The sequence below is a fragment of the Phascolarctos cinereus genome, unplaced genomic scaffold, assembly GCF_003287225.1.
Source record: "Phascolarctos cinereus isolate Bilbo 61053 unplaced genomic scaffold, phaCin_HiC Scaffold_2;HRSCAF=192, whole genome shotgun sequence".
Lineage (NCBI taxonomy): Eukaryota > Metazoa > Chordata > Mammalia > Diprotodontia > Phascolarctidae > Phascolarctos > Phascolarctos cinereus.
In genome coordinates this window covers 258,971,663-259,115,841 of record NW_027555625.1, presented here as the reverse complement: position 1 = coordinate 259,115,841, position 144,179 = coordinate 258,971,663, and the positions used below count along the sequence as shown (strand labels likewise).

Here is a 144,179-nt window from a genome sequence, read left to right as displayed (position 1 = left end):
ACATGAATATCTCCATATGTTCTTTTAGTAAAGAGGACTGGATCTGTAATTTCCTTAGTATAGAGAACTCCTAGGCCAGGATGTTTGCTCCTTTCCTCACTCAGGAAAGTCCAGTCAAACACAACAGGAACAGACTGATGTATTCTCTTTTTTTTACAATCTTAGACAGCTGTCTAAGAGCACTGAGAGGTTAAGTGACTTGCCCATGGATCTGAGCCAATACTTGAACCCAGATTTTCCTCTCTCTCCACTTACCCCATATTGCCTTCATAATCTATTCTTTTAAATAAATTAAATATAACCCATTATTTCCTTTTTATTAAAAAATCCACATATGGACAATGGCAATGAATTTACATGCTTCTATTAGGCAAATTTGATTTTATTTATTGAAGGAGGGCAAGGAGTTTACCTTCTTGAGTCTAGAGGATGTCATGTACTCTGGAAACCCAGAAGGTGAGAACGGGGTTGTTTATCTTTTAATTTCTAACCTTTGCTGCCTTTGCTAGCTTGCATATAAAATTTTATAATTTGGAATAATTGCTACCTGAAAAAAAAACCTATAGTGTGTTTAATGTTCTGTCAGATATTCCACAGAGTACTGAATATGCAGATAAATGCACTTTTTGCTAAAACAGGAAACACCTCTTCAGGCTGTTTTTTAAGTTGAAGGAAACTTACTTTTGTTCCCTCAGAAGACCTCCCCATCCAAAGAGCTTCTTCTTTCTAATTCCCCTTGGACATTCTACAGGAGAACTGGTTCAGCATCTCCAGCTGCTTTTAAAACAAAGAGCACATTTCTGCTCCACCTTCAGATTTTCTTGGTCCATTAATATAAGGAGTTACCACTAATGCCAAAGCAATTCATTTTTGTTGAAGATTTTGGACGGCTAGAGTCACTTAACAACGTCCACAATAAATGTCCATAATAAATAGTAGACTCTCTTTCTTTGTCTTTCAGAAATAATAGGAAAAAATAAACAAGGCGTTTAATCTGCCTTCTCACCAGAGAGGAATGACAATCTGTCTGACAGGCTCTCCAATTTAGCAGGTACTTACTGAGCACATGTAGTCATATGCCTACAGTGGGCTAGGCAACATGGGATACAAGAGAGGCTGAAGACATAATCTCTACTCTGAAGAGAAGTGTAATTTCGATGAGGATTTAAAATATACATAAAAAGTTAGATGATACCAGAAGAGATGTGTATTTTGTCTTTCACTACAAGTAAATTCTCTCTTCTTTTTGACTCTCTCTGTCTCTGTCTCATTGTCTCTCTACCTCTGTGTACCTAACTCTCTCTCTCTCTTTTCTCTCTCTTTCTCTCTCTCTGTCTCTCTTTCTGTCTCTCTCTCCTTTTATTTTCATCTTTTACTTATTTAAAATTTGCACACTCCAAATTGAATGAGGAAATTGAGGCTACAAGAAAATAAGTTAATTGTCCAAGGTCACACAGCTGGGAAGTATCAGAGGTGCAATTCTAATTTAGAGCTTCCTGACTTCAAATCCAGCATTCTATCTACTATTCCATGCAACTTCCCTATTCTAATTCCTACAAAACTCTTCTTCTGTGCCCCTGACATTCTCTTTTCTTATTATCTCCTGTCTTCCTGTTATGTCTCTTTTCCTATTACCTTCTCCGTTTCTTTGCTAAACCCCATCTTGTTGTTTGTTTTCTGTCTCTCTGTATCTAACTTTATGTCTCTCTGTCTCTCTCCCCTTACCCCCATCACTCAAAAAGGTAGAGAATCAACTGTGCCAAATCATGCTTCCCAAACTACTCATTTTCCATCCTTACTGGGATGATTTCTATGAATTGATGCAGAGTCCAATGAATAGAACCAGAATAACTTATATAATGACTAAAATAACAATGGAATTAATTTTTTTAGTACTTAACAGACTGAAAAACAGCTCTGAAAGACTTAAGAGCTCTGATTAATTCAATTGCTAATCATAACGTCAAAAGACCAACGATGAAACATGATTACCACCTCTTGGAAAAAAAAATGTCCTGAACTAGAGCTGCAGAATGAGATATGTATTTTCAGATTCAATCAATGTGTTGATTGGCTTTTCTTCACTATACTTCTTTATTGAAAGACAGCATGGCATTGTGTATAGAGCTGGCCTTATAACCAGGGAGACCCAGATTCAAATCCTGCTCTGATAGCTTGGTAGAGGGAGTTTCTCCTCTTGGAGTTCCCTATTGTTGATATCGCAGGTTGAGTCCCTATCCCTTATACTTACTTGTTACAAGCAAGGACTTCTGTTTGGGAAGAGAGGAGTTGGTATGTAATGATAATGATGGAAAGAAGGAAAGGTATTTTTAAGAAAGCATTTTTTTATGAAAGCATTTGTAAGAAGAAAGCAGAATGAGGTTCAAAAGGGCAATTTTGTTACTATTGTTTACCATACACTTTTAGAAAATTAATTTAAAAGCATTTCTTAAGCATTTACTCTGTGCTAGGCATTGTGCTAAACTGGAGCTACAAATAGAATAATCCAGTCTCTGCCCTCAAGGAGCTTATTTTCTAATAGGGGAAGACAAAACATATAAGGCAGTGGTAGCCAGAGAAGGCCTGGAAGTTACAAGAATGGTGTGTGGAATCATTAGACAATTGAATGTCCTTCCTAGGAAAGGTAGTGTTAGTTTGATTACCATTGAGAGAGAGAGAGAGAGAGAGAGAGAGAGAGACAGAGAGACAGAGAGAGAGAGAGACAGAGAGAGAGAGAGGCAGAGAGAGAGAAAGACAGAGAGAGAGAGAGAGAAAGGTAGAAATAGGGGAAGGAAATATGGAATTTCATGGTGAGTCTGGTGTAGCCTAGATAGGATGAACTCCCATGGGTCAGAAACATAAGGCCCCAGGTTGGAAGCTGGAGTGCCCAGTAGAAAAAGGTGAGTAGAGTACAACAGCATGGTTAATGATAGCTAGACTGTATGTAGTAGAAGTTCACAGTTTCATATATGATACTTTTTTCTGTCCTGGTTATCAAAATGTTTGTAGTTTCTTAAATTTATAACGGAAAAGGATTTTTTTTTAAAGAGCCACAGTGAGTTTACAATACAATTGTCTGCCTAGGCTTTTTTTTTTTTTGCTATTTACCTAGCCAGAGAAATATTGCGGTATTTCATGCAATCAGTAATACAAAAGGTATGGTAGGAATTTAATTTCCCTACAAAATCAATTTCCCTACAACAAAATTGTATTAAGCAATCACTTTTTTACACTCTTCGTAGTGTGCATTACAGGGCTACAGGATTTTGCTTGCGTAGGAGATCCTGCTTTAACTTGGTGAGAGAGGCAGAAAGGCAGGTTAAATGGGGATGGAATAGCTACTCAGGATACAATCTTTGTAGAAACCACCAGGTGGCACTAAAAGTTAAAACTACCTCCCCAGCGGTCTTCCCATGGGCAAATGCCTGCGGGACCAGGGTCTGAGTCTCTCCTTATTAAATTTTCTTGCTCATATGCTGACTGACTTGTCTGGGTTCAGAGAATCCCATTGCTCCAGCATGGGTTTCTGATTTGTCTAGCCAAGGGTGGAAAAAAAAAAGAGACAAGATCTGACTATAATAACCTAAAGCATAAATATTTTAGGTGGATCCAGGACCTGAGGGAATCCTAAGAAAGTTACAGAGTTCAGAATGACATTCTGGGTTCAAACAATCTCTAGTCACATAAAGTTAGATTTAAACAGTATAATAATAAATTTTCTGAACAATATAATAAAGCATTTTCCACAAATGCCTAGAATTCTCTCCTTCCTCATCTCTGTCTCTTAACTTACCAGGTTTTCTTTAAGTACCTAAATCCCACCTTTAATAAGAAGCCATTTTGAATTCTCTTTAATGCTAATGCCTTCATTTTGTTGATTATTTCCAATTTATCTTTCATAGATCTTGTTTATACATAGTTGTTTGCATGTTATTTCCCCTATTAGAGTTATGAATTACTTGAAAGCAAGGACTGTTTTTCACCTTTCTTTGTATCTCCAGCACAGCACAGTGTCTGGTACACAGCAGTCACTTAATAAATGTTTTGGGTTTCCTCAGATCCTGGATCCAACCCAAAATTTTTATGCTTTAGGTTATTACACTCCTATCTCTTCTTAGGTCTTTGTTTTGGGTCCCCTTGCTTTGAGTGGATCCACCCAAGTTCCTGTTTTGGATTCTCCCTGTGTTTTGAGTTCTATTCAATGTTACTGAATGTTTACATTTGCTGATATCCATCTCAATATAACTTACTTTCAAGTTGCCCTTTGGGCTAAATTGCTTAACTGCATGATGTGTGATTCATGTGTTATTAATGCATGGTCACACAGCTAGTAAGTCTCTGGTGAAGGTCAAAAACATTAAATACTCCTTCAAAGTGCTTTTTTAATAAGATGATTTGGACTACAACTTAGGTTATAAATTACCAATGAAAATTTCAGCACACAAACTAGTTCAAGATGGCAGAGCTAGAGTGTTAAAGAGAATCAGGTTTTTCATATACTCAACCAAAAGAAAAAATGAAGAAAAACAGCTTTTAAAAGCCACAAAAGAAAAAAAGAATCAATAAGAATTTTAAATGAGCACATCAGAGTGCTGACACATGTTTTTAAACTTATAGAGCAACTGAATTAGCTAAAGTACCAGAAGCAATCCAGATGGAAAAAGAAACCATGTAAGAGATCTATCTTCAAATGGATAAAAAATACATTTAAAGAAATAAGACAAAAACTGATACTGGAAAGAAAATCACAAGACCAAATAAAAGAAAAACTTGAATAAAGTTTAAAATCACAAAAAAAAACCCAATAAAATGGGGGAAAGGTGAAAGCATTGAGAAGGAAATAATGAAGAAAGTGACCAATATATACAATACCAAAAAAGGGGGGAAAAAGCTCAAAAAATTCAGAGAAGTGTAATACCAGCTTGAATAGTCTCAACTACAAAGACTATAGATACTATTGCTGTATTTCAAAAGGCTTTAGAATGCTGAGGGTTTGACAATTTTCATTATTATTTCTGAAGAGACCATTTTCCTGTAGTTGTTGTTGAGAGACTAAGTGAGGTACAGAAAAAGAAGATAATGTATTTCTTTAGAGAATTGTTTTGACCCTTATCTCATAAAAAGGGTAAAAAGAATTCTTGAGAAGAGATTTTGCTAGGTATCTTGAGATAACTGAATGGTGAGACTGTGATACATTAGTGAAAATAAGTCAAGTTATACTGATAGTAAGATGTTATTTTGGCTGGGATCTTTCTTATGACAAACACTGTATTTAATAATTGTTTTAATATTATTGCTAATTATGTCAATAATAACTTATATAGCTAGTAACTTTAATATTTATTTAAACCCAAGAGACTAAAGGTTTGACATATAAATATGAATATCATATAAAGAAATACGGGTAACTGTTTAGGAAAAAAGAAGTTTTTTCTCCAGCTTATTAAATAAATAATATGTAATAAACTGGGGGATGGGTTCCAATCTAATTATTAGAATTATTAATGAGAGAGATGTTCAGTTTTAATAATCAAGGAATATCCAAACATATGGTGAAAAATGAATATAGTAATAAGTCAAATAATGGGCTAAGGAATAACCAACAAGTATAGGAGAACCTGGATAACACTGTTACATATGGGTATCAGCCCCTTCATAACCTTTCTACATGTCACAATCATTATTTACATACCTATCATACCTTCCTTTCTCAAAGAAAGAGATACAAAACAGAAGAGATAACCACAAACTCACCTAGGCCAGTACATGTGTTCAAACATCCATATGTAAGTAGTCCTCATGTGCACCAGCACAGGAGACAGCTTCTGAGACCCTCATAAAGGCCCATTCCCAAAGCCTCAACTATCCTCAAAAAATCAGCTAAAGTCTATTTGGCATACTGGTCCCCAACATTGGAAAGATCCCTGGGATTCTTGGGAAGATCAAGCATTATCCCTTCAAGTGGTTCTTCCTGTATCTTGCCTCAAAGAGTTCCAACAAAATCTGAAAAACAAGAAGGAAGGGAACAAAGTAATACTAAAGCAAAGCTCCTGTCATTGATAAAACCCTTTTAGGTAGTAAAATAAGACTAGAGAACTCTATTTACTATGGTGTTTTTAGGTCTGGCTTATTAATAGGAATATTAAGAATGTGAAATTGTGTATTCCCTTCTGATAGAAAGACTGAAGAAAAAAAATATAAAGTTAAATGTAAATGTATTAAGCTCTCAAAATATGATAACAGTACCATGGAACTAGAAGAGATTTCGGAAGTCATCTGGTCCTTCCACTCATCTCATAGGTAACAAAACTAAAGCCTGAAGAAGTTAAGCAATTTACCCAAGATCACAAAGATAACAATTAGTACAATCTAGATATATAGAGAGAGCGAGAACTTAAAGACACTAAGCAAAGTATATACTTTTCTTTCTGGCGTTCTTGCAACTTAAACAAAAATGAATCATGTGATGGACCACAAAAGAAAAGACAAAAGGCAAAAAGAAAAAAATCAGTGATTCTATAAACTCTATTTAGACATCATAATACATTAAAACTAGAAGTAAATTATGATTCAATGAATAAAATGTGTAGGTTCACATAGAAACTTAAAAAAAATTTATTAAATGATGAGAAGGTGAAAGAGAAAACTGTAAAAAAACAACAAATTATTTCAAGGGAAAAAACAGTATAGATAATATTTACCAAAATCTATAGGATTAAACCAAAGCAATATTCAGGGAAGAACTTGAGCGTTAAATGTCAATATCAATAAGAAAAAGAGAAAGTTAACAAATTGAGTTTGCATTTTAAAAACTTAAAAAAGGTATATGCTAAAACAAGAAGAATGCTAACATCAGAACAGAAATTGATACAATTGAAAAAATAAAATAACTAAAGTGCTAAATTCAATAGAAGAACAAATAGAGATCTCGTATAATTCAGTATCTGAAGAAGAAATCTAACTAGCTGTACAGAAACAAACAAAAAAAAAAACCTGGTCCTGATGAATTCCCAGGAGAATTCTATCATTCTTTTAGTGAACAATTAGTACCAATACTACACAAATTATTCTCAAAAGTTGATAAAGAAATCACCCAATGAGATTCCTTTTATCAGGCAAGTATAGTCCTAATACCTAAACTGAGGAAAGAAAATGCATGGTATAATTACAGATTAATATCAGTAGTGAATATTGATTCAAAAAATTTAAATAAAATCCTGCCAGACAACAGCCATTCATTCAAGAACTGATTCTTTATAACCAAGTTGGCTTTATACCTGGTTTTACACCTGGCAAGGGTGGCTTAACATTAGGAAAATAATAATATAATTAATCATATTAAAAACAAACACATCCAGAAACACATGATTATCTCAATAGATGTGGAAAAGTTTTGACAACCTATAACACTCATTTATGCTTAAAAAATAAAAATGTTAAAAGGTATAATCATAGAGGGATCTTTTTCTTAATATTATTAATAAACATTTATCTCAACCTAAAAACAAGCATGATGTACAATGGGGATACACTAGAACCTTTCCAGTGAATAGGAGAATAAAGCATTCTATCTACTTTATTTGATATAGCTCTGTTAATGCTAGCAATAGCAGGAAGACGAAAGAAAGAAATGAAAGGAATAAAGCTAGGTAGAAAGGAGATAAAACAATCCCTATTTGATAATGATGAAATGGGTTAGTTACAAAACACTAAGAAATCAGAAAATATGCTAATTAATGTAACCAGCAAAGTTACGGGCTGAAAAATAAATCCTCAAAAATCAATAGTATGTCTACATAATAATAATAAAATCTGAAACAACAATAGAAAGGGGAATCTCATTCTAAATAATTACAAAACACATAAAGTATTTGGAGATCAATCGACCAAAGCACACAAAATACTTATATAGCTTTAATTTGCAAGTATTCCTTAGAGAAATTAAGAGCAATTTGAATGGCTAGAGGAATATTCAATGCTAACAGCTAGTCATGTGAATATAATAAAAATAAAAAACTACCAAAGTTAACTTACAGTTTTGATGCTATATGAATCAAATTATCAAAGGGACACTTTATGGGACTCAAAATAGCAAATTCATTCAAAAAAAGATCAAGACTATCAAGGGAAATAATGAAAAGAGGTTGGAATGAAGGAAGAATAGCACTTTCAGACCTCAGACCACATTATAGAGCAGCAGTCATCAAAAGTATCTGGTATTAGTTAAAAACTGGAGGTAGATCAATAGAATATACTAGACACAGGAGAATCAGAAACAAAGGAACTCAATAACCCAGTGTTAGATAAACCAAAAAACATGAATTACTTAAGAAAGAACTCTCTATTAGATAAAAACTGCTGGAAAAATGAAAAGGAGTCTGGGAGAAAATATGCTTAGACCAATACTTTAAATCATATTTCATGATATACTATAAATGGATACACAAACAATATTAAAGGTTATACTACAAAAAAAATTAAGAGGAACAGTACATATACCTCTCATAACCATGGGTAGGAGATATTTTCATAACCAAATAAGGAATAGAGACAATTACAGAAGATAAAAAAAAGATCATTTTGATTACATGGAACTGGAAAACTTATATATAATCAAAATTAATGGACCTAGGATAGGATAAGTGACCAAATAAAACTGCATAGAATTTCTCTGATAAGTTTAGTGTCAAAGGTATAAAACAATGAACAGATATATAATAAGCATAAATAAAAATGTCGATATGCATATGACCAAAAGCCATTTCTCAATAGATAAGTGGCTAAAAGATATAAACAAGTAGTTCTCAAAAGAAGAGTTACACAAGGCAGCTAGGTGGTGCAGTAGATAGAGCCCTGGCCTTGAAGTCAGGAGGACCTGAGCTCAAATATGGCCTTAGACACTTGACATTTACTAGCTATGCAACCCTGAGGAAGTCACTTAACACCAATTGCCTAAGCAAAAATATAAAATAAATGCTTATTATCTATATATCTATTCTTTTGTTCATTATTCTGGATGTTATTTGATTATTTGTTCAAGGTGACTAAATTTTAATTTAAAAAAATTAAAGAAAATCCCGACCCTAAAGATATGTGTGCTTTAAGAGAACATTGTGATACTGACTTTGTCTACTAAGAAGGCTCCTGTCTCCTCCGCCATAATACTCCACAGGCAACAGATTCAAAGCTAAGTTTCCCAGTTTTGCTCTCCTTTCTAATGAAATATTAACCACCAAAAAGCAATTAGAGGTAACCAATCCAGAGAATTTACAGTGTAAAAATTCTTTGGAAAGTTTCCCCCAAGTTACCTCTTTTAATTTTGAGAGAGAGATCCTAAGAAAAGGAAAGCAGACAGGAAAAAGAAGAGAAAGTTGCCCATCTGTAGGTTGGTCATCCTGTCATCCCAAGACCAGCTAATTAAAACCAATTTTAGTTTAACTCACTAACAAACCTACAATTAACCATTCTCTCTAAGTCTATGTCCTTCATCCCAGCAACCTCCCACGAAGTCATTAGTCAGAATTAGGGAATAATTGGAGCAAGAAAAGGATTATTTTGCTGTCAACCTGCAGGACTGATGTGGTAAAAATGCAATGGAGACCCTGGCTGGTTCAGATCCTGGCTCTGTTACTAACTGTCCGGGAGACCCTGAGAAAATCTCTTCAACTTTTAGAGCCTTCTTTTCTTTATCTGCAAAGTCGGGGGAATGGCTAAATGATCACTAAGGTCTCTTATAGGTTTTAATACATGATACTTCAACTTGCCGCTTTACTTCACTTAAATCAAGCTTCTGCAGCACAAAGTTTGGCCTCCTACCTTCCCATTTTTTGCCGCATACCTGACCTAGATGGGCTATCTTCAGGTGTGAGGAACTTGCGGTCTCAAGGCCTCAAGTATGACCTATGGATTCAGTCAAAGGGCTTCATTTGAGGACCTAGAGGGCCACAAGTGGCCTGAAGACCTCAGGTTCCCCACCCCATTAGCCTTAAGGAAACCACATCTTCTGAAGAGAAAAAGAAGCTGCAACATGCATCCCTGAGTACTATCTCATATCCCTGCACTGAAGTTGAGAGAGCAAGATGATTTTATCAAATGGCTTTAAACGTAGTGCCATGATTGTTAAGTATGAACACTGGGAAAATGGTCTCAAACATGTCAATCAATGGATGCTTCTTCCCCACTGAAAATTTTAACTCAGTTGGCATAGTATGAGGTTGTGGCAAGGATGCAACATGATATAGTAGATAAAGGGCTGGACCTGGAGCCAAGAAAAGCTGGGTTTGAATCTCACTGCAAACCCTTATTAGCTATGTGGCAAATCACTTAACCTCTCTAGTCTCATCTGTAACATGGATTTGACTCCATGACTTGTCTAAGATGTCTTCCACCCTTCCATCTATGATCCTATGACTGGAAAACAAGGTGCACATTATGATTCCTGCTCTGTTACCAATCAGATATATAACTTCAGGCAATTCACCCCCACCGCCCCCTCCACCTTTAACCTCAGTTTTCCCATCTGTAACTATATGGGGATTGGAGTAGATGATTACTAAGGTTCCTTAAACTATAACATTCCATTAATCTATGTGTGCACCATATTCTAGAGCCCCCTTTTTTCCCTTTCCCAATATCAACCACTACCAATTCATTATGACTTTCTACATAATGGTAATTATTTTGATAATCATTCCCCTTATATTCTCTAAAGAAAAAATAGCCAACAAACCCTGAAAGGAACTATAACAAAACAAAAGGGCCCTACAACAGAATAGAATAAAGAATAGAATCTCTCCAATCATCATATTTTAATTGAACTTAAAACTCTACAACCCACAATTAACACTTTGCTCTGAGTCTGTACCTTCCACCGTAGCAATCTCCCACTTTGATGAAAATGTTCTACCAATTCTTTTGAAAGGGAATGTTGCTCTGTCTCAAGTGTTACTGATCTCCATCTTTTCTGATCTTCAGCTGAGTTGCCCTAGCTTTCATGGAGACCATCTGCTCATCATGAGGTTCAACTTCAGGCTTTCTGCATTCACAGAGGATGCAGATATTATAACTACTGGAAAAATAAATAAATAAACTTGACATATGTTAATGCTTAAGAGAAGACACCAAAAAATTATGAGATAAATTGTTTTATTCTTCCTTTCCTTTTGCTGTTATAACTGGCTATTTTGTTAATACCAGTAACACCTTTGACAACAAATAATGGAGTTTTCAACCAGCTTCCAAAATATTACATGGCTCTAGATGCAGTTGAGGGACGTTCTGTAATGAGATCATTAGCTAAATGTAGCTTAATTGGATATGACACAGGGAAATAATGAAGGGGGGGGAATCAAGAAAATTATTCATATAAATGCATCTAATTAGGAGAGCTAAATTATGACAACCGCATCATACATATGAACACACCCAATTTAAAGATAAACTACATACTTTTCTTCGGATGCATTCAGATCTTCTTGGTCCTTATCCTGGTTCTGCTCTTCCTATGTTGGAATCTCAAGATACTGAGAAACACAGAAATAGAAATTAGTGATCTGGCTGGCACAATCCCTGGCTCACCCAGCTTTCCTTTTCTCCCCTGTCATAGCTGCAGGACCAATTTTCTTAAGCAAAGGTACAATATTTTAAAGTTGGATATTTCCTTCTTTTCTTGGAAAATCTCAAGAGAAAAGTTGTAAATTAAATCCAAATTTTTATGTAGCAAACAAATATTCCTAGACCTTATAAATAGTGAAGAGAATCTTTTTACCCTAACTTAGATATTATAGACCATGGCACTTTCTCAACTCTGGGGGCTTTGGCTACCTCCTCGTTTGGTGTGCAATAGTGAATAACTAATTATGCAAATCACAGCTCAGTTCCCATTCAGTGTTCAAAGAGCATGTTCTTATGTTCAAAGAGCAAATAGGAACCACAAATCAAATAGCAAAATTTATTTTAGATAGAATACCCAGATAATTCATCAGAAAATAAACAGGCAACCAAATTATTTTCATACGTCACTCATCCCCACAACCCCAATAACAAAAAATGGTTATAACTTCTTACAGAAATGTTTCCTAATTCTTAAGGCTCTCTTTAATATGTTCATGACCAACAAAAAAACTGAGCTGTCACCACCATCACAACTCCTCCTTAAAGTTCTTCAAACTAACCCACATTTCCTAACTCAGTCCAGATATCAATGTAAAAGACTTAGGAGACTCCTTGGGATTTCCCCAATCACTAACTCATCACCAATGTGGGACAGGATCCTTCCTTTGACAGAGAATAAAGCCAACATTACAGTTTGTTTTATCTACCTCACCTAATTTTACTTCCCTCCTCCAATTTATTTTAAGGCTTCTATTATTCACATAAGGATTCAGTGAATATTTAAGTACTGATACTTGTAATATTACTGAATCCTTTATAAGCGTTGATATTATGCCCAAACCCCTAAAATGCTGATTCCTAGCTGATAAATGCTTATGTCATTTTTCTGCTTTTAAGAAGACTTATACTGCTTATTTTATTGTGAGATCCTTAAAGTCTGCAGGTCCATAAATTAATCCCAAATGCCTAATCCTTTTCTTAGGAGACTCACACTAGTTTAGGGTTTAACTGAACCTTTTTTATTTTATCTCTAACTGAGCCTACTTGTCCTGTTATCAGGAATTCCAGTAGGATTGCCCTTGCAAAGGCAAGAGGCTCATTGAGAGAAATTTGGGTGTAAGGTCCCAGAGGAACTTTTCTTGAACCCCCAATAAGTTATTACTTATTGCAAAAGGACCACTAGAGAAATTTTGGTATACCTTATATAGAAAGGGACACCTAAAATTTTTGACCAAACCCCAGTTAGAATGGCCCCATGCATTGAGAGAATCATGGGAAGTTTCACCTGGGAAAATTTAGTTTCTCACTGGAGGGAAATAACTAAGTTGACCCCAAATCCTAAATCCCTTAAGGGAGAGCTCCATGTGTATGGGCTGAGAAGAGAAGGAAAGGGGAGGGAGGTAAATGAAAAATCTTCTTCTTCTTCTTCTTCCACCTTCTTTCCTTCCCACTCTCCCCTCCTACTGATAACAAATTACAAAACCCTTATAACAAACACGTATACTCAAGAGAAACAAATTGGCTACATCTAAAACGTGTGTGTGTGTGTGTGTGGTGTGTGTGTGTGTGTGTGTGTGAGTCTGCACCCTAAATCCATCACTTCTATGTCTGGATGTGGGTAACATGATTCATCATGAGTTCTCTGGAATTGTGGTCCGTCATTGTGCTGATAAGAGTTCCTAAGTCTTACTCAACTGTTTGTTTTTACAACAGTTTTATTATTGTTTAAATTGTTCTCCTGGGTCTTCTCACTTTACTCTGCATCAATTCATACAAATTTTCCCAGGTTTCTCTGAAACCATTCTCTATATCATTTCTTACAGCACAGGAATAGGTTAGTAGAATTTTTAACTTTAGGAATAGTTTCATTTTTAACCTCATTCTAAGGAAAGTTGTTATTATTGCATTTTACAATCCATGAGTACCTCTTTACATTCTAATTTTGATCCTGAATCACTGGATTGGCCTGAGCTAGGCTTGTACCAAAACAACGTCTTTAAGACCAATACTGTTCATTTTAGTATGTTTTCAGTTATATTATTATAGCCATGTATAGCCTCTCCTTCATTCTAGTTACTTTGTTCTGTATCAGTTCACACAATACTTCCTGTATTTGTATGCATGCAAAATCCTCTTATCTTTGTGTAACCAAATTTATAAATTTTGTTTCCAATAATTTCTTCTATTTAATTGATTGATAACTACTCCAAAAGAGAGTTGCTTTCCAAAAGAATCTAATGACAAAGGAAATGAGGGAAAGAATTTAAACAATTCCTCCAAATACACATTTATAAATATTGTCATATTTAAAATACTTGAAAGGCACGAATTCCCCATTAATGGAAAGGCAGTTTGCTATTGGCAACAACAACAACAACAACAACAAAAACAGCACTAGATTCACCCAATGCTTTCCATTTAAAAACTGTGCATTTCTGGTTTCACAAGGCAGCAGTTACTTATATTTCATTAGAACAATGGCATAAAATTGTTCCTCATCCACTAGCATTCAAGTAAAACCTATAGATAATTCCACTGTATCCAATGTTCCTAATGTTTACTGCACTTAAGGTAATGCCAAAACCTTTTTCTAAATTCAGATAATAAATACTTCAAAAAGTCTTGCCTCAAAATACCTAAATAGGTTGTTGTTGTTGTTTTTCTTGCTCATCTTTCTTGAAGAGGAATGATGATCACTAGCATGATATCTTGACCTGTGCACGAGTTGGATTTGAGTGAGGCAAAGCTGGGAAATGTCATTAGCCTCTCTCTCTCTCCTCAGGTACAATGGCAAGGCAAAGGTCAAGATGACTGATGATGACCCAGGATTCAGTAAGTAACTTTGGTCTTTCTAAATTAAGGTCTTTCCCAGGCTTCGGTTAGTCTGAGGCCATGCCCATTCAATGACTAAGAGCTGGGTAAGAACGGAGGCAAAAGATGGCCCAATTTACTGTCCCAAAGATATTGATCTGGGTGGGGAAGACTTTCACCTAAATAGGTATGTTTCAACAGAATATCAGCTTTGGAAAGGACTTTGTCAAGCCATCTGTTCCTACCCTTACCCTCCCGGAATTGCCCCACCCACCACAACACACTTAACAAAAGGTCATCCAGCCTTTTTGAAGACCACCACCTTCTAGGGCAGCACACCCTACCTTTGTATAGTACTAATTGTAGGGATTGTTTTCTTGACATCAGATCTAAATTTGACAATTTGCAATTTTCATTCTGTCCTCTTCTTTCTGCACAGACCAACAGAATAAGTTCATTTCCTCTTGTACATAACATCTTCAAATACTTGAAGCCAGCTGTCATGTCCCTCCCAAATTTTTTCTTCTCTTCCCCCAGCTAAAGGTTTCTAAAATGTTGTCGTTGCATATAATATTAGCACTGTGAGCTAACTAATGCTTTCAAATACATACTTTGTCAACTCTGGTAACAAATGACTAAAGAGTCACAGAGATTTTGCAACCACTGTTAACTCCAAAATACCAAAGAGCTCACACAGGTTAAAAGCAAAAGCTTTTTTTTATTCCACTGGGGGAAAGAAATTAGACACATGTGTCAGGGCCTCCTCTAGCAGGAAAACCGAGGCAGTGGGGCTAAATCTGATTTACATATTTGTGGCTAGATAAAGAATCAAACAGTGTAGGGTAGCAGCAGTGGTGAGGCACAACAGCAACTTTTTAACCTATTATAGGAAAATTCTCCTATCCCTTCATTTTTAATGTTTTGAATGTATCCGTAACTGATACTAAAATATTATTCATTTTTCTTCCTTTTTTTAAGATTATTTTATATGTAGAGCATTGATCCAGTTTGTCATAATATCTGGTAGCCAGCATGACCTAATTTGGTTGTTGAATTGTGGTTCACTTCTCTATTGCAGGGTTGTATAATGGTTAGAGATCTGGCCTTGAAGACAGGAAGACCAAGATTTAAATCCCACATTTGACACCTCTTAACCCTGTGAAAATTACTTAATCTCTCAGGGTCCTCAACAGAGGTGTCAAATTCATGGCTTGCAGGCCACTTGCCCTCAGAATAATCAGAACCACATTAAAGTGTAATTGAGAAATGTTTCACAACATAAATAAAAATATAACATATATATTATTAGTTTGTATATATGTTTATATAAGTCAACACGAGGCAGACGGAGATCTGTGTCTATTTAAATTTGACACTGCTGCTCCCAGCAACTCTATAAGTCACAAAGGTACCAAATATGAATTATTAGAAAGAATTCTCAAGACAACGAAATCACAGATCTTGTCCAAATCCCCCCAAAACAGTTTATGGTATGGATCTAAACCCATTGATCATCATGCCCATATCCAATTTTCCCAAAAGATTTTTTTAATAGTGGTTCCATTCCTCAGTGATTTTTGAAATATGGAATCACTATTCAATAACTCAAAGCCTAACTTTGTATATGTAGCTGGTTCTTTATGAGTTCCCTCATCTATATTGATGAAATGTTTCTCTATTTTTTTCTATGATAGGACAGTTTCATAATTATCATTTTATAGTACATTTTGAAATCTGTTTTGAGTGCTTCCTCCTTTACTCATTCTCTTTTTCATATGTCTTCTTGATATTCTTGCTTATCCACTCTTCCATATAATTTTTTTATTTTAAGCTAATCAATTTCCACAAAACAGCCTATTTGGTATCTTCGTTGGTATTGCACTCAACCTATAAATTAATTGAGAAAATATAGTCCTTTTTACTCGACTCTACTCCCAATAAGCAAGTGCTAGTCCTCAATTAGTTCAGTTCTTCATTGATTTTCATCCAAATTATTCTGAAGTTCCCTCCCTAAAAGTCACTCGTATGCCTTAATAAATTCCCACCCTAAAATGTGATAAATTTTACCATTATTGTAAATTGAATTTCACTTTCTGTCAGTTCCTATTTATTTTGCATCTGTAGTATACAGAAATGCAGATTGCTTTTGTGGATTTATAGTCTTGTCTGCCACTTTGCTAATTTATCACCTCTCTTGATAATTATTCTGAGTATCTAGAATTTTTTTTGTCTAAGATCACGTCATTTGAAGAGAAATAATTTAATTTCTTCATTGCCAATATTTATTCTTTTCATTTATTTTTTGTGCTTTATTGCTACTATTAATATTCCTAAGACTGTTGAATAGGAGTGATGAGACTAATAATAATAATAATTAATAATTATAACAAACTAACATTTATTTAGCATTTAGTATGTGCCAGGCACTGTGTTAAGTGCTTTACAAATTATCTCGTTTGATCCTCAACACAGCCCTGGCAGGTAGGTGCTATTATCATCGCCATTTTACAAATGACAAAAATGAAGCAAACAGAGATTAAGTGACTTGCCTAGGGTCATACAGCTAGTAAGCATCTGAAGGCAGAATTGAACAGAACATCTTCCTTATTCCAGGTCTGGAGCCCTACCCGCCACTCCACCTCACTGCAGTTTTAGAGGAAACTTTCTAATGTTTTGTAATTGCCTATAATATTAGCTCATTGTTCCAAATATATATATTTTTTATCCTGCTTAAAGATATTCCTCTGTATATATGTTTTAGTATTTTGAATTAATTTCCCTGTGAAGCAGCCTTCATCTGTTTAGTATTTCCCTTGTCTTTTCCTACATTCTCTAAAACTTATGGGCCAAAAGAAGGCAGAAGTAAAGACGTCCCTAGGAAGACCATGCATTTAAAAGAGAAGTTGTTGGGGGCCAGGTGTCAGTCACACTCTGGCAGGTCTCTCTCTGACTGGTGGTGTGCAGCTTCTTATGTTCAGGAAAAAAATGTGCCTGGCTGGCCTCTCTGTCAATCAGCGAACATTTATTAAGTGCCTACTATGTGCCAGGCACTATGCCAATAAGTGCAAGGGATACAAAGAAAGGCAAAAATACCCTGGAGCATTTCACAATCTATTGGAGGAGACAACAGGCCAATAACTACATACATACAAGATATATACAGAGCAGGTGCCCTTAGAGGGCTTTCTCTTAGAGGGCTTGTTGAAGTAGAGCAGACCCCAGGTTTACCTAAGCAGGAGTCAAGAGTTAAGCCATGAGATGGTGTAAGCTGATTATGTTGAGATGATATGAGCTGATTGCCTTAAATTTTTTTTACCTCCTTTGATTTCAATACTGAGGATGCTCAGAAACCCTCCTCTACCCAATGACCTTTGAGTGCCTCTCCACTGAAAAAAACAGTTACAGGACACCAAAGAGAGTGTAGGGGGATTGGAAAATCAAACCCTAACAAAATTTCAGTAGCTTAATTGCAGCTGCTTAGGATGTTAACCTGATTACATTTTTACTTTAGAGTTCCAGTAAGTAAATTGCATCTAATCCATATGCTAACTGAGTGAATTCCTTAGGGATATTCAAGGAAAGCAAGATGGAGTCTCTAACTGGGTAAAGGCTAAAGGTGTTATAGTAAGATATGTTTTATTGGGGAATTCATCCATGCCTCCAAGATACAAACGCAGAACCTTTGATATCAGCCTATTTAATTTGTTCAAAACTGAACACATGCCCCTCAAACCCTCTCTACTTCTGAACTTCCCTATTACTATCAAGGGCATCAACCATCCTTCCCTAGGCTGGCAACCTAGGTGTCATCCTCAGACTCCTCACCCTCTCTTTCTCCTCCATATCCAGTCTGTTGCCAAGGTCTCTCAATTTTACCTTTTCAATATCTCTCATATATGCCCCCTTCTTTTCTCTGCAACCACGGTAGTGCAGGCCCTCATCATCTCATACCTGGACTACTGCAATAGCCTGCTATTGGTCTCCAAGCCTTCCTCATGCCAATTCATCCTCCCTTCAGCTGCCTAATTAGCCTTCCTAAAACACAGGCCCAACTATGTCACTATTCTACTCCATAAACTCCAGTGGCTCCCTATCACTTCCAGGATCAAATATAAAATCCTTTGTTGGCATTCAAAGCCCTTGACAACCTGGCCCCCTTCTACCTTTCCAATCTTCTTACACCTTACACCCCCACATACTCTTGACTCTAGTGACATTCTGACAGAATTCTCCCCCACCCCCAACCCCATCACTCAAACAAGATAACTCAGTCTCCAGACTCCAGTCATTTTCATTGGCTGTTCCCCATGCCTGCAATGTTCTCCTTCTTCATCTCTGCTTCCTGGCTTCCCTGGTTTCTTTCAAATCCTAGCTATAGAGAGAGTCTAATAAGACAAGGCCTGGGAGTGGTTCTGTTATATCTATCCAGATGATCTTAAGAAAAGAACAGAAAGAGAGAAGAAGAGAAACACGCTGTGGAAAAGGTAAACCAAGGCTGGGGAAATTATCTCACATAATCAGGGTACACAAGTAGATACCTATGTAAACAAGGATGAAGGGGCGGAGGGAAAAGACGACACTTGAACCTCACTCTCTTCTGAACTGGTCAAAAGAAGGGAGAATACAGAGACAGAGACAGAGACAGAGATAGGGAGAGAGACAGAGATACAGAGAAAGAGACAGAGAGAGAGAGAAAATTGGATAACAGAAAAACATTTCACTCAACAGGACAATAGGAGAGGAAAGGGAGAAGGGGGAAGAAGGAATTAGAGGGAGGATAGATTAAGGGAGGAATTAGTCCTAAGCAAAACAAATTCTAAGAATGTACAAAAATATGGGAATCTGAGAGGGTACTCATAAATTAGGGAATGGCCAAACCCATTATGGTATATGTGATAGAATACTACTGTGCCAAACTCTTATGAACATAATGACCAACCCAGATTCCAGAAGACTAATAATGAAACATGCTAACCACCCCCTGACAGACAAGTGAAGACTCAAAAGTGCAAAATGAGGCATAATTTTTCTGGACATTTCTTTTAATGAACTCTTCATGTTTGTAATGGGTTTTGTTTTTCTTTTGTTCTCAGTTGGGGGTGGGGGTGGGAGAGTTAGAAGGTGGATGTTGGCTGACTGAAATGAAACATCTTTAAATAAATGAATAAAGCATAGGTTTGAACTGTCAAAAAATTATATTGGTATAGTTCAATCTTCAAGCACCCACACAGGGATTTGCACAGGTATAGCACCCTGCAATCTCTCCTTTCAACCATATCTCTAGCCCTAGAAGACTTACTTCTTTTGTGTCCAGAACTTCCTCCTTGGAGCTCCACTATCCTAGTTGTTGGGTGCCTCACACAGCTTACTATATCTAAGAGCAGGCTCCAGATATACTTCATTTTACTCCCTGGACATTTTCTTACCTGCTGCCTCACCCCAAATCAGGCCCCATGCCCTAAAGATCTTAACTATTTCATGTCTGGAACTTCTAATCTGGAAGCCCACTGTCCTGACTGGAGGATACCCCCCCACACACACACACACACCCCTCACCTCACCTTTTCCAGTTCTGGAAACATAATCAACTCAATATTGCCATTGCTATTCAAAAGGATTTGTTAATCTATTTCGCTATGGTTCTGCTCACCATTCTTATACCTTTCTAAGTCACGACCTTGGCCATCACTTCCTTATTTGTGTAGGAAGGAAGAAGGAGAAGGAGGAGGAGGAGGAAGAGAAGCAAGAGGAGCAGCAGCAGCAGCAGCAGCAGAGCAGCAGCAGCAGCAGAAGAAGAAGAAGAAGAAGAAGAAGAAAAATGACAACAAAACAACAGGAAGAGAAAGAAAATTAACAAGAAGAAAGGAAAGAAGGTCCCATAGTAACCGCTTAATAAATGCATTTAATAAACAAAATGAATTTCCCATTCCTTCATGTAATGATATCCTGCAGTTGCTCATTTTTTCTCTTCTTGATATGATTTTTTTAGATTGATTATTTTCCTGGTATTAAACCACTTTGCATTCTTACCACTTGGTCACAACAGAATATTTCTATCCTGTTTGTAAGAATTTTATTAACATTTTTGCATTTATATTCATTAAATATAGTGGCCTATAATTTTTTTTCCCCATTTGTCCAGAATGCTGCTACCTGCCATTATGCAAAGCCAGCTACTTGTGCAGAGTCAGTCTGAGTGACTCCATTTTAAAAACCTTATTTAGACTTTGAGTACATATGCAGACAGCCTGCAGGAGATGGCAGTCTGGAAATATTGTTGCCTGTGAGCACTAATCCCATCTCCCTCATCATTATGTGTACTAATCAAAATACATCTGCCCTTATATGGAAATTGTTTACTTCTATCTGTAAAAAGCAGTGCATAGTTTGAATGGGGGAGGCCATACCCAACTGCTTACTTACTGCCTTAATGTGCTAATAAAAGCCTTTTGTCTTTCTTTTCCTGAGTTTGCCTTATTGACCAGAGTGAGGCCCCGACCAAGATTTCTTTAATACTATCTATCTCTCAGTTTGGAATGAGGTTATTTTGCATCGGAACTGCTTTTGTGGTAAAAGTTTGGTAGAATTTGCTTGTGACTCCATCTGACCTTGTGCCTTCTTGCAGAATAGCTCTTTAATGGCCTGGCTGATTTTTCCTTCTAAGAAGGACAGTCTTTTTATCTATTTTATTTCTTTGAGTATTTTATTATTGTATAAAGGTGGTGTATAATCTGTTTTTCCCTATTTTGTATGCCCAGGGCAAGAGCAACCACCCCAATTCCAAGGTACATTATGGATGCACACTCCTAAAACTATAGCTCACAAGCTACCACTGGTATTCTTATTTTTAATAGTCAGCCAGTGAACACAATTAGATAAAAGCAAATCATTTAATTAATCAATCAAAAAACATTTATTAAGCACTAACATATGTCAGATACTAAGCTAGCTGCTAAGGATTTGAGTACAAAGAATAAATCGATTTCTATTCACAAGAAGTTTATAGTCTAATGGGGGAGACAATAAGTATACATATATATGTGTGGGTATGGGTGTGTGGGTTGTATGCATATCTATGTGTATGTATGTATGTGTGTGTGTATATGTATGTACATATATACAGCCTAAATTTAAAGTAGATAAATACAAATATATACAAAGTAGTTGAATACAAGGTAGTTTGGGAAGGAAGGCACTCGCTGTTGAGAAGATTAGGAAAAACCACACCCAGAAAATTGCCCTGTTCTTTCCTTCTTCTATACTACTTCACTTGGTGAACTCATCAGCTCTTATGAATTTAATTAATATCTCTATGTTAATGATTATTAAATCTACCCTAACCTCTCTGCTGGCCTCTTTTCAACTGCCTTTCAGATATTTCAAACTGGATATCCAATATTCATCTTAAACTCAATGGGTCCAAAACTGAACTATTATCTTTTCTCCTAAATATTTCCTTATTACTGTCAAAGGCACCACTCTCCTTCCAGGCCCCCAAGCTCACAAACTAGGTTGTGATGTGAAATGATGTGACAGTCTAGGTTTCGTCCTTGACTCTTCATGACCTCTCACCACCCCACCAAGGCCTTTCAACTTTACCTTCCCAACATCTCCAGAATATGCTCCCTTCTCTCTTCTGATACTGCCACTGGTACATGCAGGTCCTCATCACCTCACCCTTGGACTGCTCCAATAGCCTCCGAAGTTCTGCCTTTAAATCTCTCCCCACTCCAGCCCATCCTCCACTCAGCTGTCAAAGTGATCTTCCTAAAGTGTTAAGGCCTGACTATGTCATTACTCTTTTCTATAAACTCCAGTGGCTCCCTATCATATCCAGGATCATAAAAATCTCTTATCATTCAAAGCACTTCATAACCTAGTTTTTTCCCCAACCTTTCCAGTCTTCATATACCTTACTCCTTACCAGGTACAAGAATCTTGGATACAATGGATACATGGCACTCTCTCACTCTGTCTCCTTCCCCCTTGCCCTCTCCTCCTTCTCTCTTTCTCTCCGGGCATCTTCTGTGGCTATCCCCCTTACCTGGAATGATCTCATTCTCTGCTTCCTGGCTTCTCTGGCTTCTTTCAAGTCCCAACTATAATCTCATCTTCCACAGAAAGCCCTCCCTAACCCCTTTTAATTCTAGTGCCTCCCCTCTGCTAAACATTTTCTATTTACTCTGTATATAGCTCGTTTGTACATATTTATTTGCTTGTTTCCTCCCCAATAAATTGTGGATTCCTTGAAAGCAAAGACTATCTTTTGCCTCTTTGTGTATCCCCAGTGCTTAGCACAGTGCCTGGCATGTATCATTCAGTTTAGTTATTTAGTCATGTCCAACCCTTCATGACCCTGTGGGCCATACTGTCCCTGGGGTTTTCTTGGCAAAGATACTGGAGTAGTTTGCCATTTCCTTCTTCAGTAGATTAAGGCAGACAAGCATTAAGTGACTTGCCCAGGGTCACACAGCTCATAAATGTCTGAGGCCAGATTTGAACTCACCTGACTCTAGACCCAGCCCTCTATCTACTGAACTATCTAGCTGCCCCTACCTAGCACATAGTAGATGTTTAATAAATTATTGACTGACTGACTCATTGATTGATCTTAAAGGCAGAGAAAGATTTTATGGGTTGAAGGAAAGAATACCTTCCAGGTATGTAGAACAGTTACTGCAAAGACATAGAGAATGGAGATCATGTGGGAAGAACAGAGAGGAGCTCAGTTTGCCTGGAGCACAAAATGCAAGAGGAAGAGTAATTTTCAGTAATTTAAAAGCTAAATAGTGGGGTTTATATTTTATCCTAGAGCCAATAGGAAGTTCATTGAGTAGGGGAGTCACATTGTCAGACTTGCTCTTGAAGAAAATTATTTTCACTGCAATGTGTAGTAGTCAGAAATAGGAAGCAGAGAGGCTATTGTAATAATCTAGGTGAGATGTGAAGAGGGAATGAAGTGAAGTGGTAGTATGTGAGTGGAGAGAAGGGGCAAGTCTCAGGGATGGGGAACCCGTGGCCTCAAGGCCACAAGTGGTCCTCTAGGTCCCCAAGTACCACCTTTTGGGGCCACACGGACCTAGAGAACCACACGTGGCCTCAAGTCTGCAGGTTCCCCACCCCTGGGTCAAGAGATGTTATGACAACATACATTGCAAGACCTGGCAAATGTGAGGTGAGGGAGAGGAATGAATCCAGGATAATGCTGTAATACGGTACACACATGGCAAATACATGTGCCCAAGGCAAATCACACCTCTGGCACTGCAGGGCCAGATCCTGAAGTCTTTTTTCTTCTCATAGTGTCCTTATGTCGGGCCCTAGTAGACACAGACTCTCTGCTGGGCAGGTTACCCAGCTGGATTCAATGGCCTCCTCCTTTCTGCTGCTCAACTCCCAACTATCAGAACTTACAGTCTCTTGAATTCAATGTTGGCTCGAAGCTTTGCTACCAGGATTCCCAGTCCTTGGAGCTACCTTTACTGATTCAGCTGTCTCCAGAGTTTTCAAGGCACATTTTAAAAATTACCAGGGGTGTGATCAATATTCAGCCAGTCAAATAATAAACTACCCTCAAGTTCCATCAGGGAATGTTTTTTCACACTTTGTAAAGGGGTCAAAGTACTTAGATGTGCCTTTTTACTTCATTTGACGCATTGACACCTGGTTCTTGCTGTTACCTGCCCCTTCTGTAATTTCCTCAATAAGCCTGAGAGAAAAGCAGTTGAGCAGGAAGTCCTGACCAATACCCTCACGATATCTGAAACACTCTTGCACCATATTATTTAGAAAACACAACTTTTTAAAGGTTCTCATGCACATATTTGAGAAAGAGGAATTGTTGTACGTATCTATCTTTTTTAGTTAAAGATTTTCTTGGGGTTCAAAGACTTCCTTAAAATGTATATGTCTGTACAAAATTTTCTAAATCCAAATATTTCACAAATGTCTTTCATCTTCATATAGCATATTGAGTTTTGGTGGATATACAATTTTGGATTCATATGTCCTTTTCCAATTTCTTCAAATGTTCTTCATCTTCACTGATATGTTCACTCTAATTCTGATTGATGCTCCGTGCTAAGTCATTTGTCTTCTTTTATTGGTAGCATATTTTTTCCTTGTCAGTGAAATACTAAAATTTAACAATAAAGTGTTTAAGAAAATAAAATCTTAAAATTTTCCAAGTTGGATTCTTTCTGTTTGTACATTGTTGATTGTTTCCTATGATTCTAGGACATTTTCTGAAATGACTCTCTGGAAGATAGCTCTCAGATCCATAGAAGAATAGCACCTTAGAACTACAAGGGACCATCTAATCTACTGCCTGAAACAATAGAATCTTCCTTGTCTGCCTGGTATGCCTACAAGTTTTCCAGTTCTTTTCATAACTGAGTTAATTTCTGAGTTTGTTTTTCCCCTTTGTCAATTTTGTCTGCAATTTTGTTTTCCACTGTAGTCAATCTATTGTTAGTTGTATCTATTGATTTTGTCTGCTTTTCTATTACAGTCTTAATATTAGCCATTTTTAAAATTGTATTATCCTTTATTATCTTTTAAATTTTTGCTTCACTCTCTCATGTGATTTTTTAAAAATTTCTACAAGCTCTTTTATTTGTTTTTGTAATTTCATTAACATCATTGATTCTTACTTAACATCTTTAAAAGTGTCATTTATTCATCTCTCAGGATAGATTGCAATGCTTCTTTTCACCTGCATTGCTTCTGGTACTAAATTTGCAATTGTACCATGTATTTGTTAAAAGTATTCGTACTCTTTATGTAGCTTATTTTTTTTTGTAGATTTCTATTATCTTGTGTGGGTTTTTATTATCTTTGATGTTTCTATTGTTTTTGAAGGGAACATGAGGAGTCTCATTCTCTTGGAAACTTTTCATCATTTAAACTGGAAAGTCCTTTCTTAGATCATTTGAATTTAATGGGGGGAAATCCACAACTTCTTACCTGCTTTATTTAAAACTCTATCAACCTGTTCTCCACAGATGCCCTGGCTCCCAGCTTTCTCATTGTCCTACCTTTCCTTATTTAAAAAAAAATGACATTTGGATCAAATCACTGACACTGTGACATAAATAATTAATTATAGCTTAATGCGTTATGGTATTTGCATTTTAATAGTAAACCAAGGCTTAAAGCAAAAGAACAAATCTTTAAAGGTAGAATTTCAGGTATACAACCTGGTAGATCTATTTTTTTATGTGAAAGCCTTCTTAAACTCTTTAAATCATATGAGATAGGGATGGGAAGTAAATCTGGTCCTAAAGAGATGCCTTTTATCATTCCCTCTCCCACCTCTCTGGGATTGGGTTATGGACTACCTGCCTCCCACCCCTTATTGGTTCCAACTACCCTGGTGCTTTCTCATTAGAATATAAGATCATAGATTTAGAGTTGGAAGAGACCTCAGAAGTCAAATGATCAAACTTCTCATTTTATAGATGAGAAAACTGAGGCTAAATGATTTGCTCAATGTCACATTGGTCATAAGTAGAATACCCAAGATTCAGGGCCTCTAACTCTAAATTCAATCCTCTGTCTACTATGTCAAGCTTCCTCCTCTTGGACTAAATAACCAATAACCTGGGATCATAAGGATGACAGAAATCAGATGGCAATTTGGTCAAAGATATGACATTCTTAATGTCTTCTACAGGGGATGCTTCTTTCTCTCCAAAATATATTAATGAAATTCAAGGGCAAATAACAAAAAAGTCATAAGTCTTCCAGTACTTAAAATTTTAAATCCTATACACTTCAGAAATTTCTAGTGTTTCCTAATGTATTTAAACTATGTTCCAATGCTTCAATGAATCTCTGATCTCATCTATTTGGATATTCCTGACAATAATGCTGATGGCAGACCATTTATTCCTGTCCACTCTGTGAAATTCTTCTCCATATCTTCCTATGAAGTGGACACAGAGAGTTTCCCCAACATGCTAGGAATCTCCCTTACACTCTTTCAACATCTTGAGGATGCCAATAAGCTATGCAGCTATTCATTTTTACCACATTTTACTGTAAATTCTTCTTTGAAAACACCTTGTTATATGACCAATTCTAGTCAAAATTCTCCTTTTGGCTCTTTTCTTCCTATTTTAAAACAGTCAAATGTTTCTCCTTTGTTTCATGAGTTACCATGGTCATTGAATTCATAACTAGGTGGCCAGCCTATTGGTACTAAGCCTCTCCATAATTACCTAGGCTGTTGTTCAGAAAGCCTATGTGATCTATTGCTAGAACCATTTATTAAGCATCTACTGTGATAGGCACTATGCAGGTAATAGGGATACAAATACAATAGTAAGACAGTCCCCCACCCTCAAAGAAATTCTTCTCCATGTCTTCCTTTAAGCTGGACACAAGGAGTCTACTAAACATGCTGAGGAGGTGGGGTCTCTTTCTCATACTCTTTTGTTATCTCCAGTATACCAGTAGATCATACAGCTGTCCATTCTTACCATATTTACTGGGATGCTACCATAGATTAGAGAAACACACTACATATTGGGAAGCAGAGCCAGAGTGGAGAGCTTCACAATCACAGAATTTATGAATGGAGCCCTAGGAGAAGAGATTACCAAGTCCTTTCCACTAGCAATGGTAATATTGATTTGATTATTGGTCCTTATTGGATAGCATGGTAGAGTGGATGGAGAGCTAGCCTTGAAGTCAGACTATTTGGCTACAGGCTACATGAAGTCAGTCCACACTTGGCTGTATGGACCTATGCAAGTAATTTAACCAACCTCCAAATGTTTTTGGCAAACCTGTAAGACTTAGTTGCAGAGAAGTTTATGACCTGCAAAAGTAGAGGGAGTTTCCTCACCTGGGAATTACCTACACCAATGTAATCACAAGTCCATTTCCTATCCCTTATCCCTTGGCAAGTGGTTGAAAGCAAATGGGATAGGAAAAGGTGGGGAAGAGAGAAAGAGACCAGCATGACAGCAGGGCAGACAGCATGATCCTCATGCTGGGGAGGTCCTGGCATCCTGGTGGATGGTTTCCAGAGCTTGCCCTCTGAGGGCATAGCATGCAAGGACCCAGGATTACCTTTGTGTATTATACTACTGGCCTCTGAAATCCTTGTTGGCTTCTAACATCTCTTTTGACTAAATTCTATTATTCTAACCCAACCCCCTAATTTTACAAATAAGGAAACTGAGACCTAGAAAGGTGATGTTACCAGCCAAAGGTTACACAACTAGTTAATGGCAAAGCAAAGATTAAAACTCAAGCCACAGGGTTTGAGAGATCAAAGGGACCTTCTAGAATATCTAGTTCAACCCCTTAATTTCACAAATGAGAAAACTAAGACCCTAAACAAGGAGTCAGTAGCAGAGCTGGGATTTTGAACTCAGATCCCCTGATTGAAGAGCCAGTGCTCTTCCCACTATTGCATCCTAGGTCTCTTCAACCACAGTGGTAAAGTACTGATGACTCAACAGGTCTAGCTTAATACCAATCAATACCTCTAGCATTGTATTTCCTAAATTTTACATGAAAAAGTTGAGTGGGGTGGCCTACTTGTAGCAAGATCATGTATAACAAAGTCTGAGGTATCCAACCAGTAATTTATCTACAAGGCAGTACCATTTCAATGGAATACAAATATTCCATGGGAAGCTCATCATGCCTTTTTCACATTGGCTCTCTAACTATATGTGCTCCTATTTATTGGAAAATTATACTTGCCTAGGAGTATGACATTAATAGATTTCTTTTGCATGTGGCTATTCCAAGGGGATCAGAGCCTACTTGTGCCTCAGCCTATATATGAAGCAAGGATGTTCATCCATTTCTCTAAAGAGACAAAAACTTCTCCCCAAATCCCTACCTGAGACAATATTATTCATGCCAGACAAAGATTTGGTAGCTTCTAGATTATCTTTGTTTATAATATGGTAGTACATCCATGACAATGTGGAGGGTGATGCCCAGTGAGAAAGTAAACAACATAAATGATCACATACCATTTGGAATCAGATTTCTGTTTTTTCCTCCTCTAAATGAGCAGGAAATAGGGTGGGGCTGGTTGAAATCATCTTATCATCCTACTGCTACATCCCACTACAGTCCCAGAGGAAAAAGGCAGAAGAAATCATCTAGAAGTAAGATGAGGTTCAACCCTGCTAGTGGTACTTCTTCCCATACAGCAGAAGACAGACAATCTAATTCTTCTCTTCCAACCTCCTTGTCCCACCCAAAGTCAAGTTCAAGGAGGTTGGTTAATTCTAGGATAGCATCTGCTATCCATCTGCTGTCCATATAAAATCTCCAAATCCAAGATTATAATCAAAATACACAGGTTCAAAATCCCAATTCTACCACTTAATGTCTCCTGGGCCTCCTCAGTGAGGAAGATTGGACTTGGTGACCTAAGGTCTCTTCCACCTTTAAATTAATTTTATCCTAGGAATAGAAATATTCATCACCATTGTTGATGGAAAATTTTCTTGATACATTTTACCAGCAGGTGGGAGTAGAGTAACAATAATCATGAAGACTGAAATCTCTTTGAAACAATGCCTTCCTAACCCATCAAGACACTGAACTTAGCAATGAGGAAATACAAATAATAGTGATAACAATATAATTGATATATATATATATATATATATATATATATATATATATATATATATATATATATAACTTTAAGGTTTGCAAAGCATTTTACATACATTGTTACATGTTATCTCATTTGAGCTCCACAATAATCCTGCAAAAAAAGGAATTATAGCTTTTATCCAATCTTACATGAGGAAACAAGATAAGAGAAGGCAAGTGTGTTCATCACCCAACAGCTAGTAGATGTCAGAGGTAGAATTTGACCTGGGTCTCTGTTGACTTCAGGTTATATGCCCTTACCACTAGCCTACAAACAGAGATGAAATCAGCATAGAGCAAACAGAACTTTGCCCTAGGGCACCAACATCCCAAGGGTGGGAACCTGCTTCTTCTCTATGGCAACTGCCATCCCCACCTTATTTCCAGGTCCTCTGCTAGCCTAGGCTAACATGTCGTGGAACATTGTGCTGCCACACCCAAAGTTCTATCACCATGGCACTCCTCTAAGGTCCTACTTTTCTTCCCAGTCCTTATTGGGATGAGAGTCAGACCAGCTCTTCTCTTGGTACCATTGCCAGCATGATCATATCTACTACTGTACTATCTACTACCTTTACCTAAGGTGAAAAAATTCTTAGGTGTGACTGAGTTCACTGATTCCTGTTCCAAAAATGAAGGAAACAAAATAGCCTATTACCTCAAGGAGATTGCAATCTAATGGAAATTAAGAAAGTATAATACCTGCATAAGTGCATATTTTCTTCGAAACAAAATTATTTGAAGGTAACTCTACTCTGTACATGTTGAGTCCCACAACAGAATGTAGGCTCCTTAAGAACTAAATCTGTTTTTTAATCTTTTTTATCCGCAGTGCCTTATGTAAAATGCCTTGAACATAGGAGGCCCTTAACACATATTTATTGGGTTAAATTGGATTGGCTCCCTATTTCATCAAGGACAAAATGCAAACTTCTCAGCCTGACTTTCAACAATGAAAATCTGACCTACCTTTCCAAATTTGCTTTACATTATCTCCCATCATAAACTCTCCATTTTACCCAAGCTGGGCCACCACCTATTCCTTGAACTCAATATTCCTTCTCTTTCCTCTGTGCCTTCCTTCCCCCAGAAGGCTACAATTAAGTGCAGATATATTTTTATTTATAGATATATACATACACATACACACATGTACCTATACATATATATATATATATATATACATATGAACATATATAGACATGTACTTTCCCTAACAAATTCTACACTTGATCTTTGTTTTTGTTTGTGCATGTCTCTTATTTCCTATCCCTCCTGACTCCTCTAGTTTACTTCTACCCACTACCTTGCCTTCCTATTATTTAGCCTACCCCCCTCCAAGGATGCCTCCTCTATCCTCCCATTCCCATAAATCTAAATACCCTTCTATACCCCCTTTATAACCTATTCCCTCACCCTCCCATCTAGAGATCCCTCCTTTAACCTCTCCCCCCTCCTTATCCCCTTACCATTTTATTTCTTCTGAATTTAGAAGATTTTTATACTCTTCTAGATATATACGTATTGCCCTTCTTGAACCCATTCCCAATGAAAGTAGGTTACCAAAACTACCAGTGCTCCTCCCCCATCTAATTCCTCTGTGTCTGTTCTTCCTCTCACACCTCATTTGTATAAGATAATTACTCTTTTTAACTGTTCCTAGATGGTTTCACTTTTTAAAGTCGAATTATACTCAGGGCTACTCTAATCTTTCTTACAAACTACCCAATTGCTAATGATAATCCTAGACATATGTTTTACATTTTACATATATAAAAGGTAAATGATCTGTCCTTATTGAATCCCTTGTAATCACTCTTTGGTATGTACCTTATGTTTCTCTTGGTTCTTGTATGTCAAATCTTCTATTTAGTTCAGGTTTGTTTGTTTGTTTGTTTGTTTAACAAAGTCTTGGAAGTCTGATAGTTGATTAAATGTCAATTTTTTTTTCATTCAAAATTATGCTTAACTTTGCTGGGTATGATATTTTTGGCCAGAACCCCAGTTCTTTTCTTCTTCGATATATAGTGTTCCAAGACCTGCTGTCCTTTAGTGTCTCCACTGCTAAGTCTTGTGTGATTCTAACTGTGGTACCATTATACTTAAATTTACTTTCTTGTTGCTCCTAACATTTTATCCTTGAGCTGGTAGTTTCAGAATTTGACTATAATGTTCCTATGAGCTCTCCTCATAGGATCTCTTTCAAGTGGTGATTGATGGATTTTTTTTCTATTTTTACTTTCCCTCCTTGTTCTAATACTTCAGGACAATTTTCTTCAATTATTTCTTGTATTATTGTATCAAGAGTCTTTTTTTGATCATAGTTTTCAGATAGTCCGATTGTTCTTATATTTTCTCTTCTTGATCTGTTCTCAGAGCAGCTGTTTTTCTTATGTTTCACTTTCTCTTCCATTTTTTCATTCTTTATACTTTGTTTAATTATTTCTTGATCTCTTAAAACTTTGATGGCTTCACCTTGCTCAATTCTAAAATTTAAGGTGTCATTTTCTTCCTTAAGATTCTGGATATCCTTTTCTAATTGGTTGACTTTCTTTTTATAATCTTGTTTTTCTTGGATTTTAAAAATTTTTTTCCTCAGTCTCTTTCATTGGATTTTTAAAGTCTTTTTTAAGCTCTTCTATAAATTCTTTTTGGGCAAGTGACCATTTGACATACTATTTGTGGTAGAAGAGGGTGTCTTTGCTTCAAAATCTTCCTCTGAAGATGAACCCCAATCTTCTTTATTCCCATAATACCTTTCTGTAGTTGGATTCTTTGTCCTTTGCCTGTGCATTTTTTTGTAGTAATAGCTTAATTTTTGTAATCACCTTTAGTCCTGGGGCATGGGGGAATGGTGCCTCTGACCTCAGATCTTCAGTTCTTGCCTCTAGTCTGGAACCAAAGCCAAACCTCCAGCCTCCTGTAAGTGCCGATAGCCAAGGGCATCCTGCCCCACTGCTTCTGCTTTCTCTGGGCATGTGCTGGTCCCTTCTCACCCCCGTTGCTCCCCTAAGTACAGTTGGGTCTGGCATTCCTTGTCATCAGAGGTTCCCTCCATCTTCCCTGGCTCAGATGCCCAACTCCCCTTACTGTCCTCGGGGCAAAAGTTCCTGTGGCTGGGGCTGAGGTAACCTCCCAACCCAGCTAACCCCAGGGCTTGACCCTTGTTGTTTTAGTAGACCTAGCCTGGAGGTGTTTACTCTTGACAGGGACCCAACCTTGTCCTGGGATTTTCCTTCAGATTTTCTGGGATTGTCCCTGGGGGACCCCTATTCTTATTTATTTTTACCCAAACTTTGTTCACCCTGATGTGTATTTTATCTCTTTTTGGGGGGAGGGGGTTGATCTTGAGAGCTTCGAATTTTCTGAACTACTCAGCTATCTTCCCAGAATCCTCTCTCAAGTCCTTTTCAAAGAGGATATTGGACTAAGAAGATAAAACTAGAAGCAATGGGTAGGAGTTGCAGAAAAATAGATTTAGGTTAGAATGTAATTGACATTTTCCTAATAATTAGAGCTTTCCAAATGTGGCATAGCCGGCCTCAGAAGGAGGTTTCCAAGCAAATGCTGAATGACCACTTGCTGGGGATTCTTGGATATGTACAAGTTCAGCAAGAATGGTCTCTAAGGTGACCTCCAACATAAAGATTATGCAGGAGAGTAGATCTATCCACACATCATCACAAATAGCCCACAACACTGAAGAAGGTTAAAGTAGGTCAATATTCTCTAATTCCCTGGTTTAAAGTGGCTTTGAGGGAAGAATGAAGGGGATTGATCCAGATTCCTTTGTTCATCCTCCTTAACCTTTCCAGGTGATCAACTTTCTATGGACTTTTTTGAGTTCAGCACTGTTTCTGTGGGTACTGTAGTTGGGTCTCTCTCACCAGTGTTCTCCTCAAATTCAACTAATGTATTAAGTGGCTACTATGTGCAGCTCATGTGCTCCACTGGTATTTGTTGTTATTTGTCCTTTGTTTTGGAAGAACAAATGACATCATGATGTTGGGATATGGGTGATGTCTTGACTTGCTCATGAATTGGATTTAAGTGAGTCTGAGTTGAGCAAAGTCATTCACCCTCACTCTCTCTTCCAGAGTCATTGAAGTCCAGTGGCAAGACAAAAGTCAAGATGACTGGCAATGGCCTGGGATGCAGCGGATGACCTTGGAATCTTTGATATCTGACCAACCTCAAAGTGCCCCATAGTGCCTGCTTCAGCCACCTTCATGGCCATTGGAACAAATTGTCTTCACTTGCCCATTCTGCTAGGTAAGTCTTCACATACTTGGAGTAGACATCCCTCTAATTTACCAACGGGTTTAAAACCTATTGATTACCATCAACCTGGTTTAGCCCAACTGCTGAGACAGTTTTACTGTGCGTGCTATGGCTTCATGGAGCCACAGGTGCGAGTTGGGTGAAGGTGGACACCAAAGGTGAATGAGTAGCCCTGAAAAGAGCTCATCAAGCCCTCACATTAGAAGGGCTACTCCTCTCTGAACATCCTCCCATTGGTATTTAGATGTCAAAAGAGGTGCCACATTCAGCTAGTATAGTGGTCTACACTATACTATAGTGGATAGACAACTTTCTGCAAACTTATAGAAGGATCCATAGAAGAGTTGCACAGGAAAAGCAAGCATGGATGGATTGCGATCTGAATTGCTGGAGAAACTATTCACATTGATGATATCACACATAAATTGCAGTATACTGTGCTCATAAGGCACCAGAAGAGACTCAGAGCTTAGGTGCTTCAATTCAACTATATTCAATTAAATGGACATTTATGAGGTATCTATGATAAGCAAGACCCTGTGTAGCACATTGAGAATAAAAAGATAGATATGGCATAGTCCCTGCTTACAGCCTAAGGAAGCAAGAACATACAATGGGAGATAGAGTGGTACCATGGAAAGAGCACTGGATTTGCAGAGGACCTGGATCTGCCACCTACTTCCTATGTAACTTTGGGGAAATCACTTAACCTCTCTGGGCCTGTTTTTCTCATTTGTAAAATGAAGGAATAGAAGACTTCTAAGGTCCCTCCCAGTTCTCAGTGTATGATCCCACGAACTATGAGAAAAGGGAGTACTAGGTAAGTGCAAAGCTGCTGGCCAGACAAGGTACTATCAGAAATTTAAGAAGAGAGAACTCACTTTCTCTGGTTCAGAAGGGTTGTAGAGAGAAGTGATCAGTGAACACTTAATGGAAGAGGTAGTATCTGAGTGGGGGCCTTAAAGGAAAAGAGGGACTTTAACAGCGATTGGGAATGGTTTGCTGTTCCTGACACAGAATACTCAATCTCCCATTTCTGTATCTTTGCACTGGTTATCTCCCATGACTGGAATGAAGTTATAGCATAGACTCATAGCTTTAAAGCTGAATGAGACCTTAGACATCTTCAAATCCACCTCCTTCATTTTACGGATAAGAAAACTGAGGCCCATAGAGGAGAGGTGACTTGCTCAGATCACACAGATAATAACAGACAGAACTGAGATTTCAACCCAGATTCTCTGATTCCAAATCCCATGCCCTTTCCATGTCACAGCACACTGCTATTCCCCCTCCTCACTTCTATTCTGAAATCCATAGTTTCCTTCAAGATTCAACTCAAGCCTCACTTTCTACTTTCCTGGTCTCCTTTGTCAGTCTTGTCCCTTTGACCTCCTAGGCCATCACAGGGTGAAGGAGACCCCAGCAGAGGTGGGGATTCACTTGGACGGTGCCAGGGACTGTAGAACTTAGCCAGAGGGTCCAGAATTTCAACCTGCAACACCCCTAGGATAGTTTCAAAAAGTTCAAATCAAGCAGGAAAAGTGATCTCTTTTCTGGAATTTGGGGGACCGGTCAAGGACAGTGCTGTGCTATAAGACAGGTGTATTCCCAAATTCCAGGCCACAGGACTTTATTGGAGTGTAGGCATGCCTTCCCTCTGGTGCCAACCTACTAGGCAGTTTGCAGAGGCTCCGACCACTGCAGCTGCTTCTCTGTCCCCTTAGGAAGGGAGTAGTAGGGACCAGCAAAGGGACCGATAGAGCAGAATGAGGTGAGAAATAGTTGGGAGGGCTGGGAGGCGAGCGGTTAGTCGTCTTGCAAGCTTCATCCTCATTTGAGGTAGAGGGTTGCAGGACTGGACAGGCGCACTACACACACATCCCCGCCCCCATCCCTTAGTGGTCCCCAGCCATCCCAACCACCCCACCAGATGCCCTGGAGCCCGGCTCCCGCCTCTCTGGGCGCGTGCACACCCCGAAAGCTACATCGCCGCCCCTTCTCCTTCACAGGCAACAAACCGGTGTTTCCACTGCCACCGCCCCCACCCCACCCCCATCAGCGCATGCAGGGATAGCATCTTTCCCGTCCTGCATCCACGCCAGCGAGTCAGCACACCAACCTACCCAACCCTCGGGAACACGGTAGGAGCTAATAGTATGAGCTCTGGGAGGGAGGTGAGGGGAGAGGAGGAGTAGAGCCACAGAGTAAGCGCCGGTTCTTGTTGTGGAGGGAGGGAAGATTTAGAGCAGCACCAAAAGCCATAGCGTTATAGGCACAGTAAAGGTGGTTGCAAATGTACCTAACAGAAAAAAATGTAAAAACAAAAAATCCACCTCCAAAACCACAGCGCGTGTACAAAGGGTCTATTGGCAGCACATAGAGCGCACACTATCCTCGAAGGGAAGCCCGTTGCGCGTGCACAAGCCTTGATGTCCATAGGGCGTGCACCACTCTGGGTAGAAGGAGCACTGCGGGGGAAAGGAGGAGGTGGGCAGAGAGGTGTGGAGAAACGGGAAAGGGGGAACGTAGGAGCCCCTGGACGCTGAATCATAAACTCATAAAATATCAGGACTGGGAGAGCCCTTAGGGATCATGGTCGTTCCTGGACTAGGAGGTTGCCTTCTACCCATTGCCTGTCTTCCAGCTGCTAGAGCATAAATCCAGCCGAGTCGGGTGCAGGGGGCCGGGCCCTTCCAGTTTAACTCCCTCAGCGCGCGCCCGGATGGAACCCGGACCGGCTGGGCTGTGGGAGGGGTAGGGCGCGAGGAAGGGGCGCGCGCGGGGAGGTGGCTTGAAGCTCGACCGGGGCGGGGGGAGACTTCAGGAGCGGGGCACACTGGCCCCGTGGCCCTCCCGCCTCCTCCCCCGAGGAAGGGGAGGGGGCTTCGGGGGGTGACCGGGCCGTTCGTGGTGGCGGCGGCGGCGCCGGCGGCAGCAGCAGCGGCAGCGGCAGGCGGAGGGAGAGGAGGCGGCGCCCTGCGCCCTCCAGAGCGAGCCACGGCTCAGCTGGGAGGCCAAGCGGGCGGAGCCGCGGCGCTGGAGGCCCCGGGCCCCTGGAGGCTCAGTCCCTTGGGCAGGCTCCGCGCCGCCTCACACCCCGGCCAGACAGGGCCTCGGCTAAGGTGAGCCTCGGGCAACTCGGCAGGGCCCGGGGAGGCACCAGGGGGGCGGAGGTCAGACAGTGGGCCCAGAAGCCGGCGTCCATCGCGGCCTGGGAAGGTAGCTGGGCCGGCCGGGCCTGCCGGAGGATGTGCTGCCCTCCTGTTCCAGGGTGTGGAGAGAGGGCCTTCCCCCCGGGAGGTGGGGGTTTGGGGCGGGGGGAAGGTGTTTTGCACTTTGGAGAGGTCTCCCAGAGGTGAAAGAGGAGGAACCTAATCCCTGAGGGAACTGGACTCTTGCCCCTGGTTGAGGGGATGGGAGGGTAGGGGGCTAATCCCTGGGAAAACCGTTTTTATTGTCCTGCTGTAGAGCTTAGCCAGGGGGAATGTGGAGGCTACGGGAGTATAATTTTCGGAACCTAAGGGGGACATATAGAATCTCTCGGTATCTTAGTTTCTTCTTTGTAAAAAAAAAAAAGACATCACAATTTCTTCCACCCTAATCTCCCAAATGAAGTCTTAGATGTTCCAGCCGTTTGAGAATTAAAAGCCACTCAAAGTGGGATTACTGTTTGTAAGCTTTTCTGTGAGCAGAGTAAATCCCCCAGAGAGTTGGCATTTCTGTTTCTTTGGAGGCCATTGCTAGAGTTGGAAGAATGATTGCATTTGACAAATATTGAACTCCATATTCTTGCACATAGTAGGTCCCTAACGAATGCCTGACAAAGTGAAGATCAAGAATCAAGAAAATATCCTCCCACCATCTAGATTTCAAGTTGAAGGAACCAAAAATAGGGTAATATCCTGCTCCTTTGTGGTCTCCATCCTAACTACAACAGTTACTGTAAATCTTACTGCAGCTTTATTTGTTAAAAGTAGCAAAACTGTTGTGATGTTGTTAATAGTGTCAGGATTACTCTTCCATAAATATACAGTACACACCCTACTTGTAGGGCAACCACAACTCTTCTAACTGTAGGGGAAAAGGATCTCTCTGACTCACCATGGTCCTGAATTAGGAACAAGGAGATTCTTGAAATAATATCAACTCTTCCTCTTGTCTTTTGAAACTGAATTCAGAATTTCATTTAAAAAATATAGGGGGAAAAACTCAAAATATATAGTAAAGCCCAGGACTGGACTGCTTCTGTTCCAGAACCCTTTGGTGAGGTATAAAGTCTAATCCCTTTGTAAGGACAGAGCCAGGTTCAGCAATTCAACAGATATTTATTAAATCAGTGCTTATTATTTACAAAGCACTGTGCTAGGTTCTAGATTGATAGTAACCCTTGATAAAAATTGATTTTTAAAACCTTGATAAAAAATTTAGAGCATCTTTTCCATCATAGATTTTGTTGTTGCTGCTTTAATCCATGAATCTTTTCATTTATTCTTACCTCTTGGACTGAAATGAGATTAACAAGCTTTCTCCACACACACAGTTTTTTTGTTTAAACAGTTTCTTTTGTTGAAGCTTGTATTTTGCTATTAACTGCAGGTGTGCAGTATTCACAGTGACTGCACTCTATTCCCAATTCAATTGCATTCACAGTGGGTACTATATTTTGGCAAAGCCCACTTTTAGTTTTGCCTCCAAAAAGCCTCATGAATTCCCAGTACAGTTTTAAAGAATGATTCATCTAATGTTTAAGATCTGTTTAAACTACAGTTGACAATATCAAAACAGTAAGATGTTGCCAAGAGAAATGTGTTTGGAGATTTCATCTTGGATGTTTTGAGTTCTTTTTTTAAGCTGATTCTTGAACTAGATTGTTAAACAGTTTAGAAAACTTTATATATGCAATCCAAACTGTATTAAACATTTAAAAATACACTTCAAACCAACATAAATTTCTTTATCAGAATAATGATGGTGCAGTTTATGTAAGTAGAATTCATTGGCCAGATAGAGTTCATATTCTTTTCCTTCCCTTTTTAAAAATTTTTTTTATTATAGACTTCAGTAAAAGCAACAAACATGAACTTTTCCATCTACACAGAAAAACAAAGATTTTGTATGAAATCACAAACCTCTATTTTGTACTGAAACTTATATCATTTCCCCAAGAATGTATCTCCTTATGTCAGTTTTTATTTAAAACATAATATACAACTTTGAACAAGTACATTTTGTTCCAGTGTGTGTTCTTTTTTTTAAAATTTTTATTTCCGGTTCCAAATTCTCTTCCTTCTTCCAGCCCCTTCCCCACCAATTGAGAAGGCAAGAAATAAGATACCCATTATACATATGAAGTCATGCAAAACATAATTCCTCATTAGCCATGGAGAGAGGGGGGTAAGGGACGGGGCAAGAAAAATACAGTTAAAGAAAATATGCTTAAATCTGCACTCAACAGTTCTAAAGTTCTGTCTCTGGAGGTGGATAGTATGTTTCATCATGAGTCCTTTGGAATTGCCATAGGGCATTGCCTTGATCAGAGAAGCTAAGTCTTTCACAGTTGATTGACATTACAATGTTGCTGTTATTATGTAGAATATTATAGTTCTGCTCACTTCACTTTGCGTCAGCTCATATGTCTTCCCAGGTTTTTTTCTGGAACCATCTCCTTTGTCATTTCTTATAACACAATAGTATTCCATCATAATCATATACTACAACTTATTCAGCCATTCCCCAATTGATTGGCATCCTCTCACTTTCCAATAATTTGTCACCACAAAAAAAGAGTTACTATAAATATTTTTGTAGTTATGGGTCCTTTTCCTTTTTTTCTGATCTGTTTGGGGTACAGACCTAGTAACAGTATTGTTGGGCCAAGTGTATGTAAGGTTTTATAGCCCTTTGGGTATAGTTCCAAATTGTTCTCTGTATGGTTGGACCAGTTTAGTGTGTGTTCTTACAAAAATCTTTCATTTTTTAATCATCTTAATCAAGCATATTCTTCCTGCAAAATTTCATTGACCACAGCTTATTTTTGTTTTTATCTTTAACTAAACTTTATATTACTATGGTTCTAAAACTTTAGTATTCCAAGCTACAGCAACTCATCCAATGCATACAGTTGACCTACACTCTTTTCAAGATTCATTAGGACCATAGTTCCTTCTAGTGAAAAGGGAAAATGGGTGAAATCCCAGTTCAATTCCTGTAGTCTTAGATCTAGAGCTCAAGCACTATTTGAGAACCTTGTGGCATAGTGGATAGAGGGTCAGCCTAGGAGCCCATGACATATACTAGCTATGTGGCCTAGAATTAACTTCTTGGTACCTTCATACAACATTCATACTCTAAGTTGCAGAGGGTTTCCCTATACTCTGTAGTGAAATGGAATCACAGATTTAGACCAAAAAATGTATGCTTAAGAATAACAAAATATTAAATGATTTTTAAATGTTCCCTTTCCACCACATGACAGAGTTCACAAAAAGCCATTTCTTTGCTCTTATGTCAGGGGAAAGGCAAATTTTCACGATCCATTTGTTACAGGAGAGGTAGCAAGTAGGGGAATTGCATTACAAGTTGTTAAACTGGTGATTCCTGTGTCATTTTGGTATAGATCATTTTTTTATTCTCCAATTTGGGAAAAAATATAATGCTGAACAGGTACAGCTGTGATAAATCTTTAAAGAGAGAGGTAAGAAGAAGTTAAAAGGACATGTAGATGAAACAATTAAGAATCAGGTCTGAGGCATTTCTAAAACTAAATCAACGTTTCAGTGTCATAGAATTCACTCCTGAGGAGAACCTCTTCAAGTAATTGCATTTAAATTGTGGCATTATAGTTTCATACTTGGAATATAAATCATTTCATTTGCTTCATAATTTTCTTTTTGAAGCTGCTAATTATTCATAGGATGATAGAATTATAGCTTTAGAGATGGAAGGAATCTTGGAGGTCATCTAGGCCAATCCCTTTAATTTTCAGAGGAGACCCTGGCTCAGAAAGGTTAAATAACGTGACAAAATCATATGGGGGTAGGACAGTAAGTTTCAGGACTAGAATTTGAGTGCACATCCTCCAAATCCAAACCACTACTCCAGAAATGTTTTTGGTTTTGGTTTTTAAGAACATCTTGTTCATTTTCACGATCCTCTAGTCTATAGATATAGATTTATATAGCTTTATAGATGTTTGGTATTTCGTTCCTCTTTGGAAGGAGTCTGTGTTGTAGATCTATAAATACCAGATAACTAGCTTGAAGGGAAATGTGGCGTCATGATGGAGAATACTCAAACCTAAATTTTCAAAATCTGTAGTAGTAGTTGCAAGCGATTTTGCTTCCTAGTCAGCTTAGTTTCCCCATTCATTTTGTAGGTCACAATGCGATATCCTCCCTGTTGGAGGTAGCAGCATGACTTATTAATGGAACATTCCCCCAACATAAGAGTCAGACACATGGTCTGTAGTCCCAGCTCTCTCACTTACTCTTTCCCCTTCTGGTCCTTTATTTCTTTGTTTCTACAATGAAGAGGTCAAATTAGCTGAACTCCAATGTTACCTTCCAGTTTTCATATTTTATGAGTCTAAGCCTAGTCACAAAGAAAAATTTCCATTTTTTCCTCCTATAGTAGTAAAATTACCAAATTATCCCACATCTGTGTAAACTAGAATAGAGCCTTGCCACATACTTATATATCGCCCCAGTGATTAAAGAATTAAATTTATAGTTAACATTAATATAGTATGATTTTTATACATTTAATTTTTATGTGACCTACACTATTTTTGTAACATATCTGATAGTTTTGGATTCCATAGGTTTGCTAAATAGAATGATTTATCAAATAACTTTTGTGTTTAACTACTTTTAACTAAGAGAGATACACAAATAAATTGAATCAATAGAAGGCTCCACCAATTTGATGAGATTACATAAAGAACCTAGAACCTGAGTTGAATCACATAGCTGTTTAGTTTGATATGTTGCAGTATTCCATGCCACCACAGGATTAAAAATAATATGACTTTCTCCTGAGCTGAATTGCTGGTAACTATCTTTACAAATTAAATATGTCTATAGGAGGTAATGACAGTAGGCAAATATTAGTTTAAAAGTTTCTGGATTTTTTTCTTGATGTACTTTTAAGGAGTTATTTATAAAGGAATTACAATGTACTTCTCAGAAATTTTGATATTTATGGCAAAATTGAAATACCGTAAGAAGACATTACCAATTCTGTCATGCTGTTTATTAACATCATGGGTTTCTTGTATTTAGAATATAAATGTCCCTTTCTTTGTTTCTTCACAGGATGTGAAACAGATATAAATATAAAAAATCATCCCTTTGCACACTCCATCATTGTCTGCTAGAATGTTTCTAATGAATGCCCCTCCTGTGATTGCTCTACAGTCAAAATGGGAGTCATTTGGACAGTCAGGGAGTTTTAGATTTCCTGTGTGTTTCTCAGAATCTGAAGAGGATATTGCTAGAGCGTCTGTAAGTGCAAAAGTTCAAATGATCATAAACAACCTGCAAAGTGAGAAGGCTTCCTTGGGTATGAACAATGAGTACATTATGCAGAAAAATCAAAGGGGAGGTAAATACAAAGGAGCCAGAATTGCAGCTGCTAATACGATTGTGCTTAAGGAGCACTCTACATATGCCAAAAGTGAATTGTCTACTGAATTTGACCACATGGAAGATGACCCCTCTGATTTTGGACCTCTTGTATTGGAATCAGATAGTGATGATTCTGTAGACCGGGAGATAGAGCAAGCAATACAGGAATATCTAAAGGAGAAAAGCAACACTATTCAGTCATTACCCAGCAGCAGTGCAACTTGTTTTGGTACAACAGATGGGAATAACAGAGTCAAACAAGATCTCCCTCAGAACAATATGACCACTCACCTACCTCCTATGAAATTTAAAAGTGATATGGTATCAGAAGCTGTCATTTGTAATCCTGAGGAAATCCATGGTAAGCTAAGAGCTAGTTCTCCTCTTAGTGTAAGTAGTGATGACTCTTTTGAGCAAAGCATACAAGCTGAAATAGAACAGTTCCTGAATGAGAAGAAGCAACAAGAGGTCCGTAAGTACAGTATCCCTTTGGATAAAAGAACAGAGCAAAAAGAGGTTTTCATGAAAGCAGTATCAAAATCCAATAAAGAATCCATTGTCAAATCAAGTCGCCAAGATTTAAAGCAAGGATGTAAGGAGCTAATCTTCAAACAGTATCCAGAATTGGAGAAAACTAATGTACAGCCCAAGTGCTTCAAGCCTAAAATCAGCACAGAATCTGAAAACTTTACTAATACAAGGCTGGCACCTCCTAAACTGGCAGGTACGTGCCATTCTTTAGAAACAACACAAAACAAAGGTGTAGAGAAAAAGCATTCCTGGGCAAATAGAAGGGAACAAAGAATCAAAAGTGCAGCTATTGTATATGAGATATCTGATTCAAGTAGTGATGATGGCATTGAAGAAGCCATTCAGATGTACCAATTGGAGAAAACAAGAAAGGAAGCCAGTTCTACAGTGGATAGTAACCTATTGCAAAAAACACAGCCCAGAGATGACAAAGTATCAGACTTTACTACAGGTATTGCGGTTGGTTCTTCAAAAAGTGCCTTGCTTGAAAGCCACAAAAAAACATTGAATAGCAAGAGGAAACAGACTGCTACAAAGGCTACAGAACTGAGCAATAGTAGCTGTGACTCCAACGAACTCTTTAAACCACTGAAAGAAACCAAAGTTTCTACACCTCCCATGCATACAATTGCCAAATGTGAGTTTACAGTACAACCCTCATTCCAGGCTGAAACATCTGCTGAGTTAATGTGTGCAGAAGCTATACTTGACATTTACAAAACAATCATGCCTTCCCATGTGGAAAGCAGTGACAGATCACTTTCTACAAACCCTCTCTTCTCTTCCCAAAATGTGCCTTCCCACCCTGACAGTGATAGCAGCTTGGTAGACAGTGATGATAGCATTGAGCAAGAAATCAGAACCTTTTTGGCTCTTAAGGCACAATCAGAACGTTTACTAGCCAAACCTGTAAACCTTTCCAAGTCTGTGCAAGGACCACTATTGCCTGAACATAGTAATCAAGGCAATAGCCCCAAAGTCCCTCTTTCTAAGACACTGAAGTTATCACTGTGTTGCAAAAGGAAACTGAAAGGGGAAAAGAAAATGGTGAAACAGCTAACACCGAAGAAAACTAGAGGGTTAGAAAGAGAATGCCCACAGGAAACTGAGTTTGGTCAGGTGAAGATTCATATGTTCCAAGAGAAAAAAGATTTGAGCAATCAGGATAAAATCTGTCAATCTGAAAGCAAGGAGGATGAGATGACTTGTCAGTTCCTTTCTTCTGATTTAGTTGGGCTTATTGATGAGCGCATTGCCTTAGACCTGAGAAGTAGTATATCACAAGCCCATGGTAAAGTAGCACAGGGGAGAAATTTGGAACAAGAGAGGCCTGGGTCTGGTGATAAAAGTAGTTCTTTGGACAGTGATGAAGACCTTGATACTGCTATTAAGGACCTATTAAGATCAAAGCGTAAATTAAAGAAAAGATGCAAGGACCCCAAACCTCACTGTAAAAAAAAGGTTAAGCTTAGTAGCACAGGAACTCAATTTTTAGATAAATTTAATAAGCTCCAAAAACACTGGAAAGGTAAGAGTCCTCACTTACTGAAAAGCTGTCTCCCAGGATCTAAAAGAAACAACAGGGAGAACACAGTAAAGAAACCTTTGAGCACTTGTAACAACAAAACAGAAAGAGGGAAACAGGAAAAAAAGCAGGAGGATCTACAGCTGGCACTCCAATTGGAGAAAAAAATTTTCTCAAAACCTATGTTAGTTTCAAATGATATGGAAATCAGTGAAAATCAGAACTCTACAATCAGTACAGTCTCACTCTCTGATGACAGTAGTTCGGTGGATAGTGACGATAGCATTGAACAAGAAATTAGAAAGTTTTTGGCAGAAAAAGCCAAATACTCCACAAACAGTTCAGAAATTCAGGAGGGTAGTGTAACAACAGCTCTTGGGATAGGGGGAATTTCTAAGCCTGAAATTGTTAGTGGAAAAGAGAAGCATCAGTCCATGGGGCATCAGCCTGGCTGTTATCCAGCCAAAGTCAAAAGAATAAGATAGCTTCTCAAAAAGCCAAGGACCTAAAAATCTCTGATAAAACTGTAATACAAAGTGCAATAAATATTTTAAATGATGGTAGGAAAAGTACATCCTGTCCTGGAAATATCTACCTCCATTCTACTTTGGCTGTAAAAACAAAACATGAGACAGTGACACCTAAAAGTTGTTGTGGCAGTTTTTCTGTAAAGGAAGCATCAATAGATAAGAAAAATGTCTGTATCAAAGACAAAGTCAAAAAAGTCTCAAACCCACGGATACAGAAAATGTTGTCAGTAGGTTGCAGAACTACTGTATTACTGATATTACCATTCCAGAAAAAAGGAGCCCTTTTCAGGGAACATGGTGCAGCAAAAGTATGTGTGATCAAAAATTTGTACCTGAAAATGAGAGAAATTTGCTTTCAACAACAAACAGTATACTGTACAGAGTGATTTTGTCCATGAAGGAATGTTCCAGAATATTTGTGTGCTTAACACAGAAGGTAGAGAAACAGTACAGAAAGGGAATCATAGGAAGGAAAGAGAAAAAAGATTAAAGGATCAAACAAAGAGTTCTACAAATTGTACAGTAGGTCATCAGCAAAGTTTACATTTGACTGGATTTCATTCTCTGATTCCAACTGGAGTATTTAATTTTGGAAAGAGTACATCTCAAGGTCGCAAACAAACAAATCTTTTAGATTCAAACCAGGCAGTCCCTTTGCAGGTGCCCCTCTTCACTTCATTAAAAGACAACAAATTGAGCAAAGATTCAGGAATATTTGGAAGCTCATATTTACTTTTAAAGAAAGAAGGGTCTGCTGGCAAAAGAGAAAGACACAGGCAGAATTAAACATGTGTGAAGTAAAGAAATTCAGTTCAGAAGGGAAAATACTAGATTTGAGAAATAGAAGGATTGCTGATAAAGATGCCCGAGATCAGAAAGTATTAGAGAATGATTCCAATGAATTTAATGGCACCTTCATTGAGGAAAGCAGAAGTTCATTCATAAAGGAAAAGATCATAAATTTGTAAATACATTTTCCCATAGTTTTCAAGAGTTTTTTTATAAAATAATTGAGTGTAGAGAGAGAACTAGAACAGTTACTTAGAGAGCCTGGTGTTTAAAAGGGGGGAAAGCAGTTGTCTGGAGTTGCTAATATACATTCACATGTACATATGTATACTAATGTGAAACAAATGTTTCTATTAACAGGTGTGTCCTGGGTAAATATAAATTTGTAGCATTTTATAAATTATTTAAAGTGCAGTAATGAAATATTTTTTTTAAATCCAGTAGTTAATTTTCTAGAATATGTGTAACTACAGTATTCTGTGGTCATATATTATTATAGATGGGAAAACACCCATGTGGAATTAGTGATTGTGAGGGACCCAAAATAAATAGTCAAACCTAGGCTTTTCCAGTAATTACTAACACTGCCAGCTTTAAATATATGTAACATTTGACTAATTACTGATAAGAAAAAATTTAGATATTAAACTTTGGAGGCCTAAAAAGTCATTGATGAGACTCTTTAAATAGCAAATTCTTTTGGTGGTTCAGGCAAAGGTATCATGTCAGTAAAATTCCTTATGGAACATTTTTCTATCCAGAGTGAAATAGACTTTGGGGACATAACTTCTTAAATATAGATCCCATCAGTCTCAATAAACTCCTAAGCATATTTTATGACAACTCTTTCGGTAACTCAAAAAAGCTCTCTTTAAGTTTTAGAGCACGTGATGTCTGTATTAATATAAGAATCCTCACTTATCCCTTATAGGATTTCCTTCTACTGAAGAAATCACAGGTCAAAAAGGGGGAGAGGGAGAACTTTTGAACAGTAATTATTTCAAAGCACAAGTACAGTTGAACAATTGTTTGAGCTCTCCACTTCTAAGCTGAGAAATCCCAAATAAAATTATTTCAGTGGCAGTATTATATGTACCGTACAATTCATATTTCCAAAGTATGCCTGGTAAAAGTAATCTGAAGTTTTCTAATATATAATCTTGTTCCATAACAGAACAATTATAAAATCTAAATTAACTACTTTTTGTATTGGAGCTACTTTTTTTAATTTTTTAATAGTGGTTGTAAAATATGAAAGTTATGCATGTTTTTAAATTTCATCCCCTTTTCTTGATATGTGCAATAAAATAAGCACTGCTTATAGCTGCTTTAGGAAAATCAATCACCAAACATTTGTTGAGCACCAGCAGTGTGCAAAATGCAATATTAGATATTGTGGAGGGATTAATAAGAAATGGAAACTCAGCTCTTACCTTTAAATGAACTTAAATCCAGTTGGATGTAGACAACCTAAAACACTTGAAACACATATAACATGTTTTGAATAATTTCCTGGGGCATTATGAGCTACTATCAAATATTTTCAGTGTCCCAGTCAATCACATGTATGTATCTACATACACACAGAGGCTATATGTATATATTGTCTTGAAATACATGCTATACATCCATTTAGCAATCATTTAATAAGCACCTTCAGTCTGTAAAGCACTGTACTAGGTGCTGAAAGAGATACAGAGATAACTAAGGCAAAATCCTTGCCCTCATGGAACTTACAACCAGATATGTAAGTATGTCTTCCTTATATTAGAAATTTATTTTCAAACCATAATTCAGTTGTCATAGCAATTGCCTTTCAAAGCTCTTTATACAGTGACTCAACTATTTAATGAGGACAATGGGGCTTCTGTAATGAAAGAAGTGGAGTCAAAGAGAATTTCTTTGTTTCATTGTGTATTCTGATGGGGTGGTGTTATGCCAATGGATTATAGACTGTTAAAATGAGATAGAATGGTATTAGTCATACTGTATTATAGTGAAAGACATAGCAACTTTTCTACTTACATTGTGGGCTTAGGGCTGCAGGGCATAAACATGTTAGGACATTTAAATTATGGGCATTTATTCCTTCATCAACCTTGTATTGGTCAATACTAGACTTTTGTTGTCTGACCAGAATTTTGCAGAAGAACATTTCATTTTCAAAAACTTTTTAACCTAACTTAGTTTTGGTGTGCCTAGAACAGTGTTTTGTCTTAAGTTTAGAATTGGAGTTAGTTGGTATTTTAAAATTCAGATGAGTTTTTCTGTATGTTATTTTTCCACAAGTTTAAGCAGTAATCCATATTAATACCTGAATATGAAACAAGGTACCATTTGTGTTGAATGTGTCCTTATTGAAAAATTTTGGTAAAACAGTTTTAGGATTGAAATTTCTATCTGATGCTCCGGTTGGTGTCTGTGTGTTTATAGCTTTCTTTTTTTTTTTTTTGGTAGGATATTGGTTCACTTAAGTGCTTCCAAGTTAAATACAAACTCATGTAATCTGTGCTTTAAATGTCATTTCATTTTTAAAGAGCACTTTTTAAATTAAAAACAAAAATCAACTTGTTTTGTATATAAGAAATGGTATAAATTCATAAGTTTTAAAAACTAATAAACTGAGGACTGTTCATGAACCATAAAAACCAGTTTTTATGTGCTTTATGTTATTTCAGAAGGTAATTTTAAGTTGTTATTTAAGAGCCTATCCACTTCAGAGTAAAGATCCTAGTGAATTAAAGTATGTCATAAGAATAAAAATCTTTACCCTTAGGATCTTACTTATTTGACCAATCTGGTTACAGAGTAAGAAACAACATAATGCTTTGAGTATTGTTTAGTATCTCTTAACATTAAGGTTTTAATGGTAAACAAACAAAAGCTGTCCCAGTGCAATGAATGAAGAAACAAGGTAAAACCAACTTCTGCCTGTCTCATATTGACCTCTTTAATTCTTCACACTGCTCCTTCATTCAGCCAGCATTTTTTAAAATTTATGCATGCACAGCATTGTGCTAGACACAATGAAGAATATTAAATAAGTAAAAGACAAAGTCCTTTTCCCCCAGGAATTTATTGTCTAGTAGCAGAGGCAAAATATAGATGAAACAGCTAGGAATAATCACAAAGCAACACCTTCCTAATAACTAAATGTTTTAAAGTAACAAAACAAAATAAGCTCATCACATCCTTAATAATATAAAGTCACCTAAGAAAAACAAGCTATAAAGAGCCAATGATATTCTCTGTGCCATCAACCAACCCATTTTCTATTCTCCATTTATGACATTCTGTCTTCTATTTCATTGCCTTTGCAGAGACATTGTCTTTATAGTTATCCTGAATATACTCATATATGTATTTTTTTATCTCCCCCATTAGAATGTAAACTCCTTGAGAGGAGTGAGTTTTATTCTTTGTATTTATATCTGCAGTACCTGGTATGTAGTAGGCACTTTAAAAATGTTTGATTTGATCGATAGGCATTTAATGAATCTTTTTTAAAATCGAATTGAATCTTTAAAATGAGGAAGTTGAACTAGGTGATCCCCAAGGTGCCTTCCAGATGTCATGTTCTATATAAATTGATACAATATGCAGAGATAGGGCTAATATTATGTAAGATCTCAATGCTAAGAAAATAAATTAGGCAAGATTTGGGGTTGAGGCAGGGACCAAAAGAGATCAGTGAGGAAAACCACTTAAGGGAGGTGAAACTTTAGTTAGGTCTTGAAGGAAATGTAAGGTTTGGATGGGTGGCGAACTTTTCAACCAATTTTTATTGAGCATCTTAACTGTTTTCAAGGGAATACAATGAGGAAAAAGCACCTGTGTTCAGAAGCTCACAGTCTAGTAGGTTTTTGTTGTTTTTTTTAAGATAGGCAAACAACACACGAGGTGGATGTGATAAGTGTCACAAACTATATATTACTGGTGTCAAGAGAAAATAGAGATCACATAGGGTATTAAGAGCATCTAGGAATAATAGAGGAGGCAGCATTTAATTAGGCACTTGGAATATAGAATAGCTAAATATTCAGACAGTAAATTTTAGGTGGAATGAACAACATGAGTAAAAGGATACAGACAGGAAGGTGCAGGCAGTGTTCAGCAAATAGTTTAAATAGAATGTTTGCTGTGGAAGAGATAAGATTGGGAAAATATGGTAGGACCATTATCTTTCCCACTAGGTAGCACTTAATGAAATTACTGCTACTCACAATGTTGGAATAACTTTTCTTCTGATGGATGCATTATGATTTTTACCTACTCTTAATTTCCTTTGTACCTCATTTTCTTTTGATTCTGGTGATAACTTGGGCAGAAGTTAATTCATCAGCATGGTGATGTAGTTGTCCTTACATTCGACAAACTTTTGACCTTTATTTGGTTAACAACACAGGTCATCTATGTGGTGCCATGGGTAAGAGTGCTGGATCTGGAGTCAAGAAGCCCTAAATTCAAATCCTGCCTCGCACGTTTACTAGCAGCATGATTCAGGACAAGTCATACCTCAGTCTCCGTTTCCTCATCCATGAAATGGAAATAGCACCTGCCTTGCAGGGCTGTTGTGAGGATCAAATGAGATAACATATAATAACTATAGTGATAAATGCTAGCATTTATATAGTGCCGACAATGTACCTATGCCAGGTACTACATACTTTTTATAAATCAATTTACTTGATATACAATATTCCTAAGAGGTAGGTGCCATTGTTATCTTCATTTTAGAGTTGTGGAAACCAAAGCAGACAGAGATTTAAGTGACTTGCCCAAGGTCACACAGCTAGTAACTCTGTCTGAGGCTGGATTTGAATTCAGGTTTTACTGACTCCAAGCCTAGAGTTTATCCATTGTACCACCTAAGGTTTTGCAAACCATAAAACACCGTATAAATATATCATCATCATCATCATCATCATCATCAGACAGTACTAGAATGGTTGTACTGAATTGTATTCCAAACAGAAGACTTCCCCCCCCGCCCCATCATAGTTAACATTTTTTCAGATGTGAAAGTTTCAAGGTAGATGCCACAACCTTGACGAAATTCTGTTTTTAGAGAAGAAAAGTCCCAGGATCTTCATTTCTCTGTCCCACAAATTACTTTATGTTATTAAGGTTTACTGTTTCCTGTACATATGGAGAATTAGCAAACTATTTACCTTATACTTAGCAGAGACTGGCATTTCCCTTGTATGTTTTGCAGCTCCTCTCCTCCCACATCTCTTGATCCTGGGTTGACACTAGAACCTTATGTCATATTGTCCCCAGAGCTGCTGTGTAAGAAGTTTAACCTCCAGCCACTCAGTAGAAAGCTTGACAGATAGATGAAGCTCTTTGAAGCCCTAATTAGAGTAACCATGTAGGAAGTCACACACAGAGTCAAGTTTGTTTCTTTCGTTTTGTTAATCTCTATCTCTTCAAGATAGTTATGTTTACTTGTTATATTGGCAGGGATATGACATTTTCACTGATTACTGGTCATATTTTTATATTACCTCTTTTAACGTAGATTCTCTTTTAGATTAGGAAAGGAAAAAATTAATTGTTCAAGATGGAATGCTTGTCTGATAAAGGAGTGCTGGGCCAACCTACAGTCAAACATTCCTCTCCAGCAGGGCCTTCTCTACTGTTTTGAGGGAAAGTTGTTTAGTCATTTTCTGTCCTTTCCAACTCTTTGTTTTTCTTGGCATTTTAGGGTTTTCTTGGCAAAGATAGAGGATTGGTTTGCCATTTCCTTCTCCAGTTCATTTGACAGATGAGGAAACTGAGAAAAACAGGGTTAAGTTACTTGCCTAGAGTCACACAGCTAGTAAGTGTCTGAGGCCAGAATTGAACTCAGAAAGAGGAGTCTTCCTGACTCCAGGCCTGGCACTCTATCCACTGCACCACCAGCTGCCCCTATTTTGAGGGAATGCTATTCTACCAATGTATATGATGTAGTACCATATGTACTTTTTGAGTAGTTTCTTAGGACAGAAAATCTTGGTATTCTATGCCAGGGTAGGGAACCTGCAGCCTCAAGGTTACATGTGGCCCTCTAGATCCTCAAGTTTGGCCCTTTGACCAAATCCAAACTTCACAGAACAAATCCCCTTAATAAAAGGATTTGTTCCGTAAAACGTACATTCAGTCAAAAGGCCACAGCCAAGGACCTAGAAGGCCACACGTGGCCTCAAGGCCGCGGGTTCCCCATCCCTGGTCTATGCCTACTGAAAAGTCACTATGCTAAGTACTGGAGGGCCCAAGAAATATAAGAAAGACAGTTTCTGACCTGAAGTTTATATTCTAGTACTAGTGAGAAAACAAGTATGAAAATACCACATAATACAGTGGGGTGTGATAAGTGAGACTGTCTTTGTAGCAAGGAATACAGAGTGGAGTTGTTTGGGAAAAGCTAATGTTCAGGACACAGAGTAGTTTGCTGTTATAATACATCCGCTTTTCTGGCAACTACATTCTTCTTCTCTTTTCTTTAGAAATCCTGACTAGAAATCAACCAGAGTATCCCTTCCTTCATTATTTTAAGTACGCCCAGTTAAGATGAACATTTACTTCTTGGCATTTAAAGATATGCTTAGTACATAAAAATACTTTAAGAAAATAAAATTCTCAAGACATAATTACCAGGGTTTATGCCAGTTGTTAAGAACTAGACTATAGGGGCAGCTAGGTGGTACAGTGGGTAGAGCACCAGCCCTGGAGTCAGGAGGACCTGAGTTCAAATCCAGCCTCTTGACACCATTTGTGTGACCCTAGGCAAGTCACTTAACCCAAAATGCCTCACCCAAAAAAAAGAACTAGACTGTGACATTTTTAGTATAGCAAATTTATTGTTATAAGTTGGTAAATTTCCTTGCATTACCCTTTTAGAATCATTTAGCATTACTGTCATATACATTCTATCAGACAACCCACAATAGAAATACAAGCAACTTAAAATGCATTCTCTACAACATTTAGGAAAACAGAAATGTGTGATCTGAGAAATTTTTTTTTTGTTTTTTCATAACTGCTTTCGAATATATTGTAGTTATGAGAAATGCAAGTACTATTAGGTTATAAGGAATCTGAGATAACTTAGTATTAACTCATTAGGTTTGGATTCCATTAACCATAAATAATGAACATTGTTACTAGTATGCTAGAGATCATTAGATAATTTTAATATGGCCAATTATGACATAATTCATTCTGTGAAACCAACTGGAAATATGAATACTTGGATTTAAATGTTTTGATTGGAAATAAAAATTTAGCTAGTGATAAAAACTCAAATCAAGTCTACATAATACACAAGGCTTACCTCCAGAAGGAAATGGGGATTTTACCTGAATTATTGAGATAACTCCCAGTTTATTTGTGCTTTTATTTCAAAGACTGCCTCAACACAGTGCCTCAACATAGTGCAGTACAATAGTTATTTAATCAGTTTAGGTTAAAAGAATATTGATTTTCCTATTGGTTTCATTCTTTTAAGGTGATAACAGTTCTCAGAATCAATGTTACTATTTGGATTTCTAGTGTTAAGGAAACATTTTGAAAACTTTGACAGTAACTTAACTATTTTTATATTTGGTCTTTATAGTTTCAACAGAGACTAAAAATAGAAGTGTTGAAATGTTATTTCATAATATGAATAGATTTTTTAAAAAATAATTTCAGTTTGATGGTTGATGTTTGAACTGTTTCTTCAACGAGAAAGAGAACACATTTAATTTTGTAACATATAAGTATATGCATATATGTATATAGCATATATATAATCCGATTTCAGATTCTGTTTTTATATATCATCTATTTGAATTGATTCTAATTATATAGCCCAAACTTGTAGTTGTTTTTTTTTTGTTGTCTCTCCAGACTTTATAGAAATTTAAAGTTTCTACCTCATATAGGACTTTTTAAAGTTTCCAAGTCTGTTTTTCAGTGTATTAATAAAAGATGAGCAAAAAGTGGCCAGCCACAGTGTTTGATTTCTTCTCATCTTTTTCAGTGAGAAGCCTTTTTAAGGAAATACTTTCTTTAAACAACATATTCACAATAATAAAGTATAAAGGAAAAACATTCATATTTATCAAAGGCCATTAATAGAATGTATTACTCAAGGACTCCTTTTGAGAAATTTAAACTGTTTCATTTGCCTGTTACTTATGAATATAAAACAAAAAATTTTTAAATAATATCAGCTCCCTTCCATTCCCTGTCTCCCAACCCACCCACCCCCTACAGTTATCCTCTAGGTTAGAGGGACAATGACCACAATATCACCCTGACAGTCCAATGAAACCAAGCCAAGCCCAGAATCTAGCCCCAATGCTGCATCTTGTGTTTTCTAAGGATCTGTTATTTCATCATCTTCAGGCATTTAGATTGTAAACCCTCTATAGCTTAACAACTCTGAAAGATCACTTAACTTGACAGAAAAATCCATCCCCCTGCAGTTAGCCTGGTGATAAATTCTTCCAAACTTGGCTGTGCTGGTCTTCCAACAACAGGCACAAGCATTTAGCTTGGAAGACCATGCCAGAGGTTATGCCCCCACTGGTTGTCACCATGCTATGAGGCAGCACTCAAGTAGAATGTGAGTGGCAGGAAATCATCCAAAACCTTTCCATTACGCTTTATCTTCAGTGGCAGTTCCATATGAGCATGAAAATGTTTCCAGGTAACTCTACAGAGAACAGTTATCATTGCATATAAATTTATCAATTAAAGAACCAAGCACTGTGTAAGGCCTTGTGCCTTGATTATCCATTTCAGTCAATTCATAGAATTCAATGTATTTCTATTGATTCTCATCTTAGTTGAAATGTTTAGTAGAAGGTTATTTTCTTTCACACCTAAAATAGCAATGAGGTTAAAACAAAAGATAACTAGTACTTTGTACATTTTACTGCCTCAAAAATATGCAGAAAATTTTAGGAAAGTTCAGTATAACTATATTTTTTTTAAAAAGGCATTTTAACAGGAACTGATTACACTGATTGTTCAGAATACTGCAATGTGGAAACAGGATTACCATTGAGGGGGAAGTGCTCATTAATCACAGATTGATGGTTTATTAGCATTGTAACTGGGATGGAAGTTCAATCTATCATAATACGTGATGAAATTAGCAGTGCCTGTCACAAAGCTCTTGTCAGTGTAGACATTAAAACTGTTGTTTCTGTATAATCCACAATTTCCATAATGTTGAGAAAATGTACGTGATGTAGTATGAAAACTTTTCTAAAATTAAAAAAAAAACTTTAATTAGAAAGGATAACAGTTTATTTGTAGTGCTTTGCAAAGCATTTCTTTCACCACAACCCTGACCCCTAGGCATATAGTACCTACTGTTGATAGGTATTACAGGTAAGGATACTAGACTGTTGAAAAGTTAAGTAACTTTCCCTTCATCACTTAATAGTTACCCAAGGTCACATAGGTAGTAAGTGGCCAAGCCAGGATTAGAACCCAGTTTTTCTGGCTTGGCTGATGTACTTTATGCTCTATGAAATTCTCTCAATAGCTGCATTGCTAATCACTGGGATACCACCATATCAGTATCAATGATAAAGTCTTTTCAGAAATAAAATGAGTTCTTGATCTTCATGATATAATTCTTTGTTATGTTGTTTAGGCCTACTAAGTGGCACAGTGGATAAAGTCTCAGGCCTGGAGTCAGGAAGACTCTTCTGAGTTCAATCTGGCCTTGTGTGTGACCTTGAGCAAGTCACTTAACCCTGTTTGCCTCAGTTTCCTCATCTGTCAAATGAGCTGGAGAAGGAAATGGCAAACCACTACTCTACCTCGGCCAAGAAAACCTCAAATGGTGTCATGAAGAGTCAGACATAACTAATTATTTACTAGGACTATTAAAGTAAGTGACACTGACCTTTATCAGATGTTCTACCCAGACTATTCAGTAGACTGTTTTTAAGAACAAGTGTTACTATTACTGAAGGAGATGCAAAGACGGCACCTGTCCCCATGATAAGTCAATCAAAGAGGATTTATTTAATACTTACTATGTGCTGGGCACTGTGCTACAAACAGAAAGGCAAAAAAAAAATTTTTTAATGGTGCCCCCCTCAAGAACCTTACATTCTAAGGAAGAAAACAGCATGTAAATAATGAGGTATATACAGAGTAGATGGAAGGTAGTTTCAGAAGGGAAAGCACAAGTGGAGGGGGGGGAGGAGTGGAGTGACAATGGGAAAGGCTTCCTGTAGAAGGTGGGAGTTGAGCTGGGTTTTGAGGAAAGCCCAGAAAACTAAGAAGTAGAGGTCAGGAGGCCAAGCATTCCAGACATGGGAGAAAGCCAATGCAACAGCACTAAGGTGAGAGATGGAGGGTATCAGTGAAGTCTAAAAAGATAGGGTGAAGCCAGATGATAGAAGAAACCTGGGAATGATAGGCAAAGGAATTCAAACTCTGAATAGGTGAGGGGTCTCTATCCAATCTATTATATTATTTTCATTGGTTCTCTTAATGGTTCTTAAGTATGTTTTGTCTCCCAAGCTTCAAAACAGCAGAGCAACCCTCTCTGACCCTATTTTTTTTTGTACAGCACATTTTTATTTCCTATTTTCATACATAAAGGGAACTTTGAAAACAATGACACCAGCCTAGTTGTACAATAGCAAATCACATAACTCTCCAACTCGGGCTTGTTAGTAAATTCTCTATTCAGCACTGTCCCTCCATATTTCTGTGAGAAAAAAAAAAAAGAGCAACCATTACTCTAATATAGGGGTTTTTTTAAGGGAATCTTTCATCATTTACATTTTTTTATCCTTTGGAATATCCAGTAATAATTCTAAAGCGAGATCTCAAAGATCATTTAATTCAGTACCTTCATTGTGAATGACTCAAATAATAGCACAGTGCCTGACACACAGTAGGTACTTAACAAATGCTTGTTTCATTGATTGAATAATCTGTATGTTGTTATGTTTTACTTGGCTTGAAAGCAGAGAGTAATTCAGACAAGGGAACAGGCCAGGAGAGCTGATTTGCCTTCCCTTAGGGGTGGGGGTGAGGAATATGGATCACAGAATAAGTCAGTGTCAAAACCAGGAGTAGAATCTAGACATCCTGTCTCTCAGTTCTGAGCCCTTGCCCACTATATCACTCCTTTCATGTTACGGCTTTTCATGGTTTCCACCTCCACCTCCTCGCCTCTCCCCCCAATTTGTCTCTCTTTAAATTAATGCCTAAAAATGTTTAGTCTCTTGTCCCATAAAAACCTAACGTCTCTCCTGAAGCCCATCTCCTACTTACAGGCATTTCATGTACAGTAGGTGCTCTGCTACCATAGGTTTGGTTAGATGTCCTGTATACTGGATGAGTTTCCTTAATCCTATTAGATAAAAAACACATTTTATTATGCATCCTAATAATTTATCTAAGCCACATCCCAGATCACTTTAGGGACAGATTTTTTTGTCTAGAATAACACTAGGAGAATCTCCTAGAGGGATCCCTTAGAGAGGAAGGGAAGGAAGTTAAGAACTACCATTATTCGGTACTGACTTCCCAGAAGAAAGAGAAAGGAGGCAGCTGGAAAGAACTGTCATTTTCTCCCTATGTCTGGTTATGCCCGGTTTAGTTTCTATGGCCCTTCCCCATCCCCCCACCCCCACCACTTCCAATTGCCTAAACAACATCCCCAACCTCCCCACCCCGACCCCAGGCCAGCGTTTCCTCCACTCTCCTTCAATTTATAGAGATTAGCTTAGTTGAGTATCAGTTGGAGAATGCAATGTCTTCCTGGAAGACTCTGGGAACACTCCATAGATATATTTTTCCTTGGAGAGGCAGAATTCTGGATTAGTAGGGCAGAGCCAATGTCCACCGCTTCTGGATAGGCTTCCAGGTTGATCTATCGGCCCCTTCAACTTCGGAGCCTTTTCGGTGGCTACTTCAAGGAGAGGTATGTTTGGAGCCTATATATAGTGTGGCTTAAATACAGGCACTATGGAAACAAGCTGAGGCCCCTAACGATTTATTTCCCTAATTTAGAAGGGTAGTTTTTGATCCTGTTAACTTCTGTGTCTTCTAATTAGGCAGCCTTAGGCATGTTAGGTAGGGAGTCCCTAGTCTAGACCGTGACATTTTGCTTTTGAAGGCCTTATCACTAGTTCTTAGTCTATAAACCCTCCCTGCCTCCCATCTTTTTACAATATTATACCCATAGGGTTCTCTTTCTCACCTGTAGCCCTGAAACCACCCAGGGTTATTGAACCTGGCCGGCAAATTGTGGCTCACTCGGTAATAATCACTGGTTTTCTCCAAATAACCTTCTGCCTTTTGTTCATCGTAGTCAGAAGATTGTTGAGGGGCTTCCTGGGGCATTTTCCCTCCTGTGTAACAGAGCAACAATTTGGGAGGAAACAGAAGAAAGAGGCGAAGCAAAATTAAGCTGAGTTTTTCAGGGCAGCAAACATTCTGTTGCTAAGCAACTTAGAACTTGACTTGAAAGTACCTTGTTCTTAAAGGTACAACACAATTCCATGCCATTTTCAGAACTCCGTTTATGTAACAGAATTCATTTTTATTTTAGATTGACAAGCTATATTCTTTAAGATGGTGTAATAATAATCTTTTTTGTTCCTTGGAGAAAATGCACATAGGATCCCAATAAACATTTATGGAATCAAGGTCCATTTAAAAATTAATATTGTAACAAAAAAACAACAAAATAAAAATTAATATTGCTCATTTTTGCATTAGGACTTTATCATTCTATGGGCCCAAATAGCCAAGTACATTAATATCATTTGTTTTTAGGGTAGAACAGTTTTCTGGATAGATTCTCCAATATATTTCCTCATTTCTTAAGAAATCCAATGAAGTTGAAAATGCCGAGTCACCAAAATCATTAGTTTCACATGATTGTTTCACCAGCATCACCATTGTAGCACCTACACACACACACACACACACAGTGTCCCCAGAATAGCTACCCCAGGTTCAAGATGCTTTCAGATTCACATCCACAAAAATAATAATAGATCACAATCCTCCACAGATGTGTCTATTTTTCCTCTACTCTGCCCACAGGCACAGAACACAGTTGAAAACAAAGTAATTTAATGATCCACGAAGGGGACAAGGTATGTCTGCTCAGCCTATTACTCCATGCCAAAACATTTCTTCTGGGCCTGCCAGCTGCATCCCTCCTCTGGGTTGTTGGGCTTCCCCCTTATTTGGTGTCCCTTCAGAGCCCATGGGGCCCCTTTCTGCTGCATGTAGCATTTCTGCTTTCTGGTCTTCATTCTGCTGAAGCAGAGGAGTTTAACCCTTTTGTGTGTCATGAAGCCCTTTAGTAGCCTAGTGAAACATGAGTACCCCTCCTCAGAATAATATTTGTTGCCTAGATTCATAATTGAAAAAAAATTACATTTCAGTTAGAGGCCAATGAAAATAAATATATATTTTTAACCATCCAAATTCATAGACCCCCTGAAATCTATGAGTTGGTGGACCCCTAAGCTAAAAACTTCTATGCTAGGGTATAGTGGCTAGAACTTTCCACTCCTCCCCCCAAGGTTTTGCTCCAAGTTCTTTAGTGATGGTCAACACAAGGGATTAATAAAATCCAGGCAGACTTCCCCCTGGGCCAGAGATCAAAGCCTTCCTTTACAGATAACTATCTAAAAGGTTAGCCATTCTTACAGATCCCCAAGATCCTCTCTGGCTTAGCTGCAAATAAATTTAAACCAGGACGGAAGATAACCCAAGGAGATAAGGTCTGCATTAGCTACCCACCTAGCCCATATTTTAGTTTTTATCATGAATATCTATACTTTAGCACCAAAAAACCTGTCTCCCTACACTGTTTTTGTTATTATTATATATGTTTTACAGCTTAACATATATGCAAATGGCTGGTACATTAACTCATTAAAACTAAGTGTGCCCTGTTGAACCCACTTATGCCAGCCACCTATGAGGAGATGAATTTCTAAGTTCCCTTCCAGCTCTGAGTTGCCATAATTCTTTAATTCCAACCCCAAGTATCCAAATCTCACTTTTCAAGACCCAACTCAATCTCATCTTTCTTGAGCTCTCTGTAGCCTTTGACACTGTTACTCAGCCTCTCCTCCTGGGTACTTTCTCCTCTCTAGGTTTTGGTGATACTGCTCTCCCCCTGATCTCCTCCTACCTGCCTAACTGCTTCTTCTCAGTTTCCTTTGCTGATCCTTCATCCAGATTACAACCTCTTGGCTGTGGGTATCCACCATGGCTCTAACCTGAACCTCTTTCTCTTTTCCCTCTATCTATCCTATCTTGCTCATTAACCTCATAAACTCCCATGGGTTCAACTATTATCTCTATGCAAATTATTCCTTTCCTAGATCTCTATATTCAGTCCTAATTTTGGCAGGGCCATATTTTCAGTTGTCTCTTAGACACCTCAAACTGGAAATCTCTAAGGCGTCTTAAACTCAACATGTCCAAATGCTGTTGCTGTTCAGCTGTTTTCAGTGTATAACTTTTCATGACCTCATTTGGGGTTTTCTTGGCAAAGATAGTGAAGTGGTTTATCATTTCCTTCTCCAGCTTACTTGACAGATGAGAAAACTGAGGCAAACAGGACTAAGTGACTTACTGAAGATCACACAGCTAGTAAGTGTCTGAGACCAGACTTGAACTCAGGAAGATCAATCTTTTTTTGACTCCAGGCCCAGCACTCTATGCACTGCAACACCCAGCTGCTCCAATCTCCCCCACCAAACCTTCCTCTCTTCCCAACTTACTGTCCCTATTACTGTCCAAGGCAACTTAAGCTCATAAACTTGGTAATATTCTCAACCTCTCTCTAGTACCCTAGTACACATATCCAATCTGTTGTCAAATACTGTCATTTTTTACCTTCATATTTTTCATATATGGCCCTTCTCCCCACTTACACAGCTACCGTGATGGTACAAGCCCTTATCACCTCACTCTTGAACCACTGCAATGGCCCAATAATTGGTCCATCTTCCTCAACTCTCTACCCACTCCAATCTGTTCTCCACTTAGCTGCCAAAGAGAGCAAAAGCACAGGACTGACCATATCACTTCCTCACACACTCAATAAACTCCAGTGGCTCGTTATTACCTCCAGGATCAAATATAAAATCCTTTTTGGCTTCTTAAGCCCTTCACAATGATCTCATAATCTGCAAATCTAATTGCCTTTGCTCAGTTCTTATCCTTGCAGCCTTATCCTCTGCAACCTTTGATACTCTATCACTCTCATCTTTGATAATCTCTTCATTCTAGGTTTTAATAACACTGCTGTCTCCTGGTTCTCTTCGTAGCCTTCTGCCCACTTTTTCTCAGCTTCTTTGTTGGATCTTCATCCAGACCTCACCCACTAACCATGGGTGTCCCACACAACTCCACCCTGGGCTGTCTTCCCTTCCCTCTCCATACTGTTTCACATGGTGATCTCATAAATTCTCATAGATTGAATTATCATCACTATGCTGACAATTCTCAAATCTACATATCCAGCCCTAACCCTCCCCCCCCTTTCTCTCTCTCGTGTTCTGGTTTCACACCTCCAAGTACCATTGGACATCTCCAACTGGATGGCCATTAGACTTCTTAAACTCAATGTGGCCAGAACTGACTTCCCTTCCCTAAACCTTCCTCTCTCCCTAATTTACCTTTTACTCTCAAGGACACCAGCATCCTCCCAGTCACTCAGGCTTGCAATCTAGGTGTCATTCTCAACTCATCACTCTCTCTCTCACCCTACATATTCAATGTGTTGCCAAAGGTCTGTCAATTTTACCTTTACAACATCTCTCATATATGCCCCCTTCTCTTCTCTGACGCTGTCACTACCCTGATACAGACAGCCTCTTATCACTTTACAGATTGATTGGTCTCCTTGTCTCATGTCCCTCTCCATTCTACTCCCTCCATTTAGCAAGCAAACCAATCTTTCTAAAGTGCTAAGGGCCATTCACATCCCCTCTTCCCAACCAGACACACACGCGCGCGCACACACACACACACACACACACACACACACACACACACACATACACTTCAGGGACCCCCTTTCTCCTCTAAGATAAAATATAAAATCTTTTATTTCTCATTCAAAACTCTTCACAACCTGTACCTCATGACCATTCCAGTCATTTTATACCTTACTCCCCCCATCATCTACTCTAAAATCCAGTGACACTGGCCTTCTTGCTTTTCCCGAAATAAAATATGCCATTTCCTACTCTGGGCATTTTCATTGGCTGTTCCTCATGCCTGGAATTCTCTCCTTCCTCATCTTTGCCTCCTGGTTTCTTTGGCTTCCTTCAAGTCCCAGCTATAATCTTTCCTTTTGTAAGAAGTCTTTACTGATCCCCCTTAATGCTAGTGCCTTCCCTGTTGATTATTTACAATTTATCCTGCATGCAGCTTTTTTGTACATAGTTGTTTGCATGTTGTCTCTCCTCCGTTGGACTGTGAGCTCTTTGAGGGCAGGGACCATCTTTTACCTTTCTTCATATCTCTAGAACTTGGCACAGTTTCTGGCAAATATTGTTTAGTCTTTTTTTCAGTCATGTCTGATTCTGTGCAAAGATAGTGGAGTGGTTTGTCATTTCCTTCTCCTACTCATTTTGCAGATGGGGAAACTGAGACAAACAGGGTTAAGTGACTTGCCCAGGGTCATACAACTAGTAAGTATCTGAGGCTGGATTTGTACTCACAAAGATTAGTCTTCCTGACTCCAGTTCTGGTACTCTATCCACGGTACCACCTAACTAACCCTGGCAAAGAGTAGGTACCTAATAAATGTTTATTGACTGACTGACTATTCACAACCTGTCCCTTTTTGGCCTTATTCTTTACTCCTCTTCATGTATTCTATGATCCAACTACTGTGGCCTCCTTGCTGTTCCTCAACAGAACACCTTCTCAATTCCATTGCATTTGCATTGGCTCTCCCCATGTTTAGAACAATTTTCTTTATCCGATTCCTAGTTTTCTTGGCTTCCTTCAAGCCTTCATTCAAATATCACCATCATGAAGAGGGCTTCTCCAACCTCTCTTTCTGCACTGCAAGTGTTTTCCCCTTCTAAGACTGCCTTCTCTTTATACTGCACATATCTTGAATGTTGTCTCCCCCTTTAGAATGTGAGCCTCTTGAGAGCAGAGGACACATTTTTGCCTTTCTTGCTATCTTTAGTGCTTAGCATAGTGTGGGACACATAGTAAGTGCTTAAAAACTGCTCTTTGACTGCCTATTCCTGCCCATACTGGTCCCTCCCTTCTCTATCCTTCCATAGGTCTTAATGGTTTATATTAGACATTTTGACAGTTCCTCTGGTTTATATTCTCTAGTTGTTTTATTAGTTAATATCTGTGTTTCCATTATATGTACCCTAAGAGTAGAAACTTTGACATCCTTTGATGCTTTTCAAATCATCCACATAGTATCTAGAGCAGTAAAGGGATTATTAATTAATCAATCAATAAGCACTTATTAAGTACTTTCTTCTATATGCCAGACACTAGAAATATAAAGATAAAAATGAAACCATCCCTGACCTCAAGGAGGTTATATTTCATCTAAGGAAACAACATGTACTCATAAAGGTACATACAAAATATGTGATAAATATAAGGTAACCCGGGAATGGGGGATATCAGGAAAGGCTTCATGTAATAGATGAGGCACTTGGGCTGAGCTTTCAAAGAAAGAATAACTTAGCCAGGGGAGAAGAACCTTGGCCTCGATGCCACACATGGCCCTCTCACTGAATCCAAACTTCACCCAACAAATCCCCTTAATAAAAGGATTTTATAAAATGAGGAAGGTATAAATCCCCTTAATAAAAGGCTAATTTAGCCCCAACCTTTCATTTTATTGATGATTGTACTGCTTTATATAAAGTGTTGATATTATTGTGTTAAATTTAACATAAACTTTTTGTAAAAAAGATGTTTGTCAAAATTAACTTTTATATACAATCCTCATTTTCTGTCCTGTGTAGATGTTCATGCTTAATGCATGTCAAGTTCATAATTTAAAAAGACAATTATTAAATTGTTTTTAAGTACCACCTTCTGAATTGGTGAGAAATGGAACATTTTGCAAAAATATTTTGCCTTCTCACTTCAGTCCATCTTCTACTCAGCTGCCAAAGTGATCTTCCTATAAAACACAGGCTTGGCCAAGTCATCAATTTGAATGAGGAGGTCCCTTTCTTCCCCCCACTCAATAAATTCTAATGGCTCCCTATTACCTTCAGGATCACATATAAAATCCTGTTTGGTTTTTAAAACCCCTTTGTAACCTGGCCTTTTTCTACCTTTCCAGTCTTCTTACACCTTGCTACCCTCCACTTACTCTGTAATCCAATGAATTTGGCTCCCTAGCTGTTTCTCCCACAAGACACTCTGAGGTCTCTACTCAGTGCTTTTTCACTGTCTGAAATGCACTGCTTCCTGGTTTCCCTGGCTTCCTTCAAATCTCAGGTAAAATTCTATCTTCCGCAAGAAGCCTTTAGTATAGTAGCTGGCATGTAGGAGGAGCTTAGTAAATGCTTACGTTTCCTTCCTTCTAGTTCCCTTCAGTGCTAGTGCCTTCCCTTTGAAATTATCTCCCTGTGTTGTGGTCTGAGAGACTGAGACCCCTCAAAGACCAGAGTACAGGCCGGGTCGTCTGGAATGAATTCACAGACTCAAGCATTCTTCAAGTCAAGGTGGCAAAGATTTATTGTTACGCTTTTCAATGGGCAAGGATTCTTAAGGAACCTGAGAGAGACTGAGGATGGAGCTAGCATTTATATGGAAAAGGGCATGGGAAAGTAATGCCAGGGACGAGGTAATCCATAGGTACAGGTGTCTTTGGGGGCTATGGATGGGAAAGTACAGGGATTATACTAGACAGGAAGGGAGATGACAGAGGTATGGATCTTTGGAGTCTGGCAGGAGGAAGAGGCCTTGGGCTGGCCAAGGACAAAACTCCTTGGTCTGGGCAAGCCACCCCTCTCCCTCTGTCTTGATGAGAGAATGAGGTACAACAAGGGAAAGCTTTCTCACAAGACAAGAACTTACTAGGGAATTGGGAGGCTTCCAGAGACATAATCTGAGGGCTGGGGCCTGAGCAGCCCAGCACTCTTTCACCCTGCTTTGTGTAGCTGCACCAGGGAGAGAGATAAGGATCGTGCTGGGGCCCACGCATGAATAGCTGTTAGGCACAGTGTCCTTGGGCTGGGGAGTGGTTGTCAGAGACAGTGTTTCTGAGACTAGGGAGAAATGGGGTCCAAGTACAAGCACAAACACCCAAGCACCCCATCACTTATATATACCTCGTTTGTACATAGTTGTTTGCATATTGTCTCCCTGATTAGAACGTGAACTTCTTGAGTCCAGGGCCTGCTTTTTTCCTTTTTTTATCCATAGTGCTTAGCCCACAGGGCCACATAGTAAGTAAGTGCTTAATAAAGGCCTGTTAACATCAGTCTAACCCTTGGATGAACTTAACTAACATGAGCCTCTTCCATTAATTTTAGGGCTTTAAAATAAAGTATTTAATAAAGGCAGAAAGGAGATGCTGACATCCTCTAATCAGCCAGTACTATTTATTTCAGAAGGTGTGAGGTAGGGTTTTGGAGATGATGGGAAGAAGCATCATTAACCACTTGCCTCTCAGCCCTGGGCTCTTCCTCTCTGGTTCTCCAGGCAAAATGGATGCCTGCTGGGAGCCTCTCACATCTGGATTTAAGCAGGCTCCTAATAGAAATGAGATTTTGGTCTCAAGTCCTCCTGTACTTCGTTGGTATCGTCAATCAACAAGCCTTTAGTAAGAGCATTCTGTGTAAAGAAGGCTGCAGGGATGGACAGGGTTGGGCATTGGGGGGAATGGAGAAGAGGGGAGTAGAAGAGGGAGGGGCAAGAGGGGAAGGGAAAAGAGGCCAGGGTGAGAAAAGGGGAAGGGGAGAAAAAAGTGAAAATCCCTGCTTTCAAGGAGCTATACTTTCTACCATAGAAAAATTACTTACTTTCCATTGGCAGGGGTCGTTCAGGTTGGGAGTGGGGGATGGGGGATGGGGGGTACTTCTATAGCAAGGTGTTAAGAAAAGGTTTTTAATCTTCATTTCACATATAAACTTATTATATAGTATATAATTACATTATCATATGATACATAATATATTATATTTATATAACGTTCTTTTGGGGTCCTCCAGACTCAGGGTTAATATAATTAGTAACTGTTTCTCTTTTGGCTCCAACTCTGAGCCTCTTCCCCTCCCAGTTCGATTTTTTTTTTTTTAATTAAAGGGGCCATCCCTTGACTCATTTCTTAAAGAGGCCCATTCACTGAATAGGCATTGCCTCACTCAAAGTGAGAACCTGAAAAGACTTTAGTTTAAAGGTCCAAGGTCTCCCACTGCATCCTGGGCCATCATGTCCTGCCGTTCTGATTGATATCTGGCCACTGGACCCAGATGGCTGTGGAGGAGAAAGTGAGGCTGGTGACCTTGCACAGCCCTCCCTCGCTCAAATCAAAGTCAACTGCAAGTCATGTCATCATCTCTTGGATGTCATGGTCCTCTTTGAGAAGGAAGGACAAACCACTACATAATGTTGGGTTATATAATATGTATCACTGTTACAGTATTCTATATAAATAAATTTACATGTGTCATTTGGGGGACACTCCCCTTTTTGGTGCCAGAGTGGGAACCTGCACTAGTTCCGCTTGAGCTGCAGGTGGCGCTGTCTGGAACGCGGCAGAGAGAAGGGGCCTTCTCTCCCGGCCAGCGAGCTGGTCGTTCTTCCTCTGCGGCGACGCAGGGCCCGTCCTGCAACATGGCTCTGGCTGCAGCTCCGCTGCCGCTGCTCCGGGCGGGTGAGTGGATGTGCCTACCCGGCGCTGCCCCGCGCCCTCCGCCTGTGCTCATCCCCTCCCTCCGCAGCGCAGCCGGAGGGCCGGGCCTCGGGGAGCTGGGGGAGAAGCGTGTGGCGGGGGGGGGGGGACGTGTAATAAGGGACGAGAGAGAGCGGAGAGCGAAGGGTTAGGACCTGGAGAGGAGAGGGGGAGGGGGAGGGGAGAAGCAAAGGAAACGGGAAGGGTATTGAACTAGGACTCTAGGAGGAGGAGGGGAGACACGGGCCCCTGACTTAGTTAGAGGTCAGTGGTTCTTAACCCAGGGCCCCTGGACTTTTTTTTTCTTAATGTTTTTGTAACTGTACTTCAACATAATTGGTTTTCATTCTGAGAAGGGGTCTGTAGGCATCATGATTCTAAGGAGTCCAGGAGGCAAAAAAAGTAAAGAACCCCTTTTCTAGATCTGCCCGGTTCTTGTTACAGGCTCTCAAAGATAGCTCATCTGTTCCTTCCCCAGGCAATCTCTCCAGGTTTTCTTGGTTGGATTTTCTTGGCAAGGCCTCCCCATGGGCTTCACAGCCCAGCCCTCGGATGTACGGAAGTGTTCCTGCTGCAGGGATTGCCCAACAAGAGGATGACGATGGTAATGTCCCATTTAACCAGGAGAGCAGGAGTCCTCAACAGAAGCCACCTTCTTATTGAGGAGGGATGTCTTAGGGTGGCTGACACAGTGGGTGCAGGGGAAAGAGCACTGAACTTGGAGTCAAAGCCTTGCATTTGAATTCTGGCTCTGCTCCTTACTACACATATGCCCTTGGACTAAGTACTTCACCTTTCTGTGAAATGAGGGGGTTGGTTATGTTCTTAGATGCCTTACTGAGGCTCTCAGTCCTAGACCCATCACTAATAGACATATGACACTTGCTAAGTCCACTCTTCTCCCTCATTTCCATCTCTAAAGTTCCATATGGCTCTATAATTCTTAGTGGAGTAATTTAATCTTCATGCCAGTGGGCACTTTCTAGCACTTAGAACAGTGCCTGGCACATAGATATTTAGGCAGCTAGGTGTCACAGTAGATAGAGCTTAGGCCTGGAGTCAGAAAGACTTGAGTTCAAATCTGACCTCAGACCCTTACTAGCTCTGTGACCCTGGGCAAGCCACTTAACCTCTGTCTGCCTCTGTTTTCTCATCTGCAAAATGAGGATAATAACAGTACCTACCTTACAGGGTTGTTGTGAGGATCAGATGATATAATGTTTGCAAAGGGCTTAGCATAATGCCTGGCACATAAGTAATCACTATATAAATGCTTTTTCCCTTACCTTCACCTTTATGCATGAGGAAACTGAGGCCCACCCAGAAAGGTAACATGACTTGCCCATAGTCACAGCTAGTGATTTACAGAAGTCAGACTTGAACGCAAGTCCTCTGACTCCACTTCTAGTCTTCCTTCCATTGTACCACATACACTTCTCTAAATTACCTGAAGTCATACAGCTAGGAAGTAGCAAGGCCAGATTTTGAACTAAGGTTTTCTGAGATCAAATCCATTGCCAATGCCCCTTCTACTATGCCATCATAAAACTTAGAACTGGGAGGAACCTTGGAGATCATGTAATCCAGCTCCCTCATTTTCCTGATAAGGAAACCGAAGCCCAAAAAGGGGAAGGGATTTGCTTTTAAGTCAAACAGCTAATTTGTGATAGATTCCAAATCTAGCCCTTAGTTTTCCTGAATTAAGTTCTTGACTTACTCTCTTTAGATATACTGAGATATTTTCAGGGGAGTGGGGTATCCTGTTTTAGAAAACATTGGGATCGTAGGAATTAGGACTGGAAAAAGCTAAAGAGATCCTGTAGTCCAGCCCCTCATTTTATACATGAGGCATCTGAGGCCCAGGGAAATAAAGCAGACCAAAGTCACACAGGCATTCTGTGTTAGAGGCAAAATATGAACTTTCTGATTAAACCATAAAGTCAAATGTCTGCCATGCTTCCTCCCAAAGGATGGTTCTGGAAGAGGATGCTCTTGTCAATTTTCAAAAATAAATGTTAGTGTAATAAGCAAGTCTGTTTTATATAATATTTTAAAATTCACCAGTGTTCATTTTTCTTCCTCTAGATCTCAATGACAAGATTTTGACTGAACCTCTCAAACACTCTGATTTCTTTAAAATAAAGGAACTTTTTTCCCTCAAAACTCTTTTTGATGCCAGAGTACATTTAGGACATAAAAAAGGTTGTCGTCACAGGTATGTTCAGCCTTCTTTGCAATGTGTTCCCAGTACAAAAGAGCCCTAGGAAATGTATGTAGGTGGGATTTCAAGGAGTACTTTAGAGTCTCCGAACTAATCATTTGTAGTGATTTTCCAAGTTTTTCCAGATTAATTTAGTAGATGTTTATTAAGCATCTGTCTGTTTTACTCATTGAGCACTTGTAGACTGTTTTCTATTATGGTTATCTTATTTGCTTGATGATTCATTGGATAAAGTGCCTAGCCTGGAGTCAGGAAGACCTGAGTTCAGATTTGGCCTCAGACGCTTACTGGCTGTGTGACCCTGGGCAAGTCACTTAATCTCTGTTTGCCTCTGTTTCTTCATTTGTAAAATGGGAATAATAATAGCACCTACCTCCCAGAGTCGTTGTGAGGATCAAATGAGATAATAACTACGAAGTGCATAGCATGTTGCCTGACACATAGTAAGCACTATGTAAATTTTAGCTGTTATTATTTTATGTATGTGTCTCATTTCCCCTCTCCCCCTACACCATGAGCTTCTGAAGGTCAAGCGCTGTTACTTTTATTTCTGTGCTTGTCATATTGCTTATCCTCACTCATCTTATTGGTGCCTCTGGAAATTGACTCCTTTTCCCTGGCCTGGCCCCAGTGAAAGGACAGGGGAGGGGAAGTAGAAGCACTTCCAAGTGAATTCTGGCCCTGATAATGCCCCGTAAGAGGAGAAAAGAATTGTTTTTGATCCCTTCAGGGGACTGGGTTGGAATATGGTTTCTTCTCCACCTTCAGATGTAGCCTGAATTATTTTATGAAGCAGTTGAATGTATCCCAAGCTGCTGTGCAGTGACCATAAGGGAATGTGTATGGAACCATATAGTAAAGAACAAAACTGACTCCCTTCTCAGAAAGACTAGCTTAGGAGTCATGGGCTCATCTCCACCAGACCTGGCCAGAGGTTGAGGTCCATACACCCCTGCTTCTAAGCATTCATCTCTCATATTTAGTGTCTTCAGTAAACTGCCTGGGAACTAATAAAATACATTTTAAAAGCGGGGGGAAAAAACCTGAGGCAAAAAAATTAAGTGACTTGCTCAAGATCACCACAGCTAGTTAGTGTCTGAGGTTGGATTTCATCTCCTGTCGTCCTGATTCCAAGCCTAGTATTCTCTCTGCTGTACCACCTAGCTGCCCCCAGAAGCCACGTATTTAGTACTTAATAAATATTGGTCAATGCTGGTGATTGAGAGTTGGCTCTGTGTACTCTGTGTTCAATTGATATGCCCTTTCCAGGTTTATGGAACCCTACATCTTTGGGACCCGACTAGAGCAAGACATCATTGACCTGGACCAAACGGTCAAACATCTCCAGCTGGCTTTGAACTTTACTGCCCACGTGGCCTATCGAAAAGGAATTATTTTGTTCGTGAGCCGGAACCGGCAGTTCACTCATCTAATAGAAAAAATGGCCGTGGATTGTGAAGAGTACGCCCACACCAGATATTTTAAAGGGGGCTTGCTGACCAACGCCCCTGTCCAATTTGGCCGTGGGGTCCGTCTCCCAGATCTGATGATCTTCTTCCATACCCTGAATAATGTCTTTGAGCCACATGTGGCTGTGAGGGATGCTGCCAAGATGAACATCCCTACTGTGGGCATTGTGGACACAAACTGCAACCCCTGCCTCATTTCATACCCCATCCCCGGAAATGACGATTCCCCTGACTCCATCAAGCTTTTCTGCCATCTCTTTGGAACGACCATCAAACGAGCTAAGGCGAAGAGGAAGCAAATGGAATTCCTCTACAGCCAGCAGAGCAGACAGGTGGCTGACAAGACAGAAGATACATATCAGCAGCCCCCAGGCCCTGCTCAGTTAGGACCATAGACTGTGATGAACTGAAAAAGCCAAGTTTTGTAAAGGATCACCTGACTTCTACCAAAATAAAAACTAGACCTGAATACCTCCTAGTTCTTAAAACCAGAATTCTGTCCTATCATGTATACTAGTCTGAAAATGAAGGAAAGTCTTTTTGCTTTCTAATAATAGTCATGTTTTATCCTTAGATGCCATTTCGTACTTTTCACAGTGCTTTCATATTCATTATCTCACTTGACCCTCCTAATAACACTTTGAGCTAGCCTGGGAAATTGTTATTATCTTCTTTTTAGAGATAAGGAAGCTGGGGTCCAGGTGAAAGAATGACTCATTCAAGGTCATATAACAGATGAATAATGATAGAGCCAGGATTAGAGCCCAGATTTCTAATTCTTTATCTAGTGTACTTTGCATTATAATGACAGTGTCTCTTATAGTTATGTTGGACCCACTTTTGAGGGGAAAATATGACTCATATTTTTAAATTATGACAAAGGAAGAGATGAGCCGAATAAATCCAACCAGGGAAAAAGGAGAATATTTTAACATGTGCTTTGAGTATCTCAATAATACATGTTAATGGTCTACATGAGAAAATTGAGGAACCAGAGGGGAGAAGCATAGATGAAAAGTATTTACATGGAGATCAGTGCAGCAAGAATAAAGTGATTTTTATCATCAAAGTAGTCTGCCTGAATAGAAACTAGAAACAGATAAGTTTGGGAAACATTACAAGTCTGGCACAGAAATATGACATAATAGTTGTGAAAGACTTCAGTTATTTAGACATCTTGAGAAAGACTTGTTATCCAGATAGCTGTGAGAGTGTTCTGTCAAAAGAACAGCAGTTAATTGCTTGATTTGCCTTAATGATAATTTCATTCTTCAAAAAAGGGAAATTTATATTGGATTGTATTCTCACTAATAGGGAGGAACTGGTTCCTGTAGTTGAAACTCTGAGAGGAAGTAACCACTCCCGTGGGCTCAAATTCTTTAGGAAAAGTCAACCGTAAGAGGATAGGTGACACTCAAAAATGAAATTCAGAAGACAAAAGGAGGAGGGGAAATTATAATTTTATATCCTCCTCATTATAATGAGGAGTAGAAATGGGAGATATCTGAAAAGACCAGTAAATGTACTGGGACCTCAAAAGCTAACAAGATTTTTTTAAAAAATGTACAGAAGATGAAAGCAATGACAGATCATAAGATGAACATAAGCATGGCATGGTCCTGCTAAAAAAAAAATGTAGAAAACTGAACTACTGGGATAAGAATGAATGGAAAAACCAGAAAGCAGTTTGACAGAAATTTGGTTTAGTTCAACATCTAATGTAATGTCAAAAATAGGTATGTGGCTTGATTAATCGTCATTGTAAAAAACAATTAGGACCAAACTAGATACCTTTCACAGCCCTGACTAGAATTCTTAAACAACTGTTAAAGGTGATCACAAAAGAGAAAACAGATTATTTCAATTATATGGAATTGAAAACCTTTTGTATCAACAAAACTTAACGCAACTGATGTAAGACAAGAAGTGATTGGGAAAAAATCTTTGCATCAAATATTTCTGGTAAGAGCCTGATATCCAATTCCTAGGGAACTAATGCAAATATATCAAGACCCATTTTCAAATGGACTAGTGGTCAAAGGATATGAACAAAGAATTTAAAGGTAATAGCAACCACATGAAAGAGTGCTACAAATCACTAAGAAATGTATAATGAAACAGTTCTGATATTCACCTCAGAACTGTAAAATTGATAAAGACAAAAGATGGGGATAGTTAATATTGGTAGGGTTGTACAAAGCTAGGCATACTTCCTAGGAGGACTGTGAATTGGTCCAATCATTCTGGGAACAGTTTAGAATTATCTGTGCCCTTTGTCCAACATACCTGCCAGGCATAAACTATACTGCAAGGGCAATGGCAGGAGGGTCTTCTATATGTCAAAATATTTATAATGGCACTTGTAGTGGCAAAGAAAAAGAAATGAGGTGCTGATCTACTGGGGAATAGTCAAACAAGTCTTGGTAAATTAATATAATGGAATATTACCACACCATAAGAAACAACAGATATGAATACAGAAAAGCATAGGAAGAAAAACATGTATGAAATAATGCAAAGTGGAAGGAAAACTGAATATGACTACAACAATGTAAATGGAAAGAACAAAACATCTGAAACAGTACTGTGAAAATACGTCAATCTTGATCTTCAAAAAGAGAAAAGACAGAATGCTTTCCTTTTGCAGAGGTAGAAAACTAGAGTGTGGAGTGCTGCGTGTAATGTCAGACTTGGTTGTTGTATTTGTTACTTTTGCTGAATTTTTTTTCTGATTTTTTATTCTTTAATATAACTGATAGCTCTCTAGAAGAGAGAATGAATACATTAGGAAATGAAGGTAGTATAAAAAAGACATCCATTAAAAAATTTTAAGCAGTGTCAAGAATGCTAAAGCTCAGAAAGCTGAAACTGGTAAGGAAAGCTAAAGACAACAAAAGGGTGGGCTTGTTTTGATTTTTAACTATATTAGAGGAAAAGGAGAAACAAAGAAAGGATATGTCCTATGTTTGAGAGGGATGGAATGATAATGAATTGGAGAGAAGGCAGAGCTGCCCAATTCCTTTTTTTTTTTCCTGCCAAGGAAGATGACTCTTGCATTGGAAATGAAAGAACAAAAATGGCAAATGACATTAATACATAAGATAAGTAACGAGATAGTGAGAATGTGGGCAACTAGGTGTCGCAGTGAATATAGTGCTGGGCCTAGAGTGAGGAAGACCATCTTTCTGAGTTCAAATCTGGCTTCAGAAACTTACTAGCTGTGATCTTGGGCAAGTCACTTAACCCAATTTGCCTCAGTTGCTCATCTGTAAAATGAGCTGGAGAAGGAAATGGCAAACCATTCCAATATCTTTGCCAAAACCCCAAATGGGGTCACAGTTGGACATGACTGAAATGACCAAACAAAAATGGAACCTCCAGTTCTTAAGTCCACAAAAACACTAGGCAACCCTAAGTGTCCATAAAGATTTTGCTTATTTAAAAGTCCAGGGCGTCTAGGCCCTGATTTGTCCCCAAGGAGGGTACATTCCCTAATGCATGATTGCTAGAACTTCCTTCAGACACAGAAGGGTAATGTGAGGTGGGATCCACGGAAAACTAGAGTAAGCGATATTACGGCTGCGCAGGCGCTCTAGGGGAACAGGGTGGTGAGGGGAGGAGCGGCAGAGACCTGAGCAAATCCATCCCGAAGGGAATGCGCGTGCGTTTGCTGGCATGTCCTATGCAGGCCGCCGTAGGGTCTATAAAAGACGGTGGTGGTGAGGTTACGCCCTCTCTGAGCGGCTGAAGCGGTTGATACGGCGTCTTAGGTAAGGTAAATGGGCCCTAGCCTTCCCTGGGCTGCGGGGCAACCCTGCTTACCCCCACCGACTCCCTGGGCCCGGACCCTCTTGCAGTCTACTATCTCTGAATCGGTTCCTCCAGTTTGCCCTGACACGTGACGCCCTAGATCGCTTGGAAGTGTTTTGCCTGTTTTTCGGCCTCCGCCACGTGTCCGGCCTCACATGTCCTCCCTGGGCTGTCGGGAGTCCGGCGCCAGGGTCAGCCCGGGATTTTGTCCACAACTCCTTCTGTCGCGCCGCTCCCCCACCCCATCGGGACGTCTTTACTTAAATGATAGAAAGAATGTAAAAGCGAAACTGATTAAGTACCAGCTTATGGAACCCTGCATTCGCTTTTCTTGCAGACTTGGTCCCGTGGTCTGTTCCTAAATTTGTCCGGAGTACTCATAGCAGGATTTCTTAACTTGGGGTGTATGAACTTGCTGTTGCCATATTTTGGAAACTTGAAATATAATTTACTCTTGATAACCATCTGAATGTTAATGCTTTCTAAAAATATTTTTAGAATGGGACAAAAGGGTCTGAGACAAACAGCTAAGAACTCGAAAGTCATGTTAAATCCTTAAGTGTTGCGTTTTCCTTTTCATATTTCTATAATTTCGTCATCCTGCTCTAATTTCTTACAGTCTTATTTCGTTTTTCACACTCGACCCTCTGGAGGAAGTTGCTAGATTTTAATATCTCTAGCTCTAGATGGCAGCAACTTGCTTACAATAATAACCGAATACAGTAATTATAACTATTACTACATGTTCTCCCATCCTTGTAGGTAGAGACCTTTATCCCTATGCAGTAATAATGGTTAGCATTTATACAGTACTTTAAGGTTTGCAAAACACATGTATCTCATTTTAGCTAACATGAAAAGACTGATGCTTAGCAAAACTGACAACCCTATGGTCACAGTTATTTTTTTTTTTTACTTTTTTTGGCTTTTAGGCAGTTGGGGTTAAGTGACTTGCCCAGGGTCACACAGCTAGTAAGTGTCAGGTGTTTGGTCTGAGGCCAGATTTGAACTCAGGTCTTCCTGACTTCAGGGTCGGTGCTCTATCCACTGCACCACCTAGCTGCCGCCCCACAGTTATTCTTTAACCAGATCTCATGATGAAATTAGAATCTTCCTTTTCAAAAACCAGCAATTTATGCTACCTTAGACAAGATTTGACAGAAAAAGTAGTAATGGTAGCTAACATGTATATGATGCTTTGAGGTTTGCAAAGTGCTTTACAAAGAGTTCTCTTTGATTCTCACAACTACGGGATTATTATCTCCATTTTACAAATGAGGAAACTGAGACCAGACAGATTAAACGATTTGTTTATCCATGGTCTTACAGCTAATAAGTGTCTGAAGTAGGATTTGAATCCTGGTCTTCCTGACTTAAGGTCCAAGACTATCAATTAGCTGCCTCTAATTTACCTCCATAACCCTTCATGCCATGAATTCTTTGGTAGGAACAAGATATTTTCAGAGAATGTGGGACTTGAGCTGATGGGAAACCAAGAGAGGGGGATGAGGGGGCAGAACACTGCCTGGACAACAGCAGGTGGGAAAAGTATGGAAATTAAGACTTCAAAATTGCCCCCCCCCCAAAGTATGCTAGTGGCTGTAGGAAGCCATTAGAGTTTATGGGGGAAGAGGTCAGCGTGGCTGAATCTAATTTAGAAAGATCACTGAGTGATGGAGGGATTGGTCTTGGGAGACTAGAGGCAAAGAGATCTATTAGGCTATAGCAACAGTACAGGAAGGGGAGGCTTTGGCAGGGGAAATAATGAGTTCTGTTTGAGACCTGTTGAGACTTTGATTAAATTCATTCTATCAGAGGGTAGTGGTTTATAGATTATCTTATTCTGTAGAGTGCATGTGTAACTGACTCTTGTTAAGGAGTCTAGAGCTGGAGCTATGCATCTGGAAATAATTTGCCTAGAGATGATCACTGGATAGGCAACTAGGTGGCACAGTGGATAGAGCCAGGAGGCCTGGAATCCAGAGTTCAAATCCAGCCTCAGACACTTAACTGTGTGGCCCTGGGCAAGTCATTTAACCTCTGCCTTAATCCAGTGGAGAAGAAAAATAGCATACCATTCCAGTGCCTTTGCCAAGAAAACTCTATGGACAGTACGGTCCACAAGGGACCTTGAAGAGTAAGACAGCTGAATCAAATGATGAATCCAGAAGACCTAATGAGATCTTCTAAGGGTAGTAAGGAGTAAAAAGAAGAGAGTCCCTAAGAATGTAGGCTCTTTTCAGTTAGAAATTAGTTCATTTATTAATTTGTATCTACAATGTGTCTGGAAGGTAGTTAATAATTGTTGATTAATTTTAATGTGGAATGAAGAGTTGCTATTAAATATCAGAAATTCTAGTTTTAAAATTTCTCTACTAATGTGAAATAGTAGCTTCAGTGTAAGGATTTTCAAATTTCAACTCTGCAGCTTTTTGACAATATGACATTGGGGAAATCATCTTTTTTTTTTAATCTATGCTTCAGTTTGCTAATTTGTGAAATGATGGGGTTGGAAAATGTGATTTCTAAGGTCCATTCTAGCTCTAAATCTGAGTCTACAAAATCTGTAGCCCTAAAATACCTTGACTGATTCTGTTGCAGGTTTAGCTGAAATGGACATAAGATGTAAATGTATTTATGATGCTTTTAGTATGTATTAGTGAGTGAGAACTTGGAGACAGTGCGGGATTCTTTTTTATACCATATTGATGCACAGCTCTTTCTCATTTCTCTTAGTGAGACCAGCTTAAGGATTTACTTGATTTTCCTTCTTTCTCCAGCAAAATGGGGAAAGCCTTTCATCCAGGAAATGTGCCCTCAGGGAGGTGAGGCAGGTAAGTTTGGGAATTCAATCAATCATCTCAGTCATTAATGGGTTCCAAAAATTTTATTTCTATATTTTATTTCCACCAGTTGTTAGACCCTTGTAATAGTATCTTTGATATTTTATTCATTAGATCAGTATTAGAGTTTATAACAGTCAGATTGATTAATAATCTGAGTTGTTCTCTTCCCCTTTCCACTCCCCCTCAAACTTCTGAAACTGCAAGAATTTTTTTAATCTATATGTACTTGGTATCCCTTAGAGAGGTTCCCATAGACTTGGTAAAGAAATCATCTTTTGGTTTGATTACTTTTACCTATATACTTCAAATGTGCAAAATTGATGGTGGTGGAGACCAGATTGGTGGGTTGAGTGAGTTTACAAATCAACAAATGAATATTTATTATAGTCATTCATTCTGGTTACCACTAGGAAAAGAACATACAACTTGTTTACATCCACTAGCCCCCTCACAAGACTCATTCCAAATGGTTCTGAAGCTTCAAAGACTTTTACCTCGGAATTTACTTCTTTTCCCAAGCTGGCCTAAGTCCCATTTATGAGCTGAGTTAAGACATGTTGTAGGACAGTTATCAGAACTGCACCCATATAGAGAGAAGAGAAAATTCCTGGTTTAATCATAACCACAAATTGCCCCTAGAGGCGTTACAATTGAGGCTGCTGTGCTTCATTTGTGTCATTAGGTGGCAAAAAGAAAGAGACTATGTCTACGCTCAGTGCTCTGACCCAGTGAGCACTCAGAATGATTAATAGCCTGACAATAAATATTTAGGCATTTTCTTGTGTTTTATTGATAACTCAAACTCTCATGCAACTTGGCTTTTTGATTCTTTCAGGTTTTCATTGTGCTAACATTTTAACAAACTGTTTTCATGGCTTTTTTGGCAAGAGGAAATGAAAGAAACAAGCCAGACTGAGCAGATGTGCCTAAATGGTGAGTGGAAATGCATGGGAATTCCATCTGGATAAAGATTTGTGTTAATATATCTCTCAAATTCAAGATTCAAAGGATACATAAATTATAGCAATGCTATTATAATTGATAATATCGGTGTTGGAAAAGTACTGAGATTATGCAAATGTTAGTGTTTTCCCAAATAACAAATCTTGGGTTATTGCTAATAATGAAAAATGCTGCCAATATCATTACAGATACAGCTGCTGCTGCAGCAGTGCTGGGCTGTACCTGTGTCCTTAGGTAGCAAAGAGGAAGTGGCTTTTTCTACGCTCAGTGTTCAGAAATCTGTGAGCACTAAGAATGGTTGATTGCCTGACATTTTTCTGTGTTTCCCAATTGTGAGTGCTTTTTAGAAATATACTTATGGATCCCTGATTTTGTGGGCCTTGGCTACATTACTCCCCCCCCCCCAAAAAAAAATGGGCAAATCCAATTCATCTGGTAAGAATGAAGTGTTGATTTTGGATTAGTAGGCAAGCCAGCATCAAGGAAAGTATAATCTGTATGAAGTTTGACATTGCTACTCAAAGTGGTCCCTCTCTCTTGAACCCTTGTTAAATAAGTATCTGCCACGCAGGGCACTGGTTATATGCTGAGATACAAAGACAGGTACAGTAGCTTCCTACACTTACCTATTTAAATCATTTGGGCATTGCCTTGGGATATAGCTTCTGTCTTAAACTCTTGTGTAACTTTGTATCCCCCACTAGATTAACTCAGTAACTAGAGAGATAGGAAGAGAGAACTCAGGTCATCTGATCACAGATATGTTAGATTGAATTGTCACCTCCGGAGTAGGGATCTGGTTTGACAATAAGGAGGACTTTCAGGTGCAGTTTTCTTGATGAGGAGGAATACAGCTGTAGAAAGTTGGGATGGGGGTCAAAACATTCTTCTATGAAAGTTATTATCATGATGATGTGAAAGGGTCTTCTGAAAATTTTCATTTTTTCTTTTCATGGAGTGTAGGTGATTAATGTACACATCTGACTTGTTTTTGTTGACAGTGCAAAAGTGAAGCCCATATGGCTTTTGTTTAGGTTGGATTCCTTGCTGTTTGTTAGCCTGCCTTCCATGGGATCAGTGCTTCAGATCTTGATGTACTAATGGCCTGAGACATAGGTGAGTACAATGTGAAGGCCAAGCATGTGGGTTCTGCCCCCTAGAGGCATTACAGATATGACTGCTGTGTCATGTTTGTAATTAGGTGGCAAAGAGAGAAAGGCTATGTCTACGCTCGGTGTTCTTAAATTTGTGAGCACTTAGAATGATTTGATAGCCTTACAGTATACAGTGTTGCATATTGGTTTTACCAGTTAAACAAAGGGGTGTTAGTGGCAATGGAGAACCACTGTCTTTTTACACTTGCTTGTCACTATAATTAGATCCCATTAGATAAAAATTAATCTGGTTACCTGAAATTTTCCTGGCCAAAGATTAACTCATTTATGTGATGAAATTTCCTACAAAAGTTTTGTTTCAGAAACTAAATCGATCAATAAAATTTATCTAGGAATCTGATTCAGGAGTACAGTTTGCCAGTGTGGGGATTTGGATAATAAAGGCAGCTTGTGAATGTAGGGCTTAGGTCTTTAGGGATTGAGTAGCCTGTGTTTAACCCACATTTTTAGGCTCAAATGGTCGGGATTCCAACACCCTAAACCACTAGGGTGATGCGCTGAACTTTTGCTTCTCAGAAATGATTGTCAATCAGGTATGGTGCTTTTTATATCAAACAAGGTTTCTGTAGCCAGGAAAATAAGAAGCCAGTAGAGTATAATCTAATCATTTAGGGTGGCTCACAAAACTCGGAGTTTTTCTAAGTGCTATAAGCTGAGAACAAAATATTCCTAAACTGAAATAATTTAGAGATAAGTTTTAAGTTCAGCAGAGAGTAGAGCCAAAAAGAAAAAAAAAAGTAGTCGACTACCTCCATGTGTATGTAAATAATGCTTTATATAGGATTCAATGAAACCAGACCCAAGTGGCCAGCAAGGAGACAGTTTCCAGATATGTTATGTATGTGGCTTGCTTGAGATGTATAATGGGAAAAAACTCCTCCCTTTCCTTGCATTCAGATCTAACTAGGCTCCTTGTCAGCATAATCTAGGTCCTGAATTAAGCATTAAACAAATCTGGTATCTAAGCAACAGGTCAGTTTTTTTCAGCCATGCAGGACTAGGTTCAAATAATACAATTAAATTTTTCCCATAGTGCATAGCTAAATGATTTTTTGGTTTGAGTTAGTCTTCCCTTTATGCGTCAGGATATTGTATTTGCAAATACACTTAGGAAGCATAAACTTGTCAAAACACACCTAACAGCTACCCTGCCTGAATGTTTTTGTTCTGAGAGACCAGAAGTTCTTCCCTAATGTTAGACAGTAGGATAACCTAGAAATTATTTCTGGCTATTTAGCCTTCACAGTTTGTCTTTTCCAAGCACTGCCTGCTTTGTAAAATTCTGAGTAATTATCAAGTTGGGGGGAAATCAGCTATTTTTGGCTTCCAGTAAAACATTATCATCCTGTAGGATAGGTAGAAAATGCCAGATTTGACTGCATTTAATATAAAATGCTTTTGGTATACACATTCCCCATGCCCAAATCAGAGTTTATGTCTCAGTATTACCCTAGCTCCTGCATCTGAGCTTTTTGTTTTGGTGGGGAAGTAGTAGTTAAATTGGAGTGTTAATTTGTCATAAATGTGATTTTCTGAACTTGGACAAATTCTGAAATAAAAGGCCTACATTTCTCTATTCATATTTGGCTAAATACTCAGTAAAGATTAGCTATAGTAATACATGTTAGCAAAAGGATAAATTTTATCCTTCCATAAACTAAAAGGTACAAGATTAATATGTAAGGTGGCTTTTTTTTTTGATTGTATAGAAGGGATTTATCAGGTACTGTTTTTGCTGTCACCAGCTCTCACTTATCTTGGACCAAAGACCAAGCCCTTTGTTCTGTTTAAGGGAGGAATACACCAATCTTTTGTGGCGCTACAGGGTGTCTCCAAAGCTTTAAGCTTTGATATCTTTAAATTACACTTAAGATTTTGGAACATCCTGTAATTGCTATGGGATACCTCAGCTTTGAGGTTACCAAAAGAGGCTTCTGTGAATTTTGATGAGTGATAGGGAAAATTTTCTCATTAAGTGGGCATTGTTGTGACCAGAGGTATCATTAGCCGAGTAGGTAGCTGACTGGTTGGCTGGAAAACGAGCCATTTAATTGGCCAGAGGCATTGCCTGGTAATAGCTTCCTAAGAGAATACTAGTAAAATTGTGGTCCTTACTAAGAAGCCAGCACACTGACATTGGGGGTTGGAAGGAGGGTTTTATGACCTTGTGCAGATATTTATGTAATCAAAAGAGCCCTTGTGGTCTACTATTTTACATTTGAATGCTAGTTTGCAGAGCTTTTCCGTGTATGTCTTTTTCATTTGCTCTTCAAAATAGCTCCTGAGGTAGACTGGGAAGGTTACCCTATTTTCCCTATAAGAAAAGTTAAAATTTTCCCCGTAGTGTATGTTTCATTTTACAGCACACTAGTTTTCTAGTTAAAATTGTTGGGAGATAATTAATTAAAAATTTTTTTAAAAACTTCTTTTAAATTGTTGGAAGATGTTAGATTTATCTTTTTTCCTTCTAAACTTACATATATCATTTGATAAGAGGTTGACTGCCTGACGTGACAACTGTTCCATGAATAATTCACAAAGTGTAGGTATTCTACAAGATGTGTAATTGAGTTTGTATGTCTCCTGAAGCTGTTATATATAATCTTTCAAGAACTACACCCAGTAAAATAGGAGTCTTTAGGTATTTGTTGCCTGAGCATTTTCTCACCTGCACCTAAACTCAGTTCCCTAGAAATTGCATTATTCTGTTAAGAGAACTTCAGTCTCTTGGCTCATCCCAATAATAGCTTACTTTTATACCACTTTACAAATATAAGCATTGTACATATATTAGCTCACAACAGTCCTGTGTGATGATTGCTAACAAATACAGACCAAAGTAGACCGAGTACAGCTAGTACACAAAGTCACGTGTTCCCTGTAGTATTGCTATTATCAGCTAGTAAATCCTTTTTAAACTGTCAATAAGCAAACATTCAAATATACTAAGAAAAAAGGTCAAACTAAAACTAAATTTGACTGTATGATTTTCATAACTGTAATAAAGTAACTCAGATGTCTTATCTCTTTTTACTCACTTAGACTACTGAATTCCAGACTTTGGAGGTAGCAAGGACTGTGGAAACTTAGAATGTGAGCAGTACGTGCCACTGGGTAACTTAAAAGGTGAGTAAAGTTCCCAGTCTTTTATTTTAAACACTTTAAATAGTCAGTGGGCCTATTCTGTGTAGGTAAAGAGAGTAAATGAGTGCAGAATACTCCTAAAGTGAAACACTACAGTGAAGAGACTACTGTGTGTTCAATACAAAGAGAAGAGGTGTGCCCTAGGTGATCTGGGATCAGTTTCTAAATAGGACTCCACATTGTCAACAGACTTACATCTATTTTTAGCTCCTCCTGCATAGACTCGGTACTAAGTGACATGATTTTTTTTTTTTGGCCACCTTCTTTACCCAAAAGTATCTTCTTATTGTAGTCCAGACCCTAGATAGTAATCAGATAGGTTAGAGTAGTGACCTGCCCCAATTTGGCTATTTCATAGATGACTTTAGCTGTAACTCTTTATTTAGGGAATGGTATCCAAGATGCCAGGAAAAAGCTAAGGGGAGGGGAAAATAAACAATAAGAATTCTGTTCACATTAAAGGAGAACATAAGTATTTGCATCCTCATAGAAATGGATGCAAATAGGGCTGTTTTGATGCAATTGTACAGTGTTGGCTTATCCACAATATGATGTCAAGGCTCAGAAAGTACAGCTGTTGAAACAGTTCACTAGTCCTGAGTAAAATAAAGCTATTGAGCGCTGCTCAGTGTTTAGCACGGTGCCTGGCACAGAGCAGGCACTTCACAAATGTTGCTTCATTTGCTGTACACTGCACACGCCTCACTTAGAACAACTAGAATGGTGTTTTTATATGGATGCTATTTGTTCAGGCTCTCAGGGGAGGCCCCTATCACTGGCTTAGTGTGGAGGCCAAAGAACATCAAGCGAATGCAGGTGATGAGCCTTGTGTGCTTTCTCGTGAATCACTTGCAGGTTTGAAGACTTCACCATGGCATCAGGAAGCTTACCACATCCGGCGAACAGCCCGTGGGGTGTTGGGGTTATTTGTCTGGGATGGTGGTGGTTTTAACTGAATTTTTAAACATTTAATTGCTGAACAGGCTCTGTCTCCTGAGCACATTTTTATTACTGATGAGACAAGCTGGTATTTGCAAAATTACATCCCCTCTGGTACAAGTGAATATAGTGCTGCTATTTTTAAGCAAACTGCAAGTTGACTGCTTATGTGCTCAAATGCTTCAGGATCACATAAGATCAGATTCCCGATGGAAATCTGATCCAAATTTTTCAAAGTGCTGCGCATTTACCTGTTTATAAGACACAGGACAGTTCTTGGATGAAGAGACTTCTGTGGTTACCTTAATTATGATTTTGTTCTTTCAGTGAAAGAAACTTTTGGAAGGCTGGTCTTAATGAGAAGAAATGCGGAAGAACTGAAAGAGGAAGGCTTTGCTCTACAAGTACGATAAGGGATTTCCCAATAAATTGTGAAATGTCGACAGAATTATATTTGCCTTATGTTTAGCACACCATATTTAGATGGGCCTGAGTGCCAACTCAGTTTTCTGATTTCCTTTTTCCTACTTAAAATGTCTATAATGTAAAGCTCCAACTGATGTGTGGGAGCTGGCCACCCACTTTGGCTCTCTCCTCTGCTGGGGGCCTAATAAACTTTCTGAAATTTTCAAGTTTTGAGGCCATTCTCTTCTGATTACTTGATGTGCAAACCAAAACAGCCCAAGGAACCACTGAGACCCCAAATGGTAAATGAGTCTCCAAGACTAGGGCAGGTTGAAACAACCTGCACCAATTGGTGAAAATTCAGTGACTATCCTAGGGTTCAGGAAGAATATAGTCAAGTCATCTCAGGACTAAGGACTCTGGGTAATCAGAAAGCTAAGAGACCTTGACTGGAGAGCTACTTCGGGCAGGTTAAAAATAGTTTGATTGCCCTTATTTGCAAATAAGTAGTCCTCTCAGATTAATCACCTAAGGGTCCTGGTAGCAAGCTGCAATCTATTCAATTCATCTAGCCCTCCAACAAATATTTCCTCCATTTCGACCCTTCTGTGACTATTAGGTATAAATTGGGTACCCAGCCAGTCTGAGAATACATACTGGTGGTAGCCGCTCCAGTCCCTCTGCTGTTTGTGTCTGGTATTGTTGCATCCTACATTTTGCAGGACTGGGTGATTGGGTAAAACCAGTGTGTCCAACACCAGTCCTACACTCCCACATATAGGCTGCTCCAGATTAATGAGGGAAGCTTAATTAGATCTTGCTGAGCACATCTACTGATAAGATGTTTAAGCTTTATGGCCCAGGATTACAAAATATCCTTCACGGTAGTATTTTTATAGCAGGGACAATTCCAGTTTGCAGTTCTGAGGAAGGCTCCTTTGAAATGAAGGAGGTCCTAAGGAGTTGACCACTAGACTGAAAGAATAACTAGTTTGAGGAGCCAGTTGAAAGGATAAAGGCACTATTAACAGTTGCAACAAAAGAACATAGATAACCTTCCTATCACTATTAGGCCTTTAAGAGAGTCTGTGTACTCTAGTCACCTATTGAATTAAATTATTGGAAGTCACACTTCCCAAAAAATCTGGGATTAGCCAGCTGAATTTCTTAAAGATACTACACTCTTTGAAGCACACCGTCTGACTTTGGCAAACACCTGACTCAGTGGCTAGAGTGCCAGGCCAAGTGTCAGGAAGACTCATCTTGAGTTCAAATCTGATCTCAACATTTATAAGCTGTGACCCTGAGCAAGTCTTAAACCTGTTTGCTTCATGTTCTTCATCTATAAAAATGAGCTGTGGAAAGAAATGACAAACTACTCTGGTGTCTGCCAAGAAAACCCCAAGGTGGCATCACGAAGAGTTGATGTGACTGAACAGCGATCAGCTACTTACATCATTGGAAAGGGGTTTACAGGTAAGTCAGGGTGGGCCAAAGAAATTCCTAGTTACCTGAGAGACATTAGTCAGGTTGGGAGAACTCAGGCTAAGTTCACTGAAGCTCTCAAAAATCCTGCAGGAGGTAGATTGGGATGAGATCCTCATTGGAACTGTTACTCCCAGCTTCAGAGGTATTACAGAAAACAGTGGTCCAAGGGAACTTGAGGAAGAAAAGGAAGCAAGGTTCATTTCATCCACAGCCTTAGAGACACGCTTAGAAGACCACAGGAAGTACTGCAAGTTGCCTCTGGTCTTAACTAGTTAAGGCTAAGTCTAAAAAGGGAATGTGCTGCAACTACAGCAGGCAGAGGTCCTTTGACAGAAAAGCAGATGAGTACACTCCAGTCTCCGCAGAGACACGTGGTTAGTATAAGCAGAAGCCGTTGTACAAAGGATTACCCTGTACAGAGGTAACCAAATCCTAAGAAAACCCATTGAGAGCCAGACAGAGAAGACCTCACAAAGCTTTTCCCCTTGACCACTCTCCCCCTCCACACCTATTCAGATCAAGGGAAAATTTACCCCACATCTGGTGCATAGCAGTGCTACCAGGTGTCTGCTATGCATGGATGCCTTCCACTTCCTCGGCCCTTTTCAACGATTCTGTCTTGGTTGTTGGAGTTGGAGGCAAACTTAATCTGTGCCCCTATTCATCTCTATACCAGGAAGAACAATCAAGGTTCCATATGAACCCAGGTACCCCCATTGACTTAGTGGGACAAGATCTCTTGGGGTTTTCAATACAGTCAGTGTATGGAGGAGGGCTTAAACTGAAAATCCCAGATCTCCCTGTCCCCTTGCTTTTCTTGCGCTCCAGCCCTTCTAAAGGAGAGCCACTGGCTTTCCCTTGACCTACTTGGGGCCTTAGGGGAGACTATGTCAGGAGATCCCATCGGTAAGGACCACCTGTCCCATCTTGCACCAACAATATCCTTTGCCCCATGAGGGGACTTACCTCATAAGGATCAGATCTCCTTACAGTACCCTTACCCTACCAGTCCCCAAACCTGGAAAGCTTACATATGAAGAGAAACAAGTTTATCACTTTGTTCAAGATCTCAGATTCATTAGGGGCAGCTAGGTGGCACAGTGGATAGAGCACCAGCCCTGGATTCAGGAGGACCTGAGTTCAAATCCGGCCTCAGACACGTAATACTTACTAGCTGTGTGACCCTGGGCAAGTCACTTTAACCCCATTGCCTAGCCAAAAAAACCCCTCAGATTCATTAATCCTTCATGGTCCTCGTATCCCCTATGGTCCCCAAACCCGTGACAAGTCTGTCCCACCAGCTCTGTCCTAATTCTCAGTTGCTGATTTGTGCTATGGCTTTTTCAACATCCCATCCACCCAGATAGCCAGTTTTTGTTTGCCTTTACCCTCAAAGAAGAACAATACACCTGGACCTGTCTCCCTCCCTATCATCTTTTCTAGCCAGTTACAATGAGATCTGCAATTCTTCCACCTTTCCCAGGAATCCACTTTGTTCCTCTGACCTGGCTTTGTGTTAGGAGGATTCCATAGCCCTTTTGATTTCTTTGCACAACCTAGGATAGAAAGTTAGCCATTAGAAGTTCCAGGTGTCTCTCTCCCCTCGATTCATTACCTCTGGTCATTTGGTGCCTCTCACCAGACCAGATACACAGCATTGCTCATTTAGAGCAGCCTCAGACCAAGAAAGAGCTATGGGCCCTTTGGGAGCAGCAGGCTTCTGCTGCCTGTGGGTCCCAGACTACTCCACCATCATGCAGCCATCTTTTTATCTGCCATGTACCCTCATTGATTCAACCTATGAACCAGGGCATTATTCAAAATGTGGAATGTCATTACCTAGAAGATTCCCTGAGGTTCACTGATAAATTATGAAGGCAGGCGGCCAGACTTTCAATCTTGTTACAGCATAAAAGATGCCATTTTTAATGTTGCTTATGCTAGGAGTTCTGTTACAAGTGGAACCTTGAGAGTCTGGAGGAAACTGTGGCCACTGGAAATGTTTTCAGAAATGTCTTCAAAGGAACTTGAGGGTTTGGGGTGGGGAGTCCTTGGCACAGTGCCATGAAATTATGAAAGAATCCTCTCCCAGTTGACAAACCTAAGGAAATAGACCAGTGAGCTGAAGGTGACATTGAGGATACAGTTACATTTCATATCCCAAAGATGATAGTAAATACAATGATGACTTTGGGGAGATGCCTTTTTTGCTTTTGATGCAATTCTTACAAGCTTGTAGAAAGGCAATCCTGTTACATTCCCCAGGAGCTCATACAGTTGCATGTCTGGTATTCTATATATTTTGCAAAGATAGAAGTTGATAACAAGGATTTATCTTAAAAAAAAAAACAGCTCCTAAGCTATGTCAGGAGATAAGTACAGTTTCCTCTTAATCTGCATCCTCACTTGCAAAAGTGATTGGTCACAGTTAAGTGTCTGAGTGTCATAAAGTGATAATTGGTATTTGTTAGGTATTTGTGATCTAAGTACCCACAAAATCCATGGTGCTGCATAGTGTCATGAGATAGCCAATTACAGTGAGAATTTATGCATATCCCCATCTGCTTTAAAGAAGCCCTTATTCAGCTTGGAATGTACCTCTCCTGTACTATATCTCACCCTACTTTTCTGATTCTTTGAATGTGGGTAGCCAGCCAAGATGTTTGATATGTATGATAAGCAGAATTTTTGACTGGCATTCAACATAATAGATAGCTAATGAGTTTTTATACTTGAATTATGTTGAAATTTCCAAAAAGTACTTTGAAGCTTTTAAATTTTGTTTTAAAAACCTGGATAAAAATATTGAGTTGAAAATTGGCACTGAAAACCTAGAAGGTGATTTAAAAAAAATTGTCATGATGAAGGTATTTTAGGTCTAAAGTATTAAAGAAAATGGATGAAATATGCTTAGTGTATTTTTCCTGCAAGGAAGAAGCATTTGTATTTTAAAGTTGGCAAAACTGGAGAATAAATTGGTCCTTTGCATGTTGCTTTGAATTTTCATTACAATCTGATTGAGTCAGTACAAAAAAAACAGCTTGCTCTATTGGGTGGGGGTAGTCTTCACACCTCTCCCACTATTGTATTTGTGTGTCTCTTACTGGGAAAAGAGTTAAATATGGTTTACCAAATGGAAATGAAAAATAAACTTGCATCATGGGTACAGCTTACTAAAATTCTGTCGTTGAGGGATCATTACAAGGGTGGGAAGAAAAAAGTTTTGACACCATGTATATGTGCATATATGTATTTAGTATTTGTGGGTCATGAATTTTACATTAACTAGTAGTTAAAAATAAAAAATATATATATTACCCAAAGAATGCTTTTTCAGTTCAGAGATAGACAGCAAAATTAGGTAGAGGGCAGGGGTGTTTTGGAGTTTTGTCTGTAGAATCATAGAATACTTAGGACCCAATTTTTTCACCTAGAGATGATCTATGGATCATATAACTATCCAAGTATTCTAATATGTTTTTGCATACAATACATGTTTATGGGGGGGAGGTATGTGAATATGGATCACATGTAGATTACAGGTTTTCAAAGAAGATTGTCGTTGTGGTTCAGTTTCAGTCGTGTCCTACTGGACTGGTTTGCCATTTCTTTTTCCAGCTCATATAATAGATGAGAAAACAGAGGCAAACAGGGTTAACTGACTTGTCCAGGGTCACACAGCTAATAAGTGTCTGAGGTCAAATTTGCACTCAGTTCTTTCTGACTCCTGGCCCTGCACTCTATCCACTGTGTCACCTGGCTGCTCTCAAAGGAAATAAATCAGATCAACTAAGGGTGGAACCCTGCAGGGTCCAAAATGTAGAAGCTGTTTAATAGTGGTAGCTACTAGAATGAATATCGGTTCAGATTTTAGAGCTCATTTTACAGATGAGGAAACCCGATGCCCAGCAAGATTAAATGTCTTATTCAAAGTCACACAGTAAGCAGCAGAGTTGAATTTTAAACTCCAGTCTTTGGAGCCCAGATAACTAAGTGGTACAATGGATACAGCACTGGGCTTGGAATCAGGAAGACCCATTTTCATGGGTTCAAATCCCATCTCAGATACTTACTAGCTGTGTGATCCTGGGCAAGTCAGTTAACCCTGTTTTGCCTCAGTTACCTCATCTGTTATATGAGGCTGTAAAAAGAAATGGCAAACCACTCCAGTATCTCTGCCAAGAAAACCCCAAATGTGGTAAGACACAACTCAACAACAACTTTGGACCCTAAGTCCAGTGCTTTCCACTGCACACTAGTGGGTTCTGTTTCAAGTCCAACAAGTTTTGACATTTTTGTTTTTTCCTGTTAGTCTATTGTATACAAGTTTTCCTTGGACAAATGGAGTGATTCTTTGTCTTTGGCCTTAGAAATTGCCAAAACAGTCATGGTGAGGGGAGTAATGAGATTATACTAATGGTCTCAGTCCAGCTTTTCCAGTTTAGTCTAATGTTGCTCAAGGCAGCCTTCTGCAGGCCCCTTCAGTGTCCCAAGACCTTATTTTGAGCACACAGGGGCTTTATTAGAAATCATTAAGGCTCTGAAGCATCACCCAGATGATGGTCACCCTCAGAGCAGGACTAATAATCCTCTTTGCAAGAGGAGGTAGTTACTTTTCCAATACCCATCTTTCCAAATCAAGCTGGTTCTAACTTCCTGCCCAGTAGATTTAAGATGGGAGTTCTCATTAATACAAAACCCATAAATAATGCCGAAGATATTTAATAATGGTCTCTGCAAAATTTAGAAAATGAGAGTTCAGCCTTTGAATAGTCCCTAACTTAGAATTTTTACTTTAATCACCTGACTTTACCTTGGAGTGCATTCAAAGAGCTTTCCATGATAGTGTCTCAGCCTCATTTCAGTAAGCTGTTATAAGTAGGAGCACAGCCAGTGTAGTCCCTCATCCAGGGGAACCAATCATTTTGAATGTTAATGAGAACTTGGAGTCTCCACAGAAAGGGAGGAAGTAGGGGATGGGAGTGGGGGAGGGGGCTTTAATAAAGCAAAGGGGAAAACTACCAGAAATGGGAGGAGGGAGACTGGCTGAAATCTATAATGTTGCTTTGCATTCAACTCTGGTGCTAGATTGTTGTGCAAGGAATAATGTAGAGGCCATCCATCTCCCTGTAGGTCATTGCAGTTGAGATGAATGGATGTAATAATTTTAAAACCAAGGCTCAGATTTGTATAATATCTTGAGTAACACAAAAAAGACTTTATTATTATTAATCCTCCCAGCTAACAGGAGGAAGTTTCTGTTCTGTATCTTCATGCAAAACTTGGTGAAGTCCTGTCCCTTCCCCAAACATCTTCACCTCCAAACATGCCTCTTAGCAAGGTTCCCTCTCCTTTTGAGGATACACTGGGCTACTTGGACATCAGTTGTATCTATAAGCCCCATTTTAGTAGTAGCTGAAACTACCCCAAAAAGAAACTACAGATTTACCCAGCTCAGATTTGTCAGAGAAACCTGGAAGGATTTGAAGGTACCTATTTAACCTTTCTCAAAGACTGGGTAAGTGAGTCAAGCAAGGGGAGCTGAAGAGACCTGCCCAACTGAAGGACAATATTTGCCAACAGGGGAAAACAATGGGGTCCTAAAGTTACAACTTAACCCTCCAACCCACATGAGTCCCCTGAATAACCCAGAACAGAGAAGACTAGGGTGGAAGGGAATGCCACTATGGCATGTCAACTAGGTGTGGGTAAGATAGTTTGCCCACAGTGATAAAAAGAACAGTGCTGTGCCCAAGAAAACTCCTAGGAGCAGTTGTCTCAAACAATGGTGGCAGCTCAGATAAACCAGTGGCAGTCACATAAAAGCTATTTATTTACATCAGTATTCAACATAAAATTTTTTTGTAAAAACAGCATTATGATTCCCTTGGTCTATACTAATACAGAGCTTTCCTTAATGGGGAAAGATTGCACAGTTAAGACTAATTCCTCTGCACAGTTGATTTCTACTTCCTACACCAGCCTTTTAGCTATGGTTGCCAAGTTCTCACACCATTGACCTGGATGTCTGAAGGGCATAGGGCAATAATCTTGTAAAGATTACAGGTACATTTTTCCATGGATGTAAAGGTTTATAACTTATGAAAACCTTCTGTTGATGGAAAGCTTTCTCTAGTGAAGGAGAAGAGGGGAAAGCAGAGACAGGTAAACAATAAATTTTTGTGGGGGGAGGGGACCAGGAAGGGATCCTAATTGTTTTTGTTATATTCAATTTTTGTTAAAAATCAATGTCTTCTAGAGCTGGAGATGAAAGCTGACCTCTAGCAAGTGACAAATGTTTTGTATTCAGTACCAGAAAGGAGAGGATGGGGTAGTGGTGATTAAGTCCACATATCCCATTCCTTCCTTTCTGGTCTTTTAGATCCTCAAACTCTTGTCTTGTTTCAACTGTGTTTGGGGAGTTTGGATGAATTTCGTTAGGTGCTTGCCATGGTTGTGAAAATGACAACTGCTATTTGGATGACAGGACAAAAGAAAAGAATTCAGTTCTCCTCTCACCAAAACCTTTCCTGATAGAAAGTAGCTATGGTGTGGATAGACATTAGAGAAAGCACTTAATCTACCTGTGGCATAGAATTTGTTGTAGCCCAAGCAACAGAGCTCTGTTACTATGGGCTCTCCGTCGGGATGTGGAGATGTTTGTCCTACAGAACCCTTTGTTGTAATGCGACTTTATCCACAAAGGACAGCAGAGGTGGGCTGCGACTAGAACAAGCCCTTATCCCTTTAGGAATATTTGGTATTAGATATCTTTTTCCAGAGCAAAGTCTTGAGGTTACTGAGCACTAATGAATGGTGCACCTCCATCTGGCTGGCCAGGCCACTCAGAGTCATACAGATTTGGAGCTCCTTTTGGAGCTCATCCTTGAGGTCTGCAGGAGTGCCTGACAACAGGTAATCCTTCAGCAAGCCACACACTTTAGCTAGGTTAGGTTGGATCAGGTCACTCTTACACTGCTTCATGAGCTTGTCGCACGGTGCCATGCAGTCCTGGCCATAAGTGCAGTCAGCGTTCTGCTCACAGTGGCGGCCTTTGAGAAAGGCCCGGACTGCTGCCTCAGGGGCCACCTTTCCCAGGTCAGCCATCTTAAAGTCGTACTTGGCATTGTAGCCCACATTGGCAGAACTAGTCTCACAGATGTAGAAGACCCCATAGGTGCCATGAAAGACCTCTTCCACAAACTCCAGAAGGCCAATGGCAATCTTGGCCCTTCGAGGCCAAGCTGGTGCAAACCACTGCTGGACGATCCTGTGGATAGCAGAGGGCAGCAGCGGCCTCAGAAAGGGAGGCACCTCGGTGCCATACAAGGAGCTGTGGGGGATCTTCTCCGTGAGGTAGAGATCTCCACAGTGTCCTAGGAGTTTGGATGTATGCTCCTTCTCATGCAGGGACAGCATGAGTAGAAACTCATTGAGCTGCAGCAGGGCCCAGATGGACTTGGCTCTGCAAGAGACACTTTCCCGTCCTGGTTGACATCTGCCATGGTGATGATCTGGCCAACCAGGCCAGTGAGAGAAGGCTGATCTCCAAGGTTAGCCTGCCAGATGGAACCAAAGAAACCAGTTAAAGCTGTGCAATGGACAAAAGCCAAGAAGATTAAGAAACCACTGGGCAGGGCTCTGCCTGGCTTCCCAGGCCCTCCTTAACTTGGTCCCACCCAACCTATCAGCCTGTAAACAAGATTTCTTGCATGCTTACTGTGAGCAGGCCCCTGTCCTCAGTACTGTGGGAGATGCAGAGGTTAAAAGGAGGGACTCTGATCTTGTGGCATTCATAGTCCCGTAGGGGGAAAGGACAAAAAACCCACGGAAAAAGTAGATAATGCTACACCAGACTGCAAGTCCAGATAATTGGGTTATAGCTCTGCCAACCCATTCACTTACTGAATGGCTTTGGATAAGTCACTCCCTACTCCTCTCTTGGCCTTCGTTTCCTCATTTGCAAAACAAGGATATTATACTAGATGATCTTTTTAAAAAAAATTTTTTTTCAATATTCGTTTATTTAAAATTTTGAGTTCCAAATTCCCTCCAGCTGCTCCTCCACCCATTGAGAAGGTAAACAATATGATATCAATTATACATGTGAAATCATGCAAACAATTTCCATATTAACCATCTTGTAAAAAAAAAGGCAAGAAAAATAGTTTTAAAATTATACTTCAGTTTGCACTCAGTTCATCAGTTCTCTCTGAAGGTGGATAGCATTTTTCATTATGAGTCTTTTGGAATTGTCTTGGATCACTATATTGATCAGAGCAGCTGAGTCTTTCATAGCTAATCATCATAGTAGGCAATATTAAATGTCTCTTCCATTTCTAACATTCATAAAATGCTCTCTCTACCACACCAGGGAATTTTTTTCCAAGATCTCAAAAATGTGTTTAGAATGGACTGCTCTTAGAAATCCAAGCTATAAATAATTATATTTTCACATGCTCCAAATTTCTAATAATTATAGATAAACAAATATAAATAATTCTGAAGTTCTAGCTCACACCCATTGGATTACCAAAAAGGAAAAAGACAGAGGGCTGACAGGCACGTAAACGCACTGTTGGTGGAGCTGTGAATTGATACAACCCAGTCTGGAAGGCAATTTAGAACTATGCCCCCAAAATCACAAAACGGTGCATCCCCTTTGACCAGTCACTACCACTGCTAGGCCCATATCCTGAAGTGATCAAAGAAAGAGCAAAAGGACCCATGAGTACAAATATATTTATAGCCACTCATTGTAGTAGGACAGGACTGCAAAATCAAGGGGTTGTCCATTAGTTAGGCAATGACTATATAAATTATCATCTATGAATATGATGGAATACTATTGTTCCAAGAGAAATAATGAAAGAAGCAGTTTCTGAGAAACCTGGCAAGACATGAACTGATGCAATGTGAGGTGAGAACTAAGAGAGAACAATTTATACAACAACACTGTAAAGACAAACATTTTGAAAGCCTTAAGAACTTAAGGTCAATGCAATGACCACCCATGATTCCAGGGGATCCAATAATGATGGATACTATTGACCTCCTAATATAGAAGTCAAGGATGCAAGATGTGGAATAGATCTGTTTTTTGACATGGCTAATGTGGGAATTTTTTTTAATAAGCATACTTGTTGCAAAGGATTTTCCTTCCTTCTTCCCTCCTTCCCTCTCTCCTTCCTTCTTTTTCTCCTTTCCATCCTTTCCTTCCTTCCCTCCTTCCTTCTTTCCCTTTCTTCCTCCCTCTCCTCCCTCTCCCCCCCTTCTTTCCTTCCTTCTTTTTCCAATAGAGGCAAGGAAGTGGGAGAGACAGATAACAAATACTTAATTGAAAAAAAAATAATGAACTACTGTTGGGAAAGTGCTTCCCCTAGATTGCCTCATTCCCATTGTGTCCCTATAAGGCAGGTAGGACCAGAAGTGATTGTGCACATTTTAGTAAGAGGAAAAGTGGCAGAAAACCTTGGACTAGCCCTCAAGACCTACCGGGGTTCCAGTTCCAAATGTGACACTAACTCACTGTATAACCTCAGGTGAGTCCCGTTACCTTATTGGACCTCCATTTCCTCATCTATAAAATGAAGAGGTTGAACCAGGTGATTTCTGAAGTTTTTTCTAGCTCTAACAATTTATAAATCTGCCTCCCCAGAAACCACCCAATCAATGCTGGAAATACTAGATGGACCTTTTTGCCTCTGATGATTGGCTTTGTTTAGGTTCTGCTGACACCCAGTCAGCGTTGCCAAACATGTGCTGGGAGATAGATGAAGGTTAGAGATAGAGACAACAGGGGGAAGAGACCAACATCAGATGGGACAGAGGAAGAACAGGTCAGAGAGGGAAAAGGTCAGAGACAGCGGAGGTTACAGTTGGGATTGAGAGTGGGAGATGAGTGCATTCTCAGAGCTTGCCCCAAGCACAAACACAACTAGCTCTGCCCCTGGACCTGGGCTCTTTAGGGCACAGAGCCCTAAACCCAAGTGCCCAGGGTCAAGTGCTCAGGCCTTAATGGAAAAACAAAAGACAGATCTTCAGCCCTCACAAATCAACTAACTTTGAGAAAATTCAGAAGCATCTCCCTGAACTCGTCCATTGATGTGCCTCTTGTTGGCTTATCAAACAGAACCAGTTCTCTTCGGGGGCCTGTGTCGGGATTGTTCTCAGCTTTCAAGGCCTCTGTGATGCCACATTTGATGATCACCGCTTTCCCCTTCCACACCCCACTGTACACCTGGTACAAAGGAAAAAAGAGCTGAGGAGCCATCCAAGTAGAAACGTTTTCTCCCTTCACACCCACCAAAGTAGGCCTTAAGAAAAAGCACCTATGAGAATCATTGGATATATTCCTAATAATTTCCAGCTCCACAGCTGAATGAGGAATAAATAAGGAGTAATAAAGGGATAGCTGGGGCCATCAGGAATACAGATTCTCCTGGGTTTTCTTCCCTTTCAGTGGGCAAGTAGGGATATGGGAACTAGATAGTTTAAACCTCTCAGTCCAGAGAACCTCCTTCTGTAGCCTTCCTTTTTCCTGCTAGCATCTAGTAAGGAAAATAAAAAGACAGCAGGCGGCAATCTCCAATGCAAATCATTAGGTCTCCAGCCCCACAAGGATCACGACTTGGAACAGCAGTCTATGATTAGTTGAGTATCCTTGCTACAGTATAATGAGGCTCTTGACACAGCATTGGACAGTATGACATGGGCTTTGAGTTCCTTCTGGCAGTGAGCTATATAGTCTCTAATTAGGATCTTACTTTTGGTCAGTGGCATGAAGACAAATTATATAAGGTAGTCCTTGCTGAGAGTGAAGAATCCATTCAGCTGAAACTAGGGGTTAGTTTTGTGGCCAAAGTCAGGTCTCAGTCTGTGTCTGAGTTTGGGGCTTGGTCTGTTTCTGGGATTGGGAGTACAAACACATGGAGATTAAATCACCGCCTTCAAAACTTACTTCTGTTAATTTTAGTCATCCCAAGAAGCTGAAGGCAAAAGGCCAAGGAAATCCTTTCAAATTCTGACACAGTCTTCCATCACCACCCGCATCTATTAGGGACTGGGGACTTTTTGTGCCTTAGGTATTGATCTTTTCCCCATTTGAAATGCCTCCGATCCCCAGCTAACTTCTTTTTGTAGACAACTTTGGCCTGAGCTCTAGTGGCCCCGTCTTGCCTTACCTGCTTCGTGGGAGATGGGGAGAGGCACTGCTGGAACACCAAGGTGTGCTCATCACACAGATCGGAGCAGGCAGAACCAGAGATGATCCCCTTCTTGTACTGATCACACTGGGAGGAGAGAAGATGGGGGGGGTGTTTAGAGCAGTAGTAAATAGTGACTACATTTGGATTATAGCCAAGACTAACGGAGGAGGAACAAAGCTCACTATTCCAAACCTCCTATCCCAAATGAACACATCCTCTAGATCCCTAGGACATTTTCTGGGAGAATAACTCACCATCCCCACCCTGTCCTTCTCTACCTCTGAAGCTTTGGCCTTTCCATTTCCCTGCCCAAAATACCCCTCCCCACCCCCTCTGCTTTTTCAAAAGCTAACAGTCTCTTAAGACCCAGACTAAGTGCCATTTCTTCCCAAACATCTTCTTTGGAGACCACTCAATCAGAAAGCATTTATTGAGTATTCACTACTGTGGTATAGGCACAGGGAATAGAAAGACAGATGTATAATAATAGCCCCTGCCCCAGAGAAGCTTCGATGCTATTGAGAGAGACAATATGTACAGATAATTAAAACAAAGAAAAGAGAAAGAGGTGAGGAGCATTAGCAGCTAAGGAGTCAGGAAAGGACTCACGTGCAAGGTAGCACTTAAGAGTTAGTCAACAAGCGTGTATATGTGTGCCAGGCATATGCTAAGTGCTGGGAAAACAAAAAAGGCAAAGAAACAAAAAGAAACAAAAAATGCCACAGTCTTTGCCCTCATAGAGCATATATTCTAATGGGAGGAGTCAGCATGTAAATAAGTAGACATATTCCAAATATATACTAGGTAGATACAACAGAGACAGAGGCAGTAGCTACAAAGTAATTCAAAAGGGGAAGCATTAGCAGCTGAGGGGACCAGAAAGACCTCCTGCAGGAAGTGGGCTTTGATCTGAGTGTTTAAAGAAGGCATCGAAACTAAGAGTTAGAAGTGATGGGGCAGAGCACTATGGAAATAGCCACTCTGGAGAAAAGAGATGGAGGGGTCCATTCAAGAAAGCTAGGAGAGCTAGACTGTAGAACGGTAGAGGCAGGTAAGGTTTGAGAAAACTGGAAAGGAAACAAGGGGCTGGGTTATGAGGAGCCTTAAATGCCAAACAGAAGACTCTATTTCTGATCCTAGAAGTAAGAGGGCATCACTGGAGGTCACTGAACAAGGTAGGGAGGGGGGACCTGATCAGACCTACTTGTTGGAAAAATTCTCTTGACAGAGTGGAGGATGGATCTGGAGCAGGGAGAGACTTGTAGCTAAGAGACCAGTTAGAAGGCTAACAGTAGGTGCTACATAAATGCTAGCTATTATCATCATTATTTATATTTGTATATTTATTTATTATATTATTTATTTACTATTACTATTGTTTATCGTGAGTTGTGTGTGTCCAATCTTTCTGACCACAAGCTGTGTTATGCTTTGTCTCCCCTACAAAGGGGAGTGCTGAGTAAGTTCCAACTGGTAATCTGATTGGCTAAAGGATAAAATTCTGAAGTAGGCAAGACAAAGAAGGGTTAAAGGAGAGAGGAACGGTAGGAGGAAGAGAGGAGGTATGGAGGTTTAATAAGGTCAAAAGAGAAAGCAGTTTCAAAAAGAAACAGGGCTTGAGGCAGAGGTCCCTGGCATATGCCACCTGGCAGTGGCTGACACCCCCAGGGCTTGAACCCTGCTGCTCATCACTCTCCACTTTCCTGGAAGATTCATGTCAAGACCTTGATTCAGAAATAGGAAGATATTCTTGGTCCAGCTATGTTACTGGCTCTGGATATGACAACATGCAAGGGCTGCAAGCTTTCTGTTCCTCTGTTTTCCCATCTCTACTGTGGACACAATTTGTTTAACTTTCTATTAAGCATTCGGGGAGCTGAGTGAAGGTTACAATGACTATTTTAAGGCATCATGATATTGTGTTTCTGTGGAATTACTTGCTGGCCAAGAATACCAGAAAGTAACTCAGGTTCTACATCCAGCAAATACATTGTTCAATGGGACTTTCATCAGAAGTAATTTTTCAATTAGACATATTTAATTATAGTGGTACAGTGGATAAAACTGCATCTTGTCAGAACTGTTTTGGGAAAAATAAACCGTGAGGCCCTGAACTGGTCATTCTTGCTTCTTGGGAGCCTTTCAAGGGGGAGGAAAACGGCTAAGATTGGTTGTTGTTCATCCTTTGCTCCTGAAGGGCATCAATGACATCGGGAGGGTGATGCCTTGACCTGCAAGTGAATTGGATTTAAGTGAGGCAGGGCTGTGCAAAGTCATCAGCCCCACTCTTCCTCCAGAGTCATCAGAGTCCAGTAACAAGAATAGGTCAAGATGACTGGAGATGGCCCCAGTACAGTGGGAGACCTTGGCCTTTTCAAGCCGAGGTCTTTCCCAGGTCTGTTTGTCCGAGGCAATACCCATTCAGTAATTAAGGTTAGGTAAGAATGGAGGCAAAAGACCTAGTTAGCCTTCACAAGAAAATCAATTTGGGAGGGGGAGACCCTCAGAGTTTCTCAAAAAATAGAGATTGCCCAAGGATCAGCCTCAGGGGAAAACCTTGTTTGAACCTTTGAGGTGAGATAGATAGTATTATATGCCCTGATATGGAAGTGCTTAAGAAGAAGGTTCTGTTACTTACTACCTTTTAGTGGCTCTACCAAATCCTAAAATATAATAAACAATGCTATAGGACAGGCCTGTACAACCTGTGTCCTGAGGCGTGGCCTGTGAAAAATGTAGAGGATATTTTTCTCTACATCTTTCAAGGGTCACCTGAAATCCTTTGGCAGGCCCCAGATTGTGCAGGCCTGTTATAGGGAAACCCCTGAGTAGTCAAAACTTTACCATCCTCTACTGTTCACCATCAGGGGCACCTGGTGGCTGGGCATCTCCAACTGCCTCCTGCACATCTTGAAGTAGATGCCCCATAAATATCTCCAACTCAACATGTACCAAACAGAATTCATTCTTTTCTCTCCAAAATCCCCTCTGAACTTCCCTATTGCTGGTACCACCATCTTCTCAATTACTCAAGGCTTGCAACTGCAGGGTTATCTATAACTCACTGTCACTCACTCCACATATCCAATCTGTTCCCAAATCTTGTTTTTACCTTCACAACATCAGTCACATATGTCCTTCTCTCTTCATTCACATAGACACCAGCCTGGTTTTGGACTTGGTAGATAGATAGATAGATAGATAGATAGATGGATAGATAGATAGATAGATAGATATACACACATGCATACATGTATATGTATATATACACATAAATATACACATACATGTACATATATACGCATATACATATATACATATACATACATGCGTGTGTGCGTGTGTTTGTGTGTGTGTGAAAATACACCTCTCACCTGGGCTATCATAATTGGTCTCCCTGCCACAATTCTCCCCCTCTTCCAGCCCATTCTCTGCTCAGCTATCAAGTGATTTTTCTTTTTCTTTGTTTCTTTTTTTTTTAAGGCAATTGGGGTTAAGTGACTTGCCCAGGGTCACACAGCTAGTAAGTGTCAAGTGTTTGGTCTAAGGCCGGATTTGAACTCAGGTCCTCCTGACTTCAGGGCCGGTGCTCTATCCACTGCTCCACCTAGCTGCCCCCAAAGTGGTTTTTCTAAAGGAAGGGCTGAGCATGTCACTCCTGCTCAGTGAACTCCAGTGGCTCCCTATTACCTCCAGGATCAGATGTTAACTTCTTCATTTGGCCTTTAAAGCTCTTCATAACCTGGTCTCTTCCTACTTTCCAATCCTCTTACAGATTTACTCCCCTTCACTCTCTATGGTCTAGTGACATTGGTCTGCTTGTAGTCCCTCAAATATAACACTCCACCCCATCTCCATACCTTTGCACAAGCTGTGCCCCATGCCTGGAATGCCCTCCCTCCTCACTTCTGCCTTTTAGCTTCCTTATCTTCCTTCAAGACTCAGCCCAATCTATTGGAGAATGGCTAAACAAGTTGTGGTATACGATTGTGATGGAATACTACTGTGTGTAAGAAATGGTGAACTGGTTGATTTTAGAAAACCATGGAAAGACTTGCATGAGATAATGAAAAGTGAAATGAGAAGAACCAAGAGGATGCTGTACACAGTAACAGCAATACTGTTTGAAGAATACTTGTGAACAACCAAGTTATTCTGAGTATTATAAATGCTCAAATCAATTACAAAGTACCTAGGAAGGAAGATGTTATCCACCTCCAGAGAAAGAACTGATTAATAGAATTACGAATAGTATGGTTTTACATATATTTATAAATCTGTGTCAATGGGGGTCTTCTCTTGTGCAAGGTGGGGAGGGATGGAGGAAAACAGTTCAGAACTTAAAATGTAACAAAAAAAATTTAAATTAAAAAAAAGACTCAGCCTATAGTTCACCTGCAAGGGGCTTTCCTGGTCCCCCAAGATGTGAATGCCTCCCCTTTCAATTGCTCTCTATATAGTCTGTATATGTGTGTATACATATATATAAGCATATACATATACGTATATATAAATACCCACACGTGTATATATTAACACGTGTGTGTATATATATGTTGAGTGTACCTAGCTATTGATATGTTGTCTCCCTCATTAGAACATGTCTCCTTGAGAGACAGAACTTTGTTTTTGGTCTTTCTATCACCATCAGTGCTTAGCATGGTGCCTGGCATTCAAGAAGTGCTTAATAATTCTTATTGACTGACACAAGTGACCCCAGTATCTCTGCAAGTCTCAGGCTTGCCAAATTCCCCACATTTCCATTCACATTCATCATACCCAGACTTCCTCTGCTGACACTGCAGACACCTCTGGGCTGAGGGGTCAAGTCCCTGCCCTTTCTCCCAACCTGCTTCAAACCTCCACAGAGGGGTAACAACAAAGATACCACTGACCGTCTCTCCAGAGGACTCCTTTAAACCCTCCTGAAAGCTGCAAAGCCTGGGTTCCCCATTACCACAAACAGTAAAGATCTAACAGCAAGATAAACAAATTAGTCCCACCAGGGAGGTGGTCAATACTTAGTTATCACTCAACAGCTTCTATCTAACAAATGGATCCAAGACCTTAATTAAAATATGGTTTGTGCTAATGAGTCCACTACTTGGTAGGGTCAGAGGGAGAGACAGTTAAAGACCCCATTGCCTTGTGGGATGAGGAGGGATAAAGACTGGGGGTGGGAGGAAGGATGGTATTTCCTGATGCGGAATTGCTTTAGAAAGAGGATAAGCAGAGAAGGGAGGAGCAAGTAGGCTCTTCTATCTCCCATCATTTTTGTCTTAACTCATGGTCATTTCTTCTCCTAGAAAATCCCCTCTACCTGCCCATATCTTACCTAGTAAGCCCGTCTTAGGCTCTACATCTTCCAGGAAGGCTTTCTTTCCCATTCTAGCCCACAGTGACATCTGTCTACCCTGGGCTCCTAGAGAACTTAATTATACCAGTAAGTATGAGCAAATTATTGGACAACACTGAAATGGTGTCCCCTGGGTCTGTGCAGTGGTACTAACTCATATGTGAGACTACCTCTAGTCAATATCTCATGGATTACTCCAGCTGGTAGCTAAACCCAAATCCATGTAGGCAAAGTCCAACTGCCTTATATGGAGTGTTCCATATAAGGACCAGGATTGAGAGCTTCTGGCATTTAGGAAATCCTCCATATCTTTGACTTCTCCATTTTCTTTCTATTATGGTGCCAACCCACAACCTTCTCAATCAAGGGTTTTAATTGAACCCCAAGAGGTGCAGAACCACAAGCAAAGGTGAGAAGATGCTTTTGCTCAGAGGATTTTCTCTTGGGTGACACCAGTTGAGAGCTTCCATGAGAGGAGAACAAGATGGGATAGTTGAGTACTGGACTGGAAGTACTTAATCCCAAACTTTGCCACTAACTCACTATGGAACCTAGATCAAGTCTCTGGGCTTCAGTGTGTCTGACCATCTGGGAAATGAGGAGGCGAGGCTAGTCAATCTCTAACTTTTTTCCCTTGCAGCTGTGAGAATCTATGAAAGTGGTGCTAACAGTGCTGATTAAAAATATCTTATCCTTTTTATTTGGAGTGGTGGGGCAAGGGAAAGTCTGGCATTAGTCTTAGAACTTGGTCCTTAACCTCAGGTCCATTAACTTATTATTTTATTTAATTTTTAATGTATGGAATAAAACATTTCCATAAGATAGTACAATAAAAAAGATGTTTGTACGTGAAACTGCAAATCTACTATGCACAATGTGCTATTCCTTCCAAATATACAAAAAAATTATCATGTAAATTTCTTTTTTTTTCTTCCCTCCTCTCCCCCCACCCAACAGATGGCTATATGTAAAACTATTCTATACACGCTTCTATTTATCAGTTATTTCCCTGGATGCAGATAGCATCTTTCTTCACTTATTTATTTATATTTTTTTTGGCTAAGCAATGAGGTTAAGTGATTTGTCCAGGGTCATACAGCTAGTAAGTGTTAAGTGTCTGAGGCTGGATTTGAACTCAGGTCCTCCTGAATCCAGGGCTGGTGCTCTATCCACTGTGCCACCTAGCTGCCCCTTTCTCTTTTTAAAAAAATATTTTTACATATTTATCAATAGACTTACTCTATTTTTTATATAATTGGTTTTCTTCATAACTGAATGTTTTTTATTTTATGAATTTAATAGCATCATTCTAAGAAGGGGTCCACAGACTTCACTAGACTCCCAAAGAGGTCCATGACACAACAAGAAAAATTCTATTCAGGGTCATTAATAACTACAGAACACCTCGCTTCTTCGACACTTGGGCCCTAGAGAGAGGGACAAGCACCCTGGGCTTAGAGATGTGAAGACACAGAGAAAAAAAATCATAAACATGGGCAGAAAACTTCCAAACACCTTCCTCCTCACTCCCTCATTGGCAAGTCCTTTGGGTTAAAAAGCTATTCTTCCCTCTGAAGATGAGGTCTATTTGTTGGTCATTCATTACTTAATTTCTTTTCACCAGTTCAACACTAGCAGCATCAGCTTCCTAAATTTTTGACTGCATGTAGAGAAAAAGCAAAATGGAGGAGAGCATAAGGAGGAAGGAGAAATATTGGCATGCATACCTCATAATTACTGCTGCCTTATTCTCTTGGCCCACTAGGACCTCTCTAACTTTGTGCCAACAGTTCCTTTCCCCCACCAAGGCCAATGCTGAGGGTTGGTTCTGTGAAGCTCTCTTGAAGACTGTCCCCAGGCTTTCCTCTTCAGCCAAGGTAGGCAGATCCTGTCTCCTAGGCAAGCTAATGGTCTAAGTCCATACAGAGCCTGAGAAGCCCAGGGTAAAGGATGGACATCTTAGGAAAAGATCCCTGAAAGCCAACCATTTGAACTTTATGGGAAGTCAAAGAGAATCTGGGAAGGTGAGAAGCAAATCCCAGAGGGAAACATGAAAGAAAACAGCTCCCTGCCCCATGGCGCCTGCCTCTCCCTGTAACCCACAGTCACACACAAGGCCCTTTGTCCCTCTCCCCAGAGTGTCTGATGTTACTTCTGTGCAGTCAAGGGCCACAATGCTTAGTGTGTCTGGCGGGACTTTTGGTGAAATTGAGAAAGAAACCAGATGTCCCTTGGGATGTTGGTTTGGGGGAGAGTGGGGAGGGCAAACTGAAAGAGCTTTTAGGATAAGCTTCGGACTCTGACCAATGGAGAGACCAACCATGTCTCTAGAAGACCTGTGATGAAGCATGCTACTCACCTCCTGACAAGAGAGGTAGAGGACTCAAGGTACAGAAAGAAATACACATTTTTGGACAAGGCTGTTGTGTAAATTCGTTTTGATGAACCATGCTCATTTATTACAAGTGCTTCCCCTCCCCCTCCCTTAATTTTTCAATTGAGGAGATGCTAAGGTTAGAAATAGTGGTGTCAAAAAAGAGGGTCACTGAAACTTTTTTAAACACACAAGGAAGGCAGCACAGACGAGGACAGTTTTGAAAGGAATATAATAAATTTTACATATTTATAATTTATCATATACTTTTTCAAGCAGCAGTTAGTATGAAATGGGTCTCCCAATTTTATAGAATCTACTTTTTAATGACTAAGTGATTTTGAGTATTATAAATATTCAAATCAACTACAAAGGACCTATGAAGAAAGATGCTATCCACATCCAGAGAAAGAACTGACAAATAGAAGTATGTATAGTATAGTTTTACACACACACACACACACACACACATATATACACACATATACATATATGTATATATGTAAAATACACACACATCATATATACACACACATATATATTTGTGTCTAATGGTAACCTTCTCTGCAACAGGGTGGGGAAAGAGGGAAAAAGTGCATAGCAAAGAACAATAGAAAACTTAGAAGGATGCACAGAAAAGTACAATGTGTAGTATTCATTATACAGTTTTTCAAAAAAAGTAAATGGCGTGAAATGGAAATTCACACTTTTATATTGAACCATCTTTTTATGTAGTTCTGTGTACATGGAAATGTTCTTTCTTTTTTGTGTTTTTGCATTTAAGTTCAAAGTGAATAATTTTTTTTAAAAGAATCTACTTTTAGTGTTATACTGTGAATGAAAAGACTCTTTTTTGGTGTTTAAGTTCAGAATTCTAAAAAAAAAAAGAAGAAGAAGAAGAAGAAAAAAAGGAATTAGCTCTGGAAATGCTAGGAAAGAGATGACCGTTCTCAAATATGGTTAAGAACTAAGAGACGTAAAGCAATCAAGAAATATTCAGTGGGGACAACTGTGCACAAGGGAAGGAAATTTGTCTTTTTTGTTCTGAGCAAAGGAAAGGAAATATTCATCAAGCCTGGAAATAATGGTGGACTAGGAAGGGGTGAGAGGAGAAAGGTAATAGGGGTAGAGTAGGTAAAAGAGAGGGAAGACAACCAAAGGTAACCAGGGCAGAGGTAGACCAGGAAGGTAGAAGTTCTTGGTGCCCAGGCAAGGCCTGGGACCCCTTAGATGAAATGTCCTATGTTAGCATAGGAGGACGCCAGGGCTCTGCTGTACCAAGTCCAATATCGAGCCTTTCTTCCTGCATTGGCTTTGAAGAGAGACCTGAACTTTTTGGGTACCAGGGAGGGCTCTGGTAGGGAAGCCATTGGAAAATGAAAGTATCAATGAAACATTTATAAGGGGAAAAAAAAGAAAGATCTGGACAGAGAGTAAAGAGCCTTTGAGGAGAAGGCTGGACCTGGATATGCCAGTCCATAGGGATAGGGCGAAGAAATTTCATAGGTACAATACCCAAAAGGGAAACTACCAAGAGACCTTACTACCTGGACACCTGAGCCCAAGACAGGGAAACAAGCATACAAGCATCCTCGGCTTAGATATGTGAAGACACAGAGAAAAAAAACAAAACAAAACAAAAAATCAGAAACATGGGTAGTTAGGAGAGAGAGATTAGCTTTTTATGAAGTATCTTACCCTTCCAATTTTCTTTTAGAAAAAAAAAAGGAATTCCAATTCCCACTGAGTGATTTTTTTCTTTCTTTTTTGAAAAAAAGTTTCCATACAGCTAACGTTCATAGAACACTTTAAAATTTGCAAAGTGTTTTACAAATATTGTCTCATGTTACATTTAACATTTTTTAATACTGGGAGGTAGGTGCTATTATTATGCTCATTTTACAAATGAGGAAACTGAGGCAGAGGTCAGGTGACTTGTCCAGGGTCATATAGTTAATAAGTTATCTGAGGCTGAATTTCAACTTGGGTCTGCCTGACCCCAAATCCAGCATTCTATTCAATGTGTCACATTTTATTAGCAAATCAAATTATGCAGTGTATAGTTTTGTGTTTCTAAACTAACAATTACTTTAGATTATGGGTTCTTAACCTGTGATCTATTAAGTCCACAGATAGATTTCAGGTCTTCCATTACTTTGAATAGGAAAGAAATTACACCTGCATTTCAATACAATTGGTTTCTTTTGTAGTACCGTTTTATTTTATCCATTTAAAAATTTATCTTAAAAACATTATTCTGAGAAGAGGTAATAGGCTTTACCAGACTGCCAAAGGGAGCCAGGACACAAAAAAGGGCTAAGAACCCCTACAATCTTTAAAGGACATTTAAAAAATGCCATATATTTCATTATTTCCCTAATTTCCTAATTTTTTCTTTGAAAATATTTCTCTTCTGCTCTTCCTCCCCTCCCCACATTGGCTTAAAATTCCCAGTAATTATGCATCTTTAAGTGAGTTTTGAGAGGCACCATGCGTGACATACTGGAGAGAAGAGACATACTGGGCTTGGAAGGGAGGCCTATTTTTCCGGTCTTGCCTCTGGCACATCATAGCCAAGTGTGGCCAGAAGCAAGTCACTTAAGCTTTCCATGCTCCAACAATTCTTTAAAACTGTTAAGTTACAGATGAATTCCATTCTGCACCAGTCTAATAATAAAACTAACATTTAAATAGCATTTTATGGTTTACAAAGTTCTTTACAAATATTATCTCATTTGATCCTCACAATAACACTGGGAGGCAGGTGCTATTTTTATGCCCATTTTACAGATGAGGAAACTGAGGCAGACAGAGGTGAGATGATTTGCCTAGGGTCACACAGTAAGTGTCTGAGGCTGGATTTGATCCAGATCCAGTGTTCTATCCATTGAGCTGTCAATGAAATCACAAGTCTGGACCCTTACACATGCTTGAGCACACACAAACACACACACACACACACACACACATACACACACACACACACACACAGATTAGGTTGCAGAGGTTCTAGTTTCTGATCTGATGTTCTATTAAAACAGCACTTTGTGAAGCAATTCTTCTTTCTTTGATGATGAACTTAGAGCAGAGAGAGCTACCCTGAAGTCACCTGCTCCAGTCCTTTGACATCAAGCAGGAATCTATTTAGTCACCTGATTATTCTCTTTTCTTTTCTCTGATGTCCAAGGATGGAGACTCAGCCACCTTCCTGGGTTGTCTAGCCACTGCAGTGTTTCATGGTGCTGGTGATCAAACGTTCTTTACATCTGCTGACTCTGCTTTCCATTTTCAGTCTGCTTCTTCCTTTTCAGTCCTCCACAATCATGGACAAAATCTGCTCAGCATTGCCTTCATAAACCCCACCCCTGCCTGTGAATCTGAACATTCTCTTCTCTGGAACCAGAGGAAACAGCTGCTGCTCCCTTTCCACCCCTAGTCACAGAAACAAGGGTGATATAATTCCTATCCAGAGTCACAACTGGCTGGCCTTCACTTGCCTGGGGAGGGATGGAGGCCATCCCCTTCCCCCTCCGTCCAATCCGTTCAATGTGGCAGCATCTAGCTCCTGTTCCTTATGGAACCATAGCTTCCTAACTGGTTTCCTTGTGTCCAGTCTCTCTCTTCTCCAATCCATTCACCATCTTGGAAGTTCAACAGCATGAGATCCTTTCTCCAGATTATTTTCCCCACCCTCTACCCTCCTAATCTAAGGAAGCTGGCATTTTTAGGTTCCAAATTGGAAAAGCCTCCCGATTCCTGAGTAATCCAGGATGGCATAATAGAAGAAAATACTGAAGTAGGTGCCAGAACATCTGGATTCAGTTCCTGAGTCTGACACATACTATCTGTCTCACAATGGGCAAGTCATTTTACTTCTCTGTGCCTCAGTTTCTTTATCTTTAAAATGGGGGTGGTGATAATATTTATACTACCTATCTTGTAACCTTAAAGTAGTAAAGAAATGTAAGCTATTTATAATCACTGATCTGTATCCTGCTCTCCTCAACAACTCAAGTCAAGTCAGAGAGCATTTATTTATTAAGTGCTTGCTACCAGCCAGGCACTGTGTTAAGTACTGGCATTGCCAAAAGAAACAAACAAAAGAAGGCAAAAACCAAAACAGAACAGAACAATACCTCCTCAAGGGGCTGACATGCAAACAACCACGTACCAATGAGATATATGCACAGATCATCTCAGAACAAAGGATCAGGAAGGGCTTCTTGCAAGGCAGCTAGATTGCGTAGTGGATAGAAGGCTGGGCCTGGAGTCAGGAAGACTTGAGTTCAAATCCAGCCTCAGATACTTATTAGCTATGTGACCCTGGGAAATCATTTAACCTTTGTTGCCTCAGTTTCCTCATCTATAAAATGGGAATAATAACACCTAACTCACAGGATTGTTGTGAGGACAAAATGAGATCATAATTGTAAAGCACTTAGCAATAGTGCCTGCTGTATAATAAGTACTAGACAAATGTTAGCTATTACTACTGTTGTTGTTATTATTGTTGTTGTTGTTGTTGTTGTTATTATTAGAAGGTGAAACTTTAGCTGAGACTTGAAGGAAGCCAGGAGTGGGAGGTGAAGAAGAAGAAATTTCTCAGCATGAGGGACAGCCAGTAAGAATGCCCAAATGGGATGGGATGTCTTATGTGAGGAACAGAAAAAGAGGCCAGGGTCACTGGATCACAGACTATGTGGAAGGGGGTGAGATATAAGAAGAATGGAAAGGTAAGAAGAAGCCACGGTAACAAGGGCTTTAGAAACCAGAGGATATGTATTTGATCTTAGAAGCAAAAGGGAACCCCAGGAGTTTGTAAACAAGGGCAAGGGGAGTGATGTGGTAAGACCTACATTTTAGGAAGATCATTTTGCAGGCTGAGTGGAGGATGGATTGGAATGAAGGGAGACTTGAGACAGAGAATAAGTCCCAGGCTATTGCAAAAGTCCAGGCATGAGATGATGACGACCTACGCCTCAGGGTGGTGGCAGTGGCAAAGGAAATAAAGGGACCTGTACAAGAGATGTTACAAAGATAAAATCAAATCACTATTAGGTTTGCATCCCAAAGAGATCATAAAAAAGGGAAAAGGACCCATGCATACAAAAATATTTGTAGTGGCTCTTTTCGTGGTGGCCAAGAATTGGAAATTGAGGGGGTGCCCATCAAGAGGGGAACGGCTAAACAAGTTGTAGTATATGATTATGAGAGAATACTATTGTTCTGTAAGAAATAGTGAGCAGGCAGACTTCAGAAAAACATGGAAGACTTATATGACCTAATGCTGAGTGAAATAACCAGAACCAGGAGAACATTGTACACAATAACAGCAACATCGTGCGACTGCGGACTTTGTTAGACTTAACCCTTCTGAGTGATGCAATGATCTAAGACAATTCCAAAAGACTCATGATGGAAAATGCTATCCACATCCGGAGGAAGAACTGATGGAGTCTGAAAGCAGATAGAAGCATAGTATTTTCTCTTTTTTGTTGTTTTTTGCTTTTTCTCTCTTGTGGTTTTTCCCTTTTGTTCTGATTCTTATTTCACAACATGACTAATGTGGAAACATGTGTAGCCTATATCAGACTGCATGCCATTTGGGGGATGGGGGAAATTATAGGACTCAAAATCTTATAAAAGTGAATGTTGAAAACTAAAAAAAAAAATAAATTTTTTAAAAAGATAAAATCATGGCTTAAGGAGGGAATAACATACACACTCAATTGGGTATGGAAATCTATCTTACTCTACAGGAAAATAGGGGGGAAGGGGACAAGAGAGCAGGGGGATGATAGAGAGGAGGGCAGATTGGGGGAGGGGGTAATCAGAAACAAATGCTTCCAAGGAGGGACAAGGTCAAAAGAGAGAATAGAATAAATGGGGGGCTGAATAGGATGAAGGGAAATAGAGTTAGTTTTTCACAACATGACTACTATGGAAGTGTTTTGCACGACTATACATGTATAACCTGTATCGAGTTGCTTGCCTTTTCAATGAGGGCAGGTGGGGAGGGAAGAAGGGAGAAAATTTGGAACCCAAAGTTTTAAAAACACATGTTAAAAAAATTGTTTTCACATGCAACTGGGAAATGAGAAATATGGGAAATGGACTATAGAAATCTATCCTGCCCTACAGGAAAACAGAAGGGGAAGGGGATAAGAGAAGGGAGGGGGGAGAGATAGAAGAGAAGGCAGATTAGGGGAAGAGGTATTCAGAATGCATGCCATCTTGGGGTGGGGGGAGGGACAAGATGGGGGAAAAATTTGGAACTCCAAATCTTGTGGAAGTGAATGTTGAAAACTAAAAATAAATAAATTTTTAAAAAAGATAAAATTGGGGGCAGCTAGGTGGCACAGTGGATAGAACACCGGCCCTGAAGTCAGGAGGACCTGAGTTCAAATCCGGCCTCAGATCAAACACTTAACACTTACTAGCTGTGTGACCCTGGGCAAGTCACTTAACCCCAACTGCCAAAAAAAAAAAGATAAAATCAACAGAACTTGGCAACTGATTGGATATGGCAAGAGAAGGGGGGAAGGATGGTGACAAAAGGAAGTATGAGTTAAAGATGACATCTAGGTTTTGAGGATGGGAGTGTCCTCAACAATAACAGGAAGTTAGGAAGAGGGAGAGTTTTAGGGGAAAATAATTAATTCCATTTGGGACATGTTGAATTGAAGTCATTTAGGAGACATCCAATTGGAGAGGTCCAACAGGCAGTTGGCATTGTGAGACTGGACATCAGAAGAAAGGTTAGCTAGCACTGGACAAATAGATCTGAGAATCATCTGCCTAAAGATAATAATGGAATCCAAAGAAACTGATGAGATCACCAAGTAAAATACTATAGAGAGAGAAGAGAGGAGGATCCAGGACAGAACTCTGCGGGACACCCATAGTTAGCAGGCAAGACCTGGATGAAGATCCAGCAAAAGAGACTGAGAAGGAGTAGTCAGACAGGAAGAAGAGCTGAGAGAGACTCCCTAACACATCTTGTCTTATCCAGCCTGCTTCCACAACTCTCTTAAATCCATCCCTTTTTCTTTACTCCTATATGACCACCCCAGTTCAGGCCTTTGACCATCACTGGCCAATAGTTTTCCAATTGGTCTCCCTCCTTCTAGTCTCTTCCTTCTCCAACCCATCACTACAAAGCTGCCAAAGTGAAATGCCTAAAACATAGGTCTGACTATGTCCTTCTCTGGTCAAGAAGCTTCCTATTGCTTCTAGGATAAAATGAAAACTCCTCTGCTTGCCATTTAAAATCCTTTCTAATCTTACGCCAACTTGTCTTTCCAGACGTATTTCACATTACTCTCCCCTTGAACTCTAAGCACCAACCAAAATGACCTACTTGCTGGAGCATCTGGGCTCCATGCCACCTCCTACCTCCTTGCTTTTTTATAGGCTGCCTCCATGCCTGGAATGCTTTCTCAGCTCGCTTCTTCTTGGCAGCATTTGCATAGAGGTTCAAGGTTTGTAAAGGGCTTTACAAATACCTGATTTTGTCCTCAGAAAAACCTTGCGAGGTAGGTAGGGGCTGTTATCATCCCAGTTTTACAGATGAGGAAACAGAGCCTGAAAGAAGTCAAGTGACTGGCCCAAAGTCATACAGCTAAGCAAGTACCTGAGACAGGATTTGAACTCAAGTCCTCCTGACTTGAAGTCCAACACCCAGTCCACTGATGCCAAGGGAAGACAGGCACATTAATGCACTATTTGTTGATGGAGTCCTAACTCGGTCCTCCCATTCTGGAAATCAATGTAGGACGATGCTAGAAAAGTTATAAACTATTTATACCCTTTGACCCAGAAATTTCACTACTTGATATATACTGCTAGGTCTATGACAGAAAAAAAGGGCTTGTGTATGCCAAAATATTCATAATACTTATTAGGGTTGCAAATAATTGGAAACAAAGTAGTTGTCCATCATTAAGGAGTAGCTACATAAATTGTGGCATGTGAATGTAATGGAATACTATTGAATTATAAGAAATGAAAATATGTGTTCAGGGAATTATGGGTACTCCTTTACTGACTTATGGAGAACAAAGAAAGCAGAAACAGGAGAACAATATGTATAACTACAATAATGGGAATGAAAAGAACACCATAGCTGAACATATATTCAAGGCAATGTCCAATACTGGTTTCAGAGAACAAATGATCAAACAATTCTCTTTTCTCAGCAAAGGTGGGGGATTATGGGGTACTAAACATCATATATGATCCCTATAAAATTGTTTTTGCTTTAACCATCAGGGATGGGGAACCAGCAGCCTCAAGGCCACATGTGGCCCTCTAGGTCCTCAAGTGCAGCCTTTTGACTGAATCCAAACTTCACAGAGCAGATCCCCTTAATGAAAGGATTTGTTCTGTAAAACTTGCACTCAGTCAAAAGACTGCACCCAAGGACCTAGAAGGCCACATGTGGCCTCAAAGCCACAGGTTCCCCACCCCTGAACCAAAGTATAAATAAAATTTAAACTAAAACCAGAGGATCTGGCTCTCCTCTCTAAAATATCTTCCATTTCCAAGCCCTGTGACAACATAATTGCTTATGATAAAAAGGAAAGTCAGAGAAAATAAACAGTGAGCAGCCATCAGATGCAAACCCAAGGACTCTGGGATTGACAAAAGCAGCACTTTTAGCTGCTGATGCAGCTACAAAGATGGTGCTGATCCTCCTGGCAGAATCTTTAAACATCATCTTATAAAGCTGACTTGTCCTCTCATTTTAAAGGGCAGTGGGGGTGCAGGAAAGGTGTTGTTCTTCAAAGCAAAAGTTCCAAATTACAAGAGTGATTCCTGCTAGTATAATTAATTATTCATCAGCACTCCCATATGCCTACCTACCTTATGCTACAGAATGAAAATTACTTGAAATCAAGGGCCACGTCTCAGCTTTACCCTAAACTCCTAACGTCTAGTCCAACCTCTCTGGAGATGGAAATAGTTGAAACAAAGAAGATTGGATCACTCCTCATAATGAAAGCTTGACAGCTGAAAAGTCCAACACCGGACAGGAAAATCAGGCCATCTGAACAATACATTTGTCTCTTGAGTTTATTTCTGCATCTGGACAACACAGAGGCAATATCCGAGTCATATACAAACCAGAGCTGGCAGATAAGACATGCTTCTCACTCATGAAGGCAGCGCTAGTCAATTAGGAACATTTAATTCCACAGACCAGGGGTAAAGGCCATCCCCTTTAAACATACTCGCACAACCCCCTACCTTCTCTCAGTGCTCATCTAGCAGCACTTTATCTTAGCTTGAACAAAGAAAACCAATAAGAATACCCAGCACATTTCATTGTGGTGTGCAAGAATTTTTTTAAGGAAAATATTGTTTGCCTCAATCAAAATTCATCAAACTAAAGAAACCAAAATAGCTAAACTTATTTTTTTCTAAATTAACAAATGCATTTAGCTTAAAAATTAGATACAAAAGAGCATTTTTTTTCTTTTTTCTAACATTATGGTGTGTAGACATGGCAGGCACATTCTATGCATCTGCTTATGACAAAACTGCCAACCTCTAGTAGATTTATTTATCTTACCTAGACACTTTATAGAGGATATTTTTCTCTACTAACCTCACTACTGGATTTAGTTTAAAATCTTTGATACATTCCCCCAAAACAGTACTATCCTAAGTCAGATGCATACATAGCTATTTTAATTCTTGTGGGAGGAGAAACTTTGCAGTTCAACCTAATCCCCCTCAATTAGAGAAAAGAAAGTCTATTTGGAAGTCTTTTTTTATTAATTAATTTTTTTTGATTTATCAACAATCACTTCCGTATGCTCTTGAGTTTAAAATTTTTCTCTCCCTTCCTCCCCACCCTCCTCCCCAAGATGGTGCACAATCTGATAGAGGCTATATATACACATTCTTATTAAACGTATTTTCAGATTAGTGATATTGTAAGTAAAAATTAGAACCAACAGAAGGAACCACCAGAAAGAGGAAACAAAACTCAAAAGAAGAGGAAAAAAAATAGCAAATAGTATGCTTTGTTCTGCATTCAAATTCCATAGTTCTTTCTTTGGATGTGGATAGCATTTTCCATCACGAGGCCTTTGGAGATGTCTTAGATCCTTGTATTGCTGGGAAGGGTGAAGTTTGTCAATATTAGTCATCTCACAACGTGGCTGTTACTACGTACAACATTCTCTTTGTTCTGCTCACTTCACTCAGCATCAGACCATACAAGTTGTTCCAGGTTTTTCTGAAGTCAGCCTGTTCTTTATTTCTTATAGCACAATAGTATTCCATTACATTCATATACCACAACTTGCTCAGCCATTCCCCAACTGATGGGCATCCTCTCAATTTCTAATTCTTTTCCACCACAAAAAGAGCTGCTATGAATATTTTTGTACACATGAGTTCTTTTCCCATTTGTATGATCTCTTTGGGATACAGCCCTAGAAGTGCTATTGCTGGGTCAAAGGATATGCACATTTTTATAGCCCTTTGGGCATAGTTCCAAATTGCTCTCCAAAATGGTTGGATCATTTCACAACTCCACCAACAAAGCATTAGGGTTCCAATTTTCCCACATCTTTGCCAACATTTATCATTTTCCTGTTTTGTCATGTTGGCCAATCTGATAGGTGTGATGTGGTACCTCAGAGTTGGAAGTCTTAAAAGGAAACTTTTGCAGATCAGCAAAATTTCAACTCACATTTAAAAAATAATTACCTTTCAATTTTCTTTTCTGCCTGTAGCTACAGCTGCTTTAAGAAAGAGAAAGAGGAACAGCTAGGTAGTACAGTGGATAGAGCACCAGCCCTAAAGTCAGGAGGACCTGAGTTCAAATCCAGCCTCAGACCAAACACTTGACACTTACTAGCTGTGTGACCCTGGGCAAGTCATTCAATCCCAATTGCCGAGAGAGAGAGAGAGAGAGAGAGAGAGAGAGAGAGAGAGAGAGAGAGAGAGAGAAGAGAGAGAGAGAGAGAGAGAGAGAGAGAGAGAGAGAGAGAGAGAGAGAGAGAGAGAGAGAGAGAGAGAAAGGAAGCTTATCCTTGTACCTGCTGTGGAGTTATTCAATCTGTTCAGCGGTTTGTTTTTTAAGCACCACCAGCATTAAGTCAAACTATCAGATTTTTTTTCCCCAAGTGACCACAGAACAGCAAATTTAAGAACCAAAATTGGCAGGTGTCACAGAGAGGGAAAAAGACAGGGTGAGCAGTCAAAAATTAAGCAATGTTCTTACTGCCCAAGCCTTGGACAGTTTAGGTCTCAAGTCATTCAAGATGGTTAGCACAATGTCCTAATGTGGCACAACCACAAAGCCATTCTCCAAATAGACTTTTCTTCCCCAGAATAAATCCAGGGCATCAGCAAAAGGAACCATATAAACCTAGCTCCGCTCAGGGTCTCAATTCAGATGCTACAAGAGGCCTTTGCCAGTTTCCCCAGTTGTTAGTTTCCTCCTTGCTCCCCAAATTACTTTGTATTTATCTATTTGTATACATGTATCCCCTCCAGTAAAATGTGAGCTCCTTGAGGTAGGTCATGAACTATTTTGTTTCTACCTTGGAATCCCGAGCACCTAATATTGTACCCAATATGTACATAACAGGTGCTTAATAATTGCTTGTTAAGTGGAATTTCTATTTGCAAAAGTTAGCGGTATACAAGAGCTTTTCCAGTGACTTTACTAATATTAACAGGCACTTGCTTCTGGAAGCTTGCTATCCATCTAGACAGTGCTGAACCAAGGAGAAATCAATCTCTCTCTTCTTTTTCCTTCCAAAAACATAAGGTCAAGAGCTGGGCAGCCCTGATAAAAACAAAGCTGAACTGGTAGAAATGTGGGAGATTTTGCTTGGAATGAGACAAATGAGTCAAAAAGGACTCCCCCCACCCCTTAAGTACAAAAAGGCTGTGTAATCTTGGATAAGTCCTTGAGGGAAGAGGAAGATTGAATGTCCCCAGGTGTAAATTTAGGAGGTGTTGAGGAATGAGAAGAGATTGAGGAAATGATTTCTTCCCTTCCTCTACTTCACAGAGATGAGAAGGCTGAAATGGAGGAACTGGGCTCTTAAGAGGAATTGGGCTATACAAATCTAGGAAATATACGTGAATATAAAGAGTCTACTTTCCTGCAGGTTGAAGATGAAAGCAATATTGGTTCTCCTCACACCCAACAAACTGACAAAGATGACAAAATATGTGCGTAGTCAATGCTAGAAAGGTGTACAAAGACAGGGGTGCTTATACACTGTTGGTGGAACTGCAAATTAGCACAGTTATTTGGGGAAATTACTCAGAATTATGAGGAAAAATAGACTCGTCCTTGCCCAAAGAGCCTACTGCTAATCATATACCCCACATAGACCAATAATAAGAAGAAAAGTCAAAATGCACTATCAAGTGGTATACCCATTAAAATAGTTATTGCAGCACTTTTTGTAGTAACAGAGAGCTAAAAACAAAGTAGATGCCCATTGACTGAGGAATGGCTAAACAAATTATGGTATGTGACCATAATGGAATTTTACAATGAAATAAGAGGAATACTGAGAAGCACAGAAAGACATATATAAACTGATACAAAGTGAAATAAAGATAACAATATTAATAATAACTACAATGGTGCAAATGGAAACAACATTAAAACTATTAAAGCCAAACTTTGCCCCCAAAAAAGACGTATGAAAATACACCTCCCTCTCTTCTTTGCAGAGATAGAGCATTATAGATGTGAAATACTGCATATGATCTTGAACATGGCTCAACATTATATTGCTTAGTTTTACTAAACTGTTCTTTTTTTAAATTCTCATATCAGGTAGTTCTTTGGGAGAGGGAAGGAGGAAACAGGAAATATGGGTGATACAAAAATAAATTACATTTTTAAATATTCATAAAATAATTATATACCAAAATTATTTACCATTAAAAATACTTATGCAACCTTACTTCCCCCTAAATCCTCAATGAACTAGAAGTTAGAAAACCTGAGTTTTAGTTCCAGTTCTACCACTAACAAGCTATATGACCTTTGGCAAATCAGTGCCCTAGGCTTGTTTTCTCATCAATAAATGAAGAGACTGGACTGTGATCAAATGGAAGAGAGGACCAGAGGTGACAGAAAAGTTTCTCCACTATGGTCTCTTGATCCAGTGACACTGGCCTCCTGGCAGTTTCTTGAACAAGACACTCCATCTCTGGGCTCTGGGCATTTGCTCTGGCTGTCCCTCATACTCGAAATGCTCTCCCTCCTCATCTCTGCCTCTTGGCTTCCTTGGCTTCCTTCAAGTCCCAGGTGAAATCCCATCCTCTACAAGAAGCCTTTTCTGATCCCTCGTAATGCTAATGGCTTCCCTCTACTGACTATCTCCAATTTATCATATAGGCACAATTGAGAGTCATATTACATTATATATGATATAACACAATTATATTACATCACATATAACTCAACTATCCCCTATTCAAATTACTGCAAGAGAGATATAGGTTAGACAAAAGACAGAAGTTAGACATATTCATATAGATAGTACATAATTGTTTGCTGTTTGTCTTCTCCATTATTCAATGAGCTCCTTGAGATAAGGAATTGTTTTCTGCCTTTCTTTTTATTCCCAGCACTTAGCACAGTGCCTGGCACATAGTGGTTGCTTATTAAATTTTCCATTAACTGACTTCATAAGAAGCTGAAAAGCTGGACATTGCAGGCATTGGTTTACAAATCATGCTAATTGACTAGAAGACATGGTGTTTGCCCTTCTATTGACAAGGAAAGGCAAAGAGAAGTTAAGAGAGTGAGAAAAATCTCCCAACATTCCTCAGCAAGGTTTTCCCATTCTGTCTACCCGCTCTCTCCACACTTACCACTGCCTGGCTGCTAAGATAGATTTGCCAAGTTGAGTCCCATTAGAACACCCTGAAATCAGATTTTTTTTTCCCTGCAGACAAGAGACTCTCTTCTCCTCATGACCCAACTTCATGCCAACACTTCTCCCTTCCTTCTCTACAACGACCAGGAATCCCTTCAGCAAGTCTCATCACAAACTCCCAACTAGGTGAGGTACAGTGCTGTCTGCCAGCACAGCAGCTCACCAGATTCATCCAGGCCTGCTGTGGCCCCATCTTGTTGCCTTTAGAAGCTTCTTGCCAGAAAAATGGCTTCTGATCACGTTTTGGTTTCTCTCTTCCACTTAGTTTTCTGCTTGAGTTTTCTTCATTTCTATGATCCTCTTTCAATCTAAGTAAACGAGTCTTTCTTTCTTCATCCTGCAAAACTTTTCCCAGGCTAGCCTCCATCACCCCTTCTTGGGTTTGTGTCTCCCCTTCTGTTAGAAGGAAAAGAGAAAAGATGCATTTTCCACTGCTAAAGGGAAGCTGCTGGAGAACATTGACATTCTCACCTTGAGCTCACTCATTTCCCCCTCTCAACTGGCCCTATTCAAGTTGCTACACGACAGATGTAGGTTAGACAAATGTATAAACTTCTAAGTTTTAAAAAAGTAAAGATTGGCTCAGTTAGTTGGGGCTATATCTGACTCAGGCTGAGATCATGGGATTTATCCCAATGTGGGCCACTTCATTTTGCTGCTTCAGAGTCACAGGCCTGATCCCTAACCATGTCTGGCCATACTACAAGTGCAGGCTTCCAATCAGAAGGGCCACTGAGTGAGAGAATATGGACAGCTCAGTGCAGCTCAACCCTATCACTAAACTGTTCACCCTAATGACGGTGGGTTAAGTGCTATCATTGTTGTAATACATCTTTAGAGGCATTTTAAAGACAAAATGGCACTATCGACTCATTGAAGGAGGTAATGGCTAGAAATCTTTAAAGACATAAATCAGGCTTTCTGGGATGCCTAGAGACAGAAAGGTGGGTTAGGAAACATTTCCAGAGATCTTCTAGCCTCAACCCAGACTCTCAATTCAAAGAGCAGAACTGGGATTCTTCACAGAAACCTAGAATCACAGTCTCTTACAGTTGCCTTTTCCTGGCCATCCTGAGAACTCAAGGTTGATGGACACCCAGGATTGGCTCTTTTGGTTTGTAGTCCCCATATCCCTACAGGCCTACTTCTGGGCTGTAACAATCGCCTTGTTTTCATTTCTGGAGAGGACAGACACATGGTGACACCACAGAGTAAGGAGATCTTGTGTGGTCCATAGGCTCCTATGAAGCACACAAATAAAGCACATTCTAATGAGTGAACACTTCTCTGCAGATGCAGAGGAGAAAGAGGGGTACACTCAGGTTCACAATTGATATGGATCAGGATTACAGCCAGAAAGGAACTTGGAAATCAACTAGTCCAATCCCCTCATTTTACAGATGAGAAAACTGAGGCCCAGAGGGTATAGGTGACTTATCCAAGGTTGCAAAGGTAGTAAATGGAAGAATCAAGATTCAAATTCAGGTCCTGTGACTCCATATTCAACATTCTTTACAAAGCGTATCATGGGATAAGTAGCTATATTCAAAAATAGTAACAATAATAGCTAACATTTACAGAGCACTTTAAGGTTTGCAAAGCACTTTATAAATATGATCCCATTATTATCTCAATATTATTTAGATCAGAAAATAGGGAATAATCCCCTAGTAACATCTACCCTGCTGTCACCCTGTTCTCCCTTCTCCAAGCAAGGCACAAAGGAAGAAGCTCTTAACAGTAATTAAATCAAGGTGTAGAAAACATTAGCACCCTCTTCCCCAGGCTCTGAATGGCAGGTCATAGCTATCTGGCTTTTCCTCCAATGGCAGTCAGCTGGCAAAGGAAAGCCCACTGATATTTGCCTTCTCTTATGCCCAGTTACCCCCATCCCCTCCCTTTTCCCCTTCACCCCCACCTCCAAGGCCTGTGCTGTGATTCTTGAACACAGAGAAGAGAGGCCTGAATTGTGATGGGGGAAGGAAAAAAACCAACTGTGTTCTTTTCTCGCATTGGGTGAAAATCGTTCATTGTTCAAAGCATGCGTTAGGTGAATTCTTGAATGGACATCAGCAGTTGCTATGACGGTATGTTTCTGGAACTGAAATGTCCTGTTCCAAGAACAAGAATTTAAGGAAGGAGAAAGGGAAGAAATAAGTCAGGAGAGAGAGCCAAGCCTTCAGCTGCTCTGATAAAGAAGAAGGTAGCTAAGGAACTGGACCTCAGCTTCAGAGCAAGATCCTGGCTAGGCTCACAGGGCCAAACAGCAAAGTGATCCTAAGCCCTTAAAATCAGTCCATCCAGTTGTTGCTAAATTAAATTATCTAGAAGCTGGCAGATTTTATCCTTTACTCATTCTAGGGGATTCCTCCAAAGACAATCTTTCAAGTAGCTTCTAATAACAACTGCCAACAAAACACTACGCCATTTTATCCTTAGACACAAATCAAGTTGCACAAAAATTTATTTCATTTAATCAAAGCCTCATAAATTTAATCCATATATTCTTTCCCTGCCTGTCAATTCCACTTAGTAAAACCAGTCCAGGGCAGGTAGGTATCCCAGTGGATAGAAACCAAGGCTTGGAATCAGGAAGACTCATCTTCATGGGTTCAAATCTGACCTCAGACACTTACTAGCTGGGTGAGCCTGGGCAAGTCACTTAACCCTGTTTGCATCAGTTTCCTCATCTATAAAATGAGCTACAGAAGGGGGGGAAAAAGCATCTTTGCCAGGAAAACTCTACATGGGGTCACAAAGAGTCAAATACAACTGAAAAAATGAATGAACAACAACAACAAAACCAGTCTTGGCACTCGTTGAGACTTCGATCATTCCAGTCTTCATGGTTTCATAGGCATGGGTACTCTTCACTGTATGGATCATAGACCTTCAGTGACTAAATAGGTAGATAAGTCCTCAGAAGTTGCTAGGGCATACAGATAACGTATTGGCACTTGAGATTGGTACATGTTATCTAAAGTCTGGCCAAGACAGTCATCCAATGACCAGGGATTCTCCCACTATGGGATTTAGGTTACGAGTCCCTCACTTGTATTTTTGTTCCTGCCTTAGTGTGACATGGCCGTAAATCTAAATACAGGCATTCTGCTTCCAGTCATACCAGTCTGTCGATGTCGTGAGAGCAGGTTTGGTGATTCTCTCATTATTGCTAAGAGTGCCACGAAGGCCTGAAATAGTGAGCCAATGGGGTCAGTGGGGCCAAACAGACCTTGGATCCAGAACTACATCAATGTAGACTCTTCACTGAATTGCTGACTTGCCAAATGACACTTGGGCAAAGGGAAACTAAGCTGACTTGATGTTTTCCCCCAGTGCCGTGAATTCCCTCTGTGTTTACGGAAACCATGATTCATAACGTAGTTTTCTGGCATTGATATGGAACATACAGGAAACCTTCTCTTCAGAGGCTTCATCTATGCCAGCCAGCATGCAGCCAATATAGTCTGGCCAGAGATTAAGAAAATGAGTGTGCCTAACCCTTTAGCTGCCATGGAAGAGGGGCCCTATTACCTTGGTATGCACAACACAGAAACACCCATAAGAGAGAGGAAAAGGGCTCTCATTTAATGTCATTTCACATCCAAGAAGAACCAACTTCAGATGAGAATATTTACACAAGTATTTCTTTCTCCCCCTTTAGTACGTAAGCCCTTGAGAGCAGGGACTATTTTGATTGCTGGCTTTGTATCTCCAGTATAAAGCATGATATCTGACACACAGTAGGTGTTTAATAAATGTTTGCAGATTGATTAATTTAATGGTCAGAAGACAATCAACCAAATGCCCTCAACTGTAGATGGGCTGTCCTCTTTGGGCTCAGTGGCACAAAACATATACACACACACACATACATACATACATACATATACAATTAATCTTAATTAATCTTTAATATATGATTCTTTTAATCAGGGCCACCTGACTCTTCTAAAGAAGGTCCTCAGGACCAGACCTAGGCAAAACTATAAAGTTGCCTACCTCATGGCTTCAGATGCCCAAGGGTTCCCTACTCCCCAGGCCCCCCCAAATCCTATCAAAATCTACCTTCAGGAAAGGGCCTAATAAACTCCTATTCCAGTATGCTAATGGATCCCTGGTCTCATAGATGTAAGTACTCCTTCACCAGTACAGATTGCAATTTAATTCAATAGGTATTTATTCAGCACCTACTACTACATACAAGAGACTGTGCTACATGTTAAGGATATAAAAATAAAAGCAAGGCACTTTTGTCCCTCACCTCCAGGAGTTTACACTCCAATGGAAAAACAACACAGATGTGTGAACACAAAACATGCCAAAGTAAATGAAAAGCAACTTCAGAGAGGAGGGAGGGGAGGGCCCTGAACAGCTTTAGAAGAGATTAGGAAATCCACCACATAGTTTATTTGTCCCACCAGTCAGCTTTCTTCTCAGGTCCTTGATTTGCTCCTTGTCCACTAGAGACAAAAAGAGACTAGATCATGGGGTACTTGGGCCCTGACCCATTCAGGAGAATCTCTACATCAAGGGTTCTTAGTCCTTGTCGTAGCTATGGGGATCTTTGAAGTCTGTTGCAGCCTCTGGACCACTTCTCAAAAACAAGTGTTTTAAAATGCTTAAAATAAGATATAGAGGACTACAAAGGAAATAAATTATATTAAAATATGTTGTTTGTTGTTGTTCAGTCATGTCCAACTCTTCATGACCCCATTTGGGATTTTCTTGGCAAAGATGCTGGAGTGGTTTGCCATTTTCTTCTCCAGCTCATTTTACAGATGAGGAAACTGAGGCAAACAGGGTTAAATGACTTGTCCAGGGTTATACAGCTAGTAAGTGTTGGGGGCTGGATTTGAAATCATGTCTTCCTGACTCTAGGGCCAGCACTCTATCCACTGTGCCATCTAACTGCCCCATATTAAAATATAGTTATCAAAATATCAAAAATAAAATTAAAAAAAAATAAGTTAATGGATCCCAAGTTAAGAACTCCTACCCTACAACGTTGCTGAGTTAATTATGCTCATAGGATTTATCTACCCTGGGGAGATGGGAGTTTCAGCCCTCTCTAGTCAACCAACTTCAGTGGCTTCCTATTGTGTCTAGGACAAAACATAAACTGCTCTGTTTAGATTTAATGTCTTCACACATGACCCTAACCTATCCTTCCAACTTCAGTGGACATTACTCTCTACTTCACATCTTTCAATCTAGCCAAACTGACCTTCCCTCTGTTTCTCACCACACTCTATCTTCAATCTCCGTAGCTCTGCACTGGACATTCCCCATGCCTAGAATGTGCTCCCTCCTCACCTCTGCCTCACAGCCCCTCTTCTCTTAATTCCCTGAGATTCAGCTCAAGCACCATCTTCTACAGGAAGCCTTTCCTGATCCCCTCAACTGCTGGTACCCTCCCTCTCAAACCACCTTGTATTTAACAACTTTGTTTTTCTATTTATTGGCTGAATTCTTCAAATGTTTTCATATAGACTTGTTGTCTCCCCTATTAGAACATCAGCTTATTATGACAAAGGATTGTTTCTCTATTCTTTCTTTTTTTTTTTGCATTTGGTTTTTTTTTTTGTTTCTCTGCTTGTTTTTTGCCTTTTGGTGAGGCAATCAGATTAAGTGACTTGCCAGGATCACACAGCTAGTAAGTGTCAAGCGTCTGAGGCTGGATTTGAACTCAGGTTCTCTTGACTCCAAGGCCGGAGCTCTATCCACTGCACTCCCTAGCTGCCCCTCTTTCTTTCTTTTTCTGTATTTGTATCTTCTTCACTTTGCAGTATGGTTTGCTGTGGCTCTCTCTGGGACACTTCTTTTTGAATGAGAAAACTCACTTGGCATGGCATTGTCCCAGTCCAGTCAGAGGCACCTAGAGGCCACAATGATTAGAGTGCAAGGCTTGGGGTCAAAAAGACCTGAGTTCAGATCCAACTTCAGATGCTTACTAGCTGGGTGACCCTAGGCAAATCACTTAACCTCTGTTTGACTCAGTTTCCTCAACTATAAAATGGAGATAATAATCGCACCTACTTCCCAAGGGTGTTGTAATGATTAAATGAGGTAATGTCCGCAAACTGCTTAGTACAGTGCGTGGCACATATAAAACTATGCAAACATTAATGATGATGATGATCATCATCATTATTAAATCAGACCAAATCAGGAGAGGGATAGAGCAGGGCCAAAGCCAGGGCCAGGGCCAAGCTGGTAGCCATGATAAAGGCACATTGACCCAAAACAATGATATACGCTGAATGAAGCACAGCCAGAGACAGATACAGATATGACAGCAGGAGAAATACCAGTGCAGGTGGGGCAAGAAGGATGCTGAGGGAATGACATTTCCCCACCCCTCAGGGGCTTTCATTCTCTTTCCAGGGCATTGGGTTTCCCAGTAAGTAGCCAGAAATTTTTTTGCTCCTAGCTGCAGAATCTGACTAGTTCAATGCTGTCAAGTCAACAAGCATTTTATTAAGTACCTACCACGTGCTGGACACTGTGCTATATATATTGGGGATATAATGAAAGTAAAAAACAGTCTCTGCCCTCAAGAAGCTCACAATCTAATGGGCGAAGACAAAATGCAAACATCTGTATACAAAAAAGAATATATTGAAGATAAATCCCAGAAATAAATCACTTGGGGGATGGGAAAGGCTTCTGAGAGAAGATACGATTTTTGATGAGACTTGAAGGAAGCCAGGGAAGCCAGAGGCAGAGATAAGGAGAGAGGGAATTCTAGGCATAAGGAACAGCCAATGAAAATGTCTAGTGTTGGGAGATAGAGTGTCAGTTAAGGAGACTAAAGTCACTGAACCATAAAATACATAGAGGGGGAATAAAGTATAAAATGGAGATAATAAAAGCTAACATTTATATAGAGCTTTAAAAATATTATTTCATCTTATTCTCCCAACAGCCCTGAGAGGTAAGGTGCTATTACCATTCCCATTTTACAGTTGAGGGAACTGAGGCAGACAAAAGGTTAGGTGGTTTACTTGGGGTCACACAGCTAGCAAGTATCTGAGGCTGGATTTGAACCCAGGTTTTACAGACTGTTGGCAACACACTCTCTTGACAGGAAATCTGTCCTACCAGACCTAAAGCAGAGTAATTAAGAATACTTAGTCCCATCATCTTAACCATTCGCTCTCTCCCACAGCCTGTTTTTGTACCCTCCCCTGTAGGAGGATAGGGGTCTTTAGCAGTCCTGTAGAATTTGAGTCTTGGAAGACAGAGATCAGCATTCCCTGTAGAGCGCACATTCTGGAAGCCAGTTGGAACAGGCCTGGGGCAAGCATCTACCAAGAGCATCATGGTACTTCAGGTTATATCCTCAGCTATGGGGATGTACTACACAGACAGTACCCGTAACTTGCTCTTCTAGAAAATGCTTCAAGGTTTGCAAAACACTTTCTTCCCCACACTTCAGATGAGGAAGCCAAGGCTCAGAGAGGTTAAATTACTTTCTTACGATTACATTCATTATTCTATGCTGCCTCTGCAAATCATCTATACCTCATTAGCTGGTCCTCCTCATGGTCACTGGCATGCATGTTTGAGATGTCTGATCAAAATTAGGATTCAGCCTGTGGCTAGGGAGCAGAGCACAGCTCTGATTTTACAAATTTGTAAGTCTAATCATGAATATATGTAAGTATAATAAATTTTATAAGTATATTATATAAGAGCTATGAGGATATGGGGATCAGACACTTGTCTTACTGAACTAACTGGGCAGTAAGTCATTGGCAGACATTTCTAAATTTGAAGGGAACCAAAGCAATTACTGATACTAATTTGACCACCCAACAAGCCTTTATTAGGGGTTTTCTATGTGTCAGCCACTGTGTTAAGTAATGGAGATAGAAAGAAAAAGCCAAAAAAGCCTCCCCTCAAAGAACTTCTACTCTAAGAAGAGAAATAATATGTATATAAATGGGCACACATAAGATTCAGGGTTCGAGGTAACCTTAGGGGAGAAGGCTCTACTGGTTTGGATGGAAAGGTAGGAAGCCAGGGATTAGCATTTAGTAATAATTAACTGTCTCCTAGCTTCCCTGGCTTCCTTCAAGTCCCTGCTAAAATCCCAGCTTCTACAAGAAGCCTTTCCCAATCTCTCTTAATTCTAGTGCCCTCTCTCTGCTGTTTTTTTTTCCTATTTATCCCATATATAGCTTGTTCAAACCTAGTTGTTAATATATTGTCTTTCATTTTATCATAAGCTCCTCAAGGGCAGGAACTGTCTTTCAGCTTTCTTTGTAACCTCAGCAATGAGCACACGAACTGGTACACAGTAGGCACTTAATAAATGTTTATTGACTGACAAATTAAATGGAAAAGAAAAAAGCTTCGATTTCATTTTCTTTTTCTTTCCCCTTAATCAACCCCTTTTTATATTAAATGGCTTATCTGCCTGCCCAGCTGAGACAGAGAACTCCATCTGACAGCCAGATGACAGATTCTGACATTTTCTCAAATCTGCTCAGACTCCCTCCCTCCTCTTTCCTTGTTTCCTTCCTCCATCCTTCTCTTCTCCGCCCTCCTCCCCTCCCGTGGTGTCCCTGATTTAACTCAGGTGTTCGTAAGATTGCAGCCAAGGGACAAAGAGTATCTATGGGATTCCTGTGGTCAAATCCTCAGCTTGTCTAAGGGTTTTCCGACCTTCCTCAGAAAAGCTGGATTATGGTATTTTGACACCTAAACAGCCTTCCCACACGCAGATCTCCATATCCCATGCTCCAACACCCCTGGGTACTCATAGTGGCTTTTCTCATCAGACTATGTCTCCCACAGAGATTTCTAAGGTGCTCATAGTTGCTGGAAACAGGCAGAGAGTGAAGGGGGTTGGAGAAACAGCCGAAAACCCTCAGTTTGTGCCTCATGCATCACATTACTGCCCAGCCTTCTTTCTGCTAACCATGCCATATGAAATCTCTGATTTTCCACTAATTACAGCAATGGGGTGAATGCTAAGTAGGTTTGTCCTTAGCAGGTACGAAGTCTGCAGTGCTGAGAGAGGGGGGATGGGAAGAGCTGGTTAGCATCTGGGTTGAAAGATTTTTTCTAAGTGTTCTCTGTAATTATGTCTATTAATAAACACCAAGAAAACTTGCAGTAAGCATGTGCCTCAGCCTAGGACTGCTCTATGTTCCTTTGCTGGACACACTGACATCAGATGACCTTGTTCCAGCCCCATACCCCACCCCCTCACTGCCCCAGCCACAGAGCTGCCCATTTAAATCTCTTACACCACACCTCCCTCACTTTGCTGAGTCTGGGAAGACTCTGGGGAGATTCTGTCTGTTAACTAGAGCTTCCTTTGGGCCAGAGTGATGGCAAGAAGTCCTCAAATTTCTCCTCTTTCTTGTGTGGGTGACAGGGACTTGGGAAGGCAATGCTGGACTGGGCTTCATTATTCAAATATTTTGGAGATACCCAGTTTTCCAGAGCTAAGGCCCAGCATGCAGGCTGTGCCCTAAGCTTGGCATAACAATAATCCTTTACACTCTGGAATGATCTCACCCTCTGGCAAGATGCATTGCTTGGACCAGCACCAGGTGTTCACTGAGGAATTTAGCTCCCTCTAGTTCACAATCCCTGTTCCTTGTCTCTGACAGGTACTGTATCACAGAGCTCCGATTCTATACCCCATAAGCAAACATGACCCCCAAGACTTGAGACAATACTGTTCCCACAGGGCCCATGAGAACAGTAACTCAAGACCCAAACAATGATTATGCCCACCCCACTTGTGGCTTTTATGTATATAATACCTGCCTTTGGTCATCATGTTAAGCTGTCCTTATACTGTGGGCTTCTGTTTGCAAATATCATTTTCCTCACTCTGAAATTACTTAAACTTCTGTTTACATCCTGACTCTCCTGTCTCTAGCCTGCTCTATTTCAGCTCCAGCCATCCCCAGGTTAGAGGCTGGTTCTGGTCCAGTAGACAAATTAGGAGGCAGGAACTGGTTTTATCAAGAGCCTGGCGCTTAGGGAACCTTCTTCACACTGCAATTTCCTTTAACAACCAGCAAGAGGTAGCCAAGTGCAGCAGAGGATAGAGCAGTGGGCCTGGAGTCTGGAAGACCTAAGTTCAAATTTGACCTCAGACATTTACTGGCAGTGTGACCTGGTCTAATCATTATTTTGCTTCTATTTGCCTCAGTTTCTTCAACTGTAAGATGGGAATAATAACAGTACCTACCTCCCAAGACTATCACGAGGATCAAATTATGGTACATAGTAGGCTTTACATAAATGCTTATTTCCTCTCTCAGCGGTTGGCCTGGCCCACTCTAAGGAGAAGAAAGGCAGGATGAGGAGCTTCAATTTCAGGACACAAAGCTTAGCACCTGATGTGAGCCTGGACAGGGCTAGGGACAACATTAGGGCACTGGGGCTTCATAGCTAAAGCAAGCAGAATTGCTGACTATTCAACCTCAGAGGGACCTCAGAGGCCTTTGAGACTAAGTTGTATCTGAACAGGCTCATCCTTGTTGTGCCACAATGCTCTTCGCCCCCAGAGACAGAAAAAGACCAGTCTGTGGTGAATTGGTTCTCCAGAGGTTTCAGCAGGATGCCTTCCTAAGTGAATGTTGTGCACTGCTGTGGGGAACAGCTTTTTATTTGAATTTAATTAGGAATTGTATCCTTTTTAATCTTATCACAAGCAAAGTTGTTTTTATTATATTTTATGGTTCACAATTGCCTTATTACTTTTTAATGCCAAACCTGAATCACTGCATTGGCTGGAGGTAGGCCTGACCCACAGAACTGAGAATGATTACTTAACCTCTCAATGCACCAGACAACTCACTAAGAGGATCAATGGTGGACAAGTGGTTGATTTGCTTTAGTAAAGAAAGTTGCCTCCCTCGGAGTTTCCTTAACCAATGAAATCATAGGCCTGGGAAAAACAAACAAACCCTTTACTGTAGCCTAGCCTACATCTTTCCATCCTATTCATAAGGATATCATGTAATATTTAAGCCTGTTAATAATAATAATGAGTTAAATTCCATGGTAATATCCATGTATATTCTATCAATAGCATGACTCATTCTGGGCAAATCTGTGCTGCTTTTTAACGATCACTGCTTCCCTTTTAAATGTTCAGAAACCATCCTTTTAACAACATCTGCTAGAATTTTACCAGGAATTAAAATCCAGCCCATTGGCCGAGAGGTTGAAGAATCAGTCCAGTTCTTTGTCTTTATGTGTCTCTAACTCTGTCTCTGCCTCTGTCTCTCTTTCTGTCCTCTCCCCACCACCTCATTCCCTCCCTCTGTCCTGTCCCTCCAGACCTAAAGCATTTATCCTCTAAATCCACCTCGAGCCAGTCCTGATACCATCCAATTCCTTCCTGTCCCTCTCTTCCCCTACATGCTATTCACTGAATCAGTTGCTTCCCCAGTTAAGAAGGATGAGGTGCTTCTATTGACTGAGGACTTGAAAAGTCACTCTTATAGAATATTAGAATCTGGAGGTACCTGAAAAGCTCCTTAGATCAACCTTCTCATTTCTGGTGAGGAAATCAGTACCTGGAGATCAATTTAACCTCTTGTGATTGAAAGATCACATGGCCAGATGAAGACAAAGCCATGATAAGGACCCTGCTCAGTGTTTTTAACCAAACCCTCATGGGCAAAAAGCATCTATCCTCCTAAGAAGAGCAGCTGCCTATAGACCAGATGAAATGATATTTAGATCACAAACGAAATGGGTCCAATATCTTTTTTTTTTAACACAGCTCCATTCTTTGGGGAGAACTCCATCCTCTCTTTCCTTGTCCCCTGTCACACACACACACACACACACACACACACACACACACACACACACAGCAAGCTGAGGAGAATTGCAAAGGTGGGGGGGAAAGCAGCACTTACAATGATCATTTGACAGACATGCCCTCGGCAGAGTTCTGAGTATGAAGAGTAATGCATGTACACCACCCAGCTGCCTACAAAGATGCCCAGCCATGCCAGGAAGAGGTATTTCACCTTGATGCCAGGTAGACGATTCTGTAAGAAGAAAAAAAGGGCATTTTTAATAGACAAAACTATAGTCAATTCTTTATTATGTGGTTGTAGATACCTTATTTAGAATCAGAGCTAAGTTCTCCTCCCTCACAAACTCCCAGATAGCTACTACCCCTTCCCATCAGGGAAATAATCTATAATGTGCTAGACTTTTCCTATCAGAGAAATTTTTTTCTTTGTGGGGAGAGGAAGATTGGCTTGCCCTTGATGGAAATGAAAAAGAAGGACCTTTAGGATTGGATTGTCATTTGGAATCAGCTTCAGATCCTCTCTGCTACAGTAACTAGGGCAAACTGAGCTTGCTAGTTTTTTCTCTGTGTAAAGGTAGTGGGTATTCACTTACTAGACTCCCTCCTCCCATCCCAATACATGAAGCCTGAGGGAATTATATCATGACCCAACTGGAAGCTAATTCCAGTCTCCAAATGCAAATCACTGCATGTCATTGTGGGTCAGCCTTATCCCAGAAACTTTGTCCTAGACTGATGCCTGCCAAAGGGAGAATCTAATTACACAGAGGGCTTGTCAAATGGAAAAGCCTCAGACTTTCTTGGACTGAAAGACTTCAAACGCCTAAAAAAAAACCCACCTCTGTTCTCCCAGCAGCACCTGGCCAAAATATCACATTCTGATCATACCTGGGGCCTGGGCTTCCCCTCACAGGGCTAGGGAACATCAGCTCCTTGACCTACCACTGAGCGCTACCTGTTTTTCTGATAAACATAGAGCTTGGCTTCCCTGCCAATCACTGGCCTGATCTCTAAATCCTAAAGATGCATAAATGACAGGAGCAGATGGAAGAAAAAAGCAAGATGATGTCACCCAAAACATGATCCACCCCTGAATGCAAGGTTCCCTAAATCACATTTTGAGGAAGGCAGTATGACTTGATAGCCAGCATGGGGTGGCCTGAAATCTGGTTTCTACTTTCATTTCCCCTCATTAGACTCTACCTGTCAAAGGCAGAATGAGACAGTTGAGGGAAGGAGGTAAGACATCTGACTTCAAGCCCTATGTGACCTTGTACAAGTCCCTTAACCTTCTCTGTGGGGGGAGTTGAATCACTGACTCCTCCTCCACTCCTTTTTGGGGGAATTGAGTTATCCATGCCAGAGGTTGAAATTCAACATCTGTGGGGATGTAGGAGATTGTAGATACAGGGCGTGTGTGCCCAGGGGCCCTGAGGGAAAGGTGCTAGGTAAATCCCTAGCTGTATTATTTTCAGCTTCAGGGAGGATGTTAGCAGTCAAACCCACCCACCGCCTCAGCACAGGCAAACATACGTGTAGGTTACAGAGGCAGTGTGTGCCACCAACAGACAATGGCAAAAGGTGGCCTGTGCTGAGTACCTTTGTTTGAAGATTCTCCGAATGCCACTAGGATTCAATGCACAGCTTTAATTGTTGTCCACAGCCCCACCATCTCCATGAATACTAACTTCTGTTTCCCCATGATTCTGTCCTCTCAAAAAAACAGGAAAGCAAAAAATACAGAGGCTTAGGGGGTTAGTGATCCGTGTGTGTGTGTGTGTGTGTGTGTGTGTGTGTAAGCTACAATCCGATTTTCAATTAACTAAAAAAATTAGCTGACAGGGTGGAGGGGGGAGCTAAGTGCCCGCAGTTTCACAATGTCTAAGAATTTTAGATGCTGCTTATATTTATACTTTCTATCCAGTGGCATGCTGGTAAATGCTTAACAACTGGCTCTGAGGGGGAGGGGATTGTATAGCCAACATACGTTTAAACCTTATCTCCATTATTAACATTTTCTCTGTGGCTTTCTTAAATCTGAGCAATCGACCTACCAATAAATCAAGCCCTGATCTGTAGCATTTGTCTGTTTCCACAGAGTAAATGCTTGCACTGAAAATTTAACAATCAGCTTTGAAAAGCCTCTACAAGCTGCTTACAACACATCACTGCTTCTATCCTTTCTCACTATGTAAAGAATCGGATTTTCTGTCAAGAGTCAAGGTCTTTTGATTACATCAGAAGACAGAAATGTAGCAGTTTCCATTTCCCCAAAGTAGATATTTCCTCTTTGAGGACATTCCCACTAAGGGATACATACAGTTTATCCAGTATGTATCTTATTTGCATGTAGCTCTTTGCATGTTGTCTCCCCCATTAGACTATGAACTCCTTGAAAACAGGGACTGTTTCTGTCTTTCTTTGCATCCTCAGGATTTAGCAAAGTGCCTGACAGATAATAGGTACTTCATAAATGCTCAGTGACTTGACTTAACTTTTTTGAACTTCTACAGTATTTTAGATGAAAGGAGGAAAGAGCCCTTGACTAGGAAGAGAAGACATAGGTTTTGGTCCTGGCTCTACCGCTATCCTCCCATCGGACCTCAGAGAAGCCATTTTTCTTCTTTGAGCCTCAGTTTCCCTGACTATAAAATGAAGGGGTTAGATTCAATTAACTAACACTATAACTCATAGTTGGTTAGTGAACAAAATGCTCTGCCCATGAAGTCAAATAAATTATGGGGAAAATCTATGGGAAGCTGGGGGTGGGATGAGAGTCTTAAAAAGATATTATATGGAGGGAAAAAGGTTCCTTTTACTTCTGTTTTCAGTGGCTCTTACTGATGTCAGAATCTGGGAGAAATGGCCCACAATGCAAGACACATCTTAACAGACTAATAGCCTGGGTCAAAGAGAATCTGAATCTTTACAGATAAGCACAATGGCAAGCAGGGTTTGATTGACATCAAAGTGGCAGAGCTTTTAGAGGACTAGGACAGTTCTCAACTTTATGCTCCACCCCCTCTAAAACCAGCCTCTTATTGTGCATTCACAGACACTAGGTGAATGCCTATTAAACAAATGAATGCAGTTCGGGAGGTTTAAGGAAACTGACCAAGGAGAAAGGAGCTAAGCTAACCCTCCTTCTCCCATGATTATTGAGAACAGTGCCAGGGAGGAACAAGATATGAAGCAAGGAATGGAAAGGGGTGGCTAATGATCCAAAGGAGAGAAAAGCCAGCCATTTCATTAGCAAGCAGGCTTTCTTCCAAGAAAAGTGGCAAGAACCCCAGTGCTGCTGAGATTCACACCCATCCTAGGTCAGAGACTCACACAGGCTAGATCTGCACGCTTCCTCCTGGGTGGGCCAGAGAGAGGCCTGGCATTCAGGCCCTGGTGGTGGTCAGAGCCCCAAAGGAAATAAGGGGAATTTAGCATGCGTGGCTTGTAGCTTCTTCAAAGACACACGTGGGTGTTCCTGAGGGTTCCTGCTTGTACCTCTTGCCTCTGTTGTGGAGTGACTTAGTATTAGGTGAGTGTTCAGTTTGCAGCCAGCCATAAAGGAGCATTTGTAACTGGGTAAAGGGATGGGGGTGGGGGAGTGTGGCTGTTTTCTCATACCATCTAACTGTATTTCCTGGCAGCTGGTCTCTTCTCTATCTTTCGCCACAGCTCTACTCCACCTGTCAGGCTAAGCACAGACCTGTCTGCCTTCTCAGTTTTGAAATGCTAAGGCAGGACTTGAGCATGGGGAGGAGTGAAAGGGTAGGGGGCTGCCCAGTCTGATGCTCTTGTATTTTCCTTATCTGCTTGTTTTTCCAGGTAGACAAGTAGCTCTAGCTGACTCTCTTGTATCCCCAAGGCCTCTTCCTGACAGCTTGCCCTCAGTCTTTCATTATGCAGGGAAAGACTGAGTTAATTAGGCTTAGCCTAGGATAATCAGCCTGCCAAGCCTTTCCTCCTCCCCCAGCCCTACTGGCACTGAGGTGACACCAGCCTGGGAACACATTCCTGTTGCCTCAAACAGGAGGACCAGGGAAGCCAATGTCCAAAGTGGTAGAAAACTACAAGGTTTTGACTCCTCCAAAGTCCTTGCTTCATTGGTAGCCTGAGACTATGCAGATTCATATCCAGTATATTCAACTTTCCTCCCAGTGAACAAGATGAGCAGGCAGGTCCTCAGAGCAATGCAAACAGAACTCTGTTCTTCCTGCAGCCTCACCTACTGGGGTGAGACTGGAGGTGGAAATACCAAAGAGATAAAGAAGCACACCAACCCACGTGCCAAGAGAGCTCCTCTCCGTGCCATTCACGCTGCACGGTTGGCAACTCAGAGGCTGACAGAAATCAAAGGAATCAGAAATGGGCGATTGAAATTGCCTCACCGGCTCTCAGAGCTCGGAGGCTCTTCTACTCCTCATCTGCCTAAGTGAAGTGTACTGGTGCTTACCCAGTCCCGGGCACAGCATGAGGCCTTTAAATGCCCATCAACATCAGTGCCCTCTTCACCCTCTTTGACCTAGAGAAGTTTCATCTGCTCTTGAAACCTGGAGCTGGAGTGGGTTTTGGCTGCTGTGCTAAGTAGGTGCGAAGTGTTCCTGTATTTCTAGTCTTTTGACATGTTATTCCCTTCCATTTGCTCTATAGGGCAGCAGCTATGATGGTCTTGTTGGTTTTTGCATATACCAATTCATCTCTTCACTCAATGCCTTTTAGTTCATTGTCTGTGCCTCGACCTGGCTCTCCCTCCTCACAACCAATTCTTAGAATCCCTGGCTTTCTTCAAGACTCTTACACCACCCTATGCAGTAGGCTTTTCCAGGTCCCCCCAGCTGCCTGCCTCTCTAAGTGAACTTCCACAAACTCCTTATGTACCTTGTGTTGCTGTTGCTGTTCAGTCATTCCAGATGTGTCTGACTCTTGGTGACACCATTCTTGGCAAAGATACTGACGTGATTTGTCATTTCCTTCTCTAGCTTGTTTTACAGATGAGGATACTGAGGCAAACTGGGTTCAGTGAATTGCCCAGGGTAACATAGCTATTAGGTGACTGAGGCTGAATGTGAACTCAGGTCTTTTTGACTCCAAGCTGGGCCCTCTATCCATCGTTCAACCTAGCTGGTCACATACCTTCGTAGACCAGGTTATGTGCATGCTGCCTTCCCCATTAGAATATGAGCTCCTTGAGAGCAGGGGCTGTTTTTCTACTTTTTCTTCATATCTCCAGTGCTTAGCACAGTGCCTGACACATAGTGGGTGCTTAATAAATGCTTGTTGATTTATGAACCCAGCTTAGATGTACACATGTCATTTTTTCAATGGAAAATCTTCAAAGATACAGGGGTGCAGAATGAGGCATTCATTTTTCACATGACCAATATGAAATCTTGTTTTGCTTGTCTGAATATTTGTTACAAATCTTTGATTTTTCTTTTCTTTCAGTTAGGAGGTGGTAGGAGAGATAGGGAAGGTATGGATAGGGTACCCCCTCCAAAAATAAAGTAGAAAGAAAACAGAAGGAAAGTCATAAAGAATCACTGGCAAAGCAGGATGGCTTTGGAAGTTACATATTGAATTTATTATATACTTGAAAGAAAGGTAATCTCTATCTAATAGAGATTTACAATTTCATGTATAAGCCTCTCCTTCTGCTTCTATACTATGGTGTATATTAGAATGCACACTTTATTTGATGTTAGCTGTTCAGAATAAAAAACAATAAATTTTTTTAAAAGCCTTCACCCATATCTACCCTCTCCCCAGCACATGGGGGTCTGGAGCACAAAAGAGGGTCCCCTGATCCCACTATACCTCTGCCCTCTTCTCTTCCCTAAAAGGAGAAGCAGAGGAAATGTGTATGCCAGGAAGGTTTGCTGGTCAGAATCATTCCTGCATGGGGTACTTCCCCATGGTCTTGCCCCTAAAGGGTTAATGCTGTTCAAATTCTCTCTCCCTTCAACCCTTCCCCCACCTAGTAAGAAGGGAAGCAATATGATATCAGTCAGACTTGTGAAATTATACAAAACATATTAGATTGATCTTTATCATTGCAACTGACCTATGGCCAATGTCTCTCCCACAACCCTGCCTAGCTGGGTTGATTTCTGGCTATTTGGTTGTCACAAGGATTCAAACAATAAAAAATCAGAAAGCCTTAACTTCTTTTTGTGGGAAAGCAGTAAATTTCAGAGGATGTTTGTCTTATTTCTTGTGTATTCTGCCTATTTAAAGCACCAGGTCCCTGCAACACACAATTCACCTCTCTGTCAAACTTCTGGTAAATGGGACATATCTCCTCAATTTCTGTGCTTTACATACCTCATAATTAATCATTTCCTTTCTCTTCTTCCTCACTCATCAAGGTAGACTTGAACTCAGCCTTTAGGAACAAAAGTGCCCAAATGACAGCAGTTATTTTTCTGTTCCCTCCTGCTTCGCTTCAGAGAGTCTGTTCTTTCAATGCCACTCACAAGCTAAGCCAGAGGGAAAGGAAGAATCAAAGCTTCCAATTGTACTTGCTTGTACTAAGGGTCCATGCTCCTGCCCGGATGAAATGTAACATAGGTTCCCTTTTTAAAACAAGGAAGAAGGGAAGGCAGAAGAGCAAGTATGAGAGAGGCAGGGGGCATCTCTTGCAAACCTAGAGAACTCTAGGCTGCCAATGAATAGTTGTGCCCTTTACGCAGCCAGGGAAAGGTATCTGACCTGGCAAAGGGCAACATTTCCATCTTGGCCTGAGGCATCCTTTCCATCAGCTAGCTATTCGTATCCAGAATCTACCTTCTAGGTGAGGGACAGCAGAACTAGTCTGTGTGATGGCTTGCCCTCCTCCTTGGCCTGAGGAAGAATCATGGCTGGGGTGGGGCTGGACAAACGGCAAGGCTACACAGCTTGGAAGAAGGCAGGGGGTATGAAGATTTTGCCATGGATGGAGAGTGGAGCAGAAAGGAGTATGGAATGTACCTTCCTTATTTCCCCTTCCTGAAAGGAATGAGAACAAACAACTTTGGCCATACCCAATCTCCCGAGAGATACCAACTTGGGGGAGGGGGTGGGCGGGTTGGGAAGGTGGAGAACTAAGGATATCCTATGGTTGATTGATGACTTTCTCCTTTGCACGGCATACACGCCATAGAATGGCCCCAAGAAATAAAATGAAAGTAGCCCATCTGACGGTCCCTTCCCAGCTGTAACGACCCTTCCCCAGCTGTAACGACCCTTCCCCCTATGCCCAGATCCGACCCCCCGACTTGGGAACCGGCCAACTACCCTTCCCCCCCTCCCAAACTTCTGGCCACCGGCGTCCCCCTCTTGCCCCCTCTTGTCCCCTCTTGCCTGGCCTTACCTGCAAGCCCTTGGTCAGTGGGCAGAAGAGAACCAGGTGCACCAGACGCCGCAACCTCCTCATCCTGGCAGGGACTGGGGCGCAATGCCCGACGACGGAGGCAAGGAAGAGGCAACAAGAAGGCACAGAGAACCCCGGGAGCTGCCCACAGCTGGCCTGGGAGGCTCCGCTCGGCCCTAGGACTTGGATACGGGAGAGGGGCTCGGTGCACTTCGCCTCCTTTCTTTTGGCTGGACTGCTACCTTTCTGGGTTCCCCTCGCTCTAGAGAGCCCCCCTAGGGGCGGGTGCCTTCAGCCCCGGCTGGAGCTGACAGCCCCCAAACTCCGGCGCCCCCGCTCCCTCTCCATCCCGGCCGCCAGCCGGGGCCGCAGCGGGCACAGAGCACAAGCTGGCCGAGGCAAGAGCCCGAGCCGCCCCGCAGCCCGGAGCGACGTCCCCCGCTCCCCCACGGCTGCTGCAGTGCCGCTCGCCAGTCACCGGCTCAACCACGCCGGCCCCCTCCCCGCCTCCGCATCCGAGCCGTTCAGCCTGCCCGCTGGCCTCTAGAGCGGGCGCACGCCGCCGGCTCGGGCCGCGAGAAGCGGGGAGAGGCAGGCTGCTGCTGTTGCTACTGCAGGGGGATGGATGCTCCGACTCCCCGGAGCTTTCCAGCCGCCTGAGCCGGGCGCAGCGCTCCTGTTAAAGGGGAAGGCGTTTGGCCGCCAGGACTTTTTGACTGCCGACCGAAAGGGGATAGTGGGGTTGGGGCCAGGGGAGTTGTCTGGAGGGAGCGGGATGGGGCAGGGATTTACCTATCTGCTTTTAAACCAAGCTTCACACTCCCTTGGTTGCCTAGGCTGCAGAGGCCTCCTCCTCCTATCCCCACGAGTTTTGATTTTGGGGGTTGTCAACGTGAAAGATCAAATAGCCCTGACCTTTTCACAGGACACTTATGACATGTCAAAGGCATATGGTGTAAGCCTCCTTCCTTCCCAGTTTAAGGGTAGGTTTAAGGAAGTAGGGAAATGTCAAGCATTAGCATTGGATCCTCGCCCCGCCTCTCCCCTCCTCCCTACCCCCCCATCATATCTAGTGGCTTTCCCCCAATCCCCTCTTCTGAGCAGCTTCTACCACCAGTGTGTTGTGAATGGATACTATCAAGCAAGAGAATTACATAAATATGAGCAATTAGTAATGACATTAGTAGCTCATTGCATGACACAAAGGAAAGAGCCCCGCGTTTGGTGTCCAAGGACCGGCGTTCCATTTAGGTTCTTACGCTACCTACTCCAGATCCTTCCTGACAAGTGTGTCTCTTCTAGCCTGGGTAAAAGGAAAACAAATAATGATTTACCTCTGTATTTATTTTTACAAAGTGCTCGCTCCCTGGCAGATTAGCTCGTTTGATCTTCACTACAATCCCACGGTTAGATAATGCAAGTATTATTAGCCCCCTTTTGCAGATAGGAAAACAAAAGACTCCAAAAGTTTAACTGATTTGCTCTTTTCGTTATTAAGAAAGCAGAGCCTGAAATCTTTGCACTGTATCACAAGGTTTCTGCAGGGATGAAGAAGCAAGTGGGAGATACAGGGGAATCCCAAAGGCAGATTAACAGTTTGGGGCCAAGAGAAGGAGATCAAAAAAGCTTCTCTGGAAAACCCCATTCCACCCCTCCTCTCTAGGGGCCTCCCTAAACAGGAGGATTTTTTCTAACTCGGTAATTGACCAAGCAGGCTGCCCAGAAACGGCAAACCACTCCAGCATCTTTGCCAAGAAAACCCCACTGGGGTCATGAAGAGTCAGACACAATAGGAAGGACTAAACAACAACAACGAAGGTGCTGGACACCACTGGCACATTTCTGTTCCTCCCTCCATGCCTTATGCCTGCTGTTCAAATCTTAATGGATGTGACTCTGTCCTTGGGCTAAGCTGTAAAAGAGAGGCTGCATCATAGGCCGCAGGCTACGGGGCTGGATTCTGTCTCACTTCTCCATCTTTCCCTGACCCTGCCATCCTCAGTGCTTTCCAGTTTCTCTGCCTTTCTGGAGGGCATCTCAATTTCTTCCTGGTCTACTTGACAGGCCAGCAAGGGCTTGTGTCCTCTAGAGACCTGGATTCCATGATAATGCTGCAGGTGAAAGGCAGGCTTGCTCCAATCTTATCCATCACTTTGGTTTTAGCTTGTATCCAAGAAAGAGATTGCTATTCCTAACTCATTACCATTAGTTGTGGATGACACCCTCTCCCAATTCCCTTTGGCCTATTTTTTAAAAAATCAAATGGTCAGAAAAATTTTAAAGATACACACCCACAGTCCATATTTATTGGGGGGGGGAGCAGAGAGATGTTGAGAGTGTTAATAGGATCATATCATATCGATTATTATGAAAATCATAATTCCATAAGAAGAGGAAAAAGGAGAGCAGGGTAGAGGTAGAAGAAAAAGTTTAAATAAAGACAGGCTGCTTCCAGGCTTTGGGAAACCCCCTTGTAACAAGGAAGTTCTATGGGTTCTCTTTTGTTTTCAAAAGACCTCTTAGAGATATGTGCTCTGACTAATATAACATTCTCTGCTTCAACAGTCCAGTTTTCCCAAGGGTTAAGACCCATTCCCATTGTAATCAAGTGCAGCAAAGCCTTTACATTAAGAGTCCCATTTGGTTCTGGAGCAGCTTTTGATTTCTTAGGTCAAGGAATTCCTCAGGCGAAGAATTTGGGCATTTCCTTTCTTCACCAACCCATTCTTCTATGTAGTCTATTTTCTGCTGGCAACGAGCTGTTTGATTCAGTAAAGGTGACACCACATAGCTGGAGTGCATGATTGGGCCCTTCCAGGTCTAGAAGCAGTGGACTAGCCTGATGTGCGTGCTGGTGTCTATAACATGAAAAAAGCTTGTGGTATTTTTCTGTTCTCCATGGTAAGGACATACATAGTATTCCCTATCATTCCCTAGCATGAAAATATCATAGTATATAGCATGGAGGTGCCTGGTACATAGTAGGCACTTAATAAATGCTTATTATTGAGTCACTGAATAACAGAGGTTCAAATTCTGGCTCTGCTTAGGGATAGAGGGCTGACCTGGAGCCAGGGAGATTCATCTTTCTGAGTTTAAATCTGGCCTTAGACACTTACTAACTGTATGACCCTGGGCAAGTCACTTAACCCTGTTTGTCTCAGTTTCCTCATCTGTAAAATGATCTGGAGAAAAAAATGACAAACTACTCCAGTAACTTTGCCAAAAAAAACCCAAAAAAACCCAGAACTAGATGGGGTCATGAAGAGTAGGACATAATTGAATGACAAGTCTGCGTCTTACTTAGCTGTGTGGTCTAGAGTCAATTACTTAAGCTCTCTAAGATTTGTCATCCTCTTTCGTAGAAGTAAAGAGATATGGAGGAAGGAAGGAACAGATGATCTTTAAGGCCTCTTCCAGCTTTGAATCCTATGACTACTGTGGAAACATATTTAAAACCTCCTTTTTAGTTTCTTTAGAAATATTAAGAAATACTATTTTCCTTTAAAGCCTTTTCCATCCTTAAAAAGGTGATTGATAGATTCAAGATATGAAAGGCTATTTTTTTTCAGGCAACTGGGGTTAAGTGACTTGCCCAGGGTCACACAGCTAGTAAGTGTCAAGTGTTTGGTCTGAGGTCAGATTTGAACTCAGGTCATCCTGACTTGAAGGCCTGTGCTCTATCCACTTCAATACCTAGCTGCCCCCAAGGCTTTTCTTAGGGACATAGATTAAGAGTAATAACCAAATTCAATTCATGTGGTGTTCAACTGAGACCTTTCCTACCCATCTGAAGGACTAGTGCTAGAACCCATCCTTCTACATTGAGAAAGAATTAATAGAGAAAAAAGGGAGAAGGTCCCTCCAGGAATGTATTGTCTTTCAGTTTCAGTTGTGTCTGACTCTTTGTGACCCCATTTGGGGTTTTCTTGGCAAAGATACTGGCGTTGTTTACCATTTCCTTCTCTAGCTCATTTCACAGATGAGGAAACTGAGGCAAACAGGGTTAAGTGACTTGCCCAGGATCATATAACAACTAGTAAGTGTCTGAGACCAGATTTGAACCCAGAAAGATGAGACTTCCTGACTCCATGCCTGGCACTCTATCCACTGTGCCACCTAGCAGCAGCAGGAATATAGGGAAGTAGGAACAGGATTGTGACTTGGTTTCTCAATTCTGGAATGTTAACTCAGACTGTATTTTAAAATATCTGATCCTTATTCAAGATTCCTATTATTACCTGAAATCTTCTTGGGGCAGACAGTCATATAAGTGGTATAGAAGGATTATGCAAGTTTGGACATCCCTTTCTCCAAACTAAAAATGGCTTGGATATAGATTCACATGAAATAAAACTGACAGACCTGAGCTTAAATCACAGAGTACATTATTAATATTAATATTTTTTCTTTGACACAATCAATAGCAAACTACTGATGTGGAGCACTTAGGTAGAGACTGACAATTTTTTTTTCCAATCAGCACAATGACAAGAAAAATGAAGCAGGATCTGAAAGGGTTTCTGGACTTTTTGATGGTGGTAATATGTTTCCTTACTCTTTAGAGGAGCATTCTGTTTGGTTCAGGAAACTGCTTATCTTGAGCCTGGGTTCCTGGCTTAGTGGCAGGGCCCAATGAGTTGGCTCTACTCTGAGGATCATGCTGATAAGTTTCCTTCAAGTCCAGAGCCAAAACTTTTAAAGTTCAGGAGATGTGAGACCCTTTGTCTTTTCTCCCAGCTGAAATCACCCACCGATTTAATTGGGTAGAAATGGTGAGAAAAGATGAAGAAGGGGTAGAAGGGAAGATAAGCACCTTTTCTGTGGGAAGTGCCTGACTTTTCTGTTACTTGAATACTTGTCCTCCCCACCTCCACCCCACCCCCACCTTAGATCATAAACTCTTTGAGAGTAGGGTCTGCATGGATTCCATCTTTGTGTCTCCCCTGTGCCTTCCTCTCTAGTATGTGCTTACTAATTGTTCATTAAACTGAATTCTAAAGACTACATTTTTTCTTTTGTGGTGGAAATTGAATTAACCTCTAGTTAAAGCCAAAAGTTACAACTAAAAACTAACCTTGTTTCCGTTCTCCTTTTCTCTCTACATCATATCTAGACTTTCCCTTCTTTCTCCAAAGAGTCTTCCTTCTGCTGTCTGTCTGCTCTCTGGTTTGTCACTTAGGAGGAGGGAGGGAGGGAAAGGGGGTCACCAAGGCAAGCCACTCAGCCTGTTACTAAGCAATATTATTGAAAACCTGTGAATTGCTAAGATCATTATTTTCACACTCCTCTGAATTCTTGCTGGCTGGAGACCCTTCTGCTCCACAGTATGCGTTGCATGGCTGCATTTAGCTTGTAATTAGCAAGGGAGATACCCTTCCCTGACTAGCCTGAAGCAAAAGATCTTTTAATATGCCAGGGGCTAGCCCATTTCACCCAAGGAGAAGCTGAGAATCCTCATCTCACCAAAGGAGAACCTAAGAATCCCCCAAAGAATTTTCTACAGCAGTTCTAATGAACTCATACATCCCAGGGAAATAAGTCCATACATACATTTGCATAACTAACCCTAGACTGATGCCTCTCCTCTGGAGAGCTCAAGGACCTTTGCATTTAGTTCATTTAGCTATGAAGTCTAAGTGGAGGTGGTAATATGGTCCCATTTTCAGCTGGGGCCAGTAAGCTAGAGTAACATCGTCCAGGAGACAAAAGAACCCAAGTTTCTTTTCCTTCTATGTTACACTAGATTATAAAAGAGGAACAGGACCTTTGTTTTCATTGGTATAGATATATATTCCTCCTTAATGAGGTAATGGCACCTTCTCTGCAATTTATATTCTGGGCCTAGTTTCCTAGAACACTTGGAAGTTAAATGATTTGCCCGCACAACCAGCATGTGTCAAAGGCAGAATTTAAACCATAGTTTTCCTGGCTCAGAAGCTGGTTCTCTTTCCTCTAATTCAATACTGTCTCTCTATCAGATAGTTCTCTGACCTTTTCTTCTAAGCCTTTAGTTTGTGGTAGGAACTCATTCTATCACATGACCCACTCCTCAGATAAATCCCACAGCACGATTACCGAGACAATAACCACCTAAGACCAGCAAGACCATTGGTTGTTCCAGAGCAGCAGGGATGATGAAAGGTGACAACCAACAGAAAGCAGTCAGAAGGCACCACTGTCTCCAGGATCTGACACGCTGCAGACTACCACGGGGACAGTCGTGACTGCTGGACCCATGGTTTAAGAATCTAATTAGGAGGAGCAGACCTCCTCCAGAAGCAAAAAGCCAAGTAATTAAGTGATCAGCGAACAGTTATCACTCAATGATTAATTAATCCAATCACAAGTGCTATAAAAATTTGGCAACCACAATTAGGGTCACACATCTGGGAGGCACCTCCCTGGAAGACTAGCTTTTTGCTAAGCTTCTTTGATATTCATTCCCAGTTTTCCTCTGGGTCTCTTACTCTCTGGGTATCCTTTCTGTCTCTAGCTGATTTTTGTCTTTTCATACCACTTTTTTTTTTTGTCTTCTGGCTGTCCTCTTAGCAGGCTTCTTCTTTCCTCACCATATGTGGTGTCTAGGATGTTGTCTGCCTCTTCACAATAACACTAAAGGTAATGTTTCTAGGAGGTCTTCCTGTGTCATTCTTTCTTAACATTTAATTCATAATAGTAATCACTGATAGCAGTTGGGTATGTCCATCTTAAAAATCAGACTGGACAGAGAGACAAGAACTCTCTAGGTCAAATGCAATCCAATGGGAATGTATTAGATGAGCAAGAAATGTCCTTTGCCTAGTTGATTGGGACATAAAGACAAAAGGAAAAACTGTCCTGTCTTCAGGGAGTTTGCATTCCACTGGAGTCATCAGTCCAAAGATAGGAAGTCGAGTCCAATCAGTCTTCTGGATGTTTTCTGTGGTAGCTCACTTCCTTTCCCAGAAATGTTTCAGTGAAGGAAGAGATGGTATTTTCAAAGCACTTTGATAATGACCAGCTATTGTTAGTGAGTGAGTCAATAAACATTTATTAAGTGTTTTACTAAGTGCCAGGCACTGTAGTTAACTCTGGGAATACAAAGAAATGTAAAAGACAGTCCCTACTCTCAAAGAGCTCACAATCTAGTGGGGGAGACAACAAGCAAATAAGGCTGTACTAACAAGTTATGTACAGAATAAATAAGGAATAATTTTCAGAGAGAAGGGCTAGAATTAAGAGGGGTTAGGAAAGGCTTCCTGTAGAAGATGGGATCTTATTGGGACTTGAAAGAAGACAGGGAAATCAGGAGGCAGAAATGAGGAAGGAGAGAATTCCAGGCATGGGGGACAGCTAGAGAAAATGCTGAGAGCCTAGAGAAGGAGTGTCTTGTTGGTGGAACAGGTAGGAGGCCAGTGTCACTAGAGTAGGTGGTAGAGTACTAGTAGGTGTAAGAAGACTGGAAACAGGGGAGTGGGGAGAGGCAGAGCAGGGAC

At 40.3% G+C, this 144,179-nt stretch overlaps 4 protein-coding genes, 1 long non-coding RNA gene and 3 other non-coding genes across 10 annotated transcripts; 6 read left to right on the top strand and 2 right to left on the bottom strand.

Moving 5' to 3' along the window:
* Positions 1–36,177: 36,177 nt before the first annotated feature.
* PPP1R26 (protein phosphatase 1 regulatory subunit 26) lies at positions 36,178–46,473 on the top strand. The gene is given in 6 exon segments (XM_078149964.1): positions 36,178–36,464; positions 41,655–44,469; positions 44,472–44,732; positions 44,735–44,905; positions 44,908–45,306; positions 45,309–46,473. Coding segments are annotated over 5 exon segments (3,795 nt in total). The 5' UTR covers positions 36,178–36,464; positions 41,655–41,717; the 3' UTR covers positions 45,521–46,473.
* A 7,475-nt stretch (positions 46,474–53,948) lies between these two features.
* On the bottom strand, positions 53,949–57,794 carry PIERCE1 (piercer of microtubule wall 1). Of its 2 annotated transcripts, none has more exons than XM_020981912.2 (3): positions 57,550–57,794; positions 56,619–56,697; positions 53,949–54,581 (listed from the first exon to the last, which is right to left on the bottom strand). In XM_020981912.2, exons 1-3 carry the CDS (start codon positions 57,690–57,692, stop codon positions 54,393–54,395), a joined length of 411 nt encoding a protein of 136 aa, XP_020837571.1. In that variant the 5' UTR covers positions 57,693–57,794; the 3' UTR covers positions 53,949–54,392. The 2 variants fall into 2 exon arrangements, with proteins under 2 accessions (XP_020837571.1, XP_020837572.1); XM_020981913.2 differs by lacking the exon at positions 53,949–54,581 and adding an exon at positions 54,597–56,046.
* Positions 57,795–65,921: 8,127 nt separating this feature from the next.
* Positions 65,922–70,381, top strand: MRPS2 (mitochondrial ribosomal protein S2). Its single transcript, XM_020981911.2, has 4 exons — positions 65,922–66,204; positions 66,701–66,826; positions 68,308–68,437; positions 69,713–70,381. Exons 1-4 carry the CDS (start codon positions 65,937–65,939, stop codon positions 70,305–70,307), a joined length of 1,119 nt encoding a protein of 372 aa, XP_020837570.2. The 5' UTR covers positions 65,922–65,936; the 3' UTR covers positions 70,308–70,381.
* Positions 70,382–73,577: 3,196 nt separating this feature from the next.
* On the top strand, positions 73,578–83,421 carry LOC110205354 (uncharacterized). 2 transcript variants are annotated; one of them, XR_002323559.2, is made up of 6 exons: positions 73,578–73,682; positions 76,459–76,556; positions 77,404–77,501; positions 78,533–78,647; positions 81,749–81,832; positions 83,117–83,421. It is a non-coding gene; the product is annotated as an uncharacterized LOC110205354 (long non-coding RNA). The 2 variants fall into 2 exon arrangements; XR_002323560.2 differs by having other exon boundaries at positions 73,625–73,682; positions 76,503–76,556.
* On the top strand, positions 77,197–77,329 carry LOC144456064 (small nucleolar RNA SNORA17). The gene has a single exon (XR_013484970.1). It is a non-coding gene; the product is annotated as a small nucleolar RNA SNORA17 (small nucleolar RNA).
* Positions 77,698–77,846, top strand: LOC144456062 (small nucleolar RNA SNORA43). Its single transcript, XR_013484968.1, has one exon. It is a non-coding gene; the product is annotated as a small nucleolar RNA SNORA43 (small nucleolar RNA).
* On the top strand, positions 78,680–78,814 carry LOC144456063 (small nucleolar RNA SNORA43). Its single transcript, XR_013484969.1, has one exon. It is a non-coding gene; the product is annotated as a small nucleolar RNA SNORA43 (small nucleolar RNA).
* A 7,070-nt stretch (positions 83,422–90,491) lies between the features above and the next one.
* DIPK1B (divergent protein kinase domain 1B) lies at positions 90,492–137,672 on the bottom strand. Its single transcript, XM_020981910.2, is given in 6 exon segments — positions 90,492–92,145; positions 92,148–92,241; positions 94,746–94,922; positions 95,866–95,973; positions 129,454–129,588; positions 136,702–137,672. Coding segments are annotated over 6 exon segments (1,293 nt in total). The 5' UTR covers positions 136,765–137,672; the 3' UTR covers positions 90,492–91,429.
* Positions 137,673–144,179: the final 6,507 nt, after the last annotated feature.

Bases quoted from the DNA above. Each gene is read 5' to 3' on its own strand.
- PIERCE1 (XM_020981912.2), bottom strand. From the start codon at position 57,692: ATGCCCCAGGAAGCCCCTCAACAATCTTCTGACTACGATGAACAAAAG. The intron at 56,698-57,549 runs GTGAGAAAGAGA...TTTATCTAATAG, and splicing joins GGGTGGTTTCAGGGCTACAG to GATTAAGGAAACTCATCCAG. The intron at 54,582-56,618 runs GTAAGTAGGAGA...TTTTAATTTTAG, and splicing joins CTACTGTACATGAAATGCCT to AAAAGTTTTCATACTACATC.
- MRPS2 (XM_020981911.2), top strand. From the start codon at position 65,937: ATGTTGGGTTATATAATATGTATCACTGTTACAGTATTCTATATAAAT. The intron at 66,205-66,700 runs GTGAGTGGATGT...TTCCTTCCCCAG, and splicing joins GCTGCCGCTGCTCCGGGCGG to GCAATCTCTCCAGGTTTTCT. The intron at 68,438-69,712 runs GTATGTTCAGCC...TGCCCTTTCCAG, and splicing joins AAAAAAGGTTGTCGTCACAG to GTTTATGGAACCCTACATCT.